At 44.9% G+C, this 127,389-nt stretch overlaps 2 protein-coding genes across 2 annotated transcripts; both read right to left on the bottom strand.

Moving 5' to 3' along the window:
• Positions 1-40,678: 40,678 nt before the first annotated feature.
• LOC144143369 (gastric triacylglycerol lipase-like) lies at positions 40,679-97,798 on the bottom strand. The gene is made up of 10 exons (XM_077675136.1): positions 97,633-97,798; positions 89,087-89,205; positions 82,168-82,366; positions 65,484-65,598; positions 58,752-58,902; positions 50,501-50,593; positions 49,184-49,336; positions 47,710-47,781; positions 41,333-41,516; positions 40,679-40,698 (listed from the first exon to the last, which is right to left on the bottom strand). Exons 1-10 carry the CDS (start codon positions 97,796-97,798, stop codon positions 40,679-40,681), a joined length of 1,272 nt encoding a protein of 423 aa, XP_077531262.1.
• Positions 97,799-98,311: 513 nt separating this feature from the next.
• Positions 98,312-99,005, bottom strand: LOC144143368 (uncharacterized). The gene is made up of 2 exons (XM_077675135.1): positions 98,748-99,005; positions 98,312-98,632 (listed from the first exon to the last, which is right to left on the bottom strand). Exons 1-2 carry the CDS (start codon positions 99,003-99,005, stop codon positions 98,312-98,314), a joined length of 579 nt encoding a protein of 192 aa, XP_077531261.1.
• Between the last annotated feature and the right edge of the window lie 28,384 nt (positions 99,006-127,389).

Here is a 127,389-nt window from a genome sequence, read left to right as displayed (position 1 = left end):
AGCAGAAAACTTCTCCGGCGCAACCCATCGCACATGCCCTAAAAATAAACAGGTTGTGTGGTAAATTTAAGAGGAGCAAAATTGGCTGGGTATATAGGTGACGTAGCTGGTCTCACACCTGAGGTGGCGAACGTACGTGCTCGTGAAATAGTAGACCGGGCCACCACTTCAACTGCGCCTACACGCGGTGCCCCTTCCGGTAGCCCCGCCGGGCTCCTGCATTACAGGGACATCACCCTTCACTACCGCCTCCTCCGCCGCCAGTGCCCTCCACCACATCCCCAACTCACCCTGGACTCAGCTCAGTGCCTGCGCGTCCTCCAGACCCACACCTTCCCCCACAGCACTCAGCTCATTCACACCCACCCACACCTTTTTGACTCCCCAACATGCCTTGCCTACGGGGCCTTCGACACGCACTATCATTCCTTGTGCGAGTGCCCAGCAGACCCCTTTCCCCCCTTCCTTCCCCCTCCCTCTGGGAGCAGGCGCTGCGCGACCCGGAGTCATCGAGTCAAGTCTTGGTGACCACCCGGGCCCTGGCGGTCGCGGCGGCCCTGTGGACCGCCCGCACCCCCCTCACCTGATCCCTGAGCATAAATAAAGTTGTTTCTCTCTCTCACCGACATTGATAAGTAGGAACGGCAGATGTAAGGCTGTGGAAAAGAGTGTTTCTCGCAACAGAGTACGAGCGGAGTGAGGCACTGCATGATGCACAGTTCAAATGACAACCGCGGGAAGGGGCGAACGTGGTGTGGGCGGAGCAGCGTCAACGTGACAATGGCAAACACCGGCCGCACATTAGTTCGAAATGCGTACGCCATGGGTTCAACGTAAAGCACCAGGCACACGTTACAGCTTCGCTGGTTAACTATTTGTACATAGTGCATGACCGCAATTTCGCACCTATAAAAATATGAGTGCGTATTTTGTACACTTTTCTGCAAGTTTGATTCGTCACTCTTTACCTATACGTCTTCTACAATACCTGAGGAACTCCAGAAATAAATGAACCTGACAAGCCCCGATCCCAGTCGTAGTAGATGAAGGTGAAATGCGCAATATGAAGATTGAAAAGTACAGCACGAAAAGAGGTAGCGCTAAATTTTGTTGTTCGTCGACACACATATACAATTGCGCATTCCTTCTAGGACGCGTGGGTAGGATATGTGACGGTGTATTCTTTTCTGCTCGGACAAAAGAGGCAAATTTGGGCCTTTTATAGGCGTTTTAAGGGTATAAATGAAGGTAAAAAATTGACCGTGTATATGATCCTTTCGTTGCAAATGTCGACGAAAGACGATAGTCGACCGGCGCCCATGGCAAGTACATGCCCCCTTCTCTCATCCCGCTCACCTTTCATGCTGTTCAGTTCCCGCCTCGTTCCTCCCAAGTTAACACACTAGAATTTTTCTCAAGTCAATTTAAATTTACCGTATCCCACTGCTCCACGTCGGGCGCCTAGATGCAAGCCGTGTCGTACGGAGGGGACGCGCGTGAGTTGAGGCACCCTACTACAACGTTTATAGAACCGCGTTGCCCGACTCCAGGAACGTTTCCAGGGGAACGCAGAACTTACGTAATGGAACCTTTATTTGCTGCTGCCGTTTGACTTTTTTAAATGCCCCCAGGTAGCGCGGGCAACAGCAGGCGACAGTTTCTGCAGTTGATTAGTATTTACTTACTATCACAAAAACCAAGCATCCGTGTATTCATTAATCAAGGAACACTGCAAATATTATTTACGTATTTGCGGAATGACCTTATATTTGCGGAATGACGTTTGCTTGTTCAACAATGTTGACAAGTCTGAACATTATCACCGAAGTTAGACGCTTAAATTTGGCAGTGACCCGCCGCGGTGGCTCAGTGGCTAAGGCGTTGCGCTGCTGAGCACGAGGTCGCGGGTTCGATTCCCGGCCGCGGCGGCCGCTTTTCTGATGGAGGCGAAAAGCAAAAACGCCCGTGTGTTCGAGATTTCGGCGCACGTTAAAGATCCCCAGGTGGTCAAAATTAATCCGGAGCCCTCCACTACGGCGCGCCTCATCGCCTGCGTTGCGTCGGCGCGTTAAACCCTACAATCAATCAAAATTTGGCAGTGGGTATAAATGACTATTCCGCAGTTCCTGTTTCACTTTGGTCGGGTGGCTTAATAGAGTCACAGACAGACTTTTCTTTTCTGAACTTGTGTGATGTTCACTTCATTTACTCTGTAGGACATTGCGTATATTCTTTGCCGTGTCGACCCTTGTAGTAGCTAACTAAAGGGGGTCCTAGTTGTAACTAGTTTAATTATTTATCTTTTCGGCAGACAGACAGACAGACCAAAATTTCTGCGTTTAGGTAGCCCAAGAAAGACTATCGTCTTTAAAAGTGTGGGATGAAATATTCCTAGATGTAGCTTCCTGGGCTAAATAGCCCACTGCGCACACTATTCTTGTCATGCGAAATTTTGCGCGTGAAACGAATAGAGGGCTGTCCTACCGTACGTTGAAAAAAAAAAACCTCCCCATATCACCGAACCCTGCCGGTTTCAATCAGTCTGCGCAAAGCATACGTGCAGACATTGCGTCTTCGCTTACGATGGACGCAGTGTAGGGACATAATGACTAGGAGATTTATGAACCAGAAGAACCGTTTTGACCGTTTTGCAAGAACCATGCTACAAAACAATGTTGGCCCCTATGCGGTAATTTAACGAGCAGTAGAAGCCTGCACACGAGCCGCTTTTGCTCTTGCCTTTCATTAAGAAAACGACCGCCGCCGCTTTAGGCTCAGTAGCACAAAGTTCATTCTCTGTTTTATTGCGGTAGTGCATAAATGTATCGTTGCGTAGCAAGGAGCATTTACATGATAGCGGTAATCGATTATTGATTCATACGTTGGACTCTACTCTGTATGTACGCTGTAGATTTTTATGCACTACTGCCTCCATAGTTCCTGATATGCTTCATACTTTTCTGTCTGCCAGGGTTGAAGTAAGTGTACAAAAGTAAAATGAAATAATTTATAAAGTATCCGGGTGTTGCTTTTTACGCTTCGTTTTTGTTTATCTACAAAAATGAATTCATATCTGAAGCACTATTTTCGAGTGTTCTAGCCATGTGCAGGAAAATTGGAATTCTCGCAGCTGTGATATGAACATATCCTGGTAGCTTTTTTTGTACAGGCCAGTTTTCAGCTCAGCTGGCGAGATGCGCTTCTCAGTGTGTACACAGTTAAAATGAAGCCGTATTGAATTACAAGTCTCGAGAATTAGAAAAATTCATGTAAAGTAGCAAGTATGTACTCGCTCAGTTAATAAAGCCTAACCGCAACGAAATGTTAAGCCCTCAACGCAGTTCTTCCCGGTAGTATTATTTTAATACGTGCTAAGTTGAATATCTAGAGGCCCTAACTTGCGTCACTGCATTGCAAAAAGATAATTAATTCCCCTTTTAAAACAGAAACTGGATAAAGGATGGCCATTATGGCCGGCCGGAAAAGACATTACACTCAAGAATCAAGCAGGAATGGCCGTCACATTCGCCCTTGGCTTCTTGCTGATAGATGGCGCACTTTCGTGGTGTTTCGGGTCATCTGTTTCTTCAGAAACTCCAAAAGTGCGCAAAAAAGGGTTGGGAAATCAGTGCAACCATTATTGCTTTACTGCGGCGGCTGAGACGCGCCTACAGTCGACCGGTAAAAGGCAAAAACTTGCATTGGCAATCGTCGTGCTCAAACAGAGAGCTAGGAAATGGGTACACAAGCAGGAGTGTACAGCATTAGATTGGCGCTCGCAGAAGGCACACTGGCTGTGCTTATCAAAGTACCCTGCCTTTGTGAGAGAAGAAAAAGCAAAAAAGCTACCGTGAGAGAAAGCGCCAAAAGATTTCGTCCAGCGTATACGAAATTGGTTCAGCGCACATTATTAAAGTTCAAATTCCAGGGTTTTTTTATTATTCATGTACAGGAGCGGTTATGTTCCTCTGAGAAGGGTGGCCGGGCCAAATTATTACATAAAAAAAGGGGCCGGCCTATATAACAAGCCATGCAGTGACGAAAATGCTGTAGTGTCCAGGCTGGGGTCGTGAAATAGGTAAAATAGCCACCCTGAATGAAGCTTGATGTTTCCAATCTCCTTTTTACCTATTCGGCCAAATTTAGCCCACCCCCTTCTTTTTCGTGTTTTTTTACCGGTGAGCGGCATGTTGCCAACAACGGCTATTTTTTGTTTATTTTGTGACTAAGTTGTTGGAACTCAATAATTCCGGGCAGTGCGCCGTGTGGCTGCCGTAGTCGTTCGCCCCGTGGCCGACCACGACAACACTATCGCACCATCTCGCGTCGCTCGTTACTCGACCGGCCGCGAGCATGCACAGGTGTCGTACTCGATCGTGCGGCGACCGGCCGGACCAACAACACCATATCGTCTCGCGTCGGCCACACTTACGTGTCGCGTACTCTTCTAGTAGGCCGAAATCCTACTGCCGCTGTCGCGACCACAATATCAGCCGTTTTGCTACGGCCGTACTGGCTTGCCGATGGTGTATCGCCTCATGCCGAACGTCCCGCCTCACTTCGAATTTGCTCTCTTCGTCTCGGCCCAGAGCTTCTTGAGCTTTCCGCAAGACGGAAACACGCCAAAGGAATTATTCATTCAAGAGGTACGAATTCTGATCACTCGTGTGTAGCCGCACGTAAAGGGACTACTGAGGTGAAACGACGGCAGCACGGGAGTCCTCACTCTAACGTCACATCCGGACATTCGCCGCAGTGGCGCGCAGTTGTGGCTACACTCCGCTAGGCGCTGCGTAGGCTGGTGCGGCACTTTCTTAAAAGGTTTTAACAAGAATACTACGCACATATGAAGTTTAAAATTAGTTCACAAGAGAATTTACTGGTGTATACCTCAAATTGAAAGAGAATTTGGGGCAGGTGAATTTTTGTTGCAGTTATCCTGCACGTAAACAAAGTAGTTGCTGCCCATGCAGTGAAGGGTGACACCAGAACTATATACCGTGATCTTCAAAACACAAGAGAACAATGTAACTACGCAGTTCGCAGTACTTGACGGAGGAATGGAATTTTGTATTCGTACCATTAACCCGGTCCCGTTATTTAGGCATTTCATTTCTCTGAAAAACTGCCAAGATAACATTTCGACACGTAACCCTGAACCTTTTCAGGGCTTACAGTGAATGTGCGTGCCACAAAGAGACGCCTTTCATTAGCGGTTTCAAGAATGTAAGGTATTCTGTGCGCTAGAACAAGCCTCAAGTCAGGGTTAAATCGTCCCTTGGCACAAGCTATAATAACGCTGCCGTCCCATTGCAGTAGTTGTGGAAAATCTTTGTGGGGCCGCTGTTATGCGGTAGTTTGCAACTCTCAAACGTCTAAAGGCAATCACTAAGCTGATAAATGGTTTGCATCATACTACGCGAAGTGTTTGCCAGCTGTTCTTAGAGCGAAGCTTGTTTAGTGTCAATGATGACGGGGTAAAAACGCACTGCAGGAAAGCCCACTCTGTACAATGGGCGCCGGTGTGATGATGATTATGACACAACAACAAAAAAACAAGCCCGTCATCTCCACGAAGTGAATGATGATGAGAGGGGGAAGCTGAAATGCTTATCGGTAAAACTGTGAAACATTCGCCCGCACATCATATAAAGACTCGACACGTCAAGCGTACCACCGCTCCGTCGACAAGCCCGTCGACGACGCCGATGTTTGTGGTGATTATGTAGGGCTTGTTTGGGACGATGCGAATCTCCATGGGTAAGTTGGCGAATTCTGTGTGTGACATTTTAGCCACTTTGGCGGTCGCCTTCTGCAGAGCTTCTTGTGTCGCGTACCCCCGGTACGTGACTTCAGCTCGCAGGCGACGAACGACAACCTCTTCTTCTTCCTCTCCTCCTTCTTGGGTAGCAACGAACGCGTTGGACGTTTTGACCTCTTCAGCCAATCTTTGGTTGGCCAACCCCTAGGGGGACCCTGTCACAATCATCATTAATGTGCCGGATACAGCAGCAACGAGGAGCGGGACAGGGCCCGAGCAAGAGGAGCTTCGCCCCTAAAAAAACGCTTGATATGGTGGGAACCGCTCTTCAGTCGCACGCGATATGTAGCCGACGTCCATCCGTTTGCCCCCTTGCTACACGGTCGACGATCGGTAGGTGGTCGCGCAGGTTGCTATTGAGGGATTTGTTTGCTTGTCTCTGAGTTTGGACTCCAAGCCACCATGCACTTTGATCGTTATTAGCCTTTCGGCCGTGGCACTTCGCCATTTGCTTTTCTTACGCAAGAAAGCGTCATAGTTAGACGGAGAGATTTTTATTTTTTTGGAAGAGATGGCACTATTTTGTTTTTCACGGCCGTCTACAGTCGGCATGTTAGGAAACTACGCGGTGTCATTAGATGCAGTGTGTTATTTATCAGAATATGTGTAAATATAGGTGCGAAAGGCGCTAATTTGTTTTTCACGCGAATGAATTTCGTTATGTGCCAGGCAGAGATTATCTAAAAGGAGTAATTCATTTGCTGAAAACCTTTACATGACCGAATTGAAGGCAAAAAAAATCTTATCATGCGCTGCCTAGAATACTTGTTTTTGCAATATCAAGTCATTGCTGTGTTTGTTTGAACATATGTTTGAGGTATTGAGCTTTGAATATACCAACTCACACAAAGACTTGGGCTTGTAGCTCTAGATTAGTTCATTTGTGTAGATGACGCCACTTTAACATTTAGATGAATTAACTGGAGGATCTCTTTCAGTTGATTTCGTCAAGATTATTGTGCTGGGTTAAGGGAACTCCCCTGATGACATTCCTACGAGTCGTACTGATTCATCACACATGGGCTTGAAAAGCATCGTGTACCAATATGAAATATATTACATATTCATGGAAATGTTCCCAACAGCCTAGTTTGCTTCTTTTATAAATATATCACGGCTTTACTGAGGTAAAAAATAACAACAGACGCATTTTGGGGTACACAGTTTTAGTTTTATTCATTTTATGCAGTTTTAGTGTTATCCAGTTTTATCCATCTCTAACAAGCAAGAGTTTGATATTTTTATATCCGTACGTAAGTGACATATCTCTAAAATAAGGAAACTAAGCCAAACAGGTCAGGTGACACGCCAGTTTTGACCTTAAAAAGTGTTTGACGGGGAGACAAGGACAGAACATTGAGCGCTTCCAGCTGCATTGTTCCCCACATTCACACGTCGCCAGATTATTGTCAAATATTATTGGCAATCCGCTGAATTGTTTCTCCTTGCCTTCATAGCCCCCCTGCCCCTCCCACCTGATTGACCATCCAGCCCTCCGCCGTGTCGGCTTCATGCAACTCGGCACTACAACTGAATCGGTTGCCGACCCTTATTCTCGTATGTGAAGTGCGAACTTGGGATATATGATGCAAGAGCGTAATTAAATAAAATGAGAGCAAACAAGGAAACAGAACGGCCACTCAGTTCGCCCGACCACTTTGTTTTTCGGCCACTACTTTCGGAATCACAGGACAGATTTCACGCTTCTGACCCACGCTGCATTTTGTCAATGAGTCACGCAATAAAACGGCAAGCTAGCGTTGCACGATGTAGTCGTAACGGCGACGCAAAGCAGCAGTGTTTGATGAAAGTACTCGCATAGTGCGCATGCACGTACGCAAAAGAGCAGAGCACCGCTGCAGGCGAGCCTGCAGTCCGCCGGACTTGCAAACGTTTGCGCACAATAATCGCGGATTGCGTTACTTTTTTGATAGCCTGCTGTTGAAACGTCGTTGTCACCAAGTGTATTAGTTTAAACAAGAAGGGTTCACTTTATATTTCACTTCATGCAACCATCTATCGCTGAGCCTGCAAGTGGTAGAGCGCCGTCACCGTCACAGCACTTTTATCGACGCTTTAAACTTTCTTAACGCTGCAAAGCTTTTTTTTTTCTAAAGCCAAGTTGATCGCCGGAAGAGATCGGGTTGGAGACCATGTCGCAAAACAATCAAAAGTATAGCCCATTTTGCTTCTGTCAACACGGGATCCTATGGGACCCCCGCAGCTTTGTGCTACCAGGAAGTACTGCCGGGAGGTCGGTTTCGCAGCGCCCCCTGGGCAGCGGAGGAGCCCTATAAGGTTGCAGTTTATGTGAAGCCTATTTTTCTACGTGTCTTCTCAGTGTGTTATTAATGGTGTTATTTTCCCTTCAGCTCAATTGAAAAACATTTAATTTTGTTGAACAGGAGTGCAGTTCGGAGAATATGTAAACGGAACTCCCCAGGGTAAAAGACCGCAAACGGGACCTCTATGCACCAAATGGAAGAACATATATTTTCCAAGCATTTTAGAAGCAGAGTTGAAGCAGTACAAAAATGAGTAGATATGAACACTTCATACTAGTATAAAGATTAATATAGGTATTGTCTCATTGTCTTTTGTATGGCTACAACTGCATGAGGCGCTGTAGCATCCTGATTAGGAGTATTTCGGGTAGTTTATGCATTGGATAGTTATCAGTTATCGTAGGTTAAGGTAGACATATTTTACCTTGTGCAACAAAAAAGTTTTCACGGCCTAGAAAACGCCCTGATGTTTGTCGTAGTGCCTAGAGAAAAAACAGTAATCTGAAGATCCCACCGCTGTACCCTGAAGAAGACGTCACGATTGTAGCAATGTTGAAAAAGTTCACGCAGAAAAGCGGCGAGATTTAAAGATTAATAAACAATTTTGAAGAACACTGACCAGTGTAAAAAGGGTACAATACAAAAGCTGTCTTCTGGATTTCTTGAAGCGGTCAGAGATGATTACATTATGTACGACCCCGGGATTATAGACAAGGATTGAAATGGCTGTGAGCAAACCTATTATACTCTGCAAAAATTGTTTTTTGGATTAGCATCTGAAAGCTCCAAGTTGTGCCCGTATCCCATGCGAAAGGATCTTACAAATCATAATTGCATGCTACTGAAATTTCAGATGACTATCGACTTTAGGAGAATATAGTTCTGAAGCAAGACAGGACGAGCCTAAAGAGGTCGCCCCACAGTGCTGTGTGGTGCCTGTTTTTTTTTAATTTTCTTTGTCAGTTCAATGTTTCATGTCTGACCAACAAGCCGCTCAGGATGCTTTTATTCAAAATATCACCAACAAAACACACATGGTAGCATAAAGGATGCTATCTGCATAATGCATATATCAGAGACTGCTGATGGGTGTTCTTGCGGCGAGTGAAACTAAATTAACACGAGTTTTTTGGCTATAATGAGAAGTCTGTCAGAATAGCAGCATTGTTTTGTGGCTAACAGGCCAGTCTCTAAATTGCACTTGAGAGTAGCCAGGTTATTACTGAAGATGGATAGTGTTGTTATGCTCATTATCATAATCATCATAGCGTTGCCATCTTCTTGTTACGTCTGCCATCCGCCGTTTCATTAATTTTTAATGAAGGCAAGGTTTGGACTTGTCTTCATTAAAAATGATTTGTTTTTTTTTTCACGTTTTCAGGCCTACATTGCACAATGTTTCGGTTTGCTTTACCTTTCAGGGAGGGTTTGAATACCTTTGTTTCTGGTGTTCCCACACCATTTGCCTCTTTTCCTCAGTTTTTTTTTTTCTGTATAACTATTAATAGACCTGAATATGATTATTATGACGATGATGATATGCATACAATGTGCAAAGAAAAGGCAGGACAGCAAGTGAATAATATAAATCAAAATGAAGAACGGGTTAATATAAATCAAAATTAGAGTTGCGGGTATTTGCTCAAGTGATTCGAAACCGATTCCGTCATAAGTTTTTAACAGAAATATTATTGGTCGTCAGACTATTGTATTTTTATTAAAAAATGTCTTGACCAGTTGTGTTGAAAGCTGTGCTGAAATTGAAGAGTACCGGGTCAGCTATGCTCCGCGACTGCCGATATACCTGTTATTGAAAGAAGACATAGCAGAGCCGCAATATAGCTCTTCTCAAAAACGAAATTCGCAGGAAGGGACCGGTATCAGATTTTAAATTAATTCATCAGCCGAACGACACATAAAGCAAACTACACACATCTTTATAATAATCTGTACCTGTTATGTTACTGCAAGGGTGTTTTTTTCGTTTTTTTTTTTCGCGCATGCTTTGTGGGCGCACCAGATGTGTATATGGTTGTGTTATTTTTTCGAATAAACTTATTTGAAAGTCAGTGATACTTCTGTGTTCTTTGCCCAGTTTTTTTTTTTTTGCGCTGTCATTTATTAGGCCTCTCGAAAATTTTTAATGCGTAGCATTCTTGGCCGAATACCCCAACAACCAGGACCATGTGACGCACGGCATTTTCACAAAACAGCAGCTTTGGCGGTATAACACCTTAATCGTTATAATAGCGTGAATGGAGGTAATTTGCCTTACAGAATTTCGAGAAACGCAAAAAAAGGAATAGAAAAGTAAAATTGTCCCGAAAATGACCTGAAAAATAAAAACAAATATGCATCTTGTACATCTTCATCTGAAACTGCAGAATAATAAAAATGTCCACAGAAGAATGTTAAAAAACAAATAAAAAATGGTGAAATTGCGGAGGGCTTAACGCCAAGCATTTTCACAAAAATGCAGATTTCGCCGAAGTAACACCTTTAATCGTTATAATACCGCAATTAAATAAATTGGTCAGACAGACAGACAAAAGCAAATAACAGTTAATAAGAAATAAATTTTACACGAAAATTATCTGAATAAATTAAAAAATATGCATCTTATACATCTCCCCCTGAAACAGAAGAAAAAAAAGCCCGAAAAAGAACATGCAAAGTACGAATAAAAAATGATGAAAATGATGAACCTTGTAACTCCCTGCCCCTCTCACTCTCACGCTCTCACGCGTGAATGCGTGAGAGTGAGAGGGGCAGGGAGTATGTGGCAGAGTTTTGTTTCAGCCAAATACCTTTTCTTGCGCGGTCAATAAATAACAGCCAAGAATCAAAATTCTCCTTAGAAAATGGTTTACATCCCTCCATGCAGCTGATTAGAAGTTTGTAAAGTTCGTTGGTAACAGACATAATTGTACAACTCTTAAGTTATGCACATTCGTTCAGCCACTATTCTTGATACGGACGCTAAAATAAAGGGGTTTAGGCAGATATATATACGTAGGAGCAATGCCAAACGGATGGTCGGTAAACCTACTGTAGCAAACCTTTGGTTTTCGCTCTTTCCGCAAGTGCTTTGCATTCCCCGCTGCATCTATGTTAGATGTTATTCCCGCATTCTCTATGGAACATTCATTACCTCTGTAATTTGTCGTCGTTGGTCGTGGACGTCACCTTCCCGTATTCCTAGCTGTGCCCTCATTTCAGCATATTGACCTGCACGACGAATCGTTTTCTGTTTGCTTAAAGGAGGGAATTCCGAACGTAGTTATCTGTGTACTTGTGTGCATGTGTGCTCAATGTGGAGTAAAACGAACAGCTCTTGCTATATTTACGCAACGTGTTCGAGGCAACAATAAAGTTAGGCTTGCTTTTTTATGCTTAGGTTCGCCGCGGCATTCTTACTAGATTTTTGAGATCCTGCTGTCGTCAGCTGTTCTTGCGGTGATGCCTTTTAGCAAACAGGGGGCTCATGCGGAGAGTATTAAGCTATCACTAGAGCCTAACCGTGAGCTGAGCAGGCTATACAGTGCATTCTGTTTCTTCTTGGGCAAAGTTTGGAGCATTTCATGATATTTTCGAGTTTCGTTTAACCCATGCGAGTGCAAGAAAAGTATAATCCAACCTAGCTGTACATTATCTTCGTTATACTAGATCATGGCCATCTGGGCATTCATTTCTCCACGGTGTGTTGTGACAAATTCTAACTCTCCCATATTGCGAGATTCGTCAGTGGAGCAGAAATATGCCCCCCAAAAAAGACGCCAAATCGACGTACTCCACAAGTAGTGCGGCATAATCAGCCGCACGAGAATTGCAAGCTTTATGCACGCCTGGTGCCCACACTACCCATGGTTGGTTTTGGTTGAGAGGTGCATCTTGGGAAATGGGAGTCGTCTCATCTATGCACCTTCTTTCTAGCACTGTTCCCCCCTACTGTACCTGCAAAAGCCGGCCCCTCCCACGTGTTCTGACAATATCAAAGAATATTACACCAGTCCATTGCTGCAACGCCATTCTGGGTGGGGCTCTCTTATGGTAAGGATAACATCCCGCTATTTTTTTCTGAAGCACCTTTGTTGACGGCTTTGTTGATCCCGACAGTTTGAAAAGCATTCGAACCGAACCATCGCATAGCAAATATCCAATTGACGTGTAGTGTATGTGCAGTTTCGTGTGCTTCCTTAGACACGCCTTGCCTTGCCTCTTCTATAAAACACACTTTACAGACTGGACCAAGAAAAATACAAGCTCAATGTTGGGACGAAAATTATGCTCATTAGGGGTTGAGTTTTATGCTATTCTTGTTGAAATTTACTGTTGCATGCGTGAAAATGCGGGACTACCTTTCCCAATTCTCTTGAGTCAGGAATTGCCACATTAGGACAAAGAAATCAAAGCCTTTTTCTGAAGAGAAAGATAGTTCAAACGCGAAGCTTTCTTCCGTACTAGCTGAGTTAAAGTAAAAGTCGAAAATGCAAACTGCTTTAACCGTGTCGAATTGGCGAAATCCGAGATACGTGGGCTTCATAAAGCGAGGGACCAGGTATGCTTCTGGCCCCGGAAAGCGCTTTTTTTTTCTTGAGACGCTTGGTGTGCCTTATGGAAAACCCATTGTGTAAAGTTGACGTTATTGCAGTGCATTTGGTATTAACCATTTGGATTTCGGACCTTGACTTTTGGATTTTAAAACATTGTCTTTCGACCAGAGAAAGCTTCGCGTTTCAGCCATTTTTTGCTTTAGCCACGATCACCATCATCGTCAGAGAAACGTGGCTGCCTTGCAGCGCGTTTTGTCGCGCACCAGATGTCATCGGTGAGGCATGGAAAGGTTCTCCTTAAAACACCACTTCTGTAAACCAGCGGAGCCGAGCAATACGGCATCAGGCATGCCGCAAATTGAGTTGAAAAAGCTAGGAATAAATCCTTCTTCAGCCTGCGTTGTCGCCATGCCAGCCAAGTGTAAAGCGAGACACTGAAGAGGGTGACCAACGTAGATGATGACCAAAGAAAACATTCAAATAGCTTGCATGGGTGTCGGCAGCCCTTTGTCACTACCTTCTGTAAAACATTTGTTAGAAGTGGAGTTTTTCAAACATTTATTTCACTGCTAAGAAATTGAATATTTTGCCTATTTAGAGCTCGACTCTTAAGCGGCCGCTCCTGTGGTTTCATGGCGTCACCCGCTGGCGTCCATTTTGTGAGCGACAGATCAAAAAGGAAACAGAAGAAAGAGCAACGAGGAAAGCGGGGGAGGAGAGTATTGCGCAAGGGTTAGGATAAAGGCTGCGTGCCGAGGGTGCCGCCCAATAAGTGCTCCGAGGCGCCGACCCGCACGAGATAACGCCAGAGTAGAGCGCGGTGTTGTGGACTCGCGGATGAACCGACCGCGTCCGGAGACGAAGGAAGTGGTTTTGTCTGCTGCTCCAGCTAAAGGAGCTGTCTGAGCTAGAGTTCCTGTCCATGTTCCGCTGCGTTGCGCGTCTGATTGCTTCGAGCCACTGCGCCGCCTTTTCAACCTTTACAGGTAAGCCCGATTTCCGTGCTGCGCACTGAATTCCCTTGCCAGTTCAGCGCAGTCGCCGCCTGCGGCTGACCCTTCCGTGCTGGCGTTGCAGAGGCTTACCGTCGCCGCCCATACATATACGACTGTCTGAAATTGTTCGCGTCAGCATGCTTTGCAAAATTCAAACAGCTGAACAGCTGTTCTGAAACTTTAAATTTTGCTTTATGAAGTTTCGTAATCTTCATCTAATGGTCGGATTTCTATGCTTCAGTGCTAATATAGAGCTTTTCTGATTGGCTGATTTTTTAGACTTTAAAATAAAACTATTTCAAACCTCTCCCGCTACCGTACAGCCCAGCTACTGTTGTTGCCTGGGAACCTTTCTGTGGACAGCCTAGAAGTGTTCACATGCATTATCATATGCGAGTTATGTAGGTACGATACATCATTTTGTTGCTTGTGTGAATGCTTTTTGTGCCCTCCTAAGCACTGGTCGGATAGGCGGTTCGTCACTCGCACCATTAACCCAGGTTGCTAAAACGCAATCATAAGCGAAGCCTGTGCTTTACAAAGTGAAACATGTATTAGCCTCGTGCAGGCTGTTTTGTTTCGTGCATTCGCTGTCTTGATCGCGTGACGTTTATTGCTCCCGTTTTTCAAACTGTGTTATGTACCGGCCGCAAGTGGACGTGGAAGAGCACGAATGGGGAGCATAAAAATGATATATACTTCATACTATGAGACACCCCTGCCGTCGTACAGGATGTGGAAGTGCTCGGAAGGGTGAGGTGTAGGGACCACTGTTGGTAAGATCCCGAATTAGGCTAGGTTTGACGAGAAACCATAACAAGCACGCACGAAAGGAACTGATCAATGAGATACGAGTAAGACAGAAAGTCGAAAAATTTAGGATCGCGCTGCCGATTCGACATTCAACTCCACCCGAGGAAGAACAGTTTACGACATAAGAAGCCAGCGACAATCTTCAACGCATTATGGAAGAGTGTGCAGTAGAAGACGGAGGTACAAGCGCTGGACTGGATACTAGTAAACGTTACCCGGAGACAAAAAATTTAATCAGGAAACGGCAAAGCAAGACGATCTCCACCCCAGATGAGAGAAAAGAACTAGCGGAGCTTTCGAAGTTAATAAGCGTAAGACATCTGACATACGGAAGTATAATAAGGAGAGGATCGAATATGTTGTAAAGAATGGAGGCACATTGAAAACAGTAAAACGGGGTTTAGGCACCGGGAAAAATTACATGCAGGCACTGTGTCATCACAAATAGCGATAACATAGTCACAGAAGTCACAGTATAGAAATCAGTACAGTAGCCGGGGCATTTAGCGTAATGACAAAGGAGAAAGTAGTTCAGAGGAGATAGACATTCCACCAGTAACGACAAAAGAATTAAGGCAGGCTTTGAAAGAAATGAAACGCGACAAAGTACCTGGTGAAGATCGCATAACAGCTGACCTCCTGAGGATGGCGGGAAATTGTACCAGTAAAACTGGCAAACCTCTACACGCAATGCCTAATGACCTCGAGTGTACCGGAATCTTGAAAAAAACGTGAAAATTATCCTAATCCATAGTAAAAGTGACATGAAGGGCTTAAAAAATTACAGGCTGATCAGCTTACTTTCAGTCGTCTACAAGGTATTTACCAAGGTAATCGCTAACAGAATTTCTGCCACCTTAGATTTCAGGCAAACTAAAGAACAACCATTGTCCCGCAAAGGCTATTCAACAATGGAGCATATCCAAACGATCATTCAGGTGATAGGGAAGTGCGAGGAGTATACTGAAACCATGTATATAGCCTTCATTGATTATGAGAAAGCATTTGACTCGGTCGAAACCCTAGCAGTCATTCAGGCATTACGGAACAAAGGTATAGAAGAGGAGTATATAAGAATACTAGATGATATTTACAATGGGTCCACAGCAACCATCATCCTCCATAAGGAGAGCAGTAAAATACCTTTAAGGAAGGGCGTCAGACAAGCAGACGCAATCTCTCCAATGTTATTCACAGCATGTTTACATGTTTATAAGAAGTATTCAGAACATTGGATTGTGAACAGGTGGGAGTAAGAATTAATGGAGAATGCCTCAGTAACCTCAGATTTCCTGATGACGTTGCCTTGCTAAGTAACTCGGGGGACGAATTACAAAGCATGCTTACCGCACTGGACAAACAGAGTAGAACCATGGTCCTAAAAAATTAGTATGCAGAAAACTAAAGTAATGATCAATAACCTGCGGAGTCGGGACAGCACAGCGGTTTTAAATTGGTGGCGAGGCAGTGGAAGTGGTAAGCGAATATACCTCCTTAGGCCAAGTTTTGACCGAGGATCCCAACCATCAGGCAGAGATAATTCGAAGGATAAGAATGGTTTGGAGTGCATTCGGCAGGGATTCTCAGATAACGAATGGCACCCTACCTTTGTCACTGAAGAAGGAAGTGTATGACAGCTGCATTTTACCGGTACTCACCTACGGGGCAGAATCTTGGACGCTCACTTAGCGGGTTCAACTTAAATTGAGGACGACTCAGCGAGCACTGGAACGGAAGATGATAGTTGTAACATTGGGGACAAGAAGAGAGCGGAATGGGTCAGAGAACAAACGCGTGTTAAGGACATAATAGAAGAAATTGAGAAGAAGAAATGGACGTGATGAAGGACATGTAATGGTAACAGAGTGGATCCCTAGAGAAGGCAAGCGTATCAGGGTGCGGCAGAAAGTTAAATGGGCAGATGAGATTAAGAAGTTTACAGGGACAAATTGGTCGCAGTTAGCACAGGAACGGGGTAATTGGAGAATTTTGGGAGAGGCCTTTGCCCTGCCGTGGGCGTAGAGAGGCTGGTGATGATGATTATTACATACTCGTCAAAGCCTGGTAGAGTGCAATGATACCTGATTTTGATGATTAGCACACAGCACGAGCTGTGGTGACGCTGGGGGTCCCCACTTATCGCAATATCGTACGAGTACTGTCTAACGTGCAATATTAAGGCGAACACCTCAGATACCTCATGACACTGCGAAAAGTGACCGTAGTTGCATTGACGCTATCCGTGAACAATATTGGTACTGAAAAAGCCGACGCTGCAATGGCCGACGTTGTAAAGCTTTGCATGCACTGGGTGCATGAAGACTGGGGGAACAGCGAGCTGGCAGCCTCACCTAGCTTAATCTTGGTTCTCTTAAGCTTACGCGTGGTTATGCGTGGAGATTGTGCGGCTGAGCCCAAAGACGCTGGTAGGATCGTGGCTGCGGTGGCTAAGTTTCTGGTGAAGGCGAAAATCAAATACCAGGCCTCTTTTTCAGCGCACGGCCGCCAGCCGGTTGAACCCCGCTCTCACTCTTCTTGAGCCAGTCGACCTTCTTTCATGCCACACGTCCCCCGCGTAGAGGTGAGCCCGGCTGCGAGGCTAGCTATCCATGCTGCTGGAAGCTGGGCCCCACTACAGTTGAGCCCTGCTGGTTGGCTTGGCGGGGAGGCTAGCGAGTGCCCCTCGCTCTTTCCTAACGGGCACTGCTTTCGCGCTCTTCCTTGTCGCCAGGAGGCACCGTGTGTGTCTATTGTAGCGTGGGCTACACTGGCCGAGGTTGAGCAATTTCGCGTGGCTCCTGGAGTGCTGTGCTGCTCGAAGGCGAGGAGCAGTGACGGCACCCGGCGCACAGAACGTTTCTCGCTTCCCGGCGTCTCTCATACACCCCGCGTGCCCAGCGTCTTCGCCTACCTCCGTTACACACGTGACGGCCTTGTCCACTTGATGATCATGCGAGGGGTCGCCGGGTGTGGAACCAATGGCTCGTGCGTCGCAGCAACACCGGCGGGCGCCTGTAGAACCAGCTTGACTCTGTGGCGATTGGTGGCGCTGCACCGGAGCCGCTTGATAAATGTAGATGTGTCACATAATTCGTACACCATGTGTGTTTATTGAATCAGCAGTAAGCATGATAATCAGGCTAATCCTAGACAACAACAAAAGTTGAGGATAACCAGCTCACGTTACGTATATCCTGGCATAGCCGAGCTAAGCCACTGCTAATTTTTTCCTTGCATTCTGATGCGGAGGCCATCCCACCAAGGTCACTGTTAATAAATGAAAGCTCCTTTTGCTTTGTGCGAAATTTGACCCCGAGGAGGCAAGCACCCGCACGGAATATAACAAAAATGATCGTGAAGCGAGTCCCATAAAAGGTGCACATGACGCAGCGGGGACAACAGGTGCGCGTGGAGGAGCCCTGAACGTGGGGTAGCAGCGGCGTGAATTGCGACCACTCTGCCGGTCGGATTATTTCGCATGAAAAGGCGAAAAATCAAGGCGGAGAACAGACGCAAACACGAGATAGGCGCAAAGAAGTATTTCACAGTCTCTAGGTTTTAGCCTTGAAAACACGTTTTAAAGCGAAAGATTTCTTAGTCGGACCTATGACGGCTTTCAAAAAGCTAAGTAATTTACCCCTAGACCGGTTAGTCTACCGAGAAGCGCTGACAAGATCCCTGGACACATGGCCCGTGCGAGATACCGGGATTTCATTGTGTCAAAACGGGTACTTGAAAATTGCGAAAAGGGGAAGGTTCTGCATAAGAAAACACACGCATCGGTCATGAAGAAGGAGTACAATAGTATGCCTTCAGCTCATAAACCACGTACCGGTATGTATTTGGATTGGTTGTAGTTGTGTTTTCTTAGTGACCGAAAAATCGTCGCATCAGTTCGTTGCTCCTGAAGTTCTTCCTGATGTCCTGCGTTCGTTCTACAGAATGAACCTGAACGTTTCTCCAGATGTCGAAATAGGGTGATCGTAAGTATAGACGTCCATTCTCTGTTCACGTGGGCTTAACTCACTTATTGATGTTGGCGACTCAGTGGGTGTCCGCACGTTTTCACTTCAACGGCAAATAAGGGCCAGTTATAATAGAGCGCCTCAATGAAACACTGAACGGGTAACATGTGCTATTGCTGACAGAAAGATACACCTTTAGAAACGCTCTGTTTCACAAAATATGCCACACGTACTTGCAAACTATCTCAGAGGTACACCAGACAAGCCTGCAAAATATCTTAAAGGCCATGCTCGTTGTCCGCATCACAGCTTGTCCTGACTCTCACCCAACTAACGAAATAAGTTCCACTCACTGAATAACCAGAGTTGGTGCTAGTTTCCTAAGTGCTTACTATTCCGTCAAACTGAAAAACACTGCTGCTCGAAGTGATAATAATACAATCGCCATTTTTGGTGTAGTGGTTACTCATCCGGTGATTGTCGTTATGCTGGCGGGTTAAAATGTGTCATTTTGTTTAAGTATCTTTTTTCTGCGGCCATGGTCATTTCTGTGATAACTAATCCTTTTTCCTGCTTCTCGATTCAGGATGAACGCATTACGTCTTAGTTTTACCAAATCAGAGAAATCTACTTGTCACGCTACCTGTCACAGCAGCCATGATCGATGGTGCTATTGCTAGATTTATGTCTGGTAATTCTATAAATATTAGTAATAATTAATTCTTTACATTGACTATCCAAGGCCACTCAGAGAGTGGAAGGAGTTTGGCCAGTTGGGTAAGTATCAAGAAAGACTGCTCTAACTGTGATTATGAAGCAGGCATGATAGTGAGTCCGGGTTGTCAGTGAGCAGAAGTGTTTGAAAACAGCGCGGAAGACGGGACGGAGCAAGTAATAGACGACACAGCGCTTGTGTCGTCTATTACTTGCTCCGTCCCGTCTTCCGCGCTGTTTTCAAACGATATGATGTACCAACAAGCCCTTCAGTGCACCCCTTGAGCAGAAGTGGCTATGCGGTTGGGTAAAAATCAAGCCAGCCTGCGTTGAGGGGCAGACGAAGGGTGCGGAGCCTTTCACACATGCTTTTAGCACGGGCAATGGGTGCACGTAATTTACATCTTGAAAACGTTTTGCAGATGCATCCCATGTAACGTTTTTTGCAGGTTTGTCCGACATACTTTTAGGAGCAGCATTAAATACTCCATTGCTATCAAAATCAAAAGAAAGTCAGCAGTGTAGAAAGAAAAGGACCGTTAGTAATAGGAAAAGAAATTTATGCTATTATCAATGGTTCAGAATGGCATGTAAACTTTTCCTAACATGTATAACAGTTCAGTGCAGTGTTACAATAGCACAAGCAAATGTCAGGGCAAACAGGGTTACGGTATGAATATGTAAGCATGCAAGGTTGATTTAGTCCTACATGATGCATGCACACGCTAATAAAAATACCCTGCAAGAAAGATGAAGAGGGCAACTGAGTTTTGTAGCAAAAATAACCAGAAACTACGCAGGGTCACCTGTACTAGTGGATGTAGGTGTAACCACTATACACAGATCGTAGCAAAATATTTCACTTCATTTCTTGAGTTACTGCTGAAGCCACTCACGCATCAGGTAGCCTCTGAGAAATGGACACGCTCACGTACGTTCAGTAACATCATGGATTTTGAAGCACAGACAACGCATAAGGAAAATGCCACGCAACTCACAACAGCTATCAAGCGCATCCTTTGAGCACACTTGCTTTTTAACGACAGTGCACTCGGTAACTTGAAGCCCACGAATGAAAACTCGCTGTCATTGCAACGCACAATTGCCAGCTGATGAGGCTCTATATTGTTCACGTACACCATTCTCCCGCTATACGTCTCCGACCTTGTATTGAAGGATTGTAGATAACAAATTTGAATTTCTGTGGGCAAACTGCGATGCCTTTGAGAATCACGTACTTGTCCACTACGTCGATTACATTGTCTTTATTTCCCCGTCGCTTCCACCTCCTGTCCAGTGTTATATTGTCCGCGTATAAGCTGTGGTGCAGACCCGGTAAAGTGGTGAGATGAGGAGGCCAGTTGATTATAGCGACATTAAATTGGAAATGAGAGGCATCAGAACTCTGCGGTGCCCCTCATTGACCCATCTTAATACTATAAGATACAATACAGCCTACCACAAGTTCTGCACTGCGGTAGGAGGGGAAGTCCGTAATTGTTTTTGTAGGCACGCTGTCCAACTCCCAGATTGGCGAGGTTCCTCATTATTGCTTCTTGTCGCACGTTGTCAGAAGTTTTTGTTGTAATCCATAAGAATTCGAAATTCCAGGAAAAGAGGAATGACAGGCCTAAATGTGATTTTATTTGAGTTCGCACAATGATATAAAAGACCGCAGCTGGAATGTGCAGCGGTGAGCCTGTAACAAAGAAGAAAAAACGGGTGGAGTATACGCTGCGCGTGCTCCGCACTTTCTCTAAAAAGAACAAACACCTGGAAATCTGTCAGGGGTGGCCGTAGCTTGTGATAAATTTACACGTGGCTCCAGTTTGACATATTTTAAGGCAGCAGTAGCGACGCACCTGCTGCAGCTCTGGTGTTTTAAAACATCCGTGTTTCATGATTGGTTGGGTGTTTGAGTTATGCCCTTCATTTTTGTGTTTTTGATGTTGTTCAACTGCCTTGTCCATATTATATTGTTTGTAACTGCTCAACGACCTGCTTGGGCACTTGAATGGGCATTCAGTGTTGCGTAAATCATTTCGGCGTGCGTACAAAATCTCCAGGTGGTCAAAATTACGCTAGAGGTTGTCTCCGCGGTGGCGTGCTTTATAGCGAAGATGTAGCTTTGGGTGCATCAAGCCCCAAAATCAACCATCTTTGCCTGGAGTCGTATATCCAAAAAGTTATCTTCTAGGGTACCCAAGAATGAATTTTAATACTTCTTAAAGCTGATCTCTCTACACCTTGTGCATTATGGAAATGACGAACACCGCTGGGCTTTAAGACCCTGGAAGAAAGGCGATTGTACCAACTCGACATTTACTTAACAGGCTGTTACGATAATGAAGCACCATAACACTGCTACTAAAAAGCCCGCTCTCCCAACTTTTCCGCACTTCCGTGTTGCATCCACTTCTTTATCATTCATAGGAGGTTGCTACGGGCTCCGAGATTGCACAATTTGCCAACGCGAAATGGCAGATATCACAAAGCTACGGTCCCCTGTCTACGTAACATTCAAAGTGGACGCGCAAGATGCGAGTACAGATTTGCGCCAAGTAGTTTCTACCGGCACGGTTAAGCTTTCGTTAGCACGCATAAACGAATTTTAGGGTTGTGCAAGGCAGTTTATTCCAGTATAAATATTATACATGCGAGGAATGTCGGAAAAAAATGTCTTAACCTTACACTGCCGCAGTATATGATTTCGGCCAAAGCCTATACTTATTGCACGTAGTCTATGTTCCGTTGCTTTAGCACACTCTTTTATAGATATCCGCTTTCCGATGCTGTAGTTTTGCACCGACATTCTCGTCTTTGTCGTCAGTACATGTGGAGAGTATTCGCAAACCTGCTTTATTTCGAGGCTGTGTACGCATGGAGGCAGAGATGTCTACTGCAGTGACGAATGGTGCATTCCGTGATGCATCCGCCATCGCGGTTAATTTATTACCGCCAAGTAGTCTAGTATTCGGTTCTTTGTTTTGTTTTGCCGCGCACTCATACATGCGAAATGATGTCTAAAGCCGGTGAGTCCCGAATAACAGAGAGATGTGCCTGTACCTGTTTGTGAAACAAGATTTTGCGATGACAAGGAGGAGGGAGAACTAACTTTATATCCTCCAGAGGTGTGCAGGGCGTGCATGTCCATGTGGACTTTCGCAAGTACTACCATGGCAATGCGCAAGAAGAGGCTGATGCTCTCTCCTCCTCTACCGCCTTCCCCATCCCTGTCAAGACCTTCAGTCACACCTTCTGAATAACAAATTGTATTAATCATTGTGTCAAATATGCCTTGGCTTCTGGCGGAGTCTTCGTCCCTTTGGGCGTGCCACTGCTGAATATCAGGGTTTTTCGCTTTGTACCACGGTCTCTAATTGCTGCCTACTGCTGATAATAAATTTGCGTTTTCAATTGATGAAGTGTTGCCTCCGTATACTGGGCCATTCCATTTGAATGTGAACTGCTTGCAAGCTGGGGGCAGTGTTTGTGTCCTGCCCCTTTATTTCCGGGTTGGAAATACCGGCATTAGCCTTTGTCAGAGGAAATGCCCGTCTGGAGGCATCACAATGAGGTTTCTTGCTTCTTGGTGAGCGAGGCGTTGGTAGCCGGGTATCTTCGCCTTTCGTCTTTGTAGCGATCCAGCAGACCTGCTCATTGCAATTGTCTCTGGACTGCGCACGGGGTTGCTGGGGCTCTCAATGGGTGAGATCTCTAGCAGCCTCGTTGGCCCGTTGGTCTCCTTCTAGTTCTTTGTGGGCGGGAGTCCATCTTATTGAGGTCTTCCGCAATGAATCTTAGAAGGCTCCCGACAAAAAATGGGTCAAGTATAAAACTTGTTATACTCGCTATCCAAGGGAAAGCTCTCCTTCGCTTCTTTTTGCAAACACCATGCGCACAGTGCTTTGTGAAGTTTGTCTACCGAATGGTATGATTCAGCCTGTCATTTGCGTTGACTGCAGGAGAACGGGAAGTTGGGCTAGTTGGTAGGAGTTCATCTTGGTGGAAACAAAAGCACTCAAAACACAGGGACGAAGGAAGACTTAGGAAGCGCCGTGCTGTGTACGTCTTCCTTCGTCCCTGTTTTTTGAGCGCTTTTGTTTCCGCCAAGACTTGCCAGAGTCCTTCAATGCTTTACAAAGCATTGAAGGACTCTGGAATTGCGTTGAAGAATACGCACTGATAGCCCAGCCGGTGGGCCATCGGTGTCTATACTGCGTGAACTACCGCCGGCGAACGGTAAACCCTCGCCTTGTCACACGGTATCGCATCGGCGAGGCTCCGATCGACTGCAGCTGCGACGCCTCTCCGCAGCGGATGACGTGGCACGACCTCACACCTGCCACACTGGCGCTCCGGAGGCTCAAAGCTATTGTGGGCTATGAATGACATTACAAGGCGTGGTGTAGTACAGCCTTCATTATTAAATGAAGCTAAGAAGTACGCATCCTGGTAGTCTTCGGATTGCGAGCGGGCTGAGTGCGCCATACTCAAGCAGGGATGGGGGAGCACAAAGAAGAAAGGAGGGTGAGGTAAAATTCGCAACAGAAAAGTATGAAATCCACTTCAAATGCAGCCGTACGGCTACAAAGGAAAGCTGCACAGCTTTCTCAGAAAATTCTCAGTTAAATAGAATATTTGTTTTTGTCCATGATTCGTCCAGGATTGTCAATTTTTTTTTCGCCGAAACTTCCTCCACGTTGGTAATTCCCGTAAATCTGTTTGATAAATTCGCAGCTCTTGGATATAGGCAAACTATGACGCATGAATTGAATAATGGTTATGCAGGTGCGGTGCTGGGTATGGTGTGCTGTAAAGCGAGTATGACAATCAAAAATTCAATATATAATTAAGAATAGCTAATTTGTCAATGGGGAAATGCAATTGAGCCTGATTGTAGGGACAGGAACCTGCGGGGGTGTCTCCTTGGAAGAAAGACCCATGTCCTTCGTGGCTGTCGGAGGTCTGGTGAGAAGGTCTCGCTGTGTGGAAGGGTCATGACTAGACAGCCGCTTCATGCTAATAACTAGGGTTGGGACAAGTGCTGAGATGTGAGGCTTGTAAGCAGTTTCAAACTCTAAGGATTCGGGCATGTAGATTATCACAGGACATAATTTTCTGACATGTGACTAAGGTACATGTCGTGTAGGGAAGTGCCGTAAGTGTAGGTATTGGTAGCTGCCGGAAGATGGTGGTTTGAGCTATTGTAAAAAAAAGTGTCGGGTACCGGACCGTTATCCGTAAATATTGGATGTGTAGAACACTGCGCCATTTACGCCCAAAAGTGGTATAGTCCAGATGCCCAGATCCGTTCATAGCCTGATGCTTTTTCTGTCTAACTTTATTCAATTCCCGTAAGCAATAAGACAAACATTATCTTTGTAAATACACGTTAGACTCTCTGGCAACTCCTGAAACGAATTTTCTCCCAAATTGCGCGTCATATTTAGCAAGTTCAGCCTTTTTTCGAAGGAAAATAGTGCACGCTCGAATGACATTTCCGGTACAGTGTTTTTGCCGCTCAAGTCAAAGGCGGACGCAAGGGTAACGCCCCCCTCACAATATGGGTGGCGGTGAAGTGAGGAGACACGCTCATGGAGCGCACCTAATGCAGCCGGGCACGGAATGCACTTAGGCTTAGTTGTGTCGATTTCTCGACTCTTAAATGAGGCTCTGGAACCTCTCGCTCCCTCGAGATCCGCCATTGCACAGGTTAGCGGTTAATGCCTGTTTATAAGGGAAAGAAAACACAGGTATGTAGAAATCAGCCGTGTTTCTGAATTGTTTAAGCATAGTTATGGCTCGGCTCTTAAAATGATTTTGCGCGCACCTAATTCACGCTTTCTTTACAACGCTCCCAATGTTGATTGCCCTGGTCTCGACAATACGTCATTATTTTTATATGTATGCTACCGTCGTACAAGTGGGCCTGCGAGTACTTATGCCTTTTTGAAAAACCCGGAGCAATAAAACTTACACCGTAAATACGGCGAATGTACGCAATAAAACAGACTGCAAGCGGGTTTAATGTATTTCACTTTTTTAAAAACAGCAGGTGGCTTCGCTTATGCGTGTGTAATAAAGTCCTATATAGAATGGCGAGAGCAAGTAGCGGCTTGTCTGACCAGTTGCGCCCAAGTGCAGGGAAAGCAGTCACGCAAGCAACAAGAATGATGTATCCTACATAACTCACATGTGATAATTTATATGAACCCGCCTTTTGCGTCCACAGCACTGTTCTCAGGCGACACTATAGCTTTGGTATACGGACGTGAGAGAGGGTCGAAAGTGTATTTTTTAACTCAATAAAACTAACAATGGCAAGACATTATAGTTAGCAGTCAAACATAGAAAAAATCAACCTATTATATGTGAGCAGTTAAACAAATGTTTTAAGTCCCGACAGAAAATTATAATGACAAAAAGGGGGACAAAGTGCTGCAAACGCCAGAGCAAAAAACTTGAGCTTTTGCTTTTCTTTTCATGCAGTTTAGTTGCGTCTTCCGTGTGTCACTCTACACTTGGCTGTCATGGCAACAGCGCCGGTGGATTTAGCAAAATCCCCTGGTTCATAAATAAATGCACCACATTCCTGATGCCTTACTTGCTGGGTCAAGGATGCGCTGTTTGAAAGTGAAGCTTTCTAGGCCTACCCTGTTGTCGACCGCCGCACTGCAGAAAAGCCGACTTTATCAGAATTTGGTGATGACCATGGGTGAAGAAATAGATGGTTGAAACACGAAGCTCTCTTGGGTGGAAAACCAATGTTTTCAAAGTCCAAAAATCAAATTCCAAAGTTCAAATCGTTACGCCCAAAACACACTGCAGGAAATCCAACTTAGACGTAGTATTTCCACAAAGGCACATCAAGCGCGTCAAGAAAAAGCGCTTCCCGTGGGCGAAATCGAACCTATGACCCGGCAGTAACCAAGGCCACATCTATTCGATTACGCCATTCCGACAAGGTCGGTGCAGTTTGGATTTCGAACTCTGACTCAGGTTTCATGAGAGAAAGCTTCGAGATTTAACTATATTTCTCCTGCGAAAGCGTCTTTGAATTATATATTTCAAATTGGGGTTAAAATGTTACGGTTACGTGTCGCTAGTACCTCATCGTGGGGCTCCTGATATCATTAAGAGCTTATCCGGTGCTCCACACTTCGCCGCACACCAGCTGAGAGAGCTTACGATGTATAGAGCGACAAAGTCACGTTGGTTTTATTTCGAAATAGAAAACGATGTTTTCAGTGAAAGGCTGTTGCAGTATTTGTCCTCTTGTTTAAAATATATTTTCAGACATTTGCTGTGTTGCGGTATTCTGTGTGGCTCAGGACGTTTCACACACATTTTTGTTACCCAAATAGAAATTATTTTCCCTCTGGGCTGAAAATTCGCAAACGGCATAGGAGGGCACAAAACTGTACATGTAAAATACATGATCTTAAACAGCAACTCCAGAGCGGAAACTAAAGAAAGATATGTAGCGTGCCTCATTTTTTCGGTTCAAATAAGACGTTTTGACAATGTATTGTTTCTCGTCAGGAGGTATACACCTCCGATATTCTACACGCTCGCATTCTCAAGACGACAAAGCAACATGCCGCCCTCCAAAAATGGAGTTGTGGGTGGCAGATAAGGCCCTAGGCTACCTTGAACGTCATTTTTGTTTAACTGGCATGTTTTGATCTGTGGTCCCGACAAGCAGTTGACGTGGACGTACGTCAGCATCAATATCAGAACGTAGTCGTATTAGCTATGCCTAAACGAAACTGCGGCGCCTTCGTACGGATGTTTTGTCATTCCGACGATATTACTCGGAAAGCTCCCAGCACTGAAGGAGGAAGAAGAAGACGCAGAGAGCGAACATCCTTTGCATGGTTTCTGCAGATTTTCACCTACCTCTGCTGAAATTGAACTCACGGGCTGATTTCAACACCAGGACCTGTTGAAACTCACCATCGTGCCCCGGAGGGCAGCATATTGTCTTGGGTGAGTGCCTTTTCGCCGAATATGGGGCTCTTCCCGCTACTAAGTGTGCTAAGCCTACTTCGAGCGCTGGATGAGCAGCTCGAACGTGCCCAATGTCGGACTCGACCATCGCCGCGGGGGACCGCGCTGCGGACTCAGCGAGCCTGAACGCAAGTGAACTTGGAGATATGATCGCCGAAGGCTTAAGTGAGAGAAATCAAAAGACCTCACATTGGACTTCATCATGGATTCAACGTGGATAGACGTCGTCAACAGGGCCCAGTGACAACACCTGCGGAAAGCAGCGAATGAGTTAGCCGTAACGACCTCCACTACAGCGCTATCACACTAGCCTCGCAGATCCGCACCCAAGCCAAGTGCGCTTCGCAGGGACGATTATAAGCTTGTTTCACCTCCCCACGGTGGGCTAAAAATTGCCAATGTAGACTGGTTAAGTTGCAGGTTTTACGGCGTAAGGTGTTGGGTTTGATTTGCGGGACCTTCATAATCCCATTTTTTTCTTGAGGATTAGGGGTTCTTTGTCAACGACCGGTCGATTTGCGTCGGCTTTATCAGCTCTGCGGCTAAAAGGTCTTGCCACTAGCAAAAACAGGCCGTTTAGCTTCGAGAAGCATATCATAACTATCCGCCTAAAGTATTCCTTACAGAAACCATAAATTCAGGTTGTCTGTTAAGTGTGATGAACTGCCCGGTGTATAGATGAAGCAAAGTTAATTCTGGGTGATACAGTCAAACCCGTTTATAGCGAATTGCAATATGCACCGCGATTAGTTCGATATATCCAATAGTTCAATATATCCGAACCCGCCTATAACGAACTTATCGTTACAAGTTCGCAAACCGCGGGAGCCCCGATCCCCCTCCTCAACTCCACCCTTCCCGCATGCGAAAACGAACACAGTAAAGTCGCCGTTACCATACCCAAAATAATCCATTTATTGCAAGTATTAAAGCTACTTTCCGCCTGAACTGCCTACTTTTCAAAAAAAAAAAAGCGGTGATTTTTGTTTTCACTTTCGTTTTGGCGGCTTCATCTAGCATAGCATTCTCTACACGAAATAATAATAGCACCAGTCCGAGTCCGCGCCCTCCTAAATCTAAGAAGCATTGGTGGAGCACATTGACTGCCGAAAGCGCTTCATTATAGGGAGGCGAAGCTAAAGTTTTCCGGGCGAGGGAAGCGCTGCCCTCTCCCCTCCGGGGGAGTACGCCGGGCCGGCGGCCTATTCGGCACGTGCTTTTTTCGCTGCGCGCGTGCTGCATTTCTCGCGCTAGGAAGAGGGCTGGGTAAAATGTTCTTTCGACTTATGAAAGCATACACATTAGCACGTGTCCAGCAAGTTCGGTTTAAACGTAGAGTAGTTACTAGGTTCATTTTTGTCGACGTTTGTCTTGTCGTCTGCTACAGACGCGCCGCCTGCTTCCCGCCGCTCGACCGGCAGACTGCCCCTACGATTTTAAGGGGGAAAACAGGTTGTTCGGCAGTCGTCGGTTGCTCTTTTCTTCTGTAAGGCGACAACTGTTCAGCTAGTTACAGCGTACTTTTCTCTTGTTTGTTACTGCCTTCGCGTGCTCGCGCTTCTGACATCCGGACTTTCTAGACTGCAGAAACAATGACGCTTGCAAGAAATGTAAGATAAACGTGATTTATTATGGGTAATAGGTTATTTCTTACTCTTGAAACAATCAGCTGCATCTTTTAAAAACGCATTAGAAAGGCACACGCTAATTAAGGGGTGCGCTGAAAGAGCCGCATTTTCATTTTACTTGTCCTTGAAGAAATTTTTGTTCGCAATGTTTGTCACCCGCTTGGAGTACAAGTATGGGTTAGCGTGACAGTTCGCGGAAACAACAGAACAGCTTGTGGCGTATAACTTTTAGTTACTATAATATACAGAATTTGGTGTATACCTCTTTTAATTACCAGTATTTCTAAATGTGGGAAAAAAGCGAACAACGCAGCAATCCCGTCCAGAACACAAGTCACAATGACAAGACGGACCAGAGCTACTACAGCCAGGTAAACCGCTAGAAACTATTTTTTTTTCACCCATGCAAATTGTCAACCTATTGTGTTATATATGGACGATATCGAACGGCACCAGCTAAACAACTCCGAAGTTCATTTATTATAGCGGAAAACAATAATTGGCAGCATGCATTAAAAAAAGTGTAGAGGGGAGGACTCGTTAGAACACTAGTTCGCATTTTCAAAGCGGGGTAATGTAAACTGAAAGCACACAAACAAAAATGTGTCAACTTATTTCACCTTTCGAACTGCAGTGATCCATGCTTACCGTCTATCCTTTTGGTGCGCTTTCGTGGGGAATATGCAGAATTTAACGAATGGATCCTCTTCTTTCGCCTTGTTACTGTCGTGGCAGCTGACCATGCAACAATATGGTTTTTTTTTTCGCTTTCAGTTTCATCTTTTCGTTTCGGGCTAGTGACTTTGTACGTGCTGGCTTAAGTGGCTCGCGCAGCCGGCGGTCGGTCGCTTTGTTCGCATTCGTGAGTAGGAGGCTGGATGCCTCAGGCGGTGCGGAAGACAGCGCGAGCTGCGCGTGCACTTGCCAGACGCGGAGGAGCGGGCCGGGGGGCGTCTGTAGGGCGCTGAAAAGCCGTTCACCAGACGCAGTTGTTTCGCGATGACTGAGGTGGTTAGACCCAACGTTACTAGAATAAACTCAGTTTGAAAGCTCCGCCGGAGAGGCGGGCCGCGTGGCGGGCGCGAGAACTAGTGGCGCTGTAGTCGAGTCTTGCGCTACTCTCGGCGCGTCGTCTGCTACTGCGGCGGGCCGCCGCAGCAGCCGTCCGCGGCGGCCGCCGCCCCGACGTACCACGGCGGCTTTCTAGTACTGCTATTGCTAAACTTAAACATATATCATCTTCCCGGTCGACAAGCATAAACATCTTCATCCTTCCAGTCGACGTTACCGCATCCCATTTGTGCACTGTTTGAGTAGATATGCATACGATCGTCAGTATGCGCATTGACTTGCATGCGTTGCTCATTGGCTGGCTAAGAATCGACGGTGGGCCTATATTTGAGCTGTGTAGATTGTGTTTAACTTCCATATACGGGAGTTTCTTAGCGAGTGAGCATTTTCAGCGTAGTTTCGATAAGTACTGAGCTGTCTTATCTCGACGAAAAATGACCCAACACGTTTGTAAAAGCCGTGCCTTTATGCCTGTGCAGCAACACGACAATTTTTGTGAATCTCGTCAGTGCGAGGTTCCGTTAACCAGATTCCGATGTAGAGTTCCTATTCTCAACTTTTATATGCGCCGGGCTCGTCTCACCTCCTCCGGCCTCAGCGCTGTTTGTGGTGCATACGAGACATTAGATCACCGAAGATGAAAGTTCGCCTACAGTTCTGACGCTCAGTTCATCTCTCGCAGATGCACTCGACTTTTGCGAAATCACGTTAAAGCTTTAATCCACAATTTAAAGGTGCGGATTCTACGCCTAAGTTCATAAGGATCTTTGACCGCCTTTTTGATGTTTTGAACTCAAGAAATCCCTCCACCTGATCGTACAAGGCACCTCTGCGAAAGGCGAATGAGGATTCAATGAGGACTTTTTTAAAGGCTGAATTATACATAACAGAACTCCAGGTTGCACAAGGAAAATCAGAAATTGAGGGCCCCAAGAAAACCGTATTTTTTGGACACCCCATACGTATGAACAGTGTCATGGCAACTTTTGACAGGCTTGTGGAAACAGGGAAGCTGCAGAATTTGCTCTCGCACAAGATGTCTCAAAACCACCTGAAAGCATTTTTTGGTTGCGTAAAAGGAAAGGGGTGTCAAAAAACAACCCTACTACCTCCCAAAAGAGCTGCATAAGGCAGTTGTTTAAGCAATTCCATATTAGTCGTACGCGATTATATATGATCGAATACGCATTCAGCCGTTCGCGAGCGTAATGCGTATTCGCTTGAAACATTCCAAAAGTCAGGTAGTCGGTGGAAGCAACAAAGGGGTATATGATTTTTATTCACCCAAAATTAATTCGAAAGGCCGTAGAAGGTGAGACCAGCCCGGCGCACATAAAAATTCAGCACAGGAACTCTACACCAGAAGCTGGTTAACGGGACCGCCCACTGATGAGGTTCACAAAAACTCGTACTGCCATGCGGGCCGGAACGACCATCCTCACGTCTTTTGCCCGAAGCCAGGCAAAACATGTTGTTTTGCCTGGAGAGCGTCGGCGTCAATAGCGGGCGCCTCCTTCACTCCAGAAGGTTTTCATTAAGCTCGTCGGTGCAAGTGCGCGTGCTTTGCAGCGACCAACGTTACTAGTAACGTTGGCAGCGAGTGTGTACGCTTTGCTCGTCGGTCACTTTTGGAACTGTTTTGGGCCATGCGAAGGAGCTTGCACGAACACACGTACATCATGTACAAAGTGTAGGAGGAGCAAGAGATTTATCCACGGTTCGGCATGCCGACTTGCTTTGCGCCGGGGTGCAAGAGCGGCTACCGCAACGGCTACTCCACTTCACGCCACTTCTTCGGGCAACCAAAGGACCCTACGGAATTCAAAAGGTGGGAGCAAGCTTTACATAGCAAAGATAAAAAGCTAACTGCGAAATGCAAAGTCTGTGACATTCATTTTGAAGATGACGACATTGTAAAGCACTACCGTCATGTTGTTGCCGGACCAGAAATTTTGATAGCTCAGTAGTTATCGGAACTACGCTGAAAATGCTCACTCGCTAAGGAACTCCCGTATATGGAAGTTACACGCAATCTACACAGCTCAAATATAGGCCCACCGTCGAATCAGCCAACCAGTGAGCAACGCACGCAAGTCAATGCTGTATATACAGACAACCGTATGCATATCTACGTAAACAGTGCGCAAATGTGATGCGGGGTGTCAACAGGAAGGATGACTAATTTTGAAGTTTGTCGACTGCAAGGATGATAAATGTTTAAGTTTGGCCATAGCACTACTAGAAAGCCGCCGCGAGCAACTCCGCGGCGTCCCACTGCGGCACGCCGCAGCCGCAGTAGCAGACGACGCCCCGAGAGTAGCGCAAGACTTGACTGCAGCGCCGCTAGTTCTCGCGACCGCCGTTTGGCCCACCCTCCTCCGCTGGCGGAGATGCGGAGCTCCGAAACTGAGTTTATTCTAGTAACGTTGGTTAGACCAGCCAAAGGTCGCCCACAAGAGCACTCTTTATCCCGTGAAACCGCCGGGGCGCTCGGCCGTTCGACTGGCGCGTAGCAGACGACGCGTCTCTAGCAGACGACAAGACAAGCACCGGCAAAAATGGACCCAGTAGCTACTGTACGTGTAAACCGAACTTGCTGGACGCGTGCTAATGTGTATGCTTTCATAAGTCGAAAGAAAATTTTACCCAGCCCTCTTCCTAGCGCGAGAAATGCAGCACGCGCGCAGCGAAAAAAGCACGTGCCGAATAGGCCGCCGCTCCGGCGTACTCCCCCTCCGGGGAGAGTGCAGCGCCACCCGGCGATCGTTCCGGAGCCTATAAGCGTCGGGACGGCTTTCACTCGCGACATCATCGGGATTGTGGGGGAGCTCTTCCCACAGTTCACCAATGCTGCTGTCTTGGTCCGGACTCGCTGACTGCGCGGGTTCCGTCGTGAGTCCCGCGCGTTGGAAACAGTTACGGAAAGTGTCGGGCGTCATGTCTCTCCGTGCAAGGTGCAATGTCTAAGTCGCAACCCTTGCTCCGTGGTCACGGCGAATCCACATCTCAATCGCCGCTCCGAGACCATGCATTTCGGCAGCCATTCTAGGCGCGCAGATTTCGATATATCGGATGTGAACTTCGTTATAAGGAATATGTTTCCAATGTATTTCCGTAACTGAATTATTTTCGTTCGATATATGGCATAATTCGCTCTATCCGGGTTCGTTATAGCCGGGCTTGACTGTAAGCTGCCCCTGCTAGAAACAGCAGATCCTAAATTGCCTGTTGATACTGCCACACACCTCACTCCACATCATGCAAGATACTGAAGAGAGCAACTAAACGAAATTCGGAAAACCGGTCTCACACATTGTCTTCTGTTTGCCGGTAGCCTGAGACGCGCAATTTGTGCATAACTCATTACTTTTGCTGGCCTTCGACAATAATTTTACCATATACCGGTAACATACCGTGCCTAGGCAATTATTAAAACTGCAATTGCCCAGGCTTCAGGTACTGCGATACGGAACACGCGTTTGGGGTGATCGCATACAAACAAGAGGATGAAGGGTTTTTCCCGAAGTGTCATCTCTTACGGTTCCAGAAACTATGTGCTTTTGCGACGCTCCCTTTTACTGTCCGAAAGCACCCTTATGCTCTCTGAGGATAATGTCGGAGCTTTTCATAAATTACCGTGAAACGTGCGTGCATACAGGACATTTTTGAGACAAGTAAAGCACAACCCACATTTTGAAAATAACTGTACGGTCGATTACTTTAAGACGAAGTTCAATCGGAGAAGCGAAGTACTTAAAATTATACGAAGATTCAATTAACTAGAGAGAATAAAGACAGACACTCAGGTAGTTCAAAAGATAGCTCTTTATGAAAAAAGAAAATGCTAATTGCCGTCATGCTGCTCGGAGGCATACCTCATCCTTCCCACGACCAGGATGCAAGATGACATAGACCGAACTTCATTAGATTGCGAATGATTCAAAGAAAAACGCAGGGAAAATGATGCCATCGTGTTTCTTGCCACGGGTACGCCGAGATTGAATGCTTAACCGGTCGCTCCGTGAGCAGTGGCGCTGTGGTTAACTTCCATGGAGGCGTACTCCTACTGCACAACACAAAGCTGTTTTCGCTCTTCAGATGAAGCAAATTTACCAAAGAGTCTGATCGTCTCAAGATATTAGGTTGAAAAATAACCTTTAATTAACCGATACTGTAGACTTCAACTTGAAATTACTGAAAACAGCTAAACTTACAATTGTACGCAGAGCTAACAGGACAGCCACTTGACTTCCCATTAACCGAAAATCTTAGTTAGGCGGCATCAAATTGTTGGGAGCCAGCATTACAGCGTGCAGTTACCGAAGGTGGTCACTTTATTCCCGTGGCAAGCGAAGGGCTACGACTCAGTCAGCCGCATTATTTTAAAGAATTTCCGAAAATACAATTCGCTGTTTATTTGCATACAGTGCAGGATTTTAGCTGTACGACAGCTTCTTCCGCGACATCCTTGTATATGCCGACTAATAAAAAACGCAAGCACGTGCCGTCACAATCACCCTGCAATAGTAACCAAGCACCATCACAATCAGTGCTGTTTCTAATACCTTGACCATTGCCTACAACACATAAGTACCTTTTATGCGGAAGGTCTAACTCATTGGTCCACTTAGATGTAAGATAGACAGAGGTGACTTTATTAGGATAAGGGCTGGCTCAATGGCCTGTAAGGAGGTAGGGAGGGGTAGGAGGTGGTAAAATTAATAACGTTCCATCTTTGGCGAATAACGTTCCATCTTTGGTCTGTAACAAGCCACTTCCCGATAAGGGCTCTAACGTGATATGTGTCAAGTGCGACTGTGTCTACCATCTTAGATTATGCTCTGCCCTTTCTAAGAGCAGGAAAAACTGGACATGCCATGCGTACCTTGTTTCAGCAAACCGTACTACCGATGGTGTTGAACAACGCCAGCATAATTCTGCTCTGGAAGCAGGTCTGTTAGATATAAATACAAAGCTTTCAGACCTACCACAGAATAGTAGCAAGGTCGATTCTCTAATGGAAATGAAAAACGCAGTTGAAAATATGGAAAAATTGGTGCAGTTGTTATCCGACAAGTACGATGAGGTGTTACAAAAAACTGAAAGAGCAGGCGACAGAAATAGCACCTTGAAAACTAAAGTCCAACGGATGGCCGCTGACAACACAAGGAATGATCTGCTGAAATTACAGCAGCAGGTAACAGCCTTGAGGAATAGAGCAGAACAAAAAACATTGAGATACATTGTCTGCCACTAACTGCCAACGAAGACATGATGAGCAAAGTAAATAATCTCGCCACAGAACTGAAACATGCTCTGTTAACTGAAGCGGACATTGAATGCCTCCATAGTCTACCGTCTAAGCCAAATAAGTTTCCAGCTGTGATCCTTCGTTTTTCGTCACGCATTACTCGGGACGAATGGATGCAGCAACGGAGTCACCTGAAATCTACTAAGTCTGTTGTATATTTCTGGGACAATTTGACTGCGCTGAACAAAAAGCTGCTTTGGATGATGAGAGAAATATGCGCAGAAAAGCTGTACCAGTATGCGAGGCAAGTTGAGGGACTGCCTTGGAAAGTTGAGGGTCTGCCTTGCCCGCAAGGCAGACGGTCAGCGTGCTATCCGTATCGAGATCGAAGCTGACATTGATAAGATATGCTAGGCATCAAACTTGATGTGTCCTGCTGAATTGTTCTTTCACTTCATGGCAGATGGGCTAAGAGAATACTATGACACGGAAACGTTTGATCGCCTTGTTAAATCCTTGTCTGCTAGCAAAAATAACATCTTTTCAGTTTTTCATGTCAGTATCCGGAGTTTCTCAAGTGTCTCAAATTGACCATGTTTTGCAAACACGTGCATGTAGCTTTGACGTGATTGCGTTCACCGAGACATGGTTTAGAGACGAACATGATGCCGTACCTTCACAGGGGTAAAAGACAGAGGGCGTCTACCGAACCAACAAAGGAACGCAATTTATATCAAAGATAGCATAACATATGAAGTTCTCTTAGAACTTTGTAATGTTTGGAATGACTACGAGTCTATTGTTTTTCGGTGTTTTGAAACCATTATTTTGTCTGTTTATCGCCCAAGATATTATCGAATCATTTTTTGCCGTAATTTAATTGTTTCACCAACGAGATTCACTTTTGGTTTGTGCGTCACAATTTTTGAACCAAGTACTGTTCATGCAGGTATATTGTCGGTCGACATAAGCGACCGTTTACCAATTTTTTTGTTTCTTTGAAAACGTTAGAAATAAGACGAAATTTGTACGGTATAACCCTGTATTCACTCGTAAATTCACTGAGTCAGCCTTGCATGCTTTTTATGTCATGCTGAAAGACAGACAATGGAATGACGTGTATAATGCGAGCAATCCTGAACTGCCTTACGACCTTTTTATTAGCAAAGTTAAGCAATGCTATAATAATGAATTCCCGCTGCAACCGATTAAAAAATACAGGCAGTCTAGAAAACCGTGGGTGTCGCGTGAATTGTGCACAAGAATTAAAGCAAGAGATAAGCTCTTGGATAAGTTTATTCGCAAAAAATTGCCCAAATATTTTCCCAATACAAGCGTTTAAGGAACAGGCTCAATTCTGACTTTCGAGAATATCATCGGCAACCCTTCTACTTTAACCCCATCTACGCTCACGTTTGATGACAGAGAATATAGTAACGAATTTATTTGCTGAAAAATTTAACCAACATTTTCTTACGTCATGTGTATCCGAAGCAGTATATGACTCAAACGTCGATATTGATCACACAAATTTGTCTGTTTCCAATAACACTATTTTTCTCTCACCATCCACGAAAGTCGAAATACATTCGTTTCTGCCATCTTTATCTAATAACACGTCGGCCGGTTACGACGACATTGAGGCTCAGCCTGTTGAAGCTGTCGCAAATTTTTTGTGCATTCCTTTGCTTCATATTTGTAATCAAGAGTTCACTACTGCCATCTTTCCGAATGCAATAAAAATTGCCCGAGTAGTTGTATTGCATAAAGGTGGTCCAATAACATTATCAACTATAGACCCATTTCAGTCCTTCGAATTTTCTCGAAGTTACTAGAATATTTAATAAAGAAAAGGTTAATCGAATTTCTCGATTCGACTGGCGCGATTGTGGATCAACAATTTGGGTTTCGTATACACCGTTCTTCCGAAATGGCATCGTTAAATAATAAAGAAAGGATATTGAATAACTTTGAAAATAAATATTATACCATTAGACTTTTTCTAAATTTCAGAAAGGCATTTGACTCCATGAAGCATGACATATTGTTTGATAAGCTTCCCTTCTATGGGATCCGAGGTGTCGTCTTGAATTTGCTCCGTGGTTACTTATCCGAACGCTTACAGTTTACCAGCCTGGATGGCTACCGATCATCGACAAAAGGTATTTCCTGTGGAGTCCCTCAAGGTTCTTTTCGGGCCCACTGCTGTTTATTTTATGCATTATTGATATTGTACATGTTCCTTCCTCTCCTGTTATTACGCTCTATGCCGATGATACTAGTGTGTTAGTTTCTGGTCTGTTCTTGCGTAACTAAGAAACATCTGTTAATAACTCGATCATTGAACGATGAAAGTGGTTTACTCTCAATAAACTTCAATTAAACATCAGAAAAACAAAATATGTTATTTTTAAACCCAGAACCAAGCTCGGCAATTATGACCCTTTGGTAGAATTTCCGAACACTTCTATCGAACGGGTGCCCGCTTTTAAATTTCTAGCAATTCTTTTTGATGAAAACCTCCGCTGGACTCTTCATATTAGTAAGGTACACGCCGTGGTGTCACGGTCTGTTGGTTTGCTTTATAAACTTAGATGTCTGGCCCCGATCTGGCTTATGCGCCAAATGTACTACGCGCTAGTGCAGTCTCATCTTCATTACTGTCGTTTAGTATGGGGAAACACGACGACAAATAATTTAAACAGACTTCCAGTACTACAAAAAAGAGCTCTTCGCTGCATTTAGAATGTACTACCTAGTAGGCAACCACTCTGCCCCGTTATTTTTGCAGCACGGTATTCTTACAATACATCAGTTGTTTGACCTTAAGCTTAGTCTTTATATTCGTAGGGAAATATCAAAGAAATTATTATTTCTAGAACAATATGTACCAGTGAATGTGCATTACGATCTTCAGCCGAGTTGTTTTTGGACGTCAATGATCCGGACAAACTATGGTTTGCAAAAATTTGACCACCAAATTCCCACCTATCTAAATAAGCACCCAGCTGTTGTAGAATTACTGCAACACACCACGTCTTGACTCGCGCAAAAGAAAAAAAAATTAACATTTTTTAATGTCGGAAATTTGGTAGCGCTACTTTGTGTAGATTGTATAGCGCTACTCTGTATAGTTTGTTATAATTTTTGTTGTGCGCCTGTTGTGCTTGCTGCTATATTACTTTTGATAAATGTACAATTTTGGCTTTTCGTTTGTTTTATTGGAATTAAATATGGAGTTATGTAGCGTTACGCTGTGAAATTTGTAATTATTTGTCTTGTGCGCCTACTCTAATTTCTACTATATTATTTAAAAAATGTATACTCTTGTTTTTTCTACATCGCCTTTGTATAGCTAGTTGTCATGTTTTGTTTCTACCGTTGCTGTGCAATGTTGCAATGTTACATGTCCGGGGTTGATGGCGGCCGTCAGGCAGAGTTATTCTGCCTTTTGCCTCTCCTCCCAAAATATGGTTTGTTTAAATAAATGAAATGAAAATGAAAAAACATGAAATAAATAGCTCATGCCCGTATGAATAGCGCGCAACTCCAGTTCACAAGACGGTGCACGCACGTTGGGTGTGATAAAAAGCAATTCCTGCGCGGTGGGTGGTAGAATCCCAGGAGGCGTCTGTGAAAATGACCCCAGGATCAGCATCGGCACGGCTAGCGCGGGCGGATCGTTGGAAAGCGTGGAATTCTTTGGTAGGTTTTCGGGTACTACGAATGAGCCAGCAGACATTTTCATCCTCCCAAGGTGAAATCTGTGAGGGAATGTTTGGCAGGTCCGTATGGTGCACGAGGGAGTCCAGCAATAATAGACGGTAACCAGAGAGAGTCCATGTGCGGCGCCTATTGGTCCACTTAAATAAATTGCATTTAATGCAGCCGTTTTTAAATGATACACCAGTGTATAGAGGTATATCTGAGACGGACGCATCAAAAAATTCTGGCACTATAAATGGTATTCAATTTTAGGTCGTAAAGGTGTGCGACCAGACACGTCAATATGTTTTTATGAATCCCGGCGTAAATCTAGACATACTTGCACGTAGCTTGGGAGAACGCGAGTAGAGAGTCGTGACTATACTCACCCATTTTGTTTAGATACCCGAGGCCGTACAAACTCGGCTATCTGGGCTACTGTGTTCGTACAATGTCAGGGGATTATTTTGGTTTAGTACGTTTGAGAATTGCATCCAGCGCCGCTCCGATACACAAAAACACAGCTGCCCAGACACCCGATTTTTTAAGGCATACAAAATGATATCGGAATTGGTTGCTGCGGTTTCCCCTTAGGAAGTGTGCTTTTCTCTACTCTTTTTCAAGCTAATTCAGAGGCACTCAAGCTGAATATGAATAATAATATTATAGGAATAAAACAAAAAAAATCGTTGCCTGATTGGTTGAACGTGCTTCATCCTCAACAACATTAAACTGCAGGAATAGTGCTCTCTTACCTCACGGCAACCTAAAGATAGCATACGAGGATTTAGCGTCAGTTCACTGCTTTTCACAGGCTGTATGCGTTGGATTCACAAGCAGCGTGTTAAAATAACGCCTTCTTCGCCACGACTGTCGGAGCGGTGCTGGCTACCGCAATCAAGCGTAAGACAAAGTTGTTCTGAAACTTAGGTGCCCTAGCAATTAAAGGAGACTAAACACACGCAGAAGGCTGAATAGGTGAAACATCCGGCATATAATCAGAAGGCATAAATATACCCAAACTCTTATTGCGTGTTTTTATTCAATTTCTGTAATTATTCAGAAGCATAGGTTCAAACAAAAGCTCCCCAATTCTGCTGTAATATTAGTTATAAGGAAAACTATTCTCCTATTACGTTTATCGTAGTGTTAAATGGGTTTCCTTCCACGTATTTTGGAACACATTTCATTCACCTGTGCCTCGCATTCACGAATTTTACCTCAACGTCAAAATACTGCACTCTACAATGATGTTTTTCATGAGAGTAAAATAAGTACATAAACGAAGAATTAGGAGCAATTGTTTGATCATGGCTTTAGGCATTCAGGGATTGTGTAGCCCTGAAATGTTTTGGTACTTATTCAAAATGAGACTTATTCCCATTTTCATGAAAGTTGTTTGCCTACTCATTTGTCTAAATAGATGAGTGGTAAATTTTGCACCAATCGAACCACCTATGAAGGACAAACGTAACTTATTTTTAACTCTTGCGATGCCAATCGCGATGTCAACAGAGAACAATGCAATAAAAATATTTGTTTTCATTGTTATAAGTTTCATCGCAATGCGTCTGCATTACTTCTTTGCAATTGCATCGTGTTGTCTTTTTGTGGCGGGGATACTAAAACCAGTTTAGAATTATGAACAATAACAGGTACTAACAAAACAGTCGATCGAAACGTCAGAATTTCTAAATGTAAACGTGGGTGGGAAGTATGGGGTGTTATAAATACAGAAAAAGCACCCAAGGGTGTTATTGCCATATTTTACTCAGTAATGTGACGGTTTAGTTTATTTGAAAAGCATCCCTTGATTTTATGCTGTGGGTGTACTTTGTTTTTTGGTTGCGGATTTTTTGTAACATCACAATTCAACGGAAAATGCTGTGACGCAGAGAATGGCAACGCAAGGTTTGAAAACAGTTTAATTAGTAGTAGCTTTTCTAGAATACAACAAAGAAAAAGATTGAAGTCGGTGAAAACTGTTAGTCATTGTGACGTACAAAATTGCTAGCTTGTGATTCACATTTATGGTGTTTGGTTGGCAGGTACTGCTGTCTTGCCTTTAAGAAGTTACAATAAGTTCCCACACACATACATTGAAAATAGAACATAAGGTAGTATTGGGCACGCTGTATTGGATTAATAGTATTGGATTTTAGGCGGGACAGCATCCGCGGTTGTCGTAAAAGGCAGGATGAGGGAGCTAATGAAGGCATCATGAACCCACGAACCTTCTCTGCTGTGTCTGAACAGTGCTCGAAATGGAAAATATTTAAAGGGGAAAGTGTCTCCAAATTGTGATTTTTGCACTGGAGCTTCCAAATGAGCAACAAAACACCTTATTCATGTGGTGTCGTTGGTGGTATTTGCCGCGGTGGCTGAGGCGAGAAACAACCGCATTTTACTAAACTATGTGTAACTATTTTTAATGCGTGCTTAAGTTGTTAACTACGAGTTGAGGTGTAGTTCTTTAGCAGGTTTATCATCGGACGATGTAAAAAATCTGTTGCATTACAAGCAAATACAAAATCTAGGTGTCCAAAGCGTGGGTCTGGCACAGTGACATCTGAGACAATCACGTGATGCAGCGTCTGAACCAGGTCGTCTATGTCCCTCGGGTCCGCCCACAAATCGGCCTTGCCTCTGAACAGGGCCACTGGAACTTGGATCTTCTCCAGTGGGTAGGCCGGCGGGGTTATCTGGGATGAGCGTTATTTTTTTAAGACAGGCAGAATACACGTGTTCGCCAAAGATCATAAAATACCTCATTTAGCCTTTTCTAGGCTGCCGCCTTGGCTTACAGTATAAAATTTTAAATTTCACATATAAAAGTTTAACGTATATTTATGGCTTGCTTCTACGGGCATACAAGGTCAACGGCATAAAAAACGCCATACATCAAACATCCTTCTTTCGCAGAGTTAAACTTTTGGGAGATTTAGGCCTTCGTGCTAATAAAAGTAATAAAAGCACGTACAGAAGCTTCAATCGCGTCGTGTTTCAGACATAATATTTCAGGTCTAACTCCTAAAAATGTAATAACACTTGAGATTGTCGGTTCGAGCCTACTTTATTGCATGAATTTTAGCTTACAGGTAGTCACTATTTGTTTGATGATGTTGGCACCAGAAAAAACAAAACATTTGACAGAAAAATGTTGAATCAAGGATGACGATGCGAAATTTGCGTGATGTCGTAAAACAGCTAAACACTAAGCTCAACAATGACGGTGCCGTGCATGCAATACTAGCTACAAATTTCTCAAGGCTTTGCCTCTTTTTGTTGTAAGGTTATAAGTTTCAATTTCCCTAGCTTTAACTACTAGAATTACTGATACATGTTCAGTATATGTGAGTTGTAAAGTGTCATAAGGGAGATAAAAAATCCGCTACGTCGGAATCAAGCTGTTGTCCTCTTTTCCTAACTAAATATATACAGTCACCGACCGTTTATTAGGACGCCAAAAATTCGGATACGTTTGTTTATTCGGACACCTTTGCGGTACGGCCACCTGTGACATTGAAGTATATGTATATCCACGACCAATATTTTCGACGCCGCACACACCGTTCGATTTTTTTACTCTTGCTTCAGTGTTCCTGGAATTTTTGCCGCGAATACCACCAGTGAACCAAGCTGTCAAGAACTTGAAGCTGCTCTACCGATCGCGCCTTCTGAATCGTGTGCTGTTGTTGGTGGACAGTGACAAAAACTACGTGGTGGATGTGCTGTCGACTGTCTGCATCCTGTCTGATGCTTGGAGGGCAATAACACAGGACACGATCTGCAACTGCTCTCGCCATGCGGGATTGGTAATTGGCAGTGATTACGAGGATAGTCACACAGCTTAGAACCCCACAGCTGAGATGCCAACTGCTTAAGCATGCGACGTTTTCGGTGACCTTCGTGCTGGTGGTGTCGGTGTTGGAGCGGCTATGGTTGAATATTTCACCAACATCGATAGTGCCGCCCTGCCATGTGCCGATTTGGATGATGACGAAATCGTACGATAGGCCCTCGAACCGGCGCAAGTTGACAGAAACTCCAATGATGACGTGCCACCAACGCCAGAGGCATCAAATACAGATCTAGCGCGAGTGCTTACAGTGCTTTTGTCTGCCTACAATGACAGACAAACCCTGAGGAAAATGCAGGCGGACATTGTCGCGCGTAGGCGTACGTGTATAGAGACTCGGATACATGTGTCTTTCAAGCCGTTGGACCAATTAAGGTTTTTTTCAGTGAATACTTTTTTCGCACTACCGACTATTCGGACTTATCAGCGGTTCCATTCGAGTCCGAAAGAGCGGTCGGCGACAGTAAGGGATACGTTTTTGACGACAGAACGTTCTATTCTGTTATATCCTATAGGAATGCGGTACCTGTAGAAAGGTGGTGAGATAGAAACATACTTTAAGAGGCATGGAAAATATTTTGGGTGTTTTTTTACTCAACCACGCAGTGTAATGCCGATGGTATTTCATTCGATACTCTAAAAACCAATTTGGGTGATGGCTTTAGAGATTTTATAGTGTTTCGTACAAATTAACTATGGTTTCTGTGGAAAACGTTTGAGCAGCCGGTACACACTACATCTTGCTTTTTAGCAACCGCCAACTCACGTTTTATTACATGGTGTTCTTTCTCCCTTTATACCTTCTCCGTAAACCAATTTGTACTCCTGCATGCGTGGTTTACCAGAAAACGTCTGTCTCGAGTATATGCAATTTAAAAATTCTTTATTGTTTCATAATGACGTGAAAATCTCACTGAAAACAACTACTTATAATGGGTGGCCATCACTGCGGCAAATCCCGATAACCATGAAATGTTCTTATGCGTCCACAACCCCGATTAAATCGTCGTAACATAGAATGCTGCACTTCTCCTGACATTCTCACATAAGGACATTGAAGCGTATAAAGGCTGAGCTCAAGTATATACCTCTGCTTTTTTAAGACAGACCCGCTCATAGTAACTGAGCTTAAAAAAACAAAGCAAATCGCACAAAATTTTATTTTAACATGAAGTATAAACTATATTTGGGGCTGAAATACGTCCACTTGTTTAAATGAAATTCCTCTTGCACAAAGAATGACTATGACACAGACTTTCTTCTTTTTTGGGGATGATGTGTACAATATCAATGGTTGAAGACTTACCTAAATTTTGTTCAGTTTTTGCGGCTCACAAATTTACAAAACCATGTGTACGCAAAGTCAGTTTTTCGATTATAGTATTGCCAGTATACGGGGGTAATGCGTTGCTTGGCATAGGTAACTTTTCCCAACTCAAGACAACGGTAGTATTTCTGAGACTGTGCGGTGTTTCTCGTGCATGTAAATTGTTTTAGAGTGGTTGTGTTTACAGGCTGGTGTTTTGAAAATGTTGTCTGAGGCATCGCCACGTACATTACAGTTTTGTTGTGGATAGGGCAGGAACACCAGTGCACCTTAGTAAATACTCATAGAAGCTATAAGAATGCCAGTTTTCAATTCAAGAGCAGAAAAACAGCAAGTGCCTATGGTCGTCAATGCCATTCTTAGAGATGATTGTCGAATTGTCTGCTGTACAGGCGAATATAAAATTCTGGTGCTTGTCGAAAATAAAATATAACAATGTGGCATTTACTGTACACTAATCCAATTAAACCAGCGCTGGTCAAAAAGTCTGGAAAATATTGTGGTGGCCTTTACTATTCCACCAATTTTCAGCCTAACTAGAACTGAAATATTCGGGATAAATGTGTTTGGACTTATGGTAGCGTATTTCTGTCAATATTGCTGCCTTTTCGAGGTTATCTGAACATTTTTGACCGAAAGCACTTTTTATTGAGAACTAGTGGGTTGAAAACATATCACGCGCGTTTTATAAAAAGCTCTTGTAATATAACGGCGGTTTACTACACAAAATATTCTCGGCGGTGCACACGTTGTGCCCAATATAGCCAAACGTTTTCTGCCCACTTGGGCGGGGTAAGTAGCTGATTCTCTGAACATCAAAGTTGCGCGAGAAACTGGCCTTGCTATAAGAACCAGTTACATATGCACTTCATTTGGACAGTCACTTTTACCCTCCCACGTTTACCTAAATCTCTGTGCGTGCAAGAGTTTGCATATGTAATCTAGGAATTTTTTCTCGTTTTTTTTCTATTTTGTACACCTCCAAGGGGCAATGAATGAAGTTTTCGAATAGGTTGTTCTTGATGTCAGGCTTGACCTACTATCACAGAATTAACAAAACCATGCCAGAAGGATCCAAATGTTCAGTAGAACTGTAACTTTAGTATTAAAGCTTAGCAACACTTTAAAACTCATACTGCACCTGCACCATTGACTTGTCTCCAAAACACGCCAGATAAATTGTTTTAGTTAAGAGCGCACTAAGAATTTCCAAAGAATGCTTAAAATAAACCATGTTCACGGTGTTGCGCCGTTATGACGAAGCATGGCAGTAAAACGTTTTTTGCCTTACCTGGCCATAGCGGGCTTTGTTTTCTTTGATACCGTAGTCAAATCTTACAAAATTTCTGGTCCTGAAGACCTACAGGAAGAAAGAAATGGTAATAGGGCCACATATAATAAAACACTCCTTTACTGCGCAACAGTTTGATGATAGGAACAACCCGTAACCAACAAAAACTATCGTGTGCATAGACTGCCGAACTCGCCAAATAAATGCACATACTCTCGTTCTCGGTACAACTGTAAATGTATCTTCATTTCTTCTACATTTTTGTTTGTTCCCGTTTTCTTCTCGGCTGATAATCAGAAAACACAGGGGGAAGTTTACTGGAGGCGGTGTCGAAAAATAAGAGCGACTGAGCGGCTTTGTACAGAGCTGAGTAACTGCACGCTGACCAGTTGTTTGGGATGTATGTCACGCTGTTACAAAAAACAGTTCCGTGTTTTGATACAACTGTTTACCTGCGAGAATATACGGACACACGCTCGTTCATGTGTTTTCCTTGTTTTCCCTGGTGTATGGCCGTGCTCCAGTTAATCTCCGGACGGAATATTACCATTCTATCCAAAGAAGTGCAATATTGCAATCTTGTAAACATATTGTCACGAGACAGGACAATACCCGCGCCGGCATGGCCCACCACTAATGACGACAAGGGAGAAGATGGGTGCGGGGCGCGGATAACCCGGGCTAGGAATGGCTGCCCGTAAATAGTCGTGTAAATACATCGCTTCATCGCCACATGGTTCGCGTCATCTGCCGTCACGTTACATTTGGTGGAGTGTGCGGGTTCGTCATCCCCATCCTGGCCCCAGCACCACATCACATCGACGTGGACGCAGCCGCCGAGGGCAACGAAGCCGCGACGGGCCGCCCCAGCACAGTCGAGACCAGAACAAGACGATGTCCCCCGCCCCGTGCCCCCAGCCCGAAAGACCCCAATGAAGACCAGCCGAGACCAGCCAACCCAGACACGCCGACTATGTGTTCCCCCGCCCTTCCGTCTGACGTGGCTCGAGGACCTTCGGTGCTTCGTCACGGCTTACGCCATTGCTGTTGCTGGGCCAGGCATCATCAACGCCGTCATCCTCATCCGTGGCGGCAAGTGATTCGTCACTGCATTTTTCATCTCATCCGCATTCAATCGTCAATTTGCCTCGTCGTCGACCGGGACGGTCCTCATCGACCGGGGAGGTGATGTCACGAGACAGGACAATACCCGCGCCGGCATGGCCCACCACTAATGACGACAAGGGAGAAGATGGGTGCGGGGCGCGGCGAACCCGGGCTAGGAATGGCTGCTTGTAAATAGTCGTGTAAATACATCGCTTCATCGCCAGATGGTTCCCGTCATCTGCCGCCACGTTACAATATTTCCGCTCGAAAGGGGCTCTGACTATATTGTTTAATGAATCTCAACTTGAAAGCTGGTACAATAGGTTTCAACAACGGAGTGCTTCTGTGCTTCAATCACACATAAGAATCGCCAAAAGAAGACGTGTTACTGCTTGACTTTATGTGTACGATCATGCGAAACACAACCCAAAACAACGATAGGAGGTCCTTGCGCTGGTTGTTTAATATTAGCAGCTCTATGAACCGCTTCTAAAGTAATACTTGGGGCCATATGATATATTCCATTTGCTTGATGACTTGTTACAGAAAATGCGTTATTGTGTAGGCCGTGCATGCAGCGAGTATTTGATTTCTTCAGTAGTTTTCTGATGGTATCATCTATATAACTGTAGGTGTACGGTGCCGTAGCCGCTTTTTGCATGCTGCCGTATACGTATTGCAGTACGGTAGGCGCCCTGACAATATACCCATCTTGCACTACTTGCAAGAATATTTCGCCTGTTTTGGTGTAAGTGGTGGTTTCTTGCTTCTCCGCAAAAAAATGTTCATAGTAACCAAAACGAAAACAAAAATAGTTTAATATTTCAGTTTTCTTGCACAAGCAGCAAAATACATTTTCATGCTAATGTTCATCATAGCTTTGTTTGCCTCGGAATATAATTGGAAGAACGGAGATAGATATTTGTTCTTTTTTCGATGCATTCTGTTGACACTCATAAGCGCCTATTGTATGTGCAGTTACGCTTTGCTTGGTGGTTTTTATTTTTCGGTGGGAAAGATCTAGCATTCGCTTTTATTCTATGTTAAACATGCTCCTTCCTAATAATCGACAACCTACGATTCAGCTGCAGTATTATTTTACATCTGCTTGCCGGTTCGGGCCTTCTCTACAACGTCAGACAATAAATTTCATGAATGCGTTTCAGATGTGGTGGAAGCTATATTCCGAAACATAAATGAAGGAATGTGTATATGGGCTCAGCAAACGATTCAGCCAAAAGCAGGCTATCCTTTTGTATTGACTACAGTGATTTCGTAAATGATGAACATCATAAAATATTAGTTTCGGACCTGCACAAAGTGGACGATGTCCTGGGTAGACGTCCCAGCCGGAGCATTGGCGAGGTAGACCGGAATTCTGGTCTGATAAAAATGAGTGATTAGAAACAGTTATTTGAAGTATGGCAAAATACTTGAAACAAAGAGAACAACAGCTACAAATTTGGCTCTAACACCAATGTCTTCCTCCCCAGTTTTGACGCGGTCTAAAATCACTCCTTACTTCCAAATGGGAGCAAACCAAAACTTTTATTTCGCGCATCTCATTTATTGCCTTCGGCTTCTCTTATTACGTGCCTCCTTTTCGGCTATAGCTTCCAGTTTCACAAAGTGGGAGAACTTTGAATATAATAAAATACCAAAGAGGGAAGAAAGAAAAGACAGTGTACTCGGTTTGGATGTAACCTTTACTAAAGCGAAGCCCTGTATGCCTCACTAATAACGTTGAGTTTCGAACAAAACCCACTACATGAAAGCCAAGTTTCCCATTCAGTTTCACGCATGGTACACCAATTATACTTTACAAAACATACCAATACGATGTTCTTACACAACTAATGGACATCTGAAATTATGCGAAATATAGTTTGGCAGTACACACTCCTGACGATGGTGAAATGCATTTTTAGGCAAGGTAAGATTATGACTTTGGGCTTTGGCAGTTGAGTTTTTGTATTTCTGGAGAGAAGATTTTGCCCTTTGGCTTTGACTGAGAGTGCATGCGACTAAGGTTTGCCTGTATGCCATATTTGGATTAGAAGGGGCTTTGATTTTTGCTAGATTATGTGCCTTAGCAAAACTTGTTAACACTATTATCAATGTCTTTAACAACCCCGGCTCATTTTTATACATTTCTCGCCATAGAGGTAGCTAATAAACGCGCAAACGTATTTAGGCTCAATATTTGAAGCAATTAGGCTCATCCTGTACAGTGATTATTGGCCATGTGAGGCGTAGAATAAAGCTTCATATTAGAGTGCCGTGTAATTGTGCTGAACTTTGTTGCCTAAGAAGCTATCAGAAAAAGGAAGCGACGTCGCGAACAATTCAGCTTGTTCTCACTCAGGACAGTCTTTGATGTTCATAAGCCGGTGTTTACTATCTCTAATTAAAAATATCCGCATAAAATGTGGTCATTCCTACGTAATTATTCCGTCCGTAAAGTACGAAATTGCCATCTTTTTCTTATATCTTCAAAATTCAAAGTTAGAATATTCTAAAAAACACCATTTCTTCTTTAGAAGTTACTGTATAAGCATAAGCCTGACTGTGTCCAATTATGGGTTTTGTTCTACATACGTGAAAAAATAGGCTTCTGTGAGAAACCAGCATAAAGTAATCAGACTTTTTTATTACAAGTCTATTTCCTAAAAATACCTTGCAATTTCTTTCCTATTCTTACTATTCGTGTGATTGGCGCTCAGATAGGATTCAGCTCAGATATATGCCTTGTATGTATTATAACGAAAGAAAATTGTGTAATTACCCCGTTCAACTGCTTCAGATTTCTCCCGAAAAGAAGAGCCAACGGGGCGTAACAAAGATCTCGTAGAGGGCTGTTGCAAACGGTGGCAATTACGTTTTTTTGCTGTTGACTTGAAACTAGAAAGCCTCCATTAGTGAAAACGTCGTTCACCGCCTGCAATAAAGGCACATTTAACGTGAACAACTTGATGACTTTGTTCAAATGTGCATTTTTATAGCAAACTGACTAAACATGGCATGAACATAGCGAAACAGATTAGAAAGAAATAACAACCACTTTCAAAATGATTACCTCACGTGTTTCCCACTACGTATACCATTTAAGTACTGCGCCTTTTTGTCGAAACGTTGGCACCGGACTCAGGTGCTACGTCATTCAATCTTTTCTCTGATACAAAACATTGCACGCCTATTTATAGCTTCCCGTAAAATATGCAATCACTTAGCTGTCCTCTGTGCTTGTTTCCAGTTTGGCAGTTAGCACTACCTTTTACGTGTTAAGTCTATAATTAAAATTAGCTCAATTAAATCTCAATGTTAAAATTTCATTTCAGCCAATGTGTAAATAAAACACGAAATGGCCATTACAGTCTCGGGACAATGGACACCCAGCGAAGCTTTTTAGCACGCGACAGGGATGAAATTTCATAATGTAAAGGAGACGAGGATATTTGGTATCTTTTGAGCCATGACGGTGGTCATCCCTAAACATACGCATGCATACTAGCACAAAGTTTTGTTATTTTTCTACTAATTTTGGAAAAGAGGTGTAAAAAATAACAGCTAATTCAATCCAAAGCATATCTAAGGAATCAGACATGTGAGCTCTATGTACAAGTCGTTTTGGCAACGCAATGTAAATTTGCTGGTGAGCGCATTTTATTAGCACACGCACCGGGAAATTCGTTCTACAGATCCATAAGCTTGATCGCCTTCTCAAACACACACTACTTCACGCATTATGTCATGCATGCTCAGAAGCACATAGATCCGACGTGATTAGCAATATGCGTTTGCTTTTACGTGAAGCTTTGTCTTTGTAAACTGGCTTTCTTGCACTTCTTTCTAATGCCACTCTAAGCGGCATTTGGCAAGCCATTGCAAACTATCACGAATTAAAGGTATTCTAGAAAAAAAAACTCCGAGCGATGTCCGGGAGCAGTGTCTTTTGAATGCCGGGATATGAGTTTTACGCAGGTTCTTTTTTTATAGTTGAAGACGGTGCGTAACAAAAGCGTTGGTGATGTTGTTCAAGTGAAAACGAGCTATTTTTAGAGTCCCGCTAGAGAGAAAATAGTGCTGCCGGTGTCTTCCTTACCTGTATAACTTCGGCGAAAGGTGTGATAAATCTTGCCATTGACGTGAAGTGAGTCAGGTTTGCCACGGGTGCGTACCCTATGAGAATGTTCACCTGCGAGAAGAAAACAAGTGGTAATCTCTGTTATTGCAGAAATGTTTACTGTCCTTTTTATGCAGCATGATTGGAGTTGGAATTGGTGTTTAAATCAATAACTTTAACTTTCTCACCGTGTGTATACATCCTGCAGCAGTATTGTATTACACAATTCTACCAGTTGATTATTTTATTGCTGCCTTGTGGAGCCTGAACTACCTTCAGTAAAAACGCCTCTATTGTCGTCGATATCATGTCTATGAAGAACTTGCTATGATGAGAATTTGCTATGATGCTTACGTCGCCCAATATTTGCTCAATCTGGCAATTGTGGTTATTATGCAGGATGTCAGTCTATTTTGCTATGTGATTTCAGCTCCACATTTCAAGGTTATATCTCGCGAAATGATAGGGTTTTACTTCCCACTAACTACTCCGCTGGCTAGCATTTCTCGTTGAATTTGAAGTTTCTTAGGAGCTCTCCAAATAATAAAACGTATAAATTGGTAAGGAATACAGAAAGAGGTCCCATAGTTTATCCCTATGGGGGGACCTCTTGTTAAAAGTACATAAAAACTGGTAATATAATGTTGGTTCTTACACAAATAAATTGAATATAGAAAAATATACATGGTGCGATGATGATCGTTCATTACAGATTGGGCCAAAATTTTAGAGAGGTGGTTAAAAAAACAAGAAAACAAGATACGACCTGGGCATCAGCAGAACCAAAAGAGCGTAATTGCGCAAAACCAGCCTAGGCTGATTTGTAAAGCCTTCATAACGCAAGCAGAACATACATGAAAGCGGAATTATTGAAAAATTCATATTACACAGTAAACCCATAACAGGAATCAATCAAGCAACGTGCTTGAACTGGGATGGATCAAAAGAAAAAATGTCGCAACGCACAAAGCAACGACGATCAACTGTATACATACAGCTTCCCGAATTTTTATACATTTTCCTTGTATTTATAGGGTGAGATTGAGTGACTGTTCAAGAAGAAACGTTTAAGCGATAGTTTAAAATATGGTAAGGGCTTTCGGCTTTTCAGGGGGAGGGGCAGGCTGTTCCGCAATCTTATCGTAATGAATTCAACCGACTGTTTTCTGTAGTTCGTACGGACCGGAGGAAGCAAGAAATTATTTCGCATAAAAAATGACGGCCTGTTGTTTTTGGTAAGATCTGTCAGTCCTATTACATAAAGAATGTGAGAGGGGCTGAGCAAGTTATGAGTGGTAATTCCTAAGTTGTGCAAAACAAGCTCACTGATTGGGGAAAGGTTGAGAGATCGCAAAACAGGGGTTACAGGAGTGTCTCTCGGGCTATAGGTGATTATTTCGCCTGTTTGGTTTTGAATATGCTGCAGTGGCGCAAGGTGAGCCGGGCAAGTGTTCCCCCAGATGTGATGCAGTAATTTATGTTACTATGGATGAAAGAATTATAAAGAGTAATTAACGTGGACAAGCTGAAATAACGCCGAGAGTTTACCAGCACACGAATTCTAAAGGCTGTTTTTTGTTTACTGAGGATGCAATATGTAAATTAAATTTCAGATGCCTGTCTAGTCGAACAAGAAGGAAGGAGCTCTAAGCAGTACTTATTCTGGGGTGGGATTTTACCACAACATTATTTCTCGCCGGATTAATTTTTAAATTATATTTTTCGACTCCACAAGTTCAGGTTTTGGAGGTCAGAGTTTAATCTCTGGGTTATAACTACAATAGTTGTATGGGACATAACAATATGGTGTCATCAGCATACAGCAGGCATTCCGTTTCCTGGCAAAGGCAGTACCGTAGATTGTTAATGCATAACAAGAATAAAATCGGCCCAAGAAGAGAACCCTGAGGAAGCCCAATGTTTATAATTTTGGTACCTACAGTACATCAGATAAGAAAATAATTTCTTCGCTTTGATTCCGTTTTAGGGGGGGGGGTGGTTATTCCGTATGAAGCAAGCTTGCGGAAAAGAATGTTATGAATGATCGTGTCAAAGGCTTTGGTAAAGTCAATGAGCCCCACTTTTTGCCTTGGTCGATTTTAAACGCTTGTCTGTTAAGGCTATTAAAGCAAGGTTGGTTGATAAGGCATCAAGAAAACCGAATTGCTTTTTAGGTACTATATTCTTTTGTTCGAGGTAATTAGGCAGTCCCTGTTCGAATACGTTTTGACAACTTTACTGAAAAATGGATGAATTGAGATCGGTCGGTAGTTTGAAATCACGGTTGTGTCACCCTTTTTAAATCTAAGGATTATTATGCTTTTTTCAGTTGTTTTGGGAAAATGCCTGTGTCAAATATAAGGTTAACGATATGCGCAAACGTATCGAAAATGATGCCGACAATGGCTTTAATGTAGCTTGCATGCATATTATCAAGGCCCGCACTCGTATTTTCAAGAATAAGAATTGTGTAACGTATTTAAGAAAAAAGATTGTGCCACGTGTCGGGAATAATCTGAAGTAGGCATGTCAGCTGAGGTTTGTGGGGCAGAAAAGAAGATACTGAAAGCATTTGCTATTTCATCAGGGTGGGTGAGGGTGTTGCCTTCATGATTTATTCCCTCTATCAGGTTTGTGCTCGTGTTGTGCATGAACTTATTTAGCAAGCTCCATTGCTTTCCGACATTACTGCCGGACACAAAGATTTGGTTTTCGTAGTAATCTTTTTTCGCCTATTTTGGTATTGACTTAACTACGGTACACTATCTTGTTGTACCGTTGCTTAAGTGCGCTGTTGAATGGCTGCATTTTAGTTTTCCTATAAAGGTTATCCTTTTTTTCGTAGACTTTCGAACGAACCAACTGTTAGCCATCGTTTTTGCGGAGACGATTGCTTTTTTTGACAAGACATGACAAATGTTGAAGATATGCAGTGATTTATGATTGATGCGAATTCAGTGTAAGATGACTGGGCATCTTTTAGAAATGTGAATTGGGTCCAATCTGAATTGTTAGCTAAATTGATAAATTACGTTTTGTTGAAAGTAGATTTCTTAAATGGCAATACACGTTTGGATTGGGACACGGAAAACGGAGGGCAATTGAGAACTGGTCAGTGATGTCAACCTGAATGATAGAGTTCCGGTTGGAGGAGTGCATTCGGTAAAGCATGCTCAATTAACGTGCTGGAATCAGTGCTAAGGCAACGGGTAGGTAGATTAATCTAAGATTCAATACCATAGCCATAGAAGCAATTGCTGTAATCGGTATGCTTGGAGGTTCCGTGAGCTAAAAGATTAATTTTTATGTCACGAACTATAATAACAGCTTTGTTTTTGTGAGACAGGGAATACAATAAATTTTCAAGTTCCATAGGGAAGTTAGGCATGGCTGAACTGGGGGAGCGATAAAGGGTACCGATGATAACATTTTTACTTTCAGTAGCAAAATCAGGGTCAGTAACTTCAATCCACACCGATTCACAGTCAACTACGTTCAGGCGTAGATCAGTTCGGTGTCGGTAGTTCATTCGTGGTAATACAAATATGGCTGCGCCACCATGACACCGGGTTACACGATGGGAGAAGTCTGAATTATATGAGGAAAAACAGTAAACATTTTTATCAGCATCGCTTAGCCAGGTTTCTGATGCGCAGCTGATCAAAAATGGATGTGCTGCTAACGATACAAAATTTTGAAATTCATCATAGTGCTTTCTGGGAGTTGAAATGAGTAAGAGAGTGATAGGAACTAGTGAAGAATAATTGTACGTCTGCGTGGAATACAGCAAATTCTCGTTTCGCCCTTGAAATAAAGGCAGGTTCGTCCGTGTACATCTCCTCCATTACATGCACCATGGGCAGGCTGGTTTCACCAAGATAAGTTTATTTTTTTAGACCCCTTGTAGAACTAAGCAGAAACTGAGCTTTCAGGGGAAACGCAGTGGGAGCATGCAAGTATAATAACTCTGGACGCAAACCCTATACGATGCTGTAGTTTAACTGCTCAGTTTTCCACTTTGGAAAAGAGTTCCTTTGCTGTTTAGGTTGGTGTGGCTACCCTATTAGCTTTTTCGGCTCACACGTAAAAAGCTCCAATTAATACGTTCACACAATCCTCATATGAAAATGTGCACATAAGGAACGTACGCCAAACCACTACGCATGTCCAAAATCACGGTCACGTCATATTTTGATTTTTTTTTTATTGTGGGGTTTAACGCGCCGACGCAACGCAGGCGATCAGGCGCGCCGTAGTGGAGGGCTCCGGATTAATTTTGACCACCTGGGGATCTTTATCGTGCGCCGAAATCTCGTACACACGGGCGTTTTTGCTTTTCGCCTCCATCAGAAAAGCGGCTGCCGCGGCCAGGAATCGAACCCGCGACCTCGTGCTCAGCAGCGCATCGCCTTAGCCACTGAGCACGTCATATTACCCGTCGTATTTGATACCAGTGCCAAAAGTAGCTGCGTAAAAGGAGCGATGTTGCGCAGTGGCGCTGTGGTTTATTCTTATTTCAGTGTATAGCTAAATAATAAATGTTCTCGTCCACAGAAAACTTTGAACTGCATCGGCACGTATCCGAAAAGTGGTTGGTTCGGTTCTTAACCGCCAGAAATGTTTTGTCCACTTCTTCCTTTTCGAAAATTGGCGCACGCTAGTAAAAAAGCTGTATTTATTGATTCCCCTACGCCGTTTTTTGAGTTCATGGCCATTTTGTTTAATTTTTTGTTTACTTTTTTCATGCCTAGGTGTATGTTGCATATCTGGTAAGGGGCGAAAGAATTAAGGGTTTCACGCACTGCTTTGATAACACAGCCTTGTATGCACAATATCCCTACTTTAAAACTCAACCATATGTTGAAGTTTTTTTATATGCTTGGGATACGAAACGTCTCCGTGTGGCCAGGTTAGCTGATGCTGGAAATTTAAAAGTGCATATCGAAAGTGGACAGGAGAGAGAAGCACAAGAGAGCGTTTACATGCGTCTGAAAAGTTCGCTGAAGCATGCTAAATATAGCAATGAACCGCACACGAAAGCGAACGCAAGCAGGGGACTGATCAGCCCTCTCCCCTTTTGTGAAGAGACACCAAGCTTTCTTTCCAGCAAGTGTCGTGCTCCAAATGTGAATAGAATGTTCCTACCAGTTGGCGATAATGAGAGCGAATAAGTTGATAAAGGAATTAAGTTTGATTGGATGATGAATGAAGGTCAAAATTTTGAAATATTTGTAAGGTTCGCTACTTGTAGAGTTTCTTGTTGATGCGAAGTGCTGTTCCTGATGAACATTACAGAACAGTCCCATCGGAACGAGTAGGTTTACCCGTAAGGCAATGGTTTTCTATGCTGCACCCCAATAATTAACCGAACTTAAGTCTGCAACGTTCAAGCTGTCCATGTGCCTTGCCGGCCTCACATAACCTGTTTTTTTTTTCCACGAAGCCACACAGTTTGCACGGTTTAAAAAGTGCGTTGCAGAACTGAGCACCCAGACGCCATATTACCATGTCACAATCTCTATTTGTGAGCCATCGTGTGGAAGTGAGACCGTTTAGCAACTTACTCAGACGCCATTCTTTAAGCTCTCTTTCTTGTTCCTAATTGGGAGTGACAGACCTTTACAGATGGCTGCCAAAACTGAATTGCAAAAACCGGTCGTCATATAACGGGTGGGTCGCCATAAAAACGGTCAAGCCAAACGGTCACACAAATTAGTTACGATGTATTGGAGATAGGCCACAAGGATTGTTGTTTTTAATAAATTAAGTATTTTCTCGCCCAGGATGATGACACAACTGAGGGCTGTGCTATAACAGGGCAAAATTTAGAATGTGAAAACTCAAGCGAGCATTTATGTGGTGGCTCCGACATAATGTTAAGCCGAATTCCGCATTCATCGAGGAAATTCAGTGCAGCGGGCACCTTGAAACTCGGCCCCGCAGCGCACACAATTGTCCGCATTACGGAGAGCTTTGATTTTGGAGCGTTGATGGACCATGTCAACTCAAGTGAAACCCGAGACAATGTATAGAATGGAATGTGCAGTACATGTCCAGCGTCTTGATTCTTGAGCAAGATTAGAGGTCGTCAACCTGAGCCCAACTTCTGGGGGAAGCATACCAATATTTCTGATGAATAAGGGGAGATTACCAGATGTGTTTCAAGGTCTGTATATGATGCTGAACGTTCTACAATCCTGTTCGAGGCAGGTTACGCTACTGCGCGGTGCTTGCATGTTAGGTGCGGAAAGAAAGCTTGTTTTCATGGTGCTGCTTAGACCCAGAGAAGACCGTAAGATCGCAAATAGGAAACACAAAAAGAGTTTTGTACTTATCCATGCTGAGCCTTGGTAAGAGAACTACTCCACTGTTGTTTCTGATAGGTATGGTCAGGTGTAAAGGATGTAAGAAGACAAAATAGAAGTGCGTTATTTAAAAGGACTGCTTTGTCTTCACAAATATTTGCCAATTGCAACCCAAACTATGAAAAAATACTATAGGTATTCTGAAAACTGATGATTTAGTGGCAAGCCTTCAGCCGCTTTCTGAGATCGCAGAATAATTTGTGCAATTGGTGGCTGCGGAACTAGAAATAGCACCAACGAATGTTGGCTGGCTGTTGTAGTGGCGTCGAAATTTCCGTTTGGTGGTAACGCTAGAATGCTGAAGAGAATTTCATACGGGTGGCTTTTTCACAGTTCTGGTCTCCATTGCGTCAATTCGGTCGTTATGGCGTCTCTAAAACGTAAATATCAAAATGTTTCAATACTTGCAATTTTTCTAGTTCAAATATAGCCTTTCCGCGCTGGAATGATGTTGCGTTAGTTAGCAAGTATTACTTTCAAAGGAAATAAAAACTGTGCCTATTACAGGAAGGGAACTGAGACCATTAGCAACAGTAGAGATAGAAAGACGGGGCATAGGTTTCCAGAAGTACGCCATAATAAGAACATCAAACGGAACTATCTGTTGCGCATCATTTTCTCGGATAAGTTGAACTGGCGGGCAGTGCTTACAAAATTTTTAAGTAGAAACAACACAAATATAACACGTGGGGTTTTCTCGAAGTGAGAAATTCGGAAAATAATATTGAAGACTTGCAGAGTAAAATAAATAAAATTTTATAGCATTTAGGCACGGGAGACAAAAACACATAACAAATACTTCCACAAGGGTATCTATTGAGATGTGTGGATTCAGGCTTTGGAGATTCAGGCTTTGGTCAAGACGAATGAAAATTTCTGATGGAGAGTAGTTGGACTGTGTAGGTTTCGTTGAGTTTTTGACGTGGTATGGGCAATTTACGATGGTTTTGTGGGAATGGCAGCTACACGTACGGAAGGCGTGTGTTTGGTGTCTTTAGTGTGGGGTATTATGTTCTTCCAATACAAAAATACAAAGGGCACGTGTTCAGTGCATTTTGTAGCCGTTTGTTTTCAAAATATCTTACGTGATTACATGTAAATGCCAAATACGAAGCCTTGTCTAAATTTGTTAGTGCTTCAATCCGAAGGCCTCGCATTTAGCCAATGAATTAAAACGGTTCGGACATTCTATGGCGCCCCTGGTATTCAGGTGAAAAAAATTTGATCTCATTAGAAGGAACAAATGGGAGCAAATGGCTTTCATTGCTTTGCTTTGCAGTAATTGCTGTGATATATTTGTTTTTCCTCAACACAAATCGCAAATTCCACGTTTAGGTTTCAATTGATATAGCGCGGAGTTTTAATTGTGGCACGCGTGGTTAAAAACGAAGTCATGCGACTAAATTTATATTCTCTGTACTGCTTATCGTAGTTTCAGATTTTTTTATACCAGTGAGCCGTGGAAGTGCGTTGATGAATAGGAGGCCCTTAAGAGAAATATTCAGTGTATCACACTCTTTGGCGAGGATGCCATCAGCTCAAAGCGGGGCTAACGTAATGCGTATACTAGCTGTTGCTTCCGAACACGCTGTGCCTGCAGACGCATCCCCGGTCGACCTTTCGCGCGTGGTACGGGAGCCCAGCATCAACGTTTTCACGCGCCACTCCACGACCCCTCAAATCTCTCTCTTGGCACAGCGTGAGAAATAGCCATGGGGTGAGCATATATGCTGTAAGTTATTACCAAGCGCTGCAGCTGGTGAAAACACCAGGTGCAGCTACTGCGAAAAATCGCGACCACAGACAACGAGAGCTTCTCTTAGCACTTTGACGCAACACACAGTTGCCGAGAGCGCAGTACTTGCCTTATCATTGTACTCAGGGCACATAGAAAGGAAGACCAACGCGTTTGTAAATCCCTGCGATGTGCCGAGCAACCCGACCTTGGAAGATCCCGTGACATTCAATATATGATCCACAACCGCTGGTACATCATATCGTCCTATCTCGTCGAAACTGTAAGGAAAGTTCTGTATTAAAGAAAAACGCTGTAAAGGATTTGGGTAGTAAAAAGGTACCACAAGTGAAACCCATGAATTCTGATAGTGCAAGGGTGAAATAAACTATTGTGTCATGCAGCCCATCAGCGGCCTACGAAGAAAACTTTTATAAGGATCAATAGCGTGCTTTTAGGAGCCAAATGGGTGTCTTGCATCAAAACTGTGAACGATTTCACAGCGTTGTGAGAGACGGATGTGACCTTTCAAAACAGTCCTGAACAATAAACACACCCACAGTAAAACTCATTATGTGTTAGCACCGAGGATTGCTTTTGTTATACGGTTTCCCCAAACCCGAGTGCGAACGTGTAATAGATTTGCAAGTTGCTTTTTAATGGTAAAAGGGTTTCTACGGTTTCTGTGGATAGTCCACTTTATTTATAATAAATAAGCTTCCTTCATAGCCACTGCGTCGGACAGTGGTAGTATGAGTTGCATTTTGGGTTGCCTAAGCCTCCTCCACCCTGGCGTACTTTCTCGGAGCTCCCCTCGCAGCTAGGGTGTGGTGGGCAACTAGCCATACCGTTGTGGAATGGAGGTGTGGCCCCACGCAGCCACGTATGAAAATAGCGGCGAGAACACTGTATGTTTTGTCTCCGATGCTGTGAAACATTCCTCGCCAGCTGTGGTTTACATTTTTCTTTAATCGTTTCCCAGCTTAAAGCTACGTTTTATGTGTGGTTTTTGGTACCTTATCAAGTTTGCCTATACTTCAAGCAGTGATGTTCCGCATTCGCAAAAAAATCTATTTGTAGGTTCAAAAATTTCTTAATTTCTGCATTCTTTCCCACACGTTTCGCAAGTCTTCTCTGAAAATTTCCCCTCATTGTGTTTTTGCAGCTGAGAAACTTTTATCGGTCTTCCTGTTCGGTTGATGATGATGATGATGCTTAGTGGCTTCCCCTTTGTAACGGGGTGGCGTTGCACAGCGGCCTTAGTCGTAACGCCACTGTACAATCACCTCGCCAAAAAATACAAACAAAATAAATAAAAAAATAATGTCAAAATAAAAATACTTTTTTATACAAAAAGACAAAAGAAAATACTTTTACGAAATTTTTGTGCTAGTCTGACTTCTTTGTTCGCATGTCTTCCCAGACTATTCTCTGCTCTTTTCCCAACAACATTCTAACCTTCTTTTACTAACCTCTACGGCTGTCCAGTTCACTTTTCCGCTAACCTTAAAGCCAAGGGCTTCCGGTAGCTGGATGGCTCCATCACTGAGGACTGGACGGATACTTTTGCACTCCGTTACAATATGTCGCATGGTTTCTGGCTCATTTCCGCAGACTGCGCATAGTTCTTCCTGTACCGGCTCGCGGATAAGCGTTTTTGTCCGCAAGCAACCCTCTCGGGCTTCAAAAAGCAATGCACTCCCTTTAGTATTATCGAATAATTTTTCCCTTGTGATCTCCTGCTTTCCGATTCTAAGGACTTCTTCGCATCCATCCTCTGTTTCCAGGTCGTTGTTTCTGTTTCTTTCACTTCATTTTTTATTGCCTTGGTCGTTTCCCCTGCACTTCCAGGTTTCATATACTTTGTCCTGAGCCTTCTGGTTCTTTTCCTCCATTGTGTGTCCACACATTTCATGTAAAGATACCGTAACACTTTGGCCGCCCATCTCTGATCATCCAAATTTCTAAGTCGTTCTTCAAAACATATTTTGCTATGTGCTTCTCTCACTTCGAAGGATGCCCATCCCATATCTCCCTGCACTGCCTCATTTGTTGTTTTGCTGTGTGCTCCTAATGCCAATCGACCCACGGCCCTCTGATTTTCTTCTAGCCCTGATTGAATCTCTGATTTGGCATACACTACTGCGTTTGAAAAGGTGAGTGGTGGTACCATTACTCCCTTCCAGATTCCTCTCACTACTTCATATCTGTTATATCCCCACAGTGCTCTGTGTTTCATGAGAGAGGCGTTTCTTCTGCTTTTCATTCTTAAAGGAGCCATGAAGAGAAAACACAAGTTTGGTTCATTCGAAAGGTTGCCTCGTTAGAACCATAACGACACCACTTATAACGCAAACTTCGCTCAAATAAGCTACATAATTAGGAAAAAAGGAAATGACCATGCGACCCACCAGCTCATTTTCCGCAACAGAACCTATGATGTCACTCGGGAATGCTCTGCGATTGGTGGAGGCCAGCAAAAGCAAACGCATGTTAGGCAGGGCTTACAGTTTGCATAGCGAGCTATTTGCCCGTGAAACATACTGCACATTCTTTTTATGACAAAGAACGGTGGAGTAAACGGTTGAAGTTCCGAACGAACACGCAAGCGTGTGCGCCAATGCGTACGAAACTACCGCCGCCGAGCTCGACATCTCGCCGTCGCGCAGACGAATTTTCGGGTTCGATGATCTTAGGGGCCAACGAACCATTCCAGCGCGTACAGCCGCGACCTTGCTTGGTATTTTAATCCCTTGACAGGAGGTTGGCCGTCATATCGCCAACCAGCAAAGGTAAAAATAGAAACGAGGGGAGTAAGGAACACAAAGAAGCGACGAGATAGTGCCAGTCGTCGCATAAGTTTCGAATGGTGGTGGCTTGCTGCTGTCGTTACGAGCTCGTTTCTAGTTTACAACCACTGAAAACTTCAGTTTGTTCGAGTACTTTGCAATGAAATTTCGTTGCTGCATTTTGAAATGCTCATGTAGTACGGGCAAATCGTCGAGGGAGTGCGACATCCCCGCCGGTGAAGAGATCTCCTTTCATGTGCTGCCAAACGACGAACCGCGGCGAAGCAAGTGGCTACGTTTTGTGAACTTTGCAAACGGAGGAGAAAGGGAGCTAAAGGAAGTACGAGTGTGCCCGCTTCATATCCGAGGAAGTGATTACGGCAGGGACCCTTACGTTAGCTCACTCCTGGGACATGCTGGCGCTCGTCGCCAACTTCGTCAAATATCCGTCAAAGCGCTCTGACCTTGGGGTGAAAAATGCCGTTCACACCGCGCATTGACGCTCGTGTCTTTCTGGTCAGAGCAGAGAGCTCGCGCGAACGGCTTTCCATACAAGACACCGGCCAACGGGCATAAGCGATACTGCTACTGAAATTGAACTATTATTAACCGTAATAAAAATACGGCACATACGTACCAGTCTGTATTCGTCCGTCGCGACGGGGCTGACGAGGCAGAGGTGCCGACGGCAGGGCGTTCGTCTGTTGTGGCTATCGCGGAATGGTCGCCTTCCCGCCCACCGCGTATCCCACAACTCCTGCCGCTCGTGCACTTAGAAGCATTGAGCATTCAAGTGGTGTGAGGTTGTTAAATGCAAGCCCTAGCTCCTCGGCGAGAGTTTTGTTCTCCGGATCAGGCGATTCCATGACTGGGGCTGCGGGTGCACTAGGTTTTACTAGTATTGTTAAAATGGCCGCCGTCTGGGTTTCGGCACGAGTTTCGGTTCCTGTCTGACTCCCGCGTGTGGGTGCTATATGGAGTCGACATACTAAGTATCTGTTTCATGGACCGGATCGAATGACGCCATTGTTCACGTCAACAAATGTGCAATTTTAGCGGGTGATTTAAAATTTTGGCTTAAACTGCCTTATTTCTCAGTGAATAAAGCATCATTTGCTTCCGGGAAAGCGCTTGGGGTACTATGAAACACCTAATCTTTCGAATAAAGCAAACTTTTGTTCTCTCTTCATGGCTCCTTTAAATGCTCCTCATGAGTTTTTAGATACGCCTGACCTTCGTTTAACAATATACCCAGATATTTGTATTCCGTTACCCACGGTACTGCTGCTTTTTGAACGAATACCGATTCGTTACGGGTGTTTTCATTAAAAACTAGAACTCCCGACTTTGCTGTGCTAAACTCTAACCCCAGTTCAGTGGCTTCTTCCCCGCAGATATCTGTGAGCTGTTGCAGACACTGTTTGCTATCTGCTAGTAGTACTATGTCATCTGCATATATCAGTCCCGGGATATGTTGTTCCACTTCCTGTCCATTGCGGCTATAACATAGATTGAAACCTGTTTTACTGCCTTCAAGCTTTCTTTCTGGTCTAGCCATGTGCAGCATGAACAGCAATGGCGACAGAGGACAACCCTGCTTTAAACCGCTATTTGTGACTACCGGTTCCGTGCACTTTTGGTCCTCCCAGGTAAATTGCACTTCGCTCTCATTGTAAATTCCCTGCAACAGCTGTATAAAGTCCTGGCCTAATTCCTCCCGCTCAATTATGCTCCATAGAATTTCTCTATCTACGTTGTCGTAGGCTCCCTTTATATCAAGAAATGCTATCTATAGTGGTCGATCCTGAACCATTGACACCTCTATGCATTGGGTTAGGACAAATAAATTGTCCTCTAAGCGTCTGTCTCGTCTGAAACCATTTTGTAGTTCTCTCAGTCCGCTTTTATAGCTTGCATTGCCAGCCTGTATGCCACTGAGGTAACTGTAATAGGCCTGTACGAATTGGCATCAGCCCTGTCTGCTTTACCTTTATATATCATCTTCATCCTGCTCTTACGCCAATTGTCCGGTACTTGCTTAGTTTTTATAACTTTTTCGATTGTTCGAATCATTTGTGCCTTGCTTTTTGGACCCAGTAGGTTGACCAGCCGAATAGGAATTTCATCCGTCCCTGTTGCCGTATTTGCTGGAACATTTTCTTCGGCTTTTTTCCAGTTTAGATTCTCCAACTTTAGCTCTCTATCTGTACGCACTTCGCTTGCCCCACTCCCTGAAAGCTGTAGCCCTGTCTTCGTTCTTCTGAACTTCTCTTGTATCATAGAGCGTATGTGAAATACCGCTTCTTCCCCCTTTAGTACCTGGCCTTCGCCGTTTATGACATGACGTTGTACTTCTTCGGCCTTTTTCCTTAGTTCCTTTACATGATTCCAAAACTTTCTCAGCGCGCCTTTATCCTTTGCCCGTATATTTGAGACCCATCGCTCACTTTCTCGTTTAAGTTTTTGCTGTACAAGTTTTTGTACTTCCAGCTTCTTGAGGCGGTACCAATTCCACCTCAAAGTTATTTCCTCTGTTTGCATTCCCACTCGCTTGGCCTCCCTGTGCTCTCTCGAGGCTTGCTGCCTTTGTGTTATAGCTTCCTTGATTTCCTTGTTCCACCAGCTTCTAGGTTTTCTTTTTCATTTCCAGTAGTTGCGTTCTTTCGCGTTCGTTATCTTTCCTTGAATGAAACCAATCAGATCGCTGTATTCCACCAATGTGTACTGTACGGAGCCTTCTGGTCACAGACGCAGTTCAGAGAATAGGAGTTTTACCGTTTATTTTTTGCGCGAACTAAATTCCACTACATCTGCTCTCTGTAGCGTTTGACTATGCAATTTACGGTTTTCACAAAACAGTTCCCTTACTTTGCATGCTAAAGCTATCAGATAAAACTTCCCGTATGAAAAAGAACAAACATTGTTCGGAAATTCAGGTAATTTTATTTCAGCGCCGGACTGCTGGCGCCATCTACTGATGACAGCACGCCGACCAAGGCTCACCCAGAATAGTCCTTTGTACATTGCGCAGGAATACATCCAACCAGGCTTGAGCCCTTCACCCAATGGCGCTTCGCGCTTCACTAGCTTTTTATCATCAAGGAGTATTCTCTCTTCTCTATACTCCCATCGGTTTTACGAACTGGGTCAGAAGCTGTCATGGATGATTTTGCCTTGTCCAAACACGACTGCGGATATTTGAACTTAAATCTGACGAAGGTTTAGGAGAGCTTAAAAAAACCCAAGTAATATATTTTGTGATATCCAGTTAAATGAAATTATTTTTCCTTGACGACGCCTGAGACTCCTAAAATTCCCTGTATCTATTAAGGATTCACTCTCTCCCTTCTGGCCGAAATTAAAGCTACAATACCCCCGAAAAAAAAAACTTCCCTACAGAATATCACTACTTTTATGTGTTTCACGAACCTTATCATGTAAAAATTCCCGCTTAAAAGTAATAACACCAATGCATTGTTAAGAAATTATCAATTACCACATCTTAAATGGTAGGTTTACTCTGCAGGTTAGTAAAGACAGACAGAACATAAGTAAAAGAATTCATAGCCCATCAATATATAATTTGTACTGCGTCATTCGAGTAGAAATTTTTTTTCTCGTGAGACAAAGATGCGAAATGAGCTATGATGAACGCTATAATGAACGATAAATTGTATATCGATCGTCACCAAAGAACAAAATAAAACAAGCATGCAAAACAAAACCAATGCACTCCTTCGTTAATTTTTTTTTTGCATTTACTAGGTTCCAAGCAAGTCAAAACACGCTTTCTGAACTCCAAATTCCTTCTCATACCTGTTTTGTATAAAACTTCTTGCAACCATTCCGGAGACACCATTAAATTTGTCCTGTATCTCGGAGCCAAAAGCAGACTGGTGGCCACTATGGCTTCAAATCTATGTTGGAAGAAAACTTCTTTTCAAGAAGACCTTGTAGGCATGTTAAGCCTTCATGTTTAAAGTATTCCTCTTTAACCACAATTCGGACATGCGTACACAGTTATGGTGCAGTATAAAAAAATCTCAATGCCGCGACTTGGTCATGCGTCTTGCCTCCATTGCCAGAACTCTTCATCGTCTGTAGTAAGCGTCTTGTGAAAGTTCGATTCTGGCACGCCTCTTTGGTTTAACAGCCAGACGTCGAAACCAGCATCTGCGATGAGGTACCCTAGATGGCGGAGAGAGTGTGCTAAACATTAATCCCAGTAATTTAAAAAAGCATTATTTGTGAAATTTTACGTTTGCTACTTATAGTTTTGAGAATTTTCAGAATCAATAGCATTAGCCCACAAAGATCCCCATCCCCTGGGAAGCCATTTATGTAGGTATGCCTTACGGGGAACGGAAACGGCAGATTTAGTTACTACAGATTTAGTTACTACAGTGCAAATGTGCAGTATAGTGCAGTGCTATCACATGGGGCTGCTACTGTGTAGACCCTGGTTTTAGTCGCACCGCATCACACATGTGAGCTTTATTTGCTCTTTAAAGCGCCGGTCGTTTTCTTGTGCGGACAAAAATCCCAACCACAATGACAGTGATATTTGCAGAATGGGGCAGCTATAGCTTTTGCAGTCAAACACCTGAACCGTATTCTTGCTTTTTCAATTTTTTTCAATGTGTAGATGTACTGTGTGGTTCAGGGACAATTTAAAGTAATTATGAAAATAGGATATTTGGAGATGAACGTTTCTGCGGCAACGGATCAGGGGCCGTGGCAGCGCTCGCAAACGGGTTCAAAGTGAAGTTAACCGAAAAATTGACTAGACTTCGTTCATTACCCTTTTAATTATTTTTGTTATGTGCTTGGTTGTAATGATAAAATTGTAGAAGATCACGAGTCCATTCGGTCTGGAGTATAAAAATTACGAAATGGTAAGTGCCTGCAGGGTTACAGCACTCGGAACCTCAGCTTGCCAGATGCTCGCAACGGGTTCCACGAGGAGCTGAGCGCCGCAAAGTCACGCCCACGCGCTCATGTCAGTCGGAGCTGTACATGCCTTTGAATTTTTCACTTCGTACACCAAAGACAAAGGATTTGCTCAATAGCTTCGCGGCTAAAATGCAAGAAAACTCCTGCGGTGACAAGCGCCCGTCACGACCTTCGCCCAGCCGCGTTGGCGTAGTCAAGCCTCCCCTACCCATGACGTCATTGCGCACGGTGGCACCGCCTGATCTTGGCAACACTCTGGCAAACACACAACACCTCGCGCTGCAGACGCCGAGTTCTAGAGGGCGGAGGCCACTGGCTCTAGTGTATGCTAACGTGGTTCCTTTTGGGACGGATTTGAAAGCCTGCGAACAACACGATCCGTGCCTGCCAATCATAGAGAACTTTCAGTGCCACGTTTGCAAATTCATGTAAGGAGCAGCCGCAGGGTCTCCAACGAGGGAGAGATGAGGCGACAGATGAAGAGCGTAACTCATGTGGAGTCGCCCCTCGCGAACGGATGAGGTGACTTTATTCCAATCGCGAAACAAATGACTGCTACTGAAAATTAAGCAACACATTTTACATAATGTAATGACTGGGTGTTCATTGCCCTTCTGGAGGGCTAACGACGACAACCCGCACAAAACTCGACCGAGTCTCGAAGCATAACCACGCAGAAAACTTGGCCGAGCCTCCAAGAATAGTTACACATGAACCTGGCCGAAAGAGGTATAAGATAGGTGGGGCCGCCCGCTTCGCTCTTTTGCCAGTCTTCGCCCAAAAACCGCGTAGCTGCCCCAATGTTTTGTGCCTCATATGGGCAGGATGTCGTACACAATATGGGCAGTTTTTAGTTGTTTTCACTGGAATTTATTTGTGTGGTGTAAGCTGTTGTCACAATCTAGTTTATCCAAGAATTAAGGTAAAATTTTCTCTTAACATTTTGTCGGTATTGCCTATGTATTGTAGAGTATCCAATTACAAACACCTAAAGGATCTCGCTGGTTGTTCAGTGCTCCCTACGTCCTGCCAATCCACCTCGTCGCCTTTTTTTCAGACATTCATCTTCCGTACATTTGTTGCCTCGTTGCTTTGTTTTTGCGTGATTAGGTCCCAAAAAAGCATTACTTCATTGGTTTGCTAACAACACGTATCTCGCTGATGAACATTCCGCATTACGTTCTATTGTGCCTTCAAAAGCGATAATCAACCTGTTCGACAACCCGCCGCTATGTCTCAGTGGCGAAAGCGCTTTGCTGGTGAGCCCAAGGACGCGCGTCCAATTCGCGGTCGCCGCTGCCGCTTTACTGATGTAGGCGAAACACAAAAACGCCCGTACCCGCCACGGTGGCTCAGTGGCTAAGGCGTTGTGCTGCTGGGCACGAGGTCGCGGGTTCGATTCCCGGCCGCGGCGGCCGCTTTTCTGATGGAGGCGAAAAGCAAAAACGCCCGTGTGTACGAGATTTTGGCGCACGTTAAAGATCCCCGGGTGGTCAAAATTAATCCGGAGCCCTCCACTACGGCGCGCCTCATCGCCTGCGTTGCGTCGGCGCGTTAAACCCCACAATCAATCAAATCCATTTCTTTTTCTTTATTTGAACTCTGATATATTATACTCGAGTTACTTCTGTGATCCAGGAAGCTCATTTCCTGTTCCTGAGTGTTAGCGGTATCATTATTCGTTTTAGGGTTCATTGAGCAGACCTAAGTTTGATTTCGAGTTGCTTAGTAAGACGCCAAGTTTCAGCTTTGGCAGCCGAGTTTCAGCTCAGCATTTAAGAGTTCCTGCGGGATGCTCCTTAAGGCATACCTGTTCTGCGACTGATTTGTCTTTTGTGGTTGGCGTCAGTACTAAAAATCTGTCCGAGGCATTTATATTCCTTTACTTTTTCCAGCGTTTCGTTTCCTAAGCTGAAGAGGGGGCTTTTGGCATAGTTATTCCTCATTATACTTTAGATTTATTCGTATGTATGGTTAGCCCCATGGCCGTGATTTTTAGTCTTTTGTTCTCAAGCATTGCTTGAAGGTATTCTGTTGTCTCACTCAGAAACACTATGTCGCCCGCAAACCTCAACCAGCTGAAGTATTCCCCGGTTATCTTTTTTCCTGTTTTCCCGGTCAAGCTTTCAAAATACTTCCTCGAGATATGCTGCGAATAGGTTTGGCGAGGTGGTGTATCTCTGTATAACTCCCTTTCGGATGGGGAAATTATCACTTCGCTTGCGGAGGGTTATCCTGCTCGTGCATTCATGATATCTGTATTCTACAAGTCTCATGTGGGTCGTCTATATTTTATAGTGGTATAATGCTTCTAGCATGACAGTGGTGAGTACCGAATCAAACGCTTTCTTAAAGTTTATGAATCCCATGTAAAGGGGTTGCAGATGCAGATTTTTCCATCACTTGAATGACGACATGGATGTGATCCATAGTTAAGTATACATTCCTAACCAAGCCTGCTCTCTTGAATATTGTGAATCCATGCTGCACCTACGCGGCTAACTATAACATTGGTAAACTGCTCTAAACAACCGATGGAAGGCTGAGAGCTCTGTAATTCTTGAGGTTCTTCGTATCTCCCTAATTTGAATGAGAAAAATGTTGGGATTCTTCCAGGCTATTGGCACTTTTTGAGTCTTTAAGCATTTCGACACCTATGCGGCTAACTATAACATTAGTAACCTGCTTCTAAACAACCGATGGTAGGCTGAGAGGTCTGTAATTCTTGAGGTGCTTCGTATGTCCCTAATTTGAATGACAAAAATGTTGGAATTCTTCCAGGTTATTCGCACTTTTTGAGTCTTTAGGCATTCCGAAAATAGTAGAGCAAGTTTTTCCACTATATTATCTCACCCCTCGTTCAGAAGATCCTCGGTTATACCGTCGTTCACTTCAGACTGTCCTGTTTTCATGCCTTTAAGAGACTTTCCGACCTCCCCTTCCGTTACTAGTGGGGCATCGCAAGTTGAAATTGTACGCTCAAAAGCTTCCCATGGTCTAAATTCGTTGGGATACAAGCTTGTGTATAATCCTTCTGATGCCTGTATAATCTCGTCCGAGCTTTTCGCAAGGTTACCCTGCTCTTCCCCAAGTGCGTACATTACCTCTTTGCCGAATGCTAGCATCCTTTTTTTTTCATTTTTTTTTCAAGGTGTGAAAGTACATTTACGCATAAGGTGGAGGGCAAGAGGCCACAGCCTGAGGAGGCCCTTCCTCCCAAAGTAGCTTGCACCGAAGTCGGGAGAAGCAGACATCACAAAATCAAATGAAAAATAAAAAAAATAGACACAATTTTTTCTTATACTATGCAGAAACGGAACAAAAGGAACAAGAAAAGGAACAAGAAAAGGAACAAAGGAACAACACTCTTTATAAGTAAATTTAGCTATTGGCATCCTGTGTTGTATATGCACCTCTGTTTTTTTGTATAAATAATTCCCTTTGAATTTGCGTTCTTTGTAAGTTTGTATATATGCTATTGTGTGATATGTTGTTTTATGCTCACACTGTTACGCGAAGTGTTGCGAGTTCTTGAAAATTTGTTGTTGTTTTTTTTTTGTTTGCTCGGTTACCAGTTGTACTGAATTTTTTTTCTCGCCTTGTAACTTTGTGCTGCTGCTAATGTCTCAAAAGGAGCAGGGACCCAGTCAGGTACTTATGTGTACCTTTTGTCCCCGTACCCTTAGTCTTTGTTTATGAAAAATAAAAAGTTTATGAAAAAAAAACATAGCTAGCACATTTTTCGGAGCCCAAAAATAAAGAAAATGTCATCGTCAAAGAAATAAAAATTTACACAAACATAGCATACAATAACAATTTTAACGCACTATTTACAAATCAGCAGAAAAGATTGAGAAAAGCGTGACATGCACACGTTAATTAGAGCCTAACAGCTCAAATAAAACTAAAACACGACAATAAAGACAAGTTTACCACTGAGAGGCTCTCAACTTTAACATAAAAAACGAACATTATTAAAGTAAGAAACACAAACGTTACATTCTTTCAACGAAAATTATACTGTCTCCTAACGCATTGTGAACTGGGCATATCAGTGTAACAATACCTGAAGTAAATATTTTTTTAACAGTTTTATGGATTTAAACTCTTTAATAAGCACTTCAATCTTCTCGTTGTTGTTTAAAAAGTCTATGACTTGAAATTGCTTCAACTGAATGCCCTAATTCGGCCTTATTCTCGGCTTTGTATAATGTTTTTTTCTTAGGTGCACGCTGTCTGAGGTGAAGATTCTAGATTCGGAAATAGGTCGGGGTGTTCATAAATTATGTGGTGGATATCCTGCGCGCGTCTTAAATTAACTAAATGATGGATTTTTAGAATGCCCAAGCCTCTCCACTGTTGTTATATACTTTCTCTATAGGACAGATTCAAAATAGCCCTGACAGCTTGTTTTGAAGTACAATTAAAGAATTCAAATATGAACTTGTAGTATTGCCCCAAATCAGAAGACGATAGTGCTAGAGGGACTGCACAAGAGCAAAATACAACTGCTTTTTAAGCCAACAGGGTAACAAACACTTGTTTCTATAAAATGCCGACAGAGCGCGATAACTTCGTACATATGTGGTTTACACGACCATTCTATGGCAATGTATTATTGGAAATACCACCCAAGAAACGTATTGACGGGACCAGTTCAAGAATGTATTCCCGATATAGAAGCCACGAAACAAGATCTAACTGCCTATTTTTGCTCTTGATACTACGCATTTTGTCTTTTTGACATTTATTTCTAGTTTATTTCCTATTAGCCATTTGGATAATTCCTGAAGCCACAAATTTGCATTATTGGTGATGATTTCGAGGTTGGGTCCTGTAACGAAAACATTAGTATCGTCTGCATAAAGAAATATTGATGGGGTACCGGGTATATTATCTACATCATTAATAAACAACAAGAATAGAAGCGGCCCCAGAATAGCGGTCTGGTGCACCAGACTGGTATTCTGGAGGTCGTGGGTTCGGATCCCACCCTGCGGGCATTTTTTCACCACTTTCTTACTGACACAAAAAATTCAACTGTTTCTATGACCACCACATTCCCCCCCTTTGCTTTGCGAGTTTTTCATGACTGCCAACCCTTATTCTGTCCTAATTCACAGAGCCCCTCATGTTCCATTTCCCGATTCGATATATTTATATATATATATATATATATATATATATATATATATATATATATATATATATATATATATATATATATATATATATATACAGGGTGTTCCAGCTATCATGCACCAAGATAAAAAAAAGAGTAAAGGTGTAACTCGAAAGAAACCAGGTGCATAATGTTTGCAGTACTGTGAAGAAGCGGACAGTATTTTTTTCTTTCATGAGCCTTAATTAACTAATTGTAATTAATTGTCTAACTCGAGAAATACTGTCCCAATCACTAAAGTGTCAATGAGGCACTTGTAGGTAACCACGAGGGGCATCTAACTGCAGTATTTTGAGCGATGAACTAATTGCGTACACATTTATTCTGACTGATACAGGAAACCCGCGAAATATGAAAAATACCACGTGACGGCGCCTCCGCGCGCACCGTAAAGCAACGCCCTCAAACAGGCTGCCTCTGAGTTAGCCAGAATGAAATAGACAAAAGAAAGAAAGAAGAAATCGCAACCGAGTTTGTTCCTTATCTGCACACGCGTCCCGCGAATCATGCTGCTGCTGCTCCTTCCATGCATGCTATAATCAAGGTGATGCGCTGTCTCTTCGGGAGGGTAACACGCGAAGCAGTTGCTTTCAATCAGCTTTGTTTGGGGACGCTCCTTTACAACGCGCGGGTAAGCGTCGTCACGTGGTATTTTTCATATTTCGCGGGTTTCCTTTATCAGTCAGAATAAATGAGTACGCAATTAGTTCGTCGCTGAAAATAGCGCAGTTAGATGCCCCTCGTGATTACCTAAAAGTGCCTCATTGACACTTTAGGGATTAGGACAGTATTTTTCGAGTTAGATAATTAATTACAATTAATTAATTAAGTCTCATTAACGAAAAAATTACTCTCCGCTTCTTCACAGTACTACAAACATTGTGCGCTACGTTTTCTTCGAGTTACGCAATTTCTCTTTTTTTAAATCTTGGTGCATGATAGCTGGGACACCCTGTATATATATATACAGTGAATCAGAATGGGAAATGAGGGGCTCCATGAAAATAAGACAGAAATATGAGTAGGCAGTCAAGAAAACCTTGGAAAGCAAAGGGGAGGATGTGGTAGGTCATTGAAACAGATGAAGAATTTGGAAAGAAAGTGGAGAAAAAATTCCCGCCAGGTTGGATCCGAACCGACGACCTCCAGAATACCGCTCTTGTGCGATAACCACTACGCTAACGGCGGGGCCATTTTCCCGTCCATTTTCAGGGGTATTTATGTTAAGGTATTTTTGTTTCCTGTGCTTGGGGGTGGTAGCCCACCCCACTCGGACTACTCGGGGTGAAGGGGACCTTCTTTTTAACACTCGAGTCGAAGACACTATAGTCACGGCCCGGGGGGTTAAAAAGAAGGTCTCCTTCACCCCGAGTAGTCCGAGTGGTGCTGGCTACAACCCCCGAGTGGAGGAAACAAAAATACCTTAACATAAATACCCGAGAAAGTGCTGGGCAAACAGCCCCGCCGGTGGCGTAGTGGTTATCGCACCAGACCGGTATTCTGGAGGTTGTGGGTTGGGATCCCACCCGACGGGCATTTCTTCACCACTTTCTTTTCGACTCAAAAAATTATTCATCTCTTTCTATGACTCACCAAAACCACCTCTTAGCTTTCCGAGGTTTTCTTGACTGCCATCCCCTATTTTCTGTCTCATTTATGGAGCCCCTCATTTCCCATCTCTCTCTCTCTCTCTCTCTATATATATATATATATATATATATATATATATATATATATATATATATATAAGAGAAGAAAAACTTCGAACAAGGTAAAAGCACGATTGTGGCCTACGTTTCAGCAAAGAGAACTTGCTTTCCTCAGGGCAATCTCTCGTCTGGCAGGCAGGGTTTATATAGGGGTAGGACCCCAGGTGAAAGGAGAGGGAAAGATGGAAGGGAAATTGAGCAAGCTGATTGGTTTCGGAGTGTGTCGGGGGAGAGATTGAGGGGCCAAGAAGGTTGTCTAGTTTAAGCCGCGAAGTAGGTCACACGGAAGTCAGCTGATGGTTGATATTCATGGAATTTTTGGACAGAAAGGATGAGAGAGTGCTTATTGACCCGCCGCGGGGTATAGGGAAAGGTTCTCAGAACCGCCGGAAGCAGACCAGGCGGTGAGGGTGGGGTCCTTATCAGAAACTATCTGCATGCCTCAGGTCAAAAGAAAAGATAGAGACGGGGGAAAAACTAACTAGGTCAAGGAAAAAAGAAAAAAAAAGGAAAAAAAGAACAGGGAGGGAAACCACATAAACCCACACACTAAAGAAAAAGCAATGACCTGGCAACTGAAATGGCACGTGTCACCCACGGCAACATTCCTGGAACAGGCCTGTCCTGAAACTCAAAAACAAAAAGATAAAGTTAGAGTGACGTACGGGGCACAAGACCACGCGGAGTAAAAAAAAAGAGAAATTAAATAAATAAAATGAGACTCGGAGAATGAGACTAAGCGAGTTTTTTTCGGAGAAGCAGGACCAACGTGACATTAACGAACGCACCCTCCACCCTCCTAGCACTTGGACTCCAGATGTAGATCAATCTCCAGAATTGGATCTGTACTTAAAATCAGTATCAAGAGAAATTTTGGCAACAACTAAGTGATCAAACAAGCGGAAGAACCTAACTCCGTCTGAAGAAGTTACCCAGAATTGCCTATCAGCCAGAACCGACATAGTCATAAAGCCAGCCGACAAAGGTGGTAGTGTAGTTGTTTTACCTATGGGAAAATACAAAGATGAAGCTTATAGGCAGCTCAATAACCCTTGCCACTACAAGCCCTTAGATAACGATCCGAGCCAGAAATACAGCCTAAAAATCCTTCAGACCCTCACAGATCTACGATCTAGAGAATTAATAACGACTACTGACTTAAATTTCATGAAACCGAATATTAAGCATGCAGGACGTTTTTACCTCCTCCCAAAAATTCATAAAGTCCCCGTAGAATTATTGTTCACTACCGACATTCCTGGCAGACCCATAGTTTCGAATAACAATACCCCAACCGAAGCACTATGTCTGTTTCTGAATCATCACCTATCCGACATTCCGGCTCTTCTTCCTTCATTCGTTCAGGACACCCCCCACTTCCTCCGCATAATAGAAGAGATAAATATGGGCGGGCGCCTACCCAGTGGAACCCTCCTTGTTACTCTTGACGTTGCTGCATTGTATACGAACATTCCGTTCGCCGAAGGAATTGAAGCGATTTCAAAATCTCTATCAGTGAACCCGCACCAACATGCACCAGAAGTGTACATAACTTTGTTAAAACTAGTTTTAACTCTCAATTATTTTGAATTTGACTCTTCTTACTTTTTGCAAGTTTTTGGAACTAGCATGGGTACTCCATTCGCACCGACCTATGCCAACATTTTCATGGGGCAACTTGAAGCTACCCTATTAAGCTCTTTTCCGCATAAACCTCAGGTTTACCTCCGCTACATGGACGACATCTTTATGATTTGGGAACACGGTCGCGCGACTCTAGAAACGTTTATATCCCATCTCAATTCTTCGCATCCGACTATTAAATTCTCCTGCCAGTATTCTGAAAAAGAAGTGAACTTCCTAGATACTACCGTCATTCTAGACAACGGTAAACTTAAAACCACGCTTTTTAGAAAGCCAACAGACAGGCAGCAGTACCTAGATTATAAAAGCCATCACCCCAGACACTGCAAACAAGGGATCTTTGTAGGACAAGCCACCAGGCTTAGAAGAGTATGCAGTGATGACAGTGACTACGTAGAGCACCTAGACGAACTCAAGGCCACCCTTATGAACAGGAACCACCCCAAAAGCTCGCTCGATCAGGCGTACCAACGTGTGTCTAATCTCAAAAGGGATGACGTTCTCAAGAAACAGCGGCAAAACGAAAGCGCCAGGCCACCTGCCCTAATAACTAAATTTTCAAACGCCCTCCCAAACGTAAACAACATACTGCGGAAGTACTACCCCTTTATAGCCAGTAACGACCGACTTAAAAAGACTTTCCCGGAAGCACCAAGGGTTACCTACCGGAGAAACAGGAATCTAAAAGATATTTTAGTGCATGCTAAAACAGGGCCTTCAAAGCAACCAGTCATAGCCAGCTGCTCCCGCCCCAGATGCAAAACTTGTAGGCACCTGCAAACAGACTGCGTTGTAAAAAGCACAGCCAGTAATTATGTCCACAAGATTAATTCAAGTTTTACGTGCACTTCATCCAACATTGTGTATATGTTGGAATGCTCAATGTGCCACAAACAGTATATAGGCGAAATGAGCCAACCTATGAGCCTACGGCTTAATGGTCACCGGGCAGATACTCTTAGCAAATCCTCCATAGCTGTAGCGCAGCATTTCAACCAACCAGGCCACAATTTTGATGACCTTAAGTTATATATACTTCAGTCAAATTTTAAGTCTCCTAGGGACAGGAAATACCGAGAATCCTACTTAATTCACAAATTCAACTCCATGGAACCTGCTGGAATTAATGCGTCTAAGGGCAACTTGGAATCCTTGCGATATTCACCGGGAATACAGCATTAGGTATTTTCGTGCATATACCTCATCCAAAGTCTATGACCGTTCACTCTGCTCTGTACCTGGTCACCTAATTTCTTTTTCTTTTTTTTTCATTCCTTAGCGTCTAGCTTAATACTCGCCCTCATGCCCCCAACTTTTGCTTTTGGAATTCAATTTTATTTATTTAATTTCTCTTTTTTTTTTACTCCGCGTGGTCTTGTGCCCCGTACGTCACTCTAACTTTATCTTTTCGTTTTTGAGTTTCCGGACAGGCCTGTTCCAGGAATGTTGCCGTGGGTGACACGTGCCATTTCAGTTGCCAGGTCATTGCTTTTTCTTTAGTGTGTGGGTTTATGTGGTTTCCCTCCCTGTTTTTTTTTTCCTTTTTTTTTCTTTTTTCCTTGACCTAGTTAGTTTTTCCCCCGTCTCTATCTTTTCTTTTGACCTGAGGCTTGCAGATAGTTTCTGATAAGGACCCCACCCTCACCGCCTGGTCTGCTTCCGGCGGTTCTGAGAACCTTTCCCTATACCCCGCGGCGGGTCAATAAGCACTCTCTCATCCTTTCTGTCCAAAAATTCCATGAATATCAACCATCAGCTGACTTCCGTGTGACCTACTTCGCGGCTTAAACTAGACAACCTTCTTGGCCCCTCAATCTCTCCCCCGACACACTCCGAAACCAATCAGCTTGCTCAATTTCACTTCCATCTTTCCCTCTCCTTTCACCTGGGGTCCTACCCCTATATAAACCCTGCCTGCCAGACGAGAGATTGCCCTGAGGAAAGCAAGTTCTCTTTGCTGAAACGTAGGCCACAATCGTGCTTTTACCTTGTTCGAAGTTTTTCTTCTCTTGTGTTCTCTACCATCTTCAAAGTTCTACTACTCCCTATATATATATATATATATATATAAGGTTAGTAGAGACAGAGACACACGAGAAAGACATTGAAAATAAAAATAAAAGTTTACTGACGTTTCAGGGAGAGGGCTCCCTTTCTTCAGGGAGTCCTCTCCCTGATACGTCAGTAAACTTTTATTTTTATTTTCAATGTGTTTCTCGTGTGTCTCTGTCTCTACTAACCTTATTTTTTCGCGCTATGTGTGAGTTTTTGTTTCCAGACTATATATATATATATATATATATATATATATATATATATATATATATATATATATATATATATATATATATATATATATATATATATATATATATATATTGTAACGAAGATAGTGAGCGACCGTTAGAGCACCAGTCTGCCCGAGTGGGTATGTGTTCGGCTAAAGCGGAGGCTGACCTTCTGAGTGGCGTCAATCCCCCAGTTGGTATATGTCCCCGTAGCGACACAGCGGCAGCTCCATCGACAGTGCTTCGGCGCGAGACCTGCGCGCGGACGCCAGACCTCGTTTGGACTCTGAAACGGCCAGACCTCGTTCGTGCCTCTTGCAAGACCTGCCAATAAACCCCATTATATTTTGGTGGAGGTCCTAGTCTTCACGCGATCCCCAGCCTGGAACTACGAAGCAAGCGAGTGCTCCCGCCCCTGCATCGAGAAATCGACGAAGAAATGGCGTCGCCAAAGCAGGCACCCATCGTGTGCTCCGGGTCTCTTCGCCAACGCGACCCCGCCTTTTTCAATGGCAAAGACGACGCCGATGCCGAGGATTGGCTGTCTGCCTACGAAAGGGTGAGCGCCTACAACCGATGGGACGACGGGATGAAGCTGAACAACGTCGAGTTTTCCCTGACCGAGCTCGCCAACACGTGGTTTCATAACCACAAACCGCGCATGAAAACCTGGCCTGAATTCACGACCGAGTTCATTAAGGCGTTCGGTCGCCCCGCTGTGCGCAAGCTTCTCGCTGAACAGCGGCTTCGCGTGCGAGCACAGCGAGACGACGATGGTTGCACCAGTTACATTGAGGACGTCGTGGACCTCTGCAAGCGGGTGGATCCTGCGATGCCTGAGCCCGACAAGATCAGGCACATCCTCAAAGGCATCGAGGATTATGCATTTCAGATGCTCCTGGGCAAGAACTCGCAGACTGTTGACGAAGTCCTCAATTGGTGCCTCAGCTATGACGAGCTGCGTAAACAGCGTGTTGTGACTCGACAACGCACACTGCCCAATAAAGACGTTTCACGAGGGACACTGTCGTCATTGGCCGTACCTTCCGACCTTTCTGCTCTTCTGCCGCACATCGAGGCGTTCGTGCGTGCAGAAGTTTCGCGGCAGCTGGCCCTGCTTCCTAGCGCTCGAGAGCCTGCCTTTCCGCTGCCCCCGACTGTGCGGCGAGTGATTCAAGAACAGGTCGCCACGGCACTTCCCTCAGCCTGCGAACCGCCACATGTGCCTGTATCCGTGGCTTCACCCTTGACCTCACACTTAGCGTCAGCAGTGGCACCGCCCTTTTCAACTACCGCCGCAGCGCCTCTCGCTTCCCCGGTAGCATCGACCCTAACGGTACCCATGGCTGCGCCTCTCGCTTCACCGGCTGCGATGAATTACGCTTCAGTCGTACGACAACTGGAGCCAGGCGCCTTTCAGGCATATCAGTACACGGCACCCCAGCGGGTGACACGGTATTCTCGACCGGCACCTCAACAGCTCAATCCTTGGCGCACGCCAGACAACCGCCCGATATGTTACGCATGATGCATGCCCGGGCACGTGGCGCGGATGTGCCGTCGGCGGCCACCACTTGATCGCGATGTCCACCCTGCATCGGCCTACGGATCTCAGCCGTATTTCGCCCCCGGTGGTTCAGGACCGACCCCGAGCTCCTGTACTAGCGAGCCACCACCATTTTCGAGCCGTCGCCCTTCTTCACCGCGTCGCCGCTCCGTGTCGCCCATGCGGCCCCGACAAAATCCGGTTGCCGAGGGAAACTGACGGCTGCAGTTCCCGAGGCAAGAACTGCACGAACGTCAAAATGCCGAAGTCCTCTTATATCACCCTCTAACGTTATAGATGTGACTGTGGAAGGTGTCGCCGCACTAGCGCTTGTTGATACGGGAGCCGCAGTGTCAGTGTTAAGTGAACGTATCTGCCGCTCGTTGCGTAAAGTCACAACACCTCTCGGTGGACTTACTCTTCGGACTGCAAGTGCGCAAGAGGTTAAGCCGCTAGCCAAATGCACCGCTCGTGTCCTCATCCAAGGCATCACTTACGTCATCGAGTTCGTTGTGCTCCCGTCATGTTCTCACGATATCATTCTTGGGTGGGACTTTCTATCCCGTCATCACGCCATAATAGATTGCGCTCGTGCGCAAGTTGAACTTCTACCGTTGTGGGAGCCGCCGCAGAACGAACTGTCGATCAAGTTGCTGGTTTCCGAAGATACCGATATTCCCCCGAGCTGCTCCGTGATTGTTCCTGTTTTTTGCAACGTCGCTGCGGACACAACCGTGATTTTCACACCGTCGAGTTTATTTCTTTGGCGCAAGTTGCTCCCCTTACCCTCCGCTGTCCTCGATGTTCGCTCTGGTTCAAGCTTAATGGCGGTCTGCAACGCATCCTCTTGCACGACAACACTGTTCCACGGGGAATGCCTGGGATTCGTGGAAGCTGTTGAGTCTTCGCATGTAGAGGCCGTGCCCGACGAACCGTCGTTCTTCCCTGTGAGTGCACTTAGTTCCGAGTGTACGGCAAGTCCAGACGTGTTCCTACAGTCTATCAACAAAGACCTCACCTCGGCCCAACGCGACCAGCTCATCAACCTTCTAGAACGTTTTCGTGAATCGTTCGATTGCCAGCAAGCCACCTTGGGACGCAGGTCGAATGTCGCCCACGAAATTGACACCGGCTCCCACGCGCCCCTACGGCAGCGGCCATATCGCGTGTCACCTGCGGAGCGCCGCGTGATCGACGAGCAAGTGGCAGATATGCTTGCGCGCAACGTAATTCGGCCCTCTACCAGCCCGTGGGCCTCCCCCGTGGTACTGGTAACTAAGAAAGACGGGTCTATCCGGTTCTGCGTAGATTACCGTCGCCTGAACAAGATTACACGCAAGGACGTCTACCCGCTACCTCGTATCGACGATGCTCTTGACTGCTTACAGGGAGCCGAATTCTTCTCCTCACTAGATTTGCGGTCAGGCTACTGGCAAGTGCCCATGGCCGATGCCGATCGCTCAAAAAATGGCGTTCATTACACCCGACGGGCTTTACGAATTCAATGTGATGCCTTTCGGCCTTTGTAATGCGCCGGCTACCTTCGACATCCGCTCGTGCACAGAATGTCAGCGTCGTAAGTGTCCCCCTCAACATCCCACGGGAGCATTGCAGCCACTACCGTGTCCAGCACGACCTTTTGACCGTGTTGGAATAGATATTTACGGTCCACTTCCCAGCACGGCCGCAGGCAATCGTTCGATTATTGTGACAGTTGATCACTTGACACGGTACGCGGAAGCAGCTGCACTGTCCACTGCCACTGCTCGCGATGTCGCATCCTTCCTTCTTCAACGTTTTATTCTGCGGCACGGAGCGCCCAGGGAGCTGTTGAGCGACCGGGGACGAGTCTTCTTGTCCGAAGTCGTGGAGGCGCTGCTCACTGAATGCCGCGTTGTTCACAGGATGACTACATCCTACCAGCCCCAAACCAACGGGATGACAGAACGTTTTAACCGTACACTGGGCGACATGCTGTCGATGTATGTTTCTCGTGACCATTCGAACTGGGACTTAGTTCTTCCTTTCGTCACGTACGCGTATAATATGGCCACGCAGTCAACCACCGGCTTCTCACCATTCTTTCTGCTGTACGGGCGTGAACCTTCCTGCCTACTTGACACCATCCTTCCTTACCGCCCTGACATCTCGGAATGTGTTCCAGTTTCGGAAATCGCCAGGCGAGCCGAAGAGTGCCGCCAACTGGCACGCTCCTTCACGGCAGCAGACCAAGGACGTCAGCAGTATCGCCACGGAGACAGTAGTGGAACGCCAACTTATGCTGCTGGCTCCCTTGTATGGCTACGGACACCGTCTACGGCCCCAGGGCTTTCAAGCAAACTTCAGACGAAATACCAGGGTCCCTACCGAGTCGTCGAAAAAACGTCTCCCGTCAATTACATCGTCGAGCCGGTCACTCCTAGTGCCGATCGTCGCTTCCGTGGCTGTGAGACGGTTCACGTTCAGCGTCTCAAGCCCTATTACGACCCGCTCATCGTCGCATCACCCTGAGTCGCCAAGGATGGCTCCTTCTGTCCCCGGGGGTGATTGTAACGAAGATAGTGAGCGACCGTTAGAGCACCAGTCTCCCCGAGGGGGTATGTGTTCGGCTAAAGCGGAGGCTGACCTTCTGAGTGGCGTCAATCCCTCAGTGGGTATATGTCCCCGTAGCGACACAGCGGCAGCTCCATCGACAGTGCTTCGGCGCGAGACCTGCGCGCGGACGCCAGACCTCGTTTGGACTCTGAAACAGCCAGACCTCGTTCGTGCCTCTTGCAAGACCTGCCAATAAACCCTATTATAATATATATATATATATATATATATATATAGAAATAGGAATTGGCAGTCAAATCAACCTCTTAAAGCAAAGGGGAGGATGTAGTACGTCAAGATAAAGAATCTGGAAAATAAGAAAGTGGAGAAAAAATGCCCGCCAGGTGGGATCCGAACCCACGACCTCCAGAATACCGGTCTGGTGCGATAACCACTACGCTGGTGCGATAACCACTGCGATATATATATATATATATATATATATATATATATATATATATATATATATATATATATATATATATATATATATATATATATATATATACACGCACTACAGGTGGCGGTGCAAGAGTGAAATGGTCGATAACCTACTCCAAAACATTGCAGGAAGGCTCAACCTACCAGGCGATTTGGCAATGCACTGGTCAACACACACATGCACCAAAACGGCGTTTCACGGTTTTCAAAATAAACATCCAAAATTTATTTCTGTACTTACATCTACACAAAACAACTGCTTTTGTGTCGCTTTAACTTTTCATTTCTAGTATTACCCTGCCAAAATAATAAAATGAAAGCTACTTTGTAGTAACACAGGATCTATTTTTTTTCACTTATTCCCTTAAATCAAAAGGGCAGTAGCATTGTCACACTCACCTGGGCTTTGCGACGGGAGGTTGGCAACCCAATTTGCGGCGTTCCCTTGAACACCGTGTAAAAGTAGTATCGGAGACATCCGCGTTGAGGTATTTGTCTCTGACGCCACTGGTATTCTGTCGACTTCCAAAATGTACCCATCCTCGGTGGTTACTTTGTGAACTTCCGCTTTATACCCGTACTTCCGTATAACGTCGGCCTGTAAAACGCCAGTATGAAAACTAAAATTAGGGATAGTTGTTGAGAGGAATTTAACATGGTAAAAGCATCTCAAGACAAGGACACATTAGAAGACACGTACATTGGGCGGGTGCTTGACATAAACTGGGTGTTTATTGGCGAAAAGATTGAAACAGATAGCAATGCCCAGAAACGAAACTAATTACAAGGATCCCACAGCTCTCACTAGATATGTGGCGACTGCTGTAGACTGGCATTTTTTTTTTTGCATGTAAAGCCAGAGATTTTGTGCTGACGCATTCGTCATTTTCGTTGCTAATACAAAAGGTGTCATAGACTCCTCTTCCTCATTGCCTCCTAAAATTGCACAAGACGCGTGTGCCCTGAATATCGGACGTCTATGAGCACCGCCGTGTGTGATGGGCCTGATATCCCCCGCCAAATATTTAACCGGACCCCGGGGCCTTCTTAATCGTTCAATAATGCAGCGTCCGGTGTGCCGTTCGTAGGATTTTCCACTTCTAGTGTAATCATGTATAGCACGTCGTCTTTGCACTCAACAAAACGTGTAGCTTCCTTCCTTGTTCAGCCAGCCTTTTGAGCTTCATTACTGAAATTTTGCAGAAACGTGCGAGATTGCCTGGTGGTATTTGCTGGCACTGTCTATAAGCGCTTAGCCGGGTTGTGAAAGTATTGCATGATTTATGGCCACTTCTTGCGTTCAATCTGATTCAACCTTGCCTTGGTCACTGAAATCGCTTCTTTATGAATCTCCACGCAATGGAAGAAAACAATTCGGCGGGAAAGCCAGAATATCGAAGTTCGCGTGCTTGGACCGAAGTGTGACTCAGCTTGATGGTCACATGATGTTTGAGGGCCGTGAGCTAGCCGTTTTTAGAGCTACCGCTTTTCAGAATCTTTCAGTGCGATAAATTGTAACTAAGCACTCGTTTACAGGTACTTGGAATGGTATCTCCAGCACATATGACCTTCATGAAAAAAGAAATATATGTCACGGAAATGAAGGCAACCCTTTTCAGATAACTCACAGGTATATTTTAGATGTCTTGAACCTAAATAAAAAGCCAAGAACTTGGTTCAAGACCTTCTCGGAATCTGCAGGCCACCCGTTGTTTTAAAATAATCATGTATTCATATACATATATATTAAAGTTCAACACAACAAAGCACGCTACCCTTTTCCTGGAGTGTGAGGTTGGTGGGGTGTACAGGATTTCGCTGGAATTTGAAAAATGCTACGTAGGGCAGACCGTACGCTTCATTATTGAACGAGTCGTAGGGCATCACGCAGCTTTTTCTTCCTTCGCGCGAAAACTACATTTGCCGCAACCCTGCCGAATATACTCTCGCACGCCTGAATTTCAGGGCACACGTTTTCGCCGCAGCTTTGGGACGCAACAAGAGAAATGCTGAAGGGCGTTTGTATTAGCAATGAAAATGACACATGCTTGAGGACACGCTCGGTGGCACTACATGCAAAAGGTTTAACACGTTTAATACGTTAATGACTCACGTGTAACACGCTAATCTTGTTATCTCTACAGGAAGCAAATGCCATGCACACATTATAACGGCAAAGGTTTAACGCCATCGCGTTTTTAGGCTCATTTTTTTATTTCCCCGTGCCTGGCAGCCATCCGCTATTAGCCGTTCTCATTAAGTGTCCACGGAAGTACTTCATGCTACCAGCCGGAAGCAACGACTGAAGCAGCAAGATTCGAGGGCTGGCCTCAATCGGGGCAGCTGAAGTGTGGAAATGAGAGCAGTGATACAACGGCGGAGATGAAAGAAAGGACACACATATTTAGCAAGTTCCGCGCCTGCGTAGTGAAGTTCATTGAACGCAAATTCGGTGGTTGCATACTCCACAGACGCGGTCACCAGCCATGCCTGCAACTCGCACCACCACATCAAAGCGTCTTTCCACCGGAAGACAAAAATAAAATTCCGGTAATTCATGATCTGAAGATACACCGGGGCTACGAGGCACGCCGTAACAGTAGTTGCCCAAATAATTTCGACCACCTGGAAATCTTTAAGTTGCGCCAAAGCGTCGACACACGGGCGTTTCAGTTTGCTGCTTCCTTCAGAAAGATGGCCGCAGGGGCCGGGAATCGAACCCACGATTTTGGGCTCAGCAGCACAACACCTTACTCACTGGGCGACCCCGGAGTGTTTTCCCCCGGACTGATGCCGGCACCACCATTGGGTCACTCAACTAAAACGGGCGCAAAGGATTAACACCAGTCCCTCAAAACTCACGGAAGGCATTGATTATGAGTATAAATGAAGCAAAATAAAACCAAAGGGTCTAATCACATGCATTTTCAAACTATATTACAACTTTCCCGTGGTTCTGTCTCCGCTGCAAGCTCTGTTTGGCAAACGACTGAGGGTGCTCCACGGCCAAGTTAAAAATCACCCTAAACTACGCACGAATGTCCTCACAGAGAACAGTCACTTAAGGGTGCTCGGCATGGCTCTAGAGTAAAGTGGCAGAGCCTAACTGGGAATCCCCGAAAAAGAAAAACTGCGGCCAATTACCCACATTATAAAAGGCCTAACCAAGAGAAGGCAGGAAAGAAAGAAAGAAGAAGCGGTAGCACTCATTCAGCCACTGATCATGAGCTGAATATTGCGAAGCTTACCATACCACAAATTTTCCCGCACCGAATAAAAACAAAAGACCACCATCGGGACCAGCATTGGGACAGTCCCAGTTATGACCTCCCAATTAAGGCCGTGAGACGAACTGACAACCAGTGGTTCAGCCGGGTAACAGAATGGGCCACCAGAGATGGGTTTAGAACAAGGGGAAGGCCATTAGCTCGAAGGAAAGAAGAAATAGCAACATTTGTAGGCAAAGAATGGACTCGGGCAGCGCAGGACAAGAGCGGTGAACGTCAATCGGACAGGCTTTCGTCGTGTAGTCGACCTAAATAGGAGGTTGATGATGATAACGATGAATAGGCCCACGAATTCTGTCTTCATAACACTCTTGAAGAAATCAAAGAAGCCATTTTCTTAGAAGCAAGTGAGTGGCTACGAAAAAAACTTGTGATGGGCTATCGCATGAAACACAGGCTACCCCTGTGAAAAGAAACGCCTGCGCGCCTTGACAAACGGATCACCGATTCAGCGTCTCCACATAAAAACTCTCCTCTACCAAAAACGTGGATCGAAACCTACGCAAGAACAGGCATGTCAGGATCAACTTCATTTGAGGAAAAATTTCAAACTTATGAGATCACAAACTTTTTGTGATTGCATGACCCTTCTAAGTACAGGAACAAATAAACGGAGTTGGAGGCATCCTCTTGGCAATACTACTAGCGGAAGTATCGAACAGAGGCGTAAGCATTGTTACAGGCTTTCAAAGGTCATTACCTCTTTTCTGGAGGCAAAATATCTAAACGCTTCTGTAAGATACTCCCTTCCACAATTGAGAAAATTAGTAACGTGCCCTTGACGCCCAGGCACAACGGTCTGGAAGAGAACAAGGCACCGACCAAGAGACACGGGAACTCGCATACCCTTCACCTTGCGACCATGAATACCGCGCTCCCCTCCAAGAAAAACGAGAAGAATGTCTCGTCATCCTACGCCTGGGAACACAAATTTTTTCCTTGCTACAAGGAGGTCTCAATGCCGCAGAATATCAAACTGTCGGGAGGATAAACTACCGCAAGTATCTACAAATCTATGTGGGCGAAGATCTTTCAGGGGAACATCGCACATTAAATTAACTCTGGTAAAATCAGAGAAACTTCCCTCTTCTTCCACGTAACCAGCTACGTTCAAGGGTATGCTCAAGGAAGAATAACTCAAACAATATACATTCCACTCCTATTAAGACATGGGAGGCAACTTTGACCAGCTCGTTGATTCAGGATGAGCGCGAGCTGATGAGAGCGCAAGACGAGGAGCTGCTGCATCTGGCGCCCTAGACTTCAGGCTCCACCCTCGAGCTACCTACCATCTTTTTGCCCCATTTTTCTGAAGCTCAAGTATTTTTTCAGTGAAAAATATATTCATACTCTCTCTCTCTCTCTCTCTTCTAAAAAAAGAAATATGTTCAGTCCGGCGTAAGCTTCAGAGAATAAACACTTTGAAACTCACAAACAATCAACCCGCAGCCGCAACCTTTGACGCTTACATCTTAAGCAACAGAAACCCAGAGACAATTTGTCTGTCCTGCGCCACGGCGAATAAAAACCTTTGCTGCTAGTCTCTCTCTCCTCGCTGACCTTCAGTGCTCGTGAAGCATTGATCGTAAATACAGCTTCTGCGTTCTAAAATGCTCCCTTGGAGTCAAAGTAACGCTTTCGCGTCTTACATCTTAAGACGCATACGTAAATGTCACCTGCAACTTTTTTTGCATTCTATATAGGAGCCTGCCGTATATCCACGTGTGCTGAATGTGTAGACAGGTGCTTTCTCTTGCGCTAAAGCGCAGGCGCAGACAGACCAGCCTGAGCGGCATCAGTGGCGAGGAGCGGGGGGCAAGTGCCGCTAAAGTCGCCAGTTAAAGCAGCGTTTTCGCGTGCGTGAATCGTGTCCTTCTAAGGTCTTGTTTCCTGTAAATGGAGTCAGCGCAGTGTTTTTTGATATCACTGGTTAAACACTCTCCAAGTCGCGTGGTTTGCGTGCACTGAACTGCGCACCCAGACGGCCGAGAAAATACCGGCCTTACAGATAGCCGCAAATGGGTGATAAGGTGCAGGCGACGCATCCGTTTTACCTTTACTGGTCACGTGGTACCACATCGGAGACGTGCCGAGCAAGCGATGCGATAAGAAGGGCGTAGCATGCGGGCCGGCGCCTCATGGTCATTGCGACGCGATGACCGATGACGCGATGAGCCTAGTAGAGCTTTCGCTCTAAAGCCTATCAACGGCAGCAGTCACATTCCTTGTGAAAGCTTTGACATCCGTCTATTTCTTTGCGTTTCTGCGAATTTATAGGCATGTTGTTCTATTCGCCAGTCCAACCACGCTTTATGTGTCAAGCACGTCTTTTGTAAGTGCTCTGGCCTGCGCCCCGTCTTGTTGCACATTTTGACATGTCGAAGCCACTATGAAGGTACACAGCTAGAAATATTTTTGAGGTAGCAATTGGGCCACGTTTGACTTTTTAATTTACTTTTAGGCGGTAATGAGGAGTCAACGTGCATACGCGCTGTTAACAGGTGTTCGCGCTAAAAAAATTCATAGTGAAGCGAGTGATTTTAGTAGGTATTTTCGAGAGTTCGAGCATTCGGTTTTTCAATGAATCTGTTTAATTTAAACTGCTTTAAGGAAGTTGTATTAAATTTCAGTGGGTATTTTTAAATGCTGTATTATTCGGTTTTTGAATAAATTTCTTTGCCTTTACCTGGTTTATTAGAGTTGCTGCATTACTTTAGCGTTTCTTGTTCTGTTGTGGCCTTCATTTGTTCTTTTTAGGGAGCATGTCAAAGTAAACAGTTTCCCGGCATGCGATTGCAAAATTTAGCTTTTCAACCATTGTCATCTTCGAATTTTCTAAAAGATATCACACTGGTAGGGGGACTGTTTGGTTGGATTTAGGAAGACCGTATTTTTCTACGACAATGAGAGGCGATCTTTTTTTGTTATTGCTGAACTTCTGCTATAAAAATTTTTGTTTATAAGAAATAAAACGTTTATAGAAAAAAACGGGGAAATGTTCTTGGTGCCTGACAAATTTCAATTGCCCCACTTTTTATGGACTACTGACGGACCGAATTAAGGACGTTGTTTGCGTGAAAAACGAATTTTAAAAAAAATTTTCCCGCGTAAAATACCTGAACTTAGTCAAAATAAAAATGCAGCTGCGACACTGTGTAGTGTTTTTCTACTTCCAGAAATAAAACACCAATCTATTAAGGAAGCATTGGCAGTCTCGGTGCGTCCTAAAAATTGATCGCTGCTATCCTAGGTCACACTTCGGTGCTAAGTGTCATAAAAAGATATATGTGTACTTCGCTGTTAGGCCAGGTGGGTGGGAACTTTGCTTAATCATTCACAGTATATAGTAGAGCCCACTTTAACTGTATTATTTCCGTTTCTCGTATTGCTCATAAATAGGGACGCCTTTTTTCAAAGAACATGCAAAGTAATCAACGTAGCTCATTTATTTGTCATTTTTCTTGGTTACATAGCACATCAACTAACGCAGATAATTCAGCAGTTTCGGGCCTCAACCAGTGAGAAGTAAAACAAAATATTGTAGTGGTTAAAAATTTTCGAAAACATACCAGCGCTTAGAGAGCTAAAACGTAGTTTCGTGGTAAGAAAAGCCATATTCTTTCATTTAGTTCATCGGAAGTTTCAGGTAAAGCGATTTTTCAAATTAGCTGCACATTATAAATAATAATGGTTCCTGTGGCAATAAACACCTCGTGTTTATTGTATATCAAAAATTGGTAATTTCTGGGTATTTCAAGATTTGTTGTGGATATTGGCAAATACATGAGTAGTAGCACGATGAAGTGGGGAGAATATTTTTGTGGTACACAAACGTTGGACAAATTACAATTTTATAAATAAGGACATGGAGTTTCTTTGTTTTAAACGACCTTTAAAAGTGTGCAAAGTGTAAAATTACACTGTAACTTGTTGTCGTTAGTTTAAAATAAAAATGCTGGCCGTAACACATTATAACATGCATATACGAAGTAAACAAAGTCATATTCTGGAAGAAAGAGGTGTGAACGTACAGTTCCAAGTCTAGCATCTTCGTCGACGTCGTCAGCAACAGCCAGCAAATTTTGCCGTACTGTAACTGCTGACAGATACCAAAGACATAAAGCTGTCGATAACTGCTTGGCCATCCTTTCTGCAAGAAGAGAGTACAAAGATCTCACTTACATCTACACATAGCCTTGTGTTGAAATAGCGTACTGTTGTGTTAAGCACCAATCTAAAATTGAAAAAAACACCGTGCTGCAAAACGCGTGGACGTCTTTTCGACAGTACGCAAACTTTATAAAAATGCAATTAGCAAGCCACGCTAGAGATTCGATTCCACGTTTACGAGAACCTCCGTCACAGTACTCAAAATGGGAAAAACGTATAATTCATTTCTGAACTGGGTTAATCTATGAATAGAGAAAGCAGAACTAAACTTACCTGTGCTATTGCTGGATAGCTATGGAGTCGTTTAGACTATGCTCGCCACAAGGAAAGATTCATAAGACACTCAAAATACCCCGTTCTTTTAATAACCACAAGCAAAGTATGCAGTAAGTGATGCATGCGCAATTTAACTGAACAGGGCAAAGGATGCACACTCCCTTTGTGTGACTTTTATTAATGATAAATAGGCCGCCGGAAAAGCTCTCCGTCACAGGTGTTTCCCGTGCATGCACGGCCTTCCCTGCGTTTGACGCAACACTGGGGCTTACGTTGCCATTAATACTACTGTAAAAACAAACTAGGTTTACAAAAGTTTACAAAAAGTTTTTTACAAAAAAACTTACAAAAAAAAACTTTACAAACAAACCCCTCATGCACGGTATTGGTTAACGCTACGCATTGCATCTGAAGTATGTTTTTGCAGTCTTGTTGTTTCATAAAAACGGAAACCGGCAACTGCTACACTACAATACCCCTATCAGAAAAACGGCAAAAGCCGCTGAGAGAGCCGAACGGACGAAGTCGAGTTTACGCAAGGTGAGGTTCTCCGAATAATGAATGTCGGAAAGTTTTTATTACACATTTCATCAAACCACGGCCGTTTGTGCTATGAACACTTCATGTCTAAACAAAAAAAATCACTCTGTTCAGCAAAACCTACAGTGTCGGGCAGGTGCCGTGGTGCACTTCAACGTTGTGGCAATGTTTCGTCACAGCTAAGTTATTTCCCTTCACCCGCAGACGTTAGTACCTAAGGTACCGTCTGAGTGGACTTGCGGAACATTAAGTCGGTGCAAAATTCGAAACTAAAGTGTTCGACTGGAAAGTGCCAGAAGAATTCTGTGCCCGTAGTAGTTGGAAGTCAGCATTTATTTTTTTATTCTTAAATTCCAAATGTGAATCTTTTGCATGCATGCATATGTAAGCCTAAGCACGCAGCAGGGGACTGTATTTTATCTGGAAGAAAATTAGCATTTTTAGTTTGTTTTGTTTATTTTTCTAGTTATTTATGAATTAATTAACGTACCGTTATGACCAAGAGTCATTACCTCGGGTAGTGGTGATCCCAAAATTATTTCAGGAAAATGCAGCAAGCAATGCCACAATAACGAACAGCTCTTTGCCAAAAAAGGCAGGCAGTGCAATAGTTATATCATACAATACTCACCAGCAAACAGCTATTCACTGATGATGGTGGTGGCGGAAGTTGTTGTGTGGTATCCGGTGGGATTACCCTGGTTGTACGGGCCGCCAATTGCTCCGCCCAAGCTCCTCCTAAGTTTTCAATGTTAGGGTCCATTCACCACGAGCGCAGCTCGCGCGGCGAGGAGAATGGGGGAGGTGTGTGGACGGACAACAACAACGTCGTATGGAGGGACAAGGCGATTGAATGAGATGCACTCGCATCGAATATGGTAATATACGGTTATCACTGCGGACAACAAAATCTATGGGAGTTTGTCATGACAACTTCGACGACACTATCAGACCTAAATATTCCTTCGTCAACATAGCTTCCAGACACACTTTGTTTAGTGAGTATTCAGGAAAATATTCGCATACTTTTATTCTTGTTCATTTTGAGTTTCCTTTTCGATTATTTATACCAATGGAAAATACTGTTGATATCGGATAGGAGTATTTGGACAAAGGTACGGTTACCTATTTTCCTGTAAAGAAAACAGTCGTCGGTAAAAGAGTGAGAGAGAAGCTGATGCAATTGGAAAAATCATTTGTGTAAATTAAAACCTGAGAAGTCCCCTGGCGGATCTGTGGAGTACACCTAAATAAACGGCAGGAAGAAGGCAGTGTCTATTATTCCCACTGTTGTGCGAGAGCATCAGGCCCAAATTCGTTGCACGGGGCGACGCGCCGACAGCGGGGCCGATTCACACCTCAACCAAACAAAAAAAACAGCCCGCGGCCGACAGGCCCAAACTTGCACCGCTGCAGAGTCGCCTCTCCTTTTCCCGTCGTCGCGCCTCGGCCGAATCACGCATAGGGCGAACGACCGGAAGCCTACATGCCGCTACTTGCATGGAGGCGGCTTCGCTGAGACGGTGACGGCGTCGCCTTTCTTTCCCCTTCGGGAGGCTCGGCTGACGCAATCGCTTCGCCTCCATTCATCGGATTTCAAACTTCAGCCAACGAGAGTGCTGATTGGAGCGATTGAAACCACTCGCGGCTGCAACGGATTTCCGAGGGTATAAAAACCTGCCCGGAGGCACTTATCGTCGGCATTCTTCGGCGGCACATTTCGGAGGCACCAAGTGGAGAGGTGCTGTCGCCTTTGTGCGAGCCATGTAGCGCTGTTGTTACCCTTGTAGACATTGTATGTAAACGTTGCTTCAACTCTTCGTCGGTTCTAGAACGTCATTGCTCTGCTCTGAGCCCCGTCGATAGCGGACGAAGCAAGGCAACACCGCTACACCGGTGACTGCGCTCGGATGGCCAGTGGCAACAGTGGTGGCAGCGGTGGATGCCCAGTTCCAACTGTGGATGGCAGCTGCGGGATCAACCGGCAACGGCTACTACATAGTCTGGTAAATGCTCAATGTTCGATCAGACTGCTCTAGCACAGGTTATCGTAGTATAGAAAAGCGCTGTGTGAACCACTATGTGTAGCTTTGACTGTTTAAAGCCTAGAGAAAGCTTTTGAAACCAAAGCCAGTGCCGAGGGTGTAAACGAAGCACTGAAAAATTACTTGCGCGTACCTTACTAGTAGGTCGATAGTATAGGAAAGGCAAGAGAATTCGAACGTAGCCAAGCAGCAAGAGGCTAATGCAAACGATGGAGGACCTTAATGTTGAGATGAAGACAAAATACAAGTTGGTTTTATTCAAAAGATTTTGTGTTTTACATTGCCCCCACGATTGTCCGGATGCAAATGATTCTTTATTCACTGATAAATTAATCTATCTAAGTTAAAATCTTGATTTTCCCGCTAAATGATGTGTTTTCGTAGTTTGCAATTTCCTCACAGGAATCGACCGCTCTGGAGCCGATTGCGCACGGCCGGGCTAGAGGGGCGACGTTCCCGCGTTTATTTACGTTACTGAACCTAGATGACTCCACCATACCGTGGCAAGCCGTTTTCTGCCTTTGGTTTGTTTTTGACCGTATTTAAACCTGGCTTATTTTTGTTCTCGGAGAAACTATTTGTTTCGTGAAACAGTGCTCGTTCGAAAAATATCACGTAAAACACCGTTGCTTGCGTCAATAGGCCAGTGTCATCTAAGACAACCCCAAAGCCCCGCAGTGCTGTGCAGCTAAACCAAGCGTAGTGCGCGCAGTACCAACAGCAGTACGCATCAGTACTTCTCTGTTTACACGTGCTTTAGTAACTTCCACTTTTTGTCCCCCCATTGTTATTGTTTAAAAGAATCAGTACTTCTATATTTACATGTGTTTTAGTAACTTCCACTGTTTGTGCCCCCGTTCTTATTGTTTTAAAAATAATGTGCTTAATTTTTAAGCCTAAATAGCTCGTTCCGCAAGCTTATAAGCTCAGCCTATTTGCGTTCGGTTTTGCCGGCCTCCGCCAATCGCAGAGGAGGCTGCTATGACATCGTAGGTTCTGTTGCCCGAAATGAGCGGGTGGGTCGCATGGCCATTCCCTTTTTTCCTTATTATATAGCATATTTGCGCGACGTTTACATTAAAAGTGGTGTCAGTATGATTCTAACGAGCAGTCTTTTGAATGAACCAAACTTGTGTTTTGTCTTCATGGCTTTTTTAAAGTTAAAGAATTCATTCAAATTTGCGAGGAGGTAGGCCTTGACTTGGGCCGTGCGAAATTGAAGCATGTGATTCTTGAGATTATGCGGAAGGACATCATGCGGAGGGAAAAATCGGCCTGAGCGCGATGAGGCTGCGGAGCGCTGTGCGCGTGAGCAGGCCGAGAAAAGAGAACTTCGTTACCTCGAAGAGGCGGAATGGCAAAAGCGGAGGCAGGAAAGAGCAAGCCGAAAGGCAGCTCGAGTTAATGGGGCTAGAGTTGACGCTCTGGCGGTGCTCCGCAGCGTCCAGCGTGGCTTCTCCAAAGGTTCCGGCGAGCGGTCCGAGAATTGGGGACCAACTGCCGCCGTTCGTTTTTGAGGGGTCAGGACCGGAAGACGGAACGTCCCAGGGCAAACGCGAGGCGACCGCGCTCGTATTGTGTTCACCGAAACGCGCCAGAGAAATGAAATTGGCGCCGAGGCAGAGAATCCGCGTTGAAATAGAGATTTCGATACGCGCAATCAGTCCGCAAATAGCGGCCAGTGCATGACACTTTCGAGATCGCAAGCGGGGAAGCTCTCGCACAAACTTGACTCTTCCCGAGCGAGCGAGACACGAAAAGATGCCGCGAAGCGCAGCCCGAACTATGAGACGACGGAAACCTCTCATGGCAGCGTAGTCGCGCCGCCAGCGGCTGAAGGGGGTTGAGTGAAACCTTTTGGTTGAGAAACGCAGAAAACGCAGCCGGGTGACACGAAGCATACGTTCGCAGCAGTGTCCGATCAGCTGTTGCGCGAAAACGAGTTCAAGGTCGAAGCGCTGCCGAAAGAAAAATCCAGTGAGCTCGTAGCAAACGAAGCTAACAAAGAGAGTACCGCCGTCTCGGAGAGCAAAGGGATGCCTAAACGAAATAACGCACTTGCTTAGACTTCCGATAGAGGGCCGTACGAGTACGCTGATCACGTTCATGTTTCGGCCTCGGGTTCAACAATCTCGGCAGAATGTTCAGAATCGGGGGGGGGAAGGGGGGGGTTTAGAAACGGCTTCCAACCGGAGCCCGCACAGTGCGCGAGATCACGAGGTTTCTCGAAATACTGTGAACTGTGAGGCTAGCCAGACGAAGCCGCACGAGTTCCCGGAAACAGAAGGTGTTCATTCGGGTGCCAGCTTTAACTCGGGCGATGTGGTGGCAAAGCCTGCGAGCCGGACACGGAGGACGCGCGAGCAATGAGCCTGAGCCGCGAGCGGACCGAAATCGCTGGCAGTAGCTTAGACGAGCCGCCAAAGGCCGCAGCAGGTTACGTCATCCCCATCGGTGGGGAAAACCAGCTGACCGAGCCGTGCGAGGTCAACTCTATGTGGTCCCCTGTCCTCGATAGCTTTCATGCAATCAAGGTAGTACACAGTTCTAACTTTCACCCGAATTGTAACACAGTGAAGCGAATGCAGTCAGTGTTAAAGTAAATATTGAGAGCCCTCTTCTTTGAGCGAAAACGCGATTGGGAAGCATGAATACCTGCCGCTACAGTCGCTTTGAGGTCTGCTCCACACGAGACTACGGGGTTCAACCCTGCGGAGCTGGTGTATAGCCGGAGTCTCAGAACCCCGCTGCGAATGCTACGCGAGTCTTAGAAATGTTACAGTGAAGATCCAAACCTGGTCGAGTACGTTCGTAACGTACTGCAGAGGCTCGCAGAAGCTAAAGACCTTGTCGAGAGCCACATGAAGGGCGCACAAGCATTGTCGATGGCGTACTACGACAAGTCTCGAGGAAGCGTACGTTCAAAGTGCGTAGCCCAGTGATGTTGCTGCGCCCTTCAAAAAAAAAGAAAAACAGAAATTGGGAACGGCCACCGGAAGTAGTCTCGAAGCTATCTAACACAAACTACGACGTAAAACAAGGCAAACGGCAGAACAAAATCTATGACAGCAATTCGATGAAACCGTACATTCAGCGTCATGCTGTGGTGAACGTAGCTTTGAATGCCGAGATATTCTGACCTCTGTGGACCTGAAAGAAGGCACTTCGGATCTCCTGCGGGAGCAAGCGACGTTAGAGCCCTTTCTAAGCAAAGTGCAAAAGGAGTACTTGGAGAAGATAATTATTGAGTTCGAGGATATTTTCCCTGATCAGCTCGGAAAGACTACGCTGATCGACTATGACATAGACTTAACCCGGAACGAGCCGATTCCTAGCAAGCCGTACCGATGTTCTCCCGCACAGAAATAAATTATGGTGGACGAGGCTAAGCGCATGCATAATCTTGGGGTCATTGTCCCGAGTCACAGCGATTGCACCTCCCCTCTAATGCCAGTTCAAGTACCCGGAAAGGAGCCTAGGCTGGGCGTCGATTACCGGCACACCAACGCGATAACAGGAGACCAGACCTATCCGATTCCGAAATTTGAGGAGAGGGTGCAGACAATATCAAAGGGGAATTACATTTCTATGCTTGACCTGGCGTGGAGCTATTGGCAAGTGCCCCTTCCTGAGCGTGCTAGTAAGTACGCTGCGTTCGTTTCCCAGTTCGGAACATTCCGTCCCGTCATGTTGAGCTTCCGTCTCAAAACCCGCTGTATTGCTTCTCGAAACTAATTGATCAGGCACTTCGTGGCCTGTCTCAGTACTCCCTCTCTTACCTCGACGATGTTGCCATCTTTTACAGCACATGGAACGAGCATGTAGAACGCTTACGAGTAGTGCTGAGCAGGCTCCACGAAGCCGGTCTAACAGTCAAACCGTCGAAGTGTCACCTAGGTTACGCCGAAGTGACGTACCTAGGGCATGTAGTGGGGCGCGGCCGACGCAGACCGTCGGATATCAAAGTTGCCGTAGTCGTCAGCTATCGCCGACGAACCATTAGGTCAGAGATCACGGCTTTTCTGGGTTTGGCTGGATATTACCAGCATTATGTGCGAGAATACTTTACACTGGCTAGTCCCTTTAACTGACGCTCTCAGAAAGACTGAACCAGTAAAGGTTGAATGGCACACAAAGACGGAGGACGCGTTTCGAACGCTGTAACGAGCCCTGAGCGAGGAGGCAGTCCTAATGGCCACCAACTTTTCGAAGGGTTTCGTGATTCAGTGCGGTACCAGCGATCGCGCCATGGGAGTTGTACTATGCCAAGAGTATGCGAACGGCCGGAAACGACCAGTTTTGTACTTAAGCCACAGTTGCAATCGACCGCAGATCAGCTGAATGCAAGCCGCAGCACTCTTATGTCACAGGTGAGTTGTTTTGCTCAGTGTGAGGTAACAACTTTATTAAATAACCCAAGAGCGAGCTCAGTGTGAAACACTTCGCGCACGAGAAAGCCGGCGCTAGATCGGCGTACGCATGAAACACTTCTCCAATGACGTTGTTTGGTTTTTCTACTGCACCACGTATTAGAGGGCACTCACCAGGTATAAAGTCATGGATACAGCGCGGGTGCACTTGTGTCGACGTCCCTGGCGGCAGCCAACTGCAGCGTCATACTTACGCGCACCGTTCGCAGCAGCCGTTTCATCCTCCGGTGATACGAAGTGCTCGCTGGCAGGTAGAACCCCAGCACATAATGCGGGTGTGATTATAATATATCTGCGGACGGCACTACTGATATGCGGGTTGAAACGCAGCAGACGATGGATGCTGGTGTTTTTTCGAAAGATGCGGGCGCAAAGCGTATGCGCGGTAAGAGTGGCCATGAACATTGCGGTTTCCCGTGTTGCCCAGCGAAGAAATTACCCGCTTAACATTTCAATGAATAACACCTTATATGCAGGAAATATGTAGCGCTCATGTTTTCAGGTTCTGCGTTTCTTAACCTTATTCTTCCTTTGCCATCGCTTCAACCGCTCTACCTTTGTCGGCTCTCCGACGTACCTCACAACTTTGTTGCGGGCACTTTACGAACGCTGTGATCAGTGCGTCACCCACTCGAGCTTGTGGCTGACATTAGTCAAATGCTCCTGGCGCAAAAGCCCTGTACCGCCATGCAACCCTGCCTAAACAAGCACGCGATTTCGATCAAGTGGCGACCGTGGCGATCGCAATACGCCCTCCGCTGCTCCGAGCAGTGAGGCATTGTTGAGAGACAATCCAGCCTTGTGCGCGCAAATCGCAGTATTTTACTGTATTCCGCCAGCCAGAATCGTGAACGGAGAACAAGGCTCGCATTGTCAGCCCGTACCATCCGCGGTCTTTTTGCTAGGGTCATGAATCGTTGTCGTTGTATCACGTGGTACGCATTCGGCGGTCCGAATCAGTGATTTCGTCAGCGGTGTGAATCGGCCTTTAGCTGCACGATGGCCCTGGTTACACTGGCGCTGGCAGGAGTCAGCGGCGACCGTATCCGCAGCCACTATTTCGTGTTTAAATGTTACGTTTGCCCCGCATTCGTGAACGTGGGAGGGTCACGGTACCCTCCAGCTGAGTGACGACCGGCAGGGTGCTGGTGGTGACGGTGACCGACCGCGAGCTACGGTGGTCGTCGGTGTTTATTGGCCGTCCATGCACGATGTTGCCCACCCAGCCTGGCAGGCCACCGAAGTTAGGGCCAACCGAGATTAGGGTCGGGGGGCCCCACATACTTGTCAAACCCCTTACCCTTAATTTTGTTTGTCCACCACAAACATAAATCTACGCCTGGTACCCCGGCGAGTAACGGTCCGGCGGTCTCGGGAGTCTCTTACTCCGCCTCAGCACAGGTGTCGATGTAGGTGTGGCAGTGTCGGCTGCTGCCTGAGCCACTCTAGCGCCGTCCGAAGGGACTGCTCTGGTCGGACTTGGAGGTGGCACCGGACTTGCGAGTGTGCCACAGTGGCGCACGCAGCACCAGCCCGTGGCGTTTCACTGGCAGCGGCCGGTGTAGTACACTGCCCTGCGTGCTGGTTTTCTGAAGGGGTGGCTGAGGTTGCAAGGTGAGGCCTCACATGGTCAGCGTGCCGGTGCCGCGTTGTCCCGTCCGAAATGCGAACGAGCAAGGACGACGCACTGGCAGGAGAGGCCACATGCCCGGCAGACGACTTTTGATTAGGCCGGAAGTTTCTGGCGAAGACGGGAACCCCAGGCTCCGGGAAAGGCCCAGGACGGTAACCTTTGTCAGCAGCCAGCTTCTGCTTCAGCGGCTTCAGGGGCGCTGTGGAAGGGCAGTCTGGATACAACATGTCGAACGGGGTGTTCTCCGTCCGGCCCAACAGACGCTCGCAGAGGGAAGGCCCGCGGCGTCGCGAGTGTTGTCCGGCACTGGAAGAGGACCCGGCAAACCAGCGTCCGGAAATCCCTAGCCTTGCTGTTCTTGAGCTTGTCCTTCACAGTTTGTACGACCCGCTCAGCAGAACCATTTGGTGCAAGGTGGTACGGAGGAACCATCATCCGGCGGATTGGATTCTGTTCTTCGTCTGCCAGGCCCGGTGCTCCGAGCTGGTGAAAGCGGGACCGTTGTCGCACATGATGACATCCAGAAACCCTGGGCTCTGAAGACTTGCCGTAGCGCCGCAATGGTTGCCCCTGCCAAGGGAGTAGTGACTGGTTGTACCTCCACCCACTTCGATAAGGCGTCCACCACCATCACGATGTAGTGACCGTTGAAGGGACCCCCAAAATCAACGTGCAGGCGGGACCATGGTCTCTCCGGGAACGACCAAGGGGTGATCTCCACATGGCGCAAGGCCCGCTTGTTCTCCTTTGAGACTTGACAGCTCGGCACGAGGCGAGCAATGGTCTGGTCCAGGCCAGGCCACAAACGGTGGGGCCGGGATACCGTCTTTGTTTTCTCTACTCCTGGATGATTCATGTGCAGCAAAGTCAGGACCCTGAACTGCAGGCTCTGTGGAATCACCACCCTGGTCTCCCGAGAAGGCAGCCCTGCTGCAGGCTCGGCTCGGCCGCCTTGTGGGTGTACTTGCGCTCCGCCAACTCCCTCCCGTGGGACACCGCCTTGACCACCTGCGACAGGAGTGGGTCCCGGCTGGTCGCTTGCGACACCGCCGATCTAGACAGCACCTCCAGGTAAGCGTGCTCTAGCATGAAGACTTTGGCAGGTTCCAGAACAGCAGCAGGTACCTTCTGTCGGGCCAGCCGGTTCAGGCCATCACCAGGTGACAGGTACCTTACCCTGTGGTAGACCAGCTGGCAGTTTCAGGCTGCGAGCCTCAAGGCACAGCGCACCATTCGAGGTGATGACTGCGTAAGAACTGCCTTTTCAGACCCCAGCAGTCCCAGCAGCGGCTTAGGGTCCGTGACCACCTCGAACTTCCGGCCGCACAGGTACTGGTGAAAGCGCTCGACCCCGAAAATGAGGGCCACGCCTTCCTTGCCGAGCTGGCTGTACCGCTGTTCTTCAGAAGGAAGTCGACAGGACGCGAATGACACAGGGCGTTCCTGGCCATTCTTCTCCCGTTGGGCCATGACGGCTCCCACGCCGCATGGCGACGCTTCTACGGTCAGGACGACAGGTTTGGCCGGATCGAGGTGCATCAGCACCGGAGCTTTGGTGATGAGCTCCTTGCTTTGCTAGAAAGCCACGTACAGTTCCTTCTTCCAGTCCCACTTCTGTCCATCTCGAAGCAGGAGATGCTGTAGATGCTATGACAGTTTCAGCAGGGAGCTTCTGTAGAAGTTGACGAGGTTGAGGTAGCTGTGGAGCTCTTTCTTGTACTGCGGCTTGGGTGCCTTGAGAACCGCATCAACTTTGCGGGGTACCGGGTACAGGCCTGCATGGGAAATGCCGTGCCCAGGTCTCAATACGGGGGTCCAAGAAAATGCATTTCTCCAGCTTGAGCTTCAGCCCGGCATCCTGCAATCGTGCCAGGACGTTGTGCAGGTTCTGCAGGCCGGTCACCAGGATGCCCTTCAAGTACACCACCACGTGCTTCATGCCCCTGAACAGGTTGTCCATCTCCCTCTAGAAAATGGCAGGTGCTGAGGCCACTCCGAACGGTAAGCGCGTGAACTGGAAGAGTTGTCAATGTGGTGACGTAGTTCTGGAACAACTATTGGAGCACCAGCTGTTGGTAAGCATTTCTGAGGTCGAGTTTCGTAAAGTTCTGTCCCCAGACAAAGCCGCCCAAAGATCTTCAATCCGGGCAGCTGGTACTTCACTGCAGCGGCGGGGTCGATGGTGATCTTGATGTCCCCGCAGATCCTGACACTGCAGTCTTGCTTCAAGACTGACACGATGTGAACGGCCCACTCCGACGACTTGAAGAGCCCCATGATGTCGTCTCGCTACAACCATTGGAGCTCCTGAGTGACCCCATCCTTCAGGGAGAACGGGCTTGAAAAACCGAAGCTGCGCTCCCTCCACGACATGGATCCTCACCGCTGTGTCGGTGACTGTACCCACCTCTGACTGAAACAGGGCCTTAAGCTTGATCAGGAAGGCTGGGACGTCTTCCACCACATGTACAGCTTACTGGTGCTCTGGTAACCATACCCCCAACGCCAGGATCCAGTTGTCATCCAGCAGCGTCGCTGACGTCCTTTGTTCAGGTAAACGGGCAGGGTTGCCTCCCTGTCGCCAAGGCGAACGCTGACCTAGACTTGACCCTCGACCTGGGCGAGCTGTCCGGAGTAGCTGCGCATCATGACGCCCGACACCTCGACGGACATTCCAGAAAAGGTGAGCTTCAAGACTTCCCCAGCCCTGACCGACAAGCTGGCCACGCCCAAGCCATGTGCCCAGTTCTCTCAAATCTGGCTGCTGCGCACTAGAAAGCGCAACCACCAATCACCTTCCTGCTCACGGCCCGCATTGTATTGCCAACCTGACATTGTAACTGTCTCCTGCCAGCGTGGTTTCATTTACTTTTCGTCTGAACACTCCTGCGTCAACTAGGTGAAGCCACTACTTATGTGCAAGGAGAGCAAGAACGAGCTAACGGACGGCATTTTAAGCGGGGCTGTTTCTTTTTAAATTATACAGTTCCTAGATATCCGGCCTTCCAATGTGCTAAGTATATTTTGCAGCAAGAATATTTTCGCAGTTTTTTTCGATTACCAAAATATGCTGTTGGGCTAGTTGGGTCATTGCTTAAGGAAAAACGAGCGCTACAAACGAGAACATAAAAATGAAGAACGACGAGACAGATGGGCTACTAACAACTGATTTATTCCAAGGAAAGACAGGGATATACGTAGCTTGTCTACAAAGACACAAACATACACTAGAAATAATAGAACTAAAAAATACTATAAAAACAAAATACCCACAGATGAAGAGAACAATCACACCTTCTTTATCTCATGGTGTCTAGGATCCAGTACTCCTTCGACAACAGTGATAGCGATGCTCCCTGGTACAGCCTGCGCTGTATTTATGGATAAAATACGCTTCGCGCAGTTCGCGCGACATAGTGTGGCGACTCTTTCCTATAATGATTGTTTCTGTCAATCGCGGAAGGCATCCTTTGCCACACTCGCGGCAGTGATGAGGCAAATGTGACCCGGTGCCATTCTTCATGGAAAGATCATGTTTCCCTGAGGCGGTCATTTACGCATCGGCCGGTTTGTCCGATGTACACCTTACCGCTAGTGAGCGGAATTTGGTAAATGACGCCAACTTGGCAGTCCACGCACTGCGCACCGTGCTTCTTTTCGAAAAACTTTTCTTTTTTCCCCGTTGATCAGCTTACACAGGCTCGCCAACTTGCACGGCGCAGAGAACACAATAGGCACATCGTATTTTTTGGCCACACGCTTAATATTATGGGCCACTTTGTGTATATAAGGCCCTACATCAGGTCGCTTTTTCTTTTCCCTCGTCATCTGACAATTCGAGTGCCGGTGCTTCATTTTCTTGAGTAGCGACTCAGAGATAGCTGACAGCAGACTGCGAGGATAACCCGCGTCCTCAAGTCGTGACACGTGTGCATCGAAACTTGCCTGCATGCGATGAAAGCATGATTTGATGAGGGCACACTCTAAGCACGAAGTAGCAATCACTCGCTTCATGGTTTTAGAATTTGCGGATCCAAAAGGAAGAAGCCCTTTAGTGGCGGGTGGACAGTACATCCAGCACACATGTTTTTTTTTCTGCTATGCAGATGTCAATATCTAAAAATCTAAGTTTCTGCCCTTTCTGAAGCTCATGAGTGAAACTCAGGCTGCCACTTACCTTCCTAAAAGACTCTAAAACCTGCTCAACACTCTTGTGGTAGGTTGCAGATTCCCGCTTTCCTAAAACAATCAGGTAGTCGTCCACGTATCTAAAAAACTTAGGGACTATGTCATTTTTTACCTCATCGCGCAACGGCCGGTCAAAACTGGAAGAGAAAATGGTATACCGAATAGGGGCCACACACGAACCAATGCAGATTCCATTTCATTGCGTGTGCAGGTCTCCTGCAAACTTCACAACGGTAGCTTCTAAATAATTTTCCAGAAGGGATAAAAACGCGTCTACAGAGATGCCCATCGCATTTTGAAACTTAGTTGCTCCATTTACATCAATGCACTCTTAGACACACGAAAGCAATTCGTCATGCGGTATCGAAAAGTATAAATCCTCTATATCCACCGAAAAAAAAACCTACAGAGCTATTATTATCCAATTAGGCTATGACATCACATGATTTCTTGACAACAAACATGTCATCCGTAATGAACATTTGCAAGTGCTTTTGAAGTAATTACAGAATACCCGTTTGTTGTCAAGAATTTCAGATTTTCGGAATTTCAGAATTTGAGACTCGAATTGTCAGATGACGAGGGAAAAAAAAAAGCGACCTGAGGTAGTGCCTTATATCCGCAAATGGGCCCATGATATAAAGCGTGTGGCCAAAAAAATACGATGTGCCTGTCGTGTTCTTTGCGCCGTGCAAGTTGGCGAGCCTGTGTAAGCGCATCAACGGGGAAAAAAAGAAAAGTTGTTGCGAAAAGAAGCACGGTGCGCAGTACGTGGACTGCCAAGTTGGCGTCATTTACCAAATTCCGCTCACTTGCGGTAAGGTGTACATCGGACAAACCGGATCGATGCGTAAATGACCGCCTCAGGGAGCATGCTCTTTCCATGACGAATGGCACCGGGTCGCATTCGCCTCATCACTGCCGCGAGTGTGGCAAAGGATGCCTTCCGCGACTGAAAGAAACAATCATTATAGAAAGAGTCACGACACTGTCGCGCGAGAACTGCGCGAAGCGTATTTTATCCACAAAAACAGCGCAGGCTGTATCAGTGAAGCATCGCTATCACTGTTTTTGAAGGAGTACCGGATCCTAGACAACATGCGATAAAAAATGTGTGATTGTTGTCTTCAGCTGTGGCTGCTTTGTTTTCATGGTATTTTTTAGATGTATTATCTTTTGTGTATGTTTGTGTGTTTGTTGACAAGCTACTTATATCCGTGTCTTTCCTTGGAATAAATCAGTTATCAGTAGCGCATCTGTCTCGTCGTTCTTCGTTTTTCTGTCCTCGTTTGTAGCGCTCTTTTTTCATTTTTTCTATTATATCTTAAATGCAGGAAGTGGGATTTGGGTGGGCAGACAGTACTATGCCACCTGTGAGCCGGATATTGTTTGTTGCATTTCTTTGCTTGCGACAAGGTACGCTTTCCCGTGCGTAGTTTCCACAAACCAGAAGAAGCTGAGGAAGTGGTCGTGGCACTGGCTCTTACAGACCTAGGGTGCACCACCGTGCTCAGTGACTCAAGGCAAGTGGTCAAGAACTTCGCACGCGGAAGGGTCTCCCGAGCTGCGGAGAAAATCCTGAGAGTGGCGCCAACAATCGTGGAAAAGAAGAAAATCAAGTGCTTCCCTGCACATGCTGGAGAGGTGTCGGACGTCAGTGCGAACCACAAAGAAACGGCACACGCCCGGGCACGCGAACTAACAGGCGCCGCCGGGCCAAGCAGGGAACGTCCGTCGCACAGCACGAGAGACAGAATGACGAGCTACAAGGAAATAACCGAGGAATATCTACTCGCGAGACGAACGCTCCCACCGCCCTGCAAAGGGCTAAGCAGAGAGCAAGCAGCCGTGTACAGGCAGCTCGAGACAAGGACGATCATGAACCCGTCCCTAATGCACAAGAAGCACCCGGAGACGAGCCCAGACGACACGTGCACGGTGTGTCGTAAAGCCACCGCGACCCTCGAGCACATCGTCTGGGACTGTCTGCACTTCCCGGAAGAATCCACGACAGGAAGACTGCCACCCGCCTTTGAGGAGGCGAATCGATCCGAAGACCAAGACCTCCAAATCCAGACCGTCCAGCGGGTCCTCGTAGCGTTGACCAGGCAGGAGCCCGGGCGACCCGATGACGGGAAGCGGGGCTCGAGCCCGGCGGCGATGGCGAGGGCGACTCCGGCCAAGTCTGAAGTCTTCGTGTAAGGCTTTAACCACCGGCCCAATAAAAGTTTTTTTCCAATCCAATCCAAATCCTCGAACTGACGGCTGCGAGCCGCACTGTGACCAGGGCCAGTGTGCATCTAAGCGCCGTCTTTTGAAACTCGTGCCCATTCAGACAGGCCAGCAGAGCTGGAAAACATAAACAGATCTTAAATAGATCCCGATTTCAAGCACCCTATCGCTAGATGACGTGTTCTTTCTGTTCCTCCGATACATGCAAATTTTTTTACCATTCAAGACAGCATAGACGTAGCTTTTGGCGTGTGACGTAGCCGATATAATGTGGCTGGCATTGAAGAATAAGGCGCTATTATTTGCGGATTACATCAGAGGCCGCAGCCCGTTAGCTTTGCGTCTCTAAGAGAAGCTGCCGGCAGTTTCAATGGCTGGGGTGGCGTCTATGCCAGCCTTAGAAGTTCTCAGCAAGTATACCAGAGAGGGAACTGCGGCTCCGAACCCTTGGCGTGCGGCGGTTATTGCCTTATCGGAAGACCACAGCTGATGGCTCGAAATGTCTATCGGATCCGTAAGCACCTTTGTGGGTTTGCTTTCTCCACTAGGCCTAGAGATGTCTATGTGGTAGCCGCTTTGACTGACATAACCGAAACTCACTTCGCTTCTCTCGCTTCGCATCAAGTCTCGAATACGCTCAATTAGTTCATGCTAAGACAGCTGTGCTTTATTGTAAGCAAGGGGGAGGACTCGTGGCAGCGAGCGACCATCAGTACATATTTACACACGTGCAGACCCACGGCGTAAACGTCGTTTGGTGTACGGACAACCCGTCTCCAGGTTCTATTTTGCAGTACCAACACGTATGCTAACAATTCCCGGATATCTTGATTGATCGGGTAATGTTCCTCAGCGAAAGTTGTAGCAGATGGTCTGTTACGGAAACACGAACAAAAACGCTGCGAAGGCGATGCTTTCATAGGTAGGCCCAGAAAACCTTTCTGAGCTTTTTGATGCTTTATTATACGAAATGCTTGCAGAATAAGGGTCTTTAATGAGTTTCTCCCAAAATTTTACATTATTCTTAACTATCACCTTGGTCAGCAGAATATTAGGCACAACCGTTATGGCAGACTCTCCGTAAAAAGAACAAACTCTCTTTTATTTCTTCAGCATTAAAACTTAAAAATAGGGAGCTCTCTTTGTAATTATATAATTACTTTTGCACTAGTCTTTTATTTCTTTTTAAAATACTAAGTTGTATTTCATAATTGTATATTTACTTACACACTATTGTTTGCGTTTTTGTGGCATCGTATTTAAATTAACGGGCACTGAAGCGTTTCACTCGAAGCCAATGACGACACTAAGGTGAGCGCATGGTCTAATGGCGGCCCATGACGACACAGGTTACCTTGATGTGAGCCGCATAGACGCCAGCGCTAGATTCCTGTTTTGCGTATGTAGGAAGAAACTCTATGATGCAAGCGACACTCGAGCAAGGCGTATTCTTGTTGCGACAAATGTCCATCGTCGGCAAGCATCACACGAGCGTAGCTCGGTTTGGGCACAACTACAGAGAGCAATTCGGCTGGGAGGCGGGAGAACGAAAAAAACACCGTCACGCCCCTCGCTCCACCCAATAAAATAGAAACAAATGACATTCCGTTTTAGCAAAGACTTTGTGCTAGATTACGTTGTTGTGAATTTGCACTTTCTGATCAAATTCGTACGCCATCTGCTATTCTTGCGTACAGCAGCGCCATACAACAGACGGGAACAGGTATGATAATTCGGGATTTGGTGCAGAGTCAACGCATGGCCTCCGCGATCACCCCGCGCGCGTTTTGCTCCGGCCGTCCCAATCGGCTGGAGAGAGCGTAAGTTGAAAAGGGGGCGTGGTCGCGTCTTCCGCCGCACCGCGGCGCTCACCACTTATGCATAAACTATTCCGCGACAGCTTGGCGCGAGCGAGGAAACGCACGTTTTCGCAGCTTGCAGTCAAATTGAGTCGATCAACCAGCTTTAAAATGACCGGTGCAAGACAATAACCAACAAATTTGTTATGGTTAACATAATAATATGAGGCGCGCAAGTCCAAATATTAGGCGTGAATCACCAGAACGAAGCGCAGTCAGTTCTGGTGCTCTCTGCTGCGGTTCCGCATCCTCACTTTTTATTTTTTTTTAGAGTTGTCGATGTGTATGTACACGCTGTGCCCTAGAAAAACCCTTCACGTCCTCGCCCAACATTATTTACAATAGTGGCGACTCGCATAGGCATCTGCCGCATAAATGCAATATTAAGATCGATTGTTTCTGATTGGTATGCATCTCATGGTAGATTTGTTGCCGCGCTTTTTAAGGCAGGCTTAGAAGATCGTAAGCATGCAAGTCCGACACAAACCAACCATGATACATTCAGACACCACCGTTCATTTCCATTCAGTGCCAGTGAGTATTTGCAAGGTTTTAGTAAGCGCTTTGTGAACTAATACAGCGCATTTGTGGGGCAGTTAAGAAAAGCTACCCATGGTTTGTAAAAACTACACGATACATCGTAGCTTATACAACACTTCATAATTTTCGCGGGATGTGCCACCTATTATTTGTGTGTGTTTGCAATTGAGCATGCTTTCTACTTGTATACCTGTGCGCGCAGATGGCTCAGCTAGATGCTAGATTGGAGGAACCATATAAATTCAATGACTAAATGTGCTAACTTTCGTAATTTTTTAATTTGTAAAATCCCTTTTAAAATTTGTTATTTTTTTATTTTTGTTGTCTTTTCTGTTTTCAAGTTTCATTGAATTAATTAGACCTATTACGCTATTTTGAAGACATTAAACATCTTGTCGTGCCAAATATGCACTTCTATGCAGAGGCAGGGGTTTACACGGTTGGTCGTTTTCACGAAATTTTTGAACGAGTTTCGTAGTTCTTTTCAGTGCTTTTTATTTTTGTGTTCCTTTTTTGGAGGAGGTGTATGAATGCGCATTTTTTTATTTTTTAAGCTAGCTTTTATAATGTATTTTCTGATTTTGGCTCTTAAAATTCCGTACGACCAATTGTCTCCGTTCACACTATTATAACGAGAAATTGGACTTGTTAGCTCCGCCAATTATACCTTTTTTCAGCAAATGCAGGGCGTCGCACTTTGGTCAGTTCATGATTTTTTATTCTTGTTTCCGTGGTTAATTTTTGCCAGAGCTCTTTAATATTTTCTTCGCTTTGCGCTTGATCTCGTAAGTTCACTTTTATAATTTCTTTGTAGGTTTTGTATTTTTGTTTTTGAGATTCCGTTCGATCAATTGTCTCTATTCGCGATACTATGTATTTCTGTGCAAATGCCGGCGTTACAAGGTTCGTCTGTTCGCACGATTTTTTATTCACGTTTTTGTCATTATTTTCGCTGCCGCTTTATTTTTGTCTGTTTTGTGGAGGAGGTGTATAAGATTTATGTTTTAGAATTTGTTAATATCACCTCTATTTTTCTTATTTTTCTACTTTCTGTATTTTTTTCTAAATTACGTTCGGCTAATTATCTTTATCCACGCTTTGTAGCGATCAATTATATTAATTCCGCCTCTGGAAATGCAGGGCTGCACATTTGGTGCCATACGCAGCAAACAACGACAGGCTGCTCTTTTTCTAACTGCGATTCCATGCCTCATGGCATAAAGCGTATATTACAGTTATATGTTGGCTCGCGCTCCGCGGAAGAGCGCGAACAAACAGTGGTGGGGTCCCTTTATGAATCAGTTAAGATCGGGGCCTCGACCTGCAAGGGTGGAAGCCTGTGCCTCGAAGGTGTCGAGTTCTCGCCTGTTCCAATGAAGCACATACGCATAACAGGTGTTTTGTGTCAGAATCTACGGCAGAAGCTGAGCAGAAATGCGGTTAATAAACTCGCAAATACACTCGGGCCAAGATCAGAAAAACTGCAGCGTTGACATGCCTCGAAGTGCCGCATAAAGAGCGGCCTATCGGGCTGAACGATACATTCGATGCATAGGTGCGCACTGCTGCTTGGCGGAGCGCGGGGGAACCAACGCGCTTACAAAATTTGGCTGGGGCGCGCGGCGATTGGGACGGCCGGAGCAAAACGCGCGCGGGGGAATCTCGGAGGGCATGGTCAACGTTGGGCTATGTACCATAAAGGCAGCTTGTGTGCCTCTCAAATAAAAAAGCAACACCACCAAATGCAGGAAACTCCAGGTGGTATGACGCATGTGCTTTCGGATACTGACCTATTTCCACCCGTACCGGACGCATTAATTTTCCTCTTACGGCGCCCTTACTTTTTATTTATACTGCAGTTTTCCATGCGTATGAACTGCAAATGATGGCTTTATTATGCGGGGAATGACGTATTTTATGCCTAACCGGATGGATTTCATTGTACTGTGTCGTTATTTAATGTTTCTATAATTCTACTTCACCGTAGCCGTTGCAATAGGTGGATTTTTTATGCTTTGTCCTAGTACCGATCATCTAAAGTACGTAAGTCCTGGCCGTCAGACGAATAAAACTTCAGTAAAGATACATAAAGCAACAGGTGTTCGGACATAGCATTGAAGAGTTTTCATTCTATGGAGGCATCCGTGCCCCAATTCCACTACACGGGAAGAAAATTGTGTGCAGTATGCGGGGATAAACTGACCCCAGAGTGGCGTCTAGCTTGACTACACAACATAATCACAATTTATTAAATGCCACAAATATCTGACTGGCGTTCCCCATTTTCAAAAAAAAAAATCCGAAAGTAACACCTATTATTGTTAACAAGGTCGTGTCACCGGCTTTTAACGTAAGAGAGGATACAACGGAAAGAGACCCATCCTTTTTCGGGGTTCACATTTTCACAATTGCGGTAAAGTAAGCATTCACTTGCGCTTCATAAGTCTGCCCCACTGTGCATACTTTGTCAGTTACTGTGTAAAGGGAGCTGGTAACATTGACCTTTCTATGACATTTTTACTGTCGGGAACAAATCCTACCGAGAAGCTATGGTTGTAAACGTAGAAGTACGTTGTGGGTAGTGTGAGTGAATTATCTTACGTCTTACCTTTGTTTTGCAATGAGGAATTTATATTTTTGTATTAACACACACTTTGGAAAACTGCTAGACGGTGAATCAAGGGGAAGGCTTTGACGAATTACATCCGGAGCTGCGGGTTGCTCTGGTTCTAAAACAGTAGATGAGATTCGCGATTTCCGCAAAAGAGAACAAACCCGATTGTATAAGCATTACCAATTCACAAGTGCGGTTATTTTCTTGCATAGTGGTATGTACGAGCGTTATTATAAGATTTAGCGGAAAGAAGAAATCTTACTAGTAAAATTCATTAACAACAGCCATCGGGTATTGGCTGACTCTCGCTATTCTGCCTGCAGAGAGTACACACGTTGAATCAAGCGATTTAGCCAGAAACATCCAACCCTAGACGTAAATCTGCGGGTACTAGTTCATCTCGTTATACGTAATGCCAAGAAGACTGCAGGAACGTGCTTTCTAATAGTACAAACATGAGGTTCCTTGTATGTCCAACTGCGAAGCTCTGTATGCCTTGTCAGTCCTGACAGAGTAATGCCGAGTTTAATGTCAGGCACCTGAAATCCCGTGACTTCAGGGACCTTAACTTCAGTAGTCAGGGAACGGAAAAGATAAATCGCAATAAAGGGTTTGCCAATACACCGGTTGGCAACCGAGCTGGTGTGCGGGCCTTTAATGCCGTAAGAGTTATTACTCGGATATGAACACAAGAAAACCCAACCTAGATTTTGACAAATTCACTAATAAATAAGGCACATATATGCCCTGAACGTCATCTAAGGCGTCATTCTGAACGCCTTGCTAAGTAACTCGGGGGACGAATTGCAAACCATGCTTTCCGCACTGGGCGAACAGAGTAGAACCGTGGGCCTGAAAATTAATATGCAGAAAACTAAAGTAATGGTCAATAACCTCGGGACAGCACAGCAGTTTGAGATAGATGGCGAGGCAGTGGAAATGGTAAGCGAATATATATACTTAGGCCAAGTTGTGACCCCAGATCCCAACCATGAGGTGGAGATAATTAGAAGTATCAGAATGGGGTGGGGTGCTTATGGCAGACATTCTCAGATAATGAATAGCAGCCTACCATTGTCGCTGAAGAAGAAAGTGTATGACAGCTGCATCTTACCGGTACTCACCTACGGGGCAGAAACATGGAGGCTCACTAAGAGGGTTCAACTTAAATTGAGAACGACTCAGCGGGCAATGGAGCGGAAAATGATAGGTGTAACATTAAGGGACAAGAAGAGAGCGGAGTGGGTCAGGGAGCAAACTGGTGTTAAAGACATATTAGTAGAAATTAAGAAAAAGAAATGGATGTGGGCAGGGCATGTAATGCGAAGGCAAGATAACCGCTGGTCATTAAGGGTAACAGAGTGGATCCCTAGAGAAGGCAAGCGTTGCAGGGGGCGCCAGAAAGTTAGATGGGCAGATGAGATGAAGAAGTTTGCGGGGATAAATTGGTCACACTTGGCACAGGACCGAGGTAATTGGAGAATAATGGGAGAGGCCTTTGCCCTGCAGTGGGCGTAGATAGGCTGGTGATGATGATGATGAAGATGATGCCCTGAAAGCCCCTCACTTAGTGGTGCTTGCTATATTTACACGGACCACGGACTGCGTCGTATGATTTTGGAACTACACGTATTAAGAAGCCCATTGATAGAGTGGATATTCTGTTAATTATGTTTGGTCCTATTTGTTTTTTACAGCTTACGCTGCTTTTTAAAGAGATTTAGACATTTTTCATACTTTCGCGTCCTGTTACCTAATTTAGTAAAGTACCTTACTTCAACGGACTGTCGTTTTGATGGTAACTGATAGGGTGGTACATTAAGCTATTTTTCGCGTCATGCACCGCCTCAGGCGGTTTGATATATACGGGTTGATAAATACGGCGGTTTGATAAATATGGTTTGATAAACAAAAAACACGACAAACGTCTCTTACACTACAAATAATAACAGCGTGGCATTGTCTTGATCTGAATTTTTGGTTCACTATGTTTATATATGATTGTGTACTTTCGTCGTACTTTTGAAGTGGTAAGAATAGTGGTGCACCTGTAGCATCGAATATCCAAAGAATACACAACATACCCCTTGGCTGCACCTTGAATGGCAGTTTAGGTGGCGGTCGCCATTTCGTTTTACAATCTAAGTGCCTAAAACTCTAACATACTCCGGACCCAACAATCACGACCGGTTGAGTAGCTTTCTGCCATTTTTAACTTCATTCACCATATTGACAAACTTGTCTACATATCCCATGTGTATGTCGATGTCTCACGTCTCACACACCGCATTATGCGATTTAGTAAAGGGGAACCAAACCGTCAAAATCCTGGCCGGCTCACGAAATAGGACTGGCTTTTCATACTTTAGTCATGATCTTTTTCTTATTTTTTGTGATTTTGAACTTCTCATGCCTATCCAACAAGCTCATTACTGTAGCCTACAGAAATATTCTTACGGTTGCGCGGAAAAGTCTTGCTGACCAATAAAGCAATTGTTCAGGAGTTAATAGTTCATATTAGGCACAACGTGACACCATTGCGAATTACAGGTAAATAAAACCGTGAAAACCACTCCCGATACAAGAAATAATAAAAAAAAAACATTGGCGCATTCGTGTGGTGTTTTGTATTTCTTATTTGTCCCAGAAACTCTGTCCCTGCTTTGGCCTGTATATTATTCCAGCCCAAAAAACATTGTCACTTCAAAAGAAACGACATGCAGAGGCCTACGCTTTCGCGAATATGGTATTGTAGGTGGCCCTCTAACGTGTTCCGCTCTGAGTCATGCATTTCAAGGTTGAGCGGAGCTAAACACTAAAACCCACTTGCGACGGCAGACACCGGTAAAACTGAGTAGACAGGGTTGCCTCTCTCTTTTTTAACTTTCCGTGAACATTTACAATCGTCTCGCCCCTTTAGACGTGTGTATGACCTCTATCCAAAGGCAGTGTTTGCTTGAATAGGTAAGACAGACAACGGCTTTCATCGGCTCTTACGTGTGGGTGGCCCCACGAGACATGCATCGTCTCAGGAAGTTTTTATTTCAGATGGCTCTAAACCTGGCACCCACTCCAAACACAAGAAACATCACCGCGGGAGTACATTGTTTTTCTTGTTTTTTGTGCGTGTGTGTGACATCGAAGGTGCATCGCTTCTTCGACATGCTGACTTCATCAAGGCAGTATTGCTGCTATAGAAATAAGACACAGGAGTTGTATCACCACTTAAAAGATGGTGCACAGGGTTATGGCACATTTTGTGCCCTGAGTCGTGCCATTTTTATGAGGAACTGGTGGTTACAAAAAATAAAACACCCAACACCAAAATTGATTGTGGGGTTTAACGCGCCGACGCAACGCAGGCGATGAGGCGCGCCGTAGTGGAGGGCTCCGGAATAATTTTGACCGCCTGGGGATTTTTAACGTGCGCCGAAATCTCGTACACACGGGCGTTTTTGCTTTTCGCCTCCATCAGAAAAGCGGCCGCCGCGGTCGGGAAACGAACCCGCGACCTCGTGCTCAGCAGCGCAACGCCTTAGCCACTGAGCCACCGCGGCGGGTCCAACACCAAAATAGCAAAATTTGAAATACTGGCCGTATTACCACTTCCGTGCTTAATTTGTTTTAATATTTTGAACTTTTTTCATTTATTGTACAGGTCTAATTTTACATTCTACAAAAAATTACTGTAAGACACACCACACAAGTACACCTGAAGGCAACTTTCACTGTAGGGATTTTGGTCATCGCACGTGTTACGCTTCCTTGCATGCCATTTCACAATTTTTCTAACCTAAAGTCTGAAAACAAGTCCAACCAAGAAATATGACAAACCGATCCCACTCGTGTCCCGGTTCGTGTTTTTCACCGCGCTTTTTATTATTAGGTAGGCATTAGGTATACCGGGCAATGAACTCCGCATATCCTGAAGAATACACTTGGCATTCCATGCGGCCCGACAGATTTTTTATTAGTTATATTTAGTAAAAGTGGCATCATACAATCGTAGCTTACCTGGACTTCAGACATGTCGGACATGCATGAAGAGATTCATGTGGATGCACAGCCATTGTACTCTGATGCTGGCTAGAACACAGATTGAAATGTGTGTTGTAACGCGCCATTGCCGCATAGTCAGATATAACTTCGTTGTTGAAGATAGTATTTTGCGGTGCCTTGTCAGTCTGCAATACATGACGCCAGAACTGTCAAGGAGAAGATTTCATTATATTCATTATTGTGTTCGGGATACTTCTCTTTAGCTTCTTTAGGCTGGGTCTTAGGTATCGAAGAAACCTCAGTTACCTTTTTGCGATCATTTACTTATTTCCTTCTTTAACTTTCTATTTTGCGCATAATTTGCATGAGCTCACCAGTAACCCCGCTGTCTTGTTCCTTTCTCACTTTCTTTCGTACAGGCACAAATGCCTTGGCGCAGAGCAACGCCATAGTTTTGAACCTTCTCCACAAAGTGTTGACGTCATCCTCCCAGCAGAAACTAACTGAAAGGATAGAGAGTCAATAATACCCGTGCTATCTGCATTTTGAAACTCCGGAACATGCGCGGTATGTTTTCAGCTGTTGGTTATACATTGGTTTTCAGCAAAACAGAGGCAAGCGTATGGTCAGACACTCTATTTTTAATTACAGCATCATAATCTGTAATTCGTCCATCAAGAAAGTCTAAAGCAAGCACAGATTGCTCAAGTTTTGTTACGCGCATTTGTTTTTTACAATTTCCGGTGCGTCATAACAAAAAGCCATATAAAGAAGCTGTTCACTATTCGCCCGTAGGCATGAATAAATGCCAAGTGTGCCTGAATATATTTGTGGCACGTGGAAATCTCCAGCCAGTAATAATCGTTGGTTGCGCGCTGTAGTGCTATCCAAGTACTGCTGAAGGCTCCAATTACTCGACTGAAGAGTTGCGTGGTCCTTATATTGCACCTAGCAAAATGAGCTGGTTTCCAAGTTTAATATGACACCAAGTACGTTTGTTGTTTGTGATGCCGTGTAGCTGGATGAACTCGATATGTTTTAAGTACTATTGCTACTCCACCACCTCGCGATCTATATCACAACGTAGTGCCCATTGTTTTCCTAATCATGCTCCCTACGAAAGCTAGCGGCCCCACCACAGAACCAAAATCACATTTTTAAGACGTATAGTCGAATATGAAAGATAACCATAGCGCTTCGCGGAGGCCCAACACTGGCAGCAAAATGTTTTGCTTTTCAACTCAAAGGTGGTCTTCTGGCAGACCAGGACGCAGAAAACCACCTGGATTACATTGCCAACTCAATGTTTATAGTAGACTTTTTAATGTCTGAATAGTAGTTTTTGTAAGCATTTCAAAAATGAACCCCCAAATGCTTCGCAATATCGCTTACACAATCCGTATTTGCATGTTTTAACCCACTGGGCGCTGACAGTGTATGAAAAAAACGTTCTAGGTGATTAAAAATCTGTCCTTTCATGGGCTACGCTTTGATAGCTTGGTAAAATTTGACGCTGATCCCACACCGGCGCTTTTGTAAGTTAATTGCTTCCCTAACAGCGCAGAGGAATTACCCGCCCTGAGAAGTTCCGGCAGTCTTCCGCAGGATATGAAAGGTGCATCAATAACGGAAACCTTGACTGCGGAAAATCTCAAAGATTGAAAGATCCAAAGACTTTATTTCCTCATAAGTACGAGGAGGCAAGCTGGGACTAAAGGCTACAAAGCCTGACAGAGTCCCCAGCCCCCTTTGGTACAGTACAATGAAGAAGCAAAATCAAACAAGGTGGAAATTTTAATGCTTGAGTTATAAAAATACAAGCAATATGTGGAGCACAAGACATAAATAGTAATGTAAATTAGAGTACAAAATAGTAAAGTAAAACAAAGTACAAGCGGACATTCAGGGTATAACTATGAGTTTTAAGGATATACACAACTACAAAACCTATTATTACCGAAACTTTCGTGCCTAGAAAATTATGGGCTGTTTGTTAAAGAAACTATTGGAATAATTCTGGTTAGGTCAGGGTTTTATATTCTCATCGCCTCGCTTGCCACCATCAATACACGCCGTTACCACTTAAGTCTCCTGGATTAAAGACAAATATATGCGGTACCATAAATCTGTAATCTGGCATTCAATGCGCTACGAAAAAAAAAACATTTTCTCACTGCGCAGTGACATGCTGGGCATGCCTCATAGAATTTATGCACAATTTTTCCGTCAATAGGGTGTCGCTTAGGACAAGTGGGGTCGCGATTTTGACAGGGGTTACGGAAGAAAGCGAAGAGCGCTAGCAAGCAGACGCTAAACGACATGATCCAAGGCCTCTTTTTACAGCGAAGCTGTTAGCCTCTCGTTGGTCGGGAAAAGTCACGTCGTAAAGAAGAAACCCTGGCAGGACCCAGCAATTCTTTCCCAAGACGCCAAGCGCATGCGTCCGGCTGATCAGACGTGCAACATAGAGCACAGTATTCGTGTAAAGAAAAAACTACAAAACAAGCATCAAAATGTGAATGATAAATGGTAATGCGCCTCTGAACAATAAGAACCCCCTCATGTGTTCTGGGAAAGATAAGGCTTGCAGCTGCTCTCGAAAGGAAAGGGGGTTGATGTCTTTCGAGGGCTAGCGCATGCGTCACGCTAGGCAGGACACTGAAGTTCTCGCCCAATACGTCCAGCGCATGCGTCAGGACCGAGAATTTGCCACCAGAGGAGCCGTGTGCACGTGACAAGCCCACCGAAGGAACGAGGAACACTTTATACCTTCCCCGTCACCATGTGTAGTTGTCTACAACAGCTTCACTGGATATCCACTTTCGTAGGGCGGAATGACGTCCATTTGTATTTCCCGCGTTTCACCATTTCTGAGCAGCTACGAGGCAGCGTTTTGATAGGAAATTACCTAAAGGGTAACGTAAAGAAGCAGTTTTAAGCTGGTCTCTTTCGCCTTTTAGCTCCTCCGCCACATCACTGAGAGCATTTTGGGCAGCTTTGGGCTGCTGGCGAGGAAAAAAAATATTGCAAAAAGGAAATTTGGGCCAGCTGGTTTGGAATCGTTATTTAAGAGTGCAGGGAACAAGTGGAGGACAAGAAAGCTCCTCGTCTCATCCCCTGCGCTGTTAAATGATGAAAATATGTGCGATTGATCAATTCCGGTACTGCTTGAGTGAGCCAACCAGGAGCTACTCTGAGCTGGAAAATAAAAACGACTACGAGCTCTACAAACTAGGCCAAGATTGGTGCGAGGAACAAGTTAGCCCTGTGAACTTTGTACTTGGGGAAACACAGTGCACTTCATAAGTGTATCTAATCTCAAAGTGATAATTTTGTTAACCGCAGAAAAGGCGCTATCAGGCAACGCCTTAAGACATCGCTGATATCGAAGCTTTCTTCAGCAGCTTTCTGCGACATTACCGCTTTTAGAGCAGATGTTCACGGACGAACGACACCAAGCCAGCGGCGCAGGGGTATGCACCAGGACGTCCTTACAATTTGTTTCTCCAGCAAAGGTTGGTACCGGAAACATGCTTACTGCGGAACAAAAAAGAACTCGCTGCTCTGATTTCGAAGGCGCGTGTATTGGACAATTGGGTTGAGCCACAGAAATTCCCTCAAAACAGAAAGCTCGAAGTGAGGTGTTCGAGTGGAGACTCTAACATCTCAGTTTATGCTTTGTGTTTTAGAGAACTTCCGCGCAGAACTTTGAGAATAGGACTGCCGTCGAGCTTCATAAGCGAAGTAACCAATCTAGCGGATTCAAATTGCTTTTTTTTTGTTTCTGAGGACACCCGTTGGGCGTTACTTCACTCTAGGAATTCGACCTATTTATTTTGACGGAAATAAACATAGGTTACGTAAGCGCATTTGCATCCACGGACACACTAATGCGTCCTCCCTGGAAGGGACTTTTCGCTGCTTTCGTGTCGTCATGCCAACAAGTTGAATTCGGATCATTTTTTATGGTACGGGCTAGTAGTAGCCCATTTGTCAAAAAACCTTTTAAAAAACTGCAAATTCTTTGACAAAAATAAAACGCAAATACACCAATAACATTTACGAGAAAAGGTGAGGTTTAGCAGCTTCGCTAATCGCATATGCGGTAACATATACGAACTACACGTTTCCGTATAGGACGTTCAAGTATATATTGGCACACGTGGTCACTGATCCTTATAAGGGGCATGGTCTTGACGCAGCTATAACCTTGCTGAACTACAAACAGCCCATAATAACCAATGGCAAGCGTGAGTGTTGTAAGAAAATCTCGAATTCCCAACAAAAAAGTATATTTACCGTGTTTATTGTCAATCTTCCTTCGAACCTAAAAGTCTCCATCGCTGCCAGGCTGTAATTTAGGAAGGTAGGCTGAAGAGGAGTGCCTTTTGGTAATACATGCCTTCGCGTTCCCCATAAGTTTGTTTCGCAAACAAATACAACTTCATTGCGACCCTTTCAACCCTATTAGGGTACAGTCTCAATTGAACAACCAGCGCACGTTATCCTTTCAATCAATCAATCAATCAATCAATCAATCAATCAATCAATCAATCAATCAATCAATCAATCAATCAATCAATCAATCAATCAATCTTTTGTATTTGTTCTTCGAGAGAAAGAAAGGGAGGAGTGCGAAAATAAGCTGCGCACCAGCAGCTTGACAAAGCTCGCCCCCCCCCCCCCACCCCATACAGATTTGTGCAGCAGCTGTGTAGTAATGAGGTGCACACATTTGCGCATAGAAAAAAGAAACAAGGGACAGTATATGACATAACACGCAATATCAACTGAACTAGCGCAACAAAAGACCACAGAAGGCGATAACGGCAAATAAGATACAGCATACAGAAACATGGCTGGCCACTACCCCAGAGCGCATGCGCTAGGCCATAGTGCAATATCACTGCACTAAACAAAATAAAAGAATATGACCGATAATACGATAAAATACGATAACATGGTAAAATACGATAAAAATGCGATTATACTGAAGAGTATTACAGATAATATTACAGAATATTATATTTGACAGCCACGTAAGAGGTGGACAACAGTTCGGAGTTGTGTAAAAATACGATAAATACTGGAAAAGTAAATAAGTAAAAAAATGTCCAAATATAAACTGGTGTATTGCAAGAGCGCAGGAAACAGAACAGAGTGCAAGCTATCGCGCTCGGAAACATTGCTAGCCGTTAAATCAGGGCGCATGTTCTCTGTATTAAACGGTACAAGTTCCGTTATGAATGCAATGTAGACAGAAATCAATAGTAGCACAAGATCAGACAGCCGATGTAACAGACTGGCATCAGATCCCAGTTGCATCGGATAAGAAATACGCGAAAAGGCTTCGAGAAGAGGAAGTTATAACATCAATATCAAGTGTAGATAGCTTATCTAAAAACAATGGAATGCTAAACGACGCGGAGTGTGATCCATATGTCGTGCGGCAAAGGCGGGTAATCAATGGGTCATGTGTTCTTGGGTCATAAATGTAGCGGCGCTCTTCCAGATTAAATAATGCTACATAATCAAGAGTTCTGATTCGAAGAGCAGACCTGTAAGTGCAAGCGAGCCGGAAAGGATAAATCGAGGCAACTGGTAATATTTCAATCATCTTAAAATATTGTATTGTATGAGCCCTGAATGGAGCATTCGCTATTATACGCATAGCACGTTTTTAACATACACTTAATTTGTTCATATTAGCATTTCATGTTGCGCATACCATGTGGCAATAATTAATGGTAGATAAGAACCGTCCATTGTATATTATGCGTTTTACTGAGCATGGTAGGAAATGACAATGTCGATTTATTAACCCTGTAATTTTATTTAGTTCACTACAAATTTGTTCGATGTGCTGGTCCCAGCCTAAATATTCAGAAAATATTACTCCAAGTGTTTTTATGTGTTTCACAATTTTAATTCCCTCGCTATCTATACTTAGTTTCGGTAACTCAGCTAAGGTAGTATTTGGTGTACGAAAAAGAATGGCTTGGGTTTTCTTAGCATTCAGTCGCAGATAGTTTGTATCACACGTTTCCTTTAGGAGCTTCATGATACCATTTGCTAAACTAATTAGATGCCGGGAATCTCTGCCGCTGAGTAAAATGGCTGTATCATCTGCATAACCAAATCATCGCACGTCTTCAGAAATTATAAATATCATTTATGTAAACAATAAACAATAGGGGCCCAAGAATGCTGCCTTGGGGAACACCTCAAGTTATGCGTCGTAATTGGGAGTTTGCACTGTAGTGGGAGACATACTGTGAACGATCTTGCAAATATGAACACAGGAGAGCGTTAGCATCACCACGCACACCATATTGCTTGAGTTTGGATACTAAAATATTATGATTGATACAGTCAAACGCTTTTGAAAAATCTATGTATACACCCAAAACAGTATTTTTCTCTTCAAGGTGGTTGATAATATATTCTTTCTGTGTTAGTAGTGCCAACTCAGTATATTTACCCTTTACAAACCGGATCTGGGCGGGGGAAATCAGTTAGTGTTAGTTAAGAAACTCATAAAGTCGCGCGTGCATGATTTTTTCTATGCCCTTCGACAGGACAGGCAATATAGAGATTGCTCTAAAGTTGTTTAGGTCATTTCTGTCACCAACTTTGTAAAATGCAGCTACTTTCGCTACTTGAATTTGCGCCGGAAAACACACTACCTGGTACTAAATTATACAAAGCCGTCAATACTGGAGCTACGAGGTCTATTACATGCTTAATGGGTCCAATTTGCATGTCGTTCAAGTCTCGCGATTTTGAGTTCCTAAGGCTCCGAAATGTATTAATCACCTCCAACTCAGTCGTCGGGAACAATACCATACTTCCAGCGAAACTGTTAGTTCTATGTAACGAGACACTTGTGCAAGTTTGATCCGAACCCCTCACTAATGCAAAATACGCATCGAACAAATCAGAAAGTGCGGTACCACTTATATTGCGGTTATTTACATTAGGACAGGAAATATCTGACTGCGAATTTTGTTGCAAAACTGAGTTAGTGCGTTTCCATAGGTGATTGCTGTTGAGAGGGATTACCAAAAAATGCCGCAAAATATTTTTCCTTGGCCGCTTTAAGTTTCGCGTTTAGGTTAATACGGAAGGACTTATAGATCCACAACTTTTCAGTATCCCTTGTGCTGATGAACTCCCAGTATAACCGGTTTTTCATTTTGATTTTCGTAAGATGATATGTTATCCTGGGCTTTCGCGATTTTTTGTTCTGGTTACCTAGCAGTTTACACGGAAAATACTTATTATATATGTTCACTACATCAAAGACGAAGGCATCCTACATTGAGTTGTCGTCTGGTTTAGAAAGCACGTCGTAATTTTCTATTTCATTACGAAAACTGTTCAGGGATCACTCTGTAATGCACGGGAAACGTGTTTGAAGATTAGTTCGTGGCCTAAGATTAAATTTATCGCGAACAAAGGCAAATATGGGAAGGTGATCGCAGATGTCCGAGGCGGGACAACCGCTTTAGACAACGTCCTTATCAGCAGGCACTATAAACAGATCAATTAGAGTCGCAGAAAGCGGCGCAAGGCGTGTTGCCTCAGCAATAATGTTTACGAAAGCATACGACTTCTAATAATGATAATAATTCAATCCTTTGTTGGGTGCTTTTTATCATATAAGTGTTAAAATCTCCCCCTATGAACAGTGAATATTTATTTACTGACGCAAAAACAAAAAGGGTTTCAGGAAAGCTCAAGAAGTCATGAAAGTTCGTGCTTGGTGGACGGTAAGCAACCGAAAAGACTTTGGAATTATCCCGTACCGTTAGTATTTCGTAATCAGCATAAGAAACTGAAAACTGTTGAAAGATAGTCATGCTGTGGAAGTTTTTCAGCAGTAATAGTAGGCCACCACCTCGGCGATTTCTACGAGAGAACAAATGCATCATACTATGCAAGTGCAAAAGGAATCGAATGTTCGGTGTACCATGTTTCCGACACCATGATGGCATCAAAAGAAACACCGATTGAAGAATATGAATATGAAGGAATGAGCAGGAATATTCAACCTGAATCTCCTTCAGATTGTGAAGCTCATTTACCATTTTATCGAAGTCCCGTTTAAAACACGTTGTGTCACAGCAAACTTAGGACACGCTAGCTTTTGCAGTCATCTTATCGAGGTCATTGAGCCTGTTTATTCAAAGCACTGGTGATTTATCCTGCTGGCGAGCAAAGATTTTGCCGTCTTTTACCCACACGTACTTCCAGTCGACATCTTTTTCTTTGCAATTGCTGCACCAAGCAATTTCTTGTTTTGGCGAGTCAAGTGCTTATTGACGGAAATAGGATCCTTTCCGCCAAATCCAAGGTTTTGAGTCGTAATACGCTGCTTCTTAGCTTTCTCTAGCACGGAGTTCCGTTTTTCCAGGCGCATGAAGCGCACAACTATGTTACATACATTTTCCTTGGAAGTTGGCACCCAGTGAGAGGCGTCGATATTATTTGGGGTGATTGCCTCGTCCATAATATCTGTTATTTTCAAAAGAGCCTCATGGGCGTCTGCGTCAACTGGGACGCCCTTTATGTCCAGGTTGTTTGCTCGCGAGTATTGTTCTAACTCATCTACTCTATGCGCAAGCCTGCGGTTTTCCTCTTTAAGGGCCCGGTTGCACTTGGTCAATTCTTTTACTTCCTTGATGAGGACTGATATCTTTCTCCAGTTGTACTGCGTCATCGCAAGAGTCACTACAATGCTGCATAATCTTTTTTCAGACTTTTAAACTCCTCTACGATTTCCATACGGAAGTCCTCTATCTCATGACTGAGGTCGTGATTATCTGCCTCGGCGCCCTTTCTCTTTGCGTTGCGAGACATTGTCGAAACCGTCAAAGCCAACAAAATACCAAAACATATCCAAAACAGAGCACACCTGTCGATAGGCAGGCCACAAACAAGAATACGGCTAAATCACAGCGAAATACGGAGAAACCTCTTTCGGCAGGGTTGCGATAAACAGAGAGCGAGGATACAGATTTCACAAAAAAAAATTCCATGCTTACCTGCGAACCTAAAAGCACCTAAAAGACAAAATAAAGAAGTAGAGTACGGATTTGATCATGTGGTTGAGTGGTCGAGAAAATTATAGGTACGCTGACGGGGCTATGTCAGTGTAATTACAATTTCCGTTACATCGAGTGGTATTGGGACTGCCAGCTTTTTTTCCTCCCAATGCCCCTTTAGGCAACAAGAAATAAAGCAGCCGAAGATGCAAATATTGTGCACAGGACGGTACTGCGTACCGCTGGAAATCGGCAATAAACATCATTATTGCTAGAAGCCAGGATGCAGGTGCGTTAATGTCTCGCCACGTACGGGCAGCTTAGGTATTCCAAGTTTTCCGCAAAATACAGCCGCTGCATTTACAAAATGATGGGGCGCTGGCTTCTACGAACAGGTATGGTGGGGAAATCAGACGCAGTGAACGACGCACATCTACATAAAATGTATGATTGCAATTCCAATGCAGATGAGGCACCCAAATGGAAAGTAGGAAAACTGATCAGCTCAGCTTGTTCCAGGCACGTGTCGTGGAGTATGTTTTCCTTCGTTTGTTTAGGGCAATTTTCTTACCTTCCGTTAACAATAATTGCAGGACTTTTTTAAAAAAAATCTTAAGTTTACTTCGGAATTTCTTCTTCCAACGTAGCCAGGAAGGCGTCTACATTTTTTTCTGTTCTACTTGCAACCAAAGCCCATCCCATTATTCCGCCTTGTAAAGAAAGGACTAAACCCCTCCGTCTTCCACTTCGCTGTTAACTACATACATCTGAGTCTTTATTTACGACCTATTTTCCAATCCTTTCGAGTCAATAAAACACAGAAACAACAACGTTTTTCGCATTTAGACTGACTGAATAGATGGCGTAGCTGAAATTTTTGTTCGGATTCGGCGAACCATTATAGCAGATTTGCCTATATGGGGCGTTGTAAGCTGCTCATTCGGGCTTCATTTATTGTCTGATATTTTGTGCGCTCTCATTTCTGTACAGTTCTGCGTATAGAGAATGCGTTTGCAATTAAGAACCGCTTGGCGTAGAGGTGAGTACGCTGCGACCGCTTTTTTCTTGGTTAACGAGTCACTTGACATCATCCGCAAGGCTTGTGCCCAAATAAAACGATTGCGAAAACAATAGTTTAAATTGAACTATATTTTATTTACGGTATTCCACAGTATTCCACTGCGTTAGAAATGTAGTATAATGATTCTGTCAGTATAATTCTGACAGTAACTTCTCAGAACTTCATACGCACAATATTTGACTACATTTCTCATTTTTTAGCGGGTGATCCACTGATTTCTCTGACGCGTGTATTCAATGTAAACTTTTAAGATCAGGTTTGTGAAGGTCATTATATATCACGTATAATCACAAAAGAACGAAAACTGGCGAGTCACTACAATTCAACTTACAGGAAACAGCGCAATCCGATGTAGTACAGAGAAGACGACGACACAGAACACGGAGCGTGCTAACCACTAAATTTATCAAACGAAAAAAAAAAACACACAGAATAATCTAACCTCAGAATGCAGCAGACCAAAGTTTTTAAATGCGAAGCATCTCATGCTCGGGGCTGTGTCCCAATCTACCTTACTGTTGTCCGCCGTCCGCACTCTACTGCGCATGCGCTTCTCTTCAGCCCCATCAGCGTTTGGCCTGACGTCAACGCAGTCAACTATAAATAAAAGAAATAGTTAGGCGGCGCCTGGTTTCGAACCCACGACTCTCTGGCCGCAACGGGAGGTACCTGGCACTCGTCCCACTGCGTTATAAACGGAGACGGGAGCATGTGCTACGAACCCGCCTTACGTCCTTCACTCATTCAAACTACGTGAAGAAGCAACTGATACAACGAAGGCACGCGTAGCTGAACATCAAGAGTAGTGACGAACTAAAAACTTTAGAGGAGGGTGTTGAATTTCTCGTGGGAAAGCTGTGGCGGGAAGCGCCACTCGCCTTGCAGCTCAACCAGAGAAGAGGACGAAGAGGGCGGGCAGCGGGTACGAGCGTGCGCACGCAATAAAGAAAGACGAGAACCAGGAGGTGTTCGGTCAGGTAACGCAGGTGTCGGTCTCTTCGCTGTCTCTACATTTCTCTACATTTCTTTGTCTCTACATGGGGGTTCACACTACTTCCCCATTCGTGCTCCGATAAATAAAACAACATAACTGCAACACAATGGAGCCTACACGGAGCCCCCATGATGCTTCGCATCCTCCTCATAGTTCTCCACGGGAAAACGGCAACACCATGGAACCTACACGGAACCCCCATGATGCTTCGCATCCTCCTCATGATTCCCCACGGGAAGACGGCAAGACAATAGAACCTACACGGAACCCCATGATGGTTTGCATCCTCCTCATGGTTCCCCACAGGAAGATTATGTAATTTTTTTATACCAAGTTGCCAACTTGTCCGTGCTCGTAAGATTTTTCTCCAAATTCACGAAAGAAACAACTTATCTGCAAGATAGGCAAAATCTCCCACTAAAAGGGCAACCGACTCTTCACTGACACAAGGAATGTGCGAACACTTCATAAAGAACTCATTGGTTTGCGCTGCTGAGCACGAGGTCGCGGGCTCGACTCCCTGCCGCGGTGGCTGCTTTTCTGATGGAGGCGAAAAACGCCCGTGCGCACGAGATTTCGGCGCACGTTAAAGATCCCCAGGTGGTCAAAATTAATTCAGGAGCCCCCCACTATGGCGCGCCTCATCCACTGCGTTGCGTCGGTGCGTTAAACCCTACATTCAATCAGAACTCCTCCGTGATCTGGTGCAGGCGCCGGTTCTTGTGCATCAACACCACACGTCTGGGCTTAACAGTGGCACATAACAACCACTTTTACAGTGGCTAGCTATTGTCGTTTAAGGGTTTACTTTTAACAAAATATGACGTCGTCTTAACCCAATGTTCAGGAATTTGCCCGTCTGCTCTATAGCTATCTATTTCAAAACAACCTTAAAGGCCCTCCGGGGGAGGGTATTACACAGGGTGTACATGACATCACAATAGCAAAATGCAGTTCTGTGCAATAGTGTAATGAAAACAAAACACAAAAACAAAAAGGGTAAAGTAAATTACCGTGCATTGCGTAGAAAAAGGTTTCGCAGAAAAGACAGAAAAAACTTCTCGGAACGCCATGTCAGAATCAATACAACGTCACAGGGACGTTGACTACTTTGCGGAAAGAAAACTTAACAGTAACAAGAAAAGCAAAAGATAAATTTACCAGTTATGCAGTGAAGCAATTTTAGGTCTGCATGTTTCTGTGTAGAGCATCTCCAAACTTCGGGACATTGGTTTCGATGACAATGTGTTATTGCACACTATTCCATTTAATCGGTGTTAGATGTACGAATTATCGATCAAATGCGATGGAACGACACGGGATGCGTTTGACTTTGTGCTGATAATCTCGACGAGGGAAGATGGCTGAATTGTACGCATAAAATTATTATGAAGGAACACGTGATAGTAAGGTTTTTGAAACAATGTTAAAACAGATACACGACGACGATGGGATAAGGCTTCACGCTCGGTTCGATTTTTTATGCTGTTACACTGGTGTGACGTGAATAATTAGAAATGATGAAGCGTGCAGCATGATTTTGCAGGGCTTCTAAATCAGTTAATGCGTACGCTTGATGAGGATCCTATATGGCTGAAGCGTCCTCTAAATTAGGACGTATTAGCGTTGTGCATGCCAATTTGCGTAAGTGTGGGGGAGCACGTTTGAGGTTTCGTTTCAGAAAGCCAAGAGAATGGTATGCAGATACGAGAATGCGGTTTATGTGATCATTCCTCCTCAAGTTAGTGGTTCGGTGAACACCAAGGTATATGAAGGTACCTGTTCCACAACATTGCTGCTTAAAATGTAAGATTTTACTGGGTAGGGTGACTGATTAGTGATAGGCAATTATTTTGTTTTAGAAAAGTTTAGAGGCCGTATCCAGGTGGAGCACCATGCATTTATAACGTCTAGGTCTGATTGAAAATATTATAATCGCTGTCAGAATGACTATTACAACCTCTCTGCATAAACACGGTCGCAAGGCAATGAGATATACTAGAACACACCAATGAAGTGAGGTACGAAATTTTTGTTAGATTAAGATTGCACGCCTCCTATCGAGGACGAAGGTGATGCGAAGCCTTCCTTTCAATAGCAGCGCACATTTTCCCAAACTGATCTCCGCATAGAAAACTACTCGTGCACCATATTTTCCCCGATATTCTGAAGTTTATGCCACAACTCGTGCAAATACGGTATGAGCACCAGTCTTGAGATGTTATTCACTGTTTTCGCGTAGCCCCTCTCGCAGTCTTCAATAGCCAAATCAATTTTTTCGCAATAAATGTTGTCGCGAAAACCGACGGATAAAAGAGCCAAGCAGCCGATCGCCCCATTTCTGGGGCAGAACACGAGCCACTGCCACAATTGTGAGGAGCGAGCTATGCCTGTGCCGCCGTGCCCGTGCGAGCCCTATTTATTATCATTATTATTAACACACTCTCGCCGCCGCCAAGATACGATGATCGAGCAGTACGAAGCAACTAGTTCAAAATATGTGGAGAACGGGACGAGCTGACCCCTAGGCTCCCGATGATGCCTCTAATCGAACACACTTCCGCCGCCGCCACGATACAAAGACCGAGCGGGACGGAGCAACTAGTTTGCGCCAGCCGATAACAGAAAATGTGCTCATGTGGTGCAGGTAAACTGGTGGTTGACGGCAGCAGTAGAAAGTTCAGGG

The sequence above is a fragment of the Haemaphysalis longicornis genome, unplaced genomic scaffold (assembly GCF_048455015.1).
Source record: "Haemaphysalis longicornis isolate Haplotype H1 unplaced genomic scaffold, Haemaphysalis longicornis Haplotype H1 scaffold_6, whole genome shotgun sequence".
NCBI classification, from domain to species: domain Eukaryota; kingdom Metazoa; phylum Arthropoda; class Arachnida; order Ixodida; family Ixodidae; genus Haemaphysalis; species Haemaphysalis longicornis.
This window is presented reverse-complemented; position numbering and strand designations above follow the sequence as displayed.

Coding starts and splice junctions, on each gene's coding strand:
- LOC144143368 (XM_077675135.1), bottom strand. CDS start 99,005: ATGAATCATCCAGGAGTAGAGAAAACAAAGACGGTATCCCGGCCCCAC. Junction 98,633..98,747: donor CCTTATCGAAGTGGGTGGAG/GTACAACCAGTC, acceptor CGCTTTCACCAG/CTCGGAGCACCGGGCCTGGC.
- LOC144143369 (XM_077675136.1), bottom strand. CDS start 97,798: ATGTGGGGCCCCCCGACCCTAATCTCGGTTGGCCCTAACTTCGGTGGC. Junction 65,599..82,167: donor CCTCCCGTCGCAAAGCCCAG/GTGAGTGTGACA, acceptor TCCGCCATCTAG/GGTACCTCATCGCAGATGCT. Junction 58,903..65,483: donor GAAGAGTTCTGGCAATGGAG/GCAAGACGCATG, acceptor CTTTCCTTACAG/TTTCGACGAGATAGGACGAT.